The sequence below is a fragment of the Homo sapiens genome, chromosome 6, assembly GCF_000001405.40.
Source record: "Homo sapiens chromosome 6, GRCh38.p14 Primary Assembly".
Lineage (NCBI taxonomy): Eukaryota > Metazoa > Chordata > Mammalia > Primates > Hominidae > Homo > Homo sapiens.
The window spans coordinates 84,685,853-84,830,031 of NC_000006.12; the positions used below are offsets into that span (position 1 = coordinate 84,685,853).

The window sequence follows — 144,179 nt, forward strand, 5'->3', positions numbered from 1 at the left end:
CTAAGAATAATCTGTTTGTAGATAAACTACAGCTAGGGCTTGTTTTGTTAAGTATCTTGAGAGGAAAAGGAGAAAAGCAGAATAAAAGTTAGTGGTTATTACACTAGTTGAGTAAGACTTAACATATTATGTTCAAATATTATTTTTTAAAATCTTAATATAGACCTTTTTGTGCTTATTTCACCTCTTACCTACCAACATATCTAATCTGTAGGAATATATTAATGAGTAGCTGGATTCTTTCAAAAAATAATAACGTGTTACCATTACTTCCCTTCTTAGTTATACTCCTCCAGGGTTAGCCAAACTACAGCAGCTCTTTTGTTCCCCTGGTGGAAATGCCTGGAATTGCAGGAATAGTTTTAAGAGGAGCAAACCTCCAATACGTAACTGAAGAAAACACAGATCTCCATTCATATATTCAACAAACACTTATTAGGCACTAAAAAACATGAGATGATGGAACATAAAGATGAATTTCAGTGACAGCAAAGTTTTAAAATACTTAGGAGTATACTATACACTGATGTGGCAAAGGGCTCAGATGATACTGAAGTATCTAGCACATAACATTTAATTATTGGATTTAAAGTATTACAATCTAATTAATATTTGCTCTGGTTGTACATTTATTAGCACCTTGATGTATTATCAGCACCATATGTACTAATACATGTCAGTACCATATATATTTATAACAGGATTCCGGCTCTTGAGAGAATAATTTACCCATATATATATCTCATGGAGATCATTTGTTTACTCCTGACTGTGCTAAAGTCCTGATTTATTGGGCCAGTTTGAGTACCTGCTACAACTGATAGTTGCCAAAAAAATTTAAAAAGTAAAAGAAAAAATTATGTGTTCTGATGAGCAATTTAATACAGAATGAGTACCATTCACTTTTCTTGGATGCTGCTCGATTACACCACTCCTCAGGAGGAGAAAAACCTAAATCTCATTTTATTTTGCAACAACATAATCTAAAACACTCTAACCTGTGAATTGAAATGCCTCCTTTAAAACCTGTTGAAAACTATTACTTTGCTGACTAGTTAAATCAGTTGCAAATGCATAGTCTGTAATTTAGGGCCTCAGCAAATTAAAACTATGTCCTGGACTGCCCAAGGCCACAGAAGTTGCTGTAATAGGCTCTGGAGGCAGGTTGTAAGGAAACTAGTGGATGCATGAAAGTCTTTTTAAAATACACATTAACTTTTGTTTGTTTCTGTATCACTCAGGGATACCAAATGAACCAAGATCCCATGCACAGAACTTCACCTCTTGATTAGAATATAAACACTTGATTCAGAGGTGCTTTTCTTTCTTTGGACTTACCTTTGGTCTTGAAATAGAAAACACTGATGTCCATCTCTATGTGTAACCCGCTTCCTGACTTAGAAAATGAAATCCACTTTCCAAGCTGTCTATTTAAACAGCTCCAGGAAAAGCCATCTATTAAGAACAGAGCTGGAGATATAAAAAAGATTCAGATCCGTATCAATCCATTCAGGGTTTTTAATCTTTATTCAAACATTTATTGAGCATATTCCAGGTACCAGATACTTGCACAGTTCTTGAAATACAATGAAGATAAAAACTGAACTCAAAGAGCTTACGGTCTAGCGGCCTAAAGCATAAACTTTGTTCTTTCTGAACTTATGAACGCAGCCTTCAGATCTCTCCAGAGCCGCCCTGTGAGGCTCGCTTTCTAAGTGATACTTTGTCTGGCTTCCAGAGGCTATATAAAAATAAAGCCTTTCAAGAAGTGGGAGAAGCTTGCTCTGGGGAAGGATTTTATGCATTCCATCCTATTGTTGCTCTCTCTGTAGAACAAGAAAGAAAGGGGAGGTGTTAGAAGGGAAGCATGTGGACACTCGAACAGGAAACGTCATAGAGAAAACTCAGCAAGGCAGACAGGGGAAGAAGGGCTTTGCTTAATTGTTCTCTCAAAGCAAAGGTATCCCACTTTCAGAGCCAATTTTCTCTTTCAATGTAACACTCAGGAATATGTAATCTTAGATGAATTCATGTTCCTCCTTTCCTCTTTTATTTCCATTAAATAATTAATAAATTTTGGGGTAACAAAAACTTTAACAGCAATTTTTAGGAATCTCCCTCCTATATTTGCACATTTGGCTCTCAACTTCTTCTGGAACTGCCTTCTACGTAACACACTCCATATTTGTTACTTAAATGTTCTTGTTTCTTTAAACAAAACATAAAGGTAAAGAAGTTTGGTGACCAGAGCAAATAAGCTCTTTACAAAAGGGCCAAGCACCACACTATCTTGAAACTGAAAACACCCAAATCTTTTCTTAACTTTTCCTGAAGTTAACCGTCTTTTGAGCCTAACTTTCTGGGGAGTGATTGAGGACTGAAGGAATCGGGATTGGCAAGAAAAATGTCTCTCCCTCCGAAGCATCTGGCTGCATACTCTGAAAAGACAGGGCATTTGAAGAAAGAGCATAATCAACCTGTCAGAAACATTTTGATTTCACTTAAATACTGGGCAATCTGACAACAACTTTTCCCACAACTGAGAAGAATCTCCTAACATGAGAGGCACTTGAAGACGTGTTAAAATTTTTACAGCTATTAACACATTCCTAAGAAAAATACTGCTGGAGACACAAGAAAGCCAAGGATAACAATCTTCTCTTTCCAATGAAAACGTTTAGTCTGTTTGATTAAAGGAAGATAAATGAAAGGGCAAGGGCAAACTCACCTCACATTCTGTGCTACAGTTTGGTTTCCCTTGAGACCAAATTGTCTCGCTCAGGAAAAATGTAGTCTGTCTTCAAGTCCCTGTATTCTGGAGCAAGGAATCAGATGAGGAATCACTTAGCATTCAGCACATCTCAGCTGGCTCTGAAGGGCCTGAATTCTCTGGCAACCTTGACCAGGGATAAGCAGAACGGAGAAGGCAGGGCATAGCCATCAATTTATGTTTCCTTCTTCTCCTTATCTCCCTATTCCAAGAGATTCAAAGAGAGGTGCAGATAGCCCTCCAATAAGAACAAAACCCTCTGGACCAGGGTACCTAGGCTCTGGTCCTAGCTCTGCAATAACTGTGACCTTGAAAAACTATTTGTTGTCGCTAAGCTTCAGTTTTTCTTTCCATTAAATTAGGGGGTTGGTCTAAAACAGTATTTTCACACTGTGATTTGGAGCCATTTGTGGGACATAAAGTCAATTTAGTCAGTTGCAACAGGCAATGCTTGGAAAGGAAAGAGGATAAGATAAGGGATAAAGTAGGGAATGGGATGGGATGGGATGGGATGGGATGGGATGGGATGGAACATAGGATAAGATAGCTTAGGACAGGACAGGATAGAAAATATCACACTGCTTCATTTTTTTTTTATTGGTGTTCACAGAAGCCAGCATTCATTGATGTTTTTACAACTTCCCCAGGTCTACCAGGCTTCTTGATCTCACTTCTTCTAGAAGAAAACCCAGCCAAGGTGGTACAAGCTGTAGACAGTGCCACCCAGACACAGCTCCACAGTCCATTGTATAGGATGCTGTCAGTTGTCCTGCCCTTTAAGTGCATTGTGAGGTCACTGTCCACCTCAATTCATCAGGAGAGACCTAGTGTGGGTGTAGGGGTGCCTGAGGAGAAAGGGGTGCTGGTTCTTCCTTATATCCCCTGCCTGCCTCAGCTGGGCTCTGACCCAGCCAGCAGACTGGAGTCCTCTTCTGCATGGTATATTCTTTCCTGAGACTTTTGTTTCAGTTAGGTGTGTGTGTGTTTCTGTTTTTGTGTGTGCATGTGTGTGTCTTAAAATATAGTTCTATGTATTGTGTCTAGAAGAATGTTTGATAAACACTGGATTGAATGATCTCTCAGATTTCCTCTAGCTCTACTCATGTGGAATTTGGTAAGCTATACAGACACCATTCTGATAAGCCTACACTCTGGGTGGGTCCATTCCAGACCTCATACACTACACTAATGAATATGAATCTATTTTTATGTGACTTGAGGCCATTGAAATTTTGTGTACATTTATGTTCATGTATTAATGTGCAAGTGTATTCGTGTTTTTATCTCACCTGATACAGGACCTAACCACTGCCAGCACTGAAGTACAATGTGACTCACTATAGCAAAACAAAAAAGCAGTAGAGATCAATGGCCTTCAACACTGAAGAAATTAGTTTCTAGAGAAGCCTGGGGCTATGTTTCAGTGCCTAGGGCTATGTTTGCTTGATGTAGAGAAGGAATAAGAGAAGGGACATACATGTATTGCTATACTCTGGTACCCATAAAGAATGATCCTTTGGGAATATGCCACTGTTAAAGTAGTTGTTTATAGAACTGAGCTACATGGTCTTGTGACTTGAAAACACTTGAAACAAGAGTATAACTGCTACACAATCATTTCAAAATTCCTGTTTTACTCACTGTTTTATTCTTTGGGAGTAGCACTGTGCCCAGGACACAGTAGACATCATAAAATGTCTGTTGGAGTCTTATATAACTTTGCTAGCCACGGGGGAATCTTCTATTTCAGTAGGTTGGCCCTTGGTTCCTTCTAATTACTTAAAGTCAGGAAGGACTGTGATATCCACCCCATTAGCCAGAATCTAGTCACACAACACCAACCTAACATAAGGAGGTTCATATCAATGAAATAAACATGGATATTTAGTGAGTACTAATATTCTCCATTAATATGATCACTCCCTCCCTCCTTGAAACACTTTATTAACTTAGCTTTCAGAATACAGCACTCTCTTAGTTTTCCTTTGATCTCGTTGGTATGTCCTTCTAGGTATCCTTTCCGATTCCTTTCCTTTCACTTCTGATCCTTTGCTCAATATGAAGTTCAGTGACTTCATGTAGGTAGCTTGAAATCATTCATGGTGGGACTATTTACACCATGGAAATTGGCAAATGCCACAAATTAGGGCTTTGTCTTCAGAGAGCCAATTGTTCCACATTTACCAGCTCACTACTGGCTCTATTTCTATTTTTTAATGGTTCTGTTTGAAATTGTATTATGCATGTTTAACTTAACAAAGTCTAAAATTTAAAAATGTCTTGAACCCCTTGTGAATGATACAGACCTTAAAATAACTTTTCCTCCACTGAAATTATAAAGTACTTGTCCAATATTTTATTTCTATGTATTTTGTAACACCATAAAATATATGGTGTTATTTTACTTTACACAATGTTTACATTTCTGTTTATCATTTACATTCTCACTGTTTTTGTATCTAGACCATCCTTCTGAGATCAGTCTCCTTTTTCTTGAAATGTAGCCTTCATGACTTCCTGTAGAGTGGATGCTTTGGTAGTAAATTCCCTTCAATTTCTGTAAATTATCTTGTATCTGTAAAAGACTGTATTTTGCCCTCATTCTTCAAAGATGTTTTTGTGTTTTGTTTTTAGTGGGAGGAAGAGAACAGGAGTACAGGTTGACAGTTATCTATCAGCATTTTAAAAACATTATTCCACAGTCTTCTGGCTTCCATTTTTCTCTGTGGAGAACACTGCTGTCATTATAATTGTTGTTCCTGTGTAGGTGATCAACCCTTTCTCTCTGGCTACTTTCTGTATTTTCTCCTTGTCTTAATATTCTGAAAATGTATTGTGATGCTTTTAAGATGGACTTCTTTTTCTTTATCTTGCTGGAGCTATGTTGTTCTCTTTGAAAATGTGTTGTCATAATTTTATTTTATTTTATTTTATTTATTTATTTATTTTTTAATTATACTTTAAGTTTTAGGGTACATGTGCATCAGTTTTGGAAAATTAATACTTGCTACTTTGTTATATTTTGCCTCTCCTCCATTCTCTCAAATCTCTTTTTTCAAACTCTTATTGAACATATGTAAGACCTTCTATTTTTATCTTCTATATCTTTCAACGTTGATATCCCATTTCATTTCATCATCTCTGCAACATTCTAGATAGATTTTTCAGATTATTTTTTCAACTCACGAACTTTCTTTAATTTTGTTTAATCTGTTATTTTTACCCATCAAGTTGTTTTGAATTACAACACTTACAATTGTTTATTTCTAGAAGTTCAGCTTTTTAAAATTACCATATTTGCTTGTCTTTTGTTGTTTGTTCATCTTTTAATTGCATCCTTTATTTTGTTAAATGTTTCAAACTTAGCAGTTCATAGAGGTTCAAATGTATTGTTTATTCTGTCTATTGACTGTCCTTCACATGGCCTACTTTCTAGTGTATTTACTAATTTCTGTATATGAACTCATGGCTTGATATTTTTCTGTGAAAGTCCTACAGCCTTAACTTGGGGAAACATTCCTCCAGAGAAAGTTTTCTTCTGCCCCTGCTGGTGATCGGTGGGCACTTATAACCCAGATCTACTTCAGTCTTCCAGAAGAGTTTAACCAAAGACCCAGGTTCAACTTTCTCTCACTAATATTTCCAGTGCTTACTATCTTCATAACAGTGTTTCTATAGTAACACAGCCTCAAAGTTATCAGAATTCATCCCTCCAGCCTACCTGCAGGATCTGGTACACCCCCTACTGCTCTGACACCCAGCTGCTCCAGCCCTCCTATTGTTCTGGCCCATTCCCTCACATCTGCAGCCTTGATCGCAGCCACCTATGCTCAGCCCAACCCCACTGGAGGCTACTGGCTGCCCTGAACCAAACATAAGGGTGCTCAGCTGTCTTTTAAAATTCAACTTAAACATCATTTCTAAGAGGCCTCTGATGACAATGTCTTACTTATGCCCCTACTTACCCCAATTGGATGTGAGACTGACTCCCTCCTTGCTCCTAGGTAATTTCTTCTTCTTTTTTTTAATTATTTCTAATTCTTGGAAATAGTAAAAAAAAATGCCTAAATACTAATAACAAATTTTTGATATTGCTCTCATGTGCAACAAAACTACCCACATTATATTAAAAAGCAATAATCAGGAATGTTTATTTCTGATCAATTTATTATTTCACTGAATATCCATTCGATTTTTTTATGTTAACAAGACTTTTTTCCAGGTTTATTGAGATATAATTGACAAATAGAAATTGTATATATTTAAGTTGCACAACTTGATGTTTATATGTATATATATGCATTGTGAAATGATAAATGATGCCAAGAATCAAAATAGTTGGATTTATTTTCAACAAAATTGTTTTTAACCTAATTATCACTTATTCCTTTGTGATCCCACTAGATCCTACATGTGTTTTTATATAGCCTCTCCAAACTTTTATTTCTGTACTTGTATCCTAGACTACTAAACTGTCGATTTCTTGGAGGTAGTAACCACTTACCTTTATCCCTAGTAGACAGTAGAATGCCTCATATTTATTATTCACTTAATATGATTAAAGTAATGGATGAAGAGCAACCAGAATAATATTAATACATTTCAGTCTAAGTAAAGTATTCTAGCTTCTGCCTTTGTAAGCAAGTAGGTATATGTTTTGTACATAACTGTTTATGGTTTTTTTAAATTGGGTGCATCTGTTAATATTGGATAATTGCTTATGTATAAAAGCTCTTTGGTCTGTTGCAAAAATGATGATCATGAAATCTAAAACCATGATTGCATAGCTCACAGTTTTTACAAAAGAGAGCGCTCAAGGAAAAAAATGTGGTTTCTACTTCAATTCAGTTTGCCCTCTCTGGAATCACATTCCACCTAATTATATATTACAAAAATATGTTGAATTTTCCACCTACTGGGACTTGGTGAGATGAATCTAAGGATGACTTGTCAAAATCCTAGGTTTCAAATTCAAATGAATTCTGAAACCTAGGATTTATCAGATTTCAGTTGTTTTGCCAGATCTTCCTTAATTCTTTTATCCTCAGTTTTCTTAAACAAATGCTTTTTTTTGAGGGAAGAGAGAGCAGAGGCTGTAATTTTCCCACAATATACTTCAATAAATATTTATTGAATTGAATATCAGTCTTTATTCATGCTGATTCTATTGATCTACTTCATGAAACAATTTACACATTCTATTAAAAGCTATTAAAAGTTGAACATAATAAATAGGGTCCCACAAATATTGTCTATTGCATCCAAAAGTAATAGATTTACATTTCTGATTCTACAAAGTTCCTATATTTGATGTCAACATCTTAACAAGCATGGCTAATGACGATGTCTGGTGTATTTCTTTAAAAGGTTGGTAATCCTTTCTAGATTAAAATGTCCAAATCATTGAGCAAAAGAAACTAAATTTCATTATCATTGATCCTATTACAAAAATAAGTAAGGTGGTACAATCAATTTTGAAAGAAAAACTAGAGCAATCTTAGATTGTGTGCTAATGTTAGCAAAAATGACAGAATATGCAGATTCAAATCCATGTAGGATGCAGTAGCCAAAGTTTTTTTGAATTCATTAGTTTTCCATTTTGATGGTATATAGTAGGGAGCAGACTAGTAAGTAAAGTAGTGAGACAGATCTGCTGAGATCTCATGGGCATGTCATCTTTCCTGGGGATTCCCAAATAGAGTCAGTGGGAAAGGGTGAGGGGTGGTAAAGGAGCTTCCTGTCAGATTGTTCTGTGCATTTTTATTCTATAATATTCCTGCTGGACCCCAAGAAAATATGACCATGGGATGGGACAAGCAAGAAAGATTGCTAACAGTGTGTCTTATCTTCACTTTCCTTGTTTAATAATTACCTTTAGGATATAAACTATCCTAGATAGTATTTTAAGTGCACTCCATATTTTAAAGGCCCAAATAAAAATTGAGTGCAAATGAATAACCCTTTTATAATGAAGAAACAATGATTTTAAATACAATAGTTTCCGTACTATATACTGTATACTTGATATAATGGCAACTTTGCCCCCCAGCTCTACCAAATAGCCTAGAGTACTTCATTGTCATTTTTTATGTCTAATGCCACCCAAACTTTTTAATAGAAATCTCACTGGTCAGTGTGTATACTTAACGTGGTGATGCTGTGCTATATAAGCTATTGTAAGTGCTGATTATGTGCCAGGCACCATTATAAGTGCTTTACATTTATGAGATGATTTGACCTTACAAAATCTCTGTGAAGTAAGTGCTGTTATTATCCTCTTTTTACAGGTAAGGAAACTGAGGCTTAGAGGAGTTATGAAATTGCCCAAGGTTTCACAGCTGAAATGTATAAGGACCTGGACTTGCAAATTTGGCACAAAGTTCTTCTAATAAGAGGCCATAAAATAACCAAATGATTTTTTATGTGCCTATAGAACCAAAAGAACTATTTCAGAATGTCAGCTGAAAAGCACGATATTCCAGATAGGTAAGAAAGTCAAAGCTCAGGAGAATTAAAGTTCTGTGGACTATCAACTTTCCTCAATTTTCCTTCTCTTCTAGGGGCTTCTTTACTCCTAGAATAGAAAAGCTTGGAGAATCCGTAGGAAGTTAAAGACAAAGTCAATATCTCCTGTTGAAAGTCAGGGTGAAATCATATATCTTATGTATTGTTAATTCTTCCCACAGAGGTATTTTAGAATAAGTCCCGTCTAATTGCATGGTAAATAGCACCTTGTTTATCCCAATGGGAAATGAGTTGGAGCATCCAACCCTCACACCCTTAGTTTAAATTATTTCTCTTCGTAAAGTCATAAGACATATGCTATGGTTTGAGTCTGCCCAGCAGCTGTCTATATGTTGGACATGTGCATTTGTTGTTAACCTCCTCTTGTTAACTTTTTTTTTGGCATAAGTAGTAGTTTCGTTGTTCATAGTGCAATAGCAATTAACATAATTGCAGATATGCTTCAAGATTTTCAAGATGAATGGCTCTATTTCCACTCAATTGGACAATAGCTTCCGCATTCTGGATAAAGCTCTGCCTCACAATAGTTTTGTGTGAAAGGAAAGAGAAAGAGTCAGGGTAGAGATAGGAACATTTTCAATGTATTCAAATACCATTGAGGTATGGTGCGTACGTAAATATATATATGTGTGTATATATATATGCATATATACATACATGTACTAAATTTGCATTTGACTAAATACAATCACTGTAACTGCTTTCATTATATTGTCTTGTCCCCTTCTATCCTCAACCAGTATAAAATACTTGATATCCATCAGGTTGATTGGAAAGGGAAGGCTATGGTTGACAATACATATTCATAAGTTGTGGACTTACTTTATTGAATAATCAATTTTGGAAAATAATAGCACAAAAATCAGCACATAGGCAACAAATGTGAAAAATGCCTGGTAACAGCCTGTGTTGCAGAATTTCTGTCTTGGCCAAAATTTATAGTCAAAATGAGGAAGACATAAAAGAAGAAATATTTTTGGATCTCAGACATAGATCATGAGGGAGAGAGGAAGAGCAAGCAGTCTTTAGACAAGACAAAAAGTAATGAAAAAGTATTTCTAGTTCAACAGTATTTGGGGGAGTTAAGCTTGGGAAACATTTCTGATGGACTAGCATTTGGGATGCCAAGCAATCAACAAGGGGTAATCTGGGGAGGCCATTTCATCCTTCATTCCATTGGAGGCAAAATCGTGTTGATGTATAAATGTACCTCCTGGTTTCCAATTGTTCTCACTCAGCAATGAGGCATGAAGCCTGAGAAACCACAGATATTTGGATCTAAGAAGGTATTTTATTTCCCCTCTCCAGAGTGGAAAATACACAAGGGCACTTTATCTTAGTCCTGTGAGTTCTCATAAACCTATAACCCTCTTCCTCTGAGCTTCATGCTCTTTAACTTGATCTGTACATAATTCTATTACCTAAAGTGCCCTTGGTATACACATCCTAGACCAGGTGGAAGATGGGGTCTCTTTCTTCCTCACAGATTTCACATCTTGCCCTTCTAGCCTTTCAGGTGCCAAAAACAGATTATCTTAAAGTGAAGCAGCAGCATAGTTGGACTTTAGCCTCCATATGCTTTAATTTTCTTATCGAAAAGGAGGAAAATTGATTTTTCCTTGCCATACACACACACTTACATACCCCCTTTTTCTCCCCCAAAATCTCCACATCATCTGAATTCTTTAATTCCCAAGACTGAATCAATCCCAATATCGTCTATCAGGGAAAAAGCGAGACAGAGCAATGAATTCAGGGCTTCCCGGAGTGGTTTTTACTTTCCCAAATCCTTAGAGACTTCCCTCTAAAATTTTTTTCCCAGCTGTACTTGGAAGCTATAACAGATCCAGAGGCCATTTTAGAACCTCATTTATATTGTCCTGACACTTAGGAATCCAGTTTCTGTTATAGGGATGTCATCAAAGTTGGTGGGCTCAAAATATGACCTACTTTTTAAAACCCATCTGTTAGGAGCCTATAGATTTTCTTGGTTTGTTTGTTTCTGACTGTCTACAGAAAGGGCAACAGCAACATTCTCACTTTCCAAGCCTACCTCCCAAATAGCAATAAACTAAATACTCACCATGAAGGAGCTGAATGCCTTTCAAATATGCAGCAGGCACAAAGCAAACAAACAAACAAATAAACAACAGTGATACTCCTTAATCTGGAGAAAAAAGGATGAGAGCAGGAAGTACCGTTCAGGTTAATTAATGCACATCTAGACTATTTTAATTTAAAAACTTACTCTGGACCAGATAGAACCAGTTAGCTTGCCACGCCTTTGCCACTGTGTGGTCATGATGTTACGATTCTCTGTAACAATGAGGCTTTTAATACCACACATCTAACAAAGAGGGATTTGGGAACCGCAAGTTGAAGCTGATGAATTCTTTAACATAAATCACTATTACCCATGGATTGGTGAGTTGATCTTCAATGTACCCTTTCATTGATTTTACCCTAGCTAGATGGCTAAAACACACACACACACACACACACACACACACACACACACACACACACAATGAAATCTCTAAATTTCCCCCAAAGTCTATCATTCCTGGATTAGAATAAAGCTACAAATAGGGATGGTGGAAAAAGAGAGAGAAAGAAGTGAGGGAGGAGGAAGGAGGGAGGGGAATGGTGGGGAACAGGGAAAGTGGAAAAGAAGAATAGGACATTCATATATACTGGCTGTTTAGCTAAATTGTTTATCTACCTAAAATACACATTGCACATTTTTTATCATTTAATTTTACATCATGCTGACCTCGACCAAACTTTGGTTACTGAGTTACTGATTCAGAAGTAAATTGTAATATGAGTGAGGATCCTATTTTAGAGTCTTTTAATTAAAGTCCAGCTTCCTCATGTCCATGCCTCCCATCTCCAATTCTGTAAAGAATCTTCTTTCCCTATTACTGACCCTGCACTTCACTCTACTCCTGCCAGTTTTGTGCTCAAAACCTGTCAGTGGCTCTGCCTGGCCCACTGGAAAAGTTCTGAGTTAATAGCCTCATGTACAAGGCCCTCTGCCACCTGACTCAAAGCTTCAATTTTAAACTTATATTTACTATGCTTTGATTTGAATGCTCACAAAATAGCTCTTCCACTTCTGGAATTATATTATAATTTAAGTGAGAAGAATAAAACAGGAGAGGAATAAGAAGTAAAAGGTAGACTCTGTACTAGAAAAGCAAACATTTTTCAACAAATCCCTAAAACACACCAATTGATATCTTATTGGCCTGAAGTGTTCATGTAGTTACAAATAGCTGCAAGGAACTCTGGGAACAAATAATTCCCCAAAGAAAACTGAGGTTCTGATAGTAAGGAAGAAAGGAAGAATGGTTATTGGGTAAACAACCTTCAATGTGTACCCAAAAGCCCAAAGCCAGTAGTGGAAGGAGGTTACAAGATATTTTGGTAACAGAAATTATACAAATACATCTGCTGTGCAGGGCTAAGCTCTACATAGTAGCCTATGAATTTACACAGGCTTTTGTTATAACAAGTCAACTCTAGGCAGATGGGATATAAAATATCCCAAATTATTACATCCATATATAAATACTTTTATAATTATTTTGCTCTAATTTCTGAGTTCTGAGACCAAGTCATGAATTGCTAACAAACAGAATGTGATATAATGAATAAGTTATAATAACACTGACAACTCAACTATTCTTTTGAATTAAAAGATCTTAGTCCCGGGATAATAATAAATACCAAAATTATCCGATATTTTAGCAAACAGCTTGAGCACAGGCACATTAAGGTGGCTGATATTTTTGTGCTGAATCAAGCAAAAATTACATAAATATTTACCCAGTCTCATAGCCTGAAGGGAATGGATCATGATTAAAATAAATCAGTCTCTTGGCCAGACATGGTGGCTCACGCCTGCAATCCCAACACTTTGGGAGGCTGAGGTGGTCAGATCACCTGAACTCAGGAGTTCGAGACCAGCCTGGCCAACATGGGGAAGCCCCATCTCTACCAAAAAAAAAAAAAAATACAAAAATTACCCAGGCATGATGGTGGGCACATGTAATCCCAGCTACTAGGGAGGCTGAGGCAAGAGAATTGCTTGAACCTTGGAGGTGGAGGTTGCAGTGACTTGAGATTGTGTCACCACACTGCAGCCTAGGCAATAATGTGAGACTCTGTCAAAAAAAAAAAAAAAAGGTGGAGCCAAGATGGCCGAATAGGAACAGCTCCAGTCTACAGCTCCAAGCATGAGTGACACAGAAGACAGGTGATTTCTGCATTTCCAACTGAGGTACCAAGTTCATCTCGCTGGGAAGTGTTGGAAAGTGGGTGCAGGACAGTGGGTGCAGTGCATCGAGTGAGAGCTGAAGCAGGATGAGGCATCGCCTCACCTGGGAAGCACAAGGGGTCAGGGAATTCCCTTTCCTAGTCAAAGAAAGGGGTGACAGACAGCACCTGAAAAATCGGGTCACTCCCACCCTAATACTGCGCTTTTCCAACAGTCTTAGCAAACGGCACACCAGAAGATTATATCCCAAGCCTGGCTCAGAAGGTCCTATGCCCATGGAGCCTCAATCATTGCTAGCACAACAGTCTGAGATCAAACTGCAAGGTGGCAGCAAGGCTGGGGGAGGGGCGCCCGCCATTGCCGAGGCTTGAGTAGGTAAACAAAGCAGCCTGGAAGCTTGAACTGGGTGGAGTCCACCACAGCTCAAGGAGGCCTGCCTGCCTTCCTCTGTAGACTCCACCTCTGGTGAGAGGGCATAGCCAAACAAAAGGCAGCAGAATCCTCTGTAGACTTAAATGTCCCCGTCTGACAGCTTTGAAGAGAGTAGTGGTTCTCCCAGCACGCAGCTGGAGATCTGAGAATGGACAGACTGCCTCCTCAAGTGGGTCCCTGACCCCCGAGTAGCCTAACTGGGAGGAACCCCCCAGAAGGGACAGACTGACACCTCACACAGCCGGGTACTCCTCTGAGACAAAACTTCCAGAGGAATGATCAGGCAGCAACATTTGCTGCTCACTCATATCTGCTGTTCTACAGCCACCACTGCTGATACCCAGGCAAACAGGTCTGGAGTGGACCTCCAGCAAACTCCAACAGACCTGCAGCTGAGGGTCCTGACTGTTAGAAGGAAAACTAATAAACAGAAAGGACATCCACACCAAAAACCCATTTGTACGTCACCATCATCAAAGACCAAAGGTAGATAAAACCGCAAAGATGGGGAAAAAACAGAGCAGAAAAACTGGAAACTCTAAAAATCAGAGCACCTCTCCTCCTCCAAAGGAACACAGCTCCTCACCAGCAACGGAACAAAGCTGGATGGAGAATGACTTTGACGAGTTGAGAGAAGAAGGCTTCAGATGATCAAACTACTCTGAGCTAAAGGAGGAAGTTTGAACCCATGGCAAAGAAGATAAAAACCTTGAAAAAAAAATTAGACAAATGGCTAACTAGAATAACCAATGCAGAGAAGTCATTAAAGGACCTGATGGAGTGGAAAACCATGGCAAAAGAACTACATGATGAAAGCACAAGCCTCAGTAGCCAATTCGATCAACTGGAAGAAACAGTATCAGTGATGGAAGATCAAATGAATGAAATGAAGTGAGAAGAGAAGTTTAGAGAAAAAAGAATAAAAAGAAATGAACAAAGCCTCCAAGAAATATGGGACTATGTGAAAAGACCAAATCTACGTCTGATTGGTGTACCTGAAAGTGATGGGGAGAATTGAACCACTCTGCAGGTTCAGTTGGAAAACACTCTGCAGGATATTATCCAGGAGAACTTCCCCAATCTAGCAAGGCAGGCCAACATTCAGATTCAGGAAATACAGAGAATGCCACAGAGATACTCCTTGAGAAGAGCAACTCCAAGACACATAATTGTCAGATTCACCAAAGTTGAAATGAAGGAAAAAATGTTAAGGGCAGCCAGAGAGAAAGGTCAGGTTATCCACAAAGGGAAGCCCATCAGACTAACAGCTGATCTCTCGGCAGAAACTCTACAAGCCAGAATAGAGTGGGGGCCAATATTCAACATTCTTAAAGAAAAGAATTTTCAACCCAGAATTTCATATCCAGCCAAACAAAGCTTCATAAGTGAAGGAGAAATAAAATCCTTTAGAGACAAGCAAATGCTGAGAGATTTTGTCACCACCAGGCCTGCCCTAAAAGAGCTCCTGAAGGAAAGCACTAAACGTGGAAAGGAACAAATGGTACCAGCCACTGCAAAAACATGCCAAATTGTAAAGACTATCAAGGCTAGGAAGAAACTGCATCAACTAACGAGCAAAATAACCAGCTAACATCATCATGACAGGATCAAATTCACACATAACAATATTAACCTTAAATGTAAATAGGCTAAATGCTCCAATTAAAAGACACAGACTGGCAAATTGGATAAAGAGTCAAGACCCATCAGTGTGCTGTGTTCAGAAAACCCATCTCATGTGCAGAGACACACATAGGCTCAAAATAAAGGGATGGAAGAAGATCTACCAAACAAATGGAAAACAAAAAAAGGCAGGGGTTGCAATCCTAGTCTCTGATAAAAGAGACTGTAAACTAACAAAGACCAAAAGAGACAAAGAAGGTCACTATGTAATGGTAAACGGATCAATTCAACAAGAAGAGCTAACTATCCTAAATATATATGCAACCAATACAGGAGCACCCAGATTCATAAAGCAAGTCCTTAGAGACCTAGAAAGAGACTTAGACTCCCACACAATAATAATGGGAGACTTTAACACCCCACTGTCAACATTAGACAGATCAACGCGACAGAAAGTTAAAAAGGATATCCAGGAATTGAACTCAGCACCAAGTGGACCTAATAGACATCTACAGAACTCCCCACCCCAAATCAACAGAATATACATTCTTCTCAGCACCACACCACACCTATTCCAAAATTGACCACATAGTTGGAAGTAAAGCACTTGTCAGCAAATGTAAAAGAACAGAAATTATAACAAACTGTCTCTCAGACCACAGTGCAATCAAAGTAGAACTCAGGATTAAGAAACTCACTCAGAACTGCTCAACTACATGGAAACTGAACAACCTGCTCCTGAATGACTACTGGGTACATAATGAAATGAAGGCAGAAATAAAGATGTTCTTTGAAACCAACGAGAACAAAGACACAACATACTAGAATCTCTGGGACACATTCAAAGCAGTGTGTAGAGGGAAATTTATACCACTAAATGCCCACAAGAGAAAGCAGGAAAGATCCAAAATTGACACCCTAATATCACAATTAAAAGAATAGAGAAACAAGAGCAAACACATTCAAAAGCTAGCAGAAGGCAAGAAATAACTAAGATCACAGCAGAACTGAAGGAGATAGAGACACAAAAAACCCTTCAAAAAATCAATGAATCCAGGAGCTGGTTTTTTGAAAAGATCAACAAAATTGATAGACTGCTAGCAAGACTAATAAAGAAGAAAAGAGAGAAGAATCAAATAGACACAATAAAAAATGATAAAGGGGATATCACCACCAATCCCACAGAAATACAAACTACCATCAGAGAATACTACAAACACCTCTATGCAAATAAACTAGAAAATCTAGAAGAAATGGATAAATTCCTTGGCAAATACACCCTCCCAAAACTAAACCAGAAAGAAGTTGAATCTCTGAATAGACCAATAACAGGCTCTGAAATTGAGGCAATAATTAATAGCTTACCAACCAAAAAAAAGTCCAGGACCAGATGGATTCACAGCCGAATTCTACCAGAAGTACAAGGAGGAGCTGGTACCATTCCTTCTGAAACTATTCCAATCAATAGAAAAAGGGAATCCTCCCTAACTCATTTTATGAGGCCAGCATCATCTTGATACCAAAACCTGGCAGAGACACAATAAAAAAAGAGAATTTTGGACCAATATCCCTGATGAACATCGATGCAAAAATCTTCAATAAAATACCGGCAAACCAAATCCAGCGGCACATCAAAAAGCTTATCTACCATGATCAAGTGGGCTTCATCCCTGGGATGCAAGCCTGGTTCAACATACGAAAATCAATAAATGTAATCCAGCATATAAACAGAACCAAAGACAAAAACCACATGATTATCTCAATCGATGCAGAAAAGGCCTTCGACAAAATTCAACAACCTTTCATGCTAAAAACTCTCAATAAATTAGGTATTGATGGGATGTATCTCAAAATAATAAGAGCTATCTATGACAAACCCACAGCCAATATCATACTGAATGGGAAAAACTGGAAGCATTCCCTTTGAAAACTGGCACAAGACAAGGATGCCCTCTCTCACCACTCCTATTCAACATAGTGTTGGAAGTTCTGGCCAGGGCAATTAGGCAGGAGAAGGAAATAAAGGGTATTCGATTAGGAAAAGAGGAAGTCAAATTGTCCCTGTTTGCAGATGACATGACTGTATATCTAGAAAACCCCATTGTCTCAGCCCAAAATCTCCTTAAGCTGATAGGCAACTTTAGCAAATCTCAGGATACAAAATCAATGTGCAAAAATCACAAGCATTCTTATACACCAACAACAGACAAACACAGAGCCAAATCATGAGTGAACTCCCATTCACAATTGCTTCAAAGAGAATAAAATACCTAGGAATCCAACTTACAAGGGACGTGAAGGACCTCTTCAAGGAGAACTACAAACGACTGCTCAATGAAATAAAAGAGGATACAAACGAATGGAAGAACATTCCATGCTCCTGGGTAGGAAGAATCAATATCGTGAAGATGGCCATACTGCCCAAGGTAATTTATAGATTCAATGCCATCCCCATCAAGCTACCAACGACTTTCTTCACAGAATTGGAAAGAACTACTTTAAAGTTCATATGGAACCAAAAAACAGCCTGCATTGCCAAGTCAATCCTAAGCCAAAAGAACAAAGCTGGAGACATCATGCTAACTGACTTCAAACTATACTACAAGGCTACAGTAACCAAAACAGCATGGCACTGGTACTAAAACAGATATATAGACCAATGGAGCAGAACAGAGCCCTCAGAAATAATGCTGCATATCTACAACTATCTGATCTTTGACAAACCTGACAAAAACAAGCAATGGGGAAAGGATTTCCTATTTAATAAAAGGTTCTGGGAAAACTGGCTAGCCATATGTAGAAAGCTGAAACTGGATCCCTTCCTTACACCTTATACAAAAATTAATTCAAGATGGATTAAAGACTTAAATGTTAGACCTAAAACCATAAAGACCCTAGAAGAAAACCTAGGCAATACCATTCAGGACATAGGCATGGGCAAGTACTTCATGTCTAAAACACCAAAAGCCATGGAAACAAAAGCCAAAATTGGCAAATGGGATCAAATTAAACTAAAGAGCTTCTGCACAGCAAAAGAAACTACCATCAGAGTGAACAGGCAAACTACAGAATGGGAGAAAATTTTTGCAATCTACTCGTCTGACAAAGGACTAATATCCAGAATCTACAATGAACTCAAATTTACAAGGAAAAAATAAACAACCCCATCAAAAAGTGGGCAAAGGATATGAACAGACACTTCTCAAAAGAAGACATTTATGCAGCCAAAAAACACATGAAAAAATGCTCATCATCACTGGCCATCAGAGAAATGCAAATCAAAACCACAATGAGATACCATCTCACACCAGTTAGAATGGCAATCATTAAAAAGTCAGGAAACAACAGGTGCTGGAGAGGATGTGGAGAAATAGGAACACTTTTACGCTCTTGGTGGGACTGTAAACTAGTTCAACCATTGTGGAAGTCAGTGTGGCGATTCCTCAGGGATCTAGAACTGGAAACACCATTTGACCCAGCCATCCCATTACTGGGTATATACCCAAAGGATTATAAATCATGCTGCTATAAAGACACATGCACAGGTATGTTCACTGTGGCACTATTCACAATAACAAAGACTTGGAACCAACCCAAATGTCCAACAATGATAGACTGGATTAAGAAAATGTGGCACATATACACCATGGAATACTATGCAGCCATAAAAAATGATGAGTTCCTGTCCTTTGTAGGGACATGGATGAAGCTGGAAACCATCATTCTCAGCAAACTATCGCAAGGACAAAAAGCCAAATACTGCATGTTCTCACCCATACGTGGGAATTGAACAATGAGAACACATGGACACAGGAAGGGGAACATCACACACCGGGGCCTGTTGTGGGGTGAGGGGAGGTGGGAGGGATAGCATTAGGAGATATACCTAATGTTAAATAATGAGTTAATGGGTGCAGCACACCAGCATGGCACATGTATAGATATGTAACTAACCTGCACGTTGTGCACATGTACCCTAAAACTTAAAGTATGATAAAAAAAGGAAAAAAATATATAATTCGATTTAAAAATGAAAAAAGTCTATATATGAGAAATTGCATTAAATTTGAAAATAAATGCAAGTACGATATGTATACTGGCTATACTTGCACTATCGACTTGCAAGTATGTCAATTTAAGATAGGTCAAGTCTAGAAGTGAGTATGGGCAGGAGTAATTAATTATCTTTGTGATCTAGACTGTAAGCCTGTAGTGAGTCACATTCTTTATGTCTAAGAACTGTGACTGGTACATAATGCTGAACTGTTGGCTGTAAAATAAAATGAAGTTTTATCATAACCATATTGGCCTATGGTGGAAGTATTCCTGAAAGGAACCAAGGAGAAGTCACTTCTGGGTTTTGCACCAACAGAGAAACTTCCTATCCTTCTTCCTCTGTGTTACCAGTGTCTGCTGATTTCAGCCGGTCTTCTCACTTTTTGATACTCTTAGTTTTGGCTTCCACACTATATTTGCTTTTAAAATGTAAACTCCCAGAGGTCTGTGTTCTTGCTTTAATTTTAGCAAGCTCTAAGCCAACAACAAAGTGTTCTATGCCCAAATCTGAAAAAGCCCAGGCACAGTCCAAGCACTCAGCCTTCCAAAGTATACTTTGCAACTGACTTGCTGTGTTGGCATCAGGCAATTCATCTCTCTCCTTCCATTCATTCATTGCTAAATAGTAATAATAGTCATCCTCACTTACAGCAGTGTTTCCTTTGTCATTAAATATTTACTAAGCATCCACTGCATGACACAAACTTGGAGCTATACAGGCTAAACCAGCCAGATGCTGTCCTTGGCTTCAGAGAGCTTTTATGATACAAAAGACAGGTGGAGGCTGGGCACACAAGTACAGGTTAAGAGTATGCAAACTTGTGTATATGTGCACGTGTGTGTGTCCAAGGAACAAAGGATTGAACCACAGCCCATTTGCTATTTTTTTACTACGTGTGTTAGCCTTGATTTTAGGTTATCTTTGGCCATGAATAAATGGAAATATATGAATTTCAAAAGCATTGAACTTCACACTAGAGAGTAACCAGATTCTACTTCTTTTTCTGTTTTCACAAAGGGCATTCACTAGCATATGCCTAAAGGTACTCACATAGCAGGTACACAATATGACCCCACAGAAGAATAATGAGCAACTAAACATTGACAGTAACAATGAGACTGTGGCCAATGAGATCACACCATGCAATGAGATAGGTTGGTGTTACCTAAGTGCATAATACCACTATGACATTATTCTTTATGGTAGAGGTCAACATAAGACTGAATTGCAATGGTTATTTCTGCTAAGAAAATACTTTCTCTGGACAAAAGAGGGCATTTGGAGAAATGGGAACCAAGAGGGTATAGAATGGAAATTATGCTGTGTTAATATGTCTCCAGCTATGAAGCCCCAGCCATTCCTATTAACCTTGTGTCAATTTGTATTATTTAGAGACAGTCAATTATGTGAGGTACATTATAATTTTTTTAAGCCAGCAATAGTTGGAGGTTGTCATCTGGAACCTAGCTGTGTTTCCTTTGTTTGCTTAATCTATGCTTTTGGTCTTTCTGAAAGATGAAAGTCTGTCATTTTAGCCTCAATGCCTCATAATATGTATGTTAAACTCACCACTGCCTCATTATTTATTAATGTCAATTTATCATACTTCAGTAGAGGATGGAGGCCGAAGCCACAACAGTGACAGATGTTCCAGAAGATCAGCTTATATAATGAGAATTTGGGCCAAATCTGTTGAAAGTGGTGTTTTTTAAAAAAACACACTGACTTCAAAGAAATGAGTTGTGGCATCTGTAACATCTACAGGAGCAGTGCCAGTGGAGGCTAGCGGGTCTGCAGAGGAGCAGCTCAAGTCATGCGATTACTGGAGCTTGCAGCAAAATGACTGGAACAACATCTGGGCTGCAGCAAGCTGGCCAGGACATTTTAAAAGAGCTCCTGTGGTGCCTCCAACTTTGATTTTACAGAGCTGCGGGGAAAGAAACAGGCTGTGTTCAAGAGCTCATGTGTTTTGCCTCACATGTTTTGTCCTTGCTCACTGTGAAGGGCCTCACTCAGCTGGGGACCCTGAGGGACACTCTTGGGCAGTCATTCTCTGTCTACTCTGCTAGCTCTGTAGGTTTGTGCTAGGGTCTGGGCAGGCAATCCCCGCAAAGGGTATAAAATAAGAAATACCTTGCACTAATTCTTAAAATTTACACTTATTCTTTCTCAGCAAGAAACTCTCAAAGGATGCATTTGTGCAAGAAGTTGACACTGATCAGTTAGTTGGTTTTGGATAATATGCTAGTTGGAAACAAAATAGGATGTGTATGTGTGTGTACATCTGTGTGTGTGTGTATGTGTGTGTGTGTGTGTGTATGCATGGTGAGGGAGTGAGGAAATTATGTTCTACAACTGAGAATTAAGAATATCCATTCCCAGTACCCCAGTATGATTCTCAGTATCACAACATCACAGTGTTTAAAAGCACTTTTTCCCTGTCCTCTCTAGAATATTCATTTATTGAACAAATATTATTGTGAACCTAACATGTGTGTGACATATAGTAGAGAGGATCCTGGACAGAGACCACCTGGGACTGAATCCCAGCCTTGTAGCCCACCAGTTTCATGAGCTTCTACTACCAAGATGCTTTGGAAAACATTTATAAGATGCTTTGGAAACCCTGAAGTTCCATAACATAACACAGGAGGTGGGACAGCAGAGTGATGAAAAGCATGGTCCCTGGAGCCAGGATCCTTGGGTGCAAATCTTGACTTTGACACTTACAGGCTGAGTGACTTTGGTCACATTATTTAATCTCTCTTTATTACTCAGTGTTCATGTCTATAAGATGGGGTGATAATAATAGCATATATTACAGAGGCTTGTTGTTAGGAGCAAATGTGTTAATATATAAGATATCTTTAGAATTTTACTTGGCACATACAAACCATTATTAAGTATTTGATCCATTAAAACTCTCTCTCTCTCTCCTGCCCCCATCCCTTCCCCCAAAGCCCATAGTGGCACATGTGTCAGAGCCCTTAGTTGAGGCCTTAGTCAACTCACAACCTCAGATCATATGTAGGGAGGGATATGGGAAAAGAAATGACCTAAACCAGTAAGAAGGAGAATGAGAAAGCTCAGTTCTTTCTCTTTCCTCATTTCTAGTCATAGATGCTTAATGGCATTTGCAAATGCCTACCCAAATATGCCAGCAGCAAAAGGAATTTAAAAATAACTTAAATATGATATAATTTTCATGAGATATTGTATTTAATGCAATCTCCAAAAGTGACACTTATCCTGGTAGGACATTTTAGATTCAAGTGCTTCAAGAACTAACAGAATCATCCCAATGCAGAGGCCCCATAAATGATCACTTTGGGAAAAGCATTTTTTTTCTTTTTATAAACTCAGTAACAGCAGAAACAGATCATAGTCTCTAGAAGCCACAGTGATAATCTTTCCTATACAACCATTTTCACTTCACGATGAAAGATGGTGTTGGGGCCCAGCAGATTTTTCTTGAAGTTTATAATGAGTCAACTACACAGACAAGAAGTCCAGCCTCCTCTTTGATATCTCCCTTTTTCCCCTTATCTAAGCCAACTCAGTGTTACTTTTTATTGGATTTCCATTACTTCAATGTTCTTCATGGAGCCTCAGTTCCTGTAATTATTACAGCTGATGGTAGTTTAGTACTTTGAACATAATTAATTAAATCACTGCATCACACAGGCCAGACATATTTCCATCAAAAGTTGCTATCTTGTCTTCCAGCTTAGAAACCTTGGCATAGTGCCTTCCTGGAAATCCTGGATTGCATCTAAAACCATGTGGCAGAGGGAGAAACAACAGACAGGACATCCTGAGAAGACTCAGGCTGGGACGAAAGCTCTGCTCTCCAGGGACAAAGCAGCAGGGGACCAGCCATGCTCAGAAATACTCCACTGGCCAGTGCACATTTTTTTGAGCAATTTCACTTGCTTCCTCACCACCTGTCCCCCTAACACTTCTATTAAAGTGGCAAATAAATCTGATACCCAATTTCAACTGCACTTTCTTTCCAAAATATATATAACACTAATACACCTGGTGTATTTACTGCTTATTATTAACCAATAATCATTTCCATGGAGTATGAAAGAAATTCCTCTTTTCTCCAACAATCCTCTAAAGATTGTCTTTATATGAGAACATATCCTGGGTCACAACCATTAACCATCTATAAAGAAAGACTCGATTTTTTCCTTTGACTGATGAAGTACTATATGGCTACTACAATGAATATAAGGAAAGAAGTAAAGGATAGTAGCACTTACTAAATACCTATTATATATCAGTCCTATTCTGTGACTTCAAAGATCTTACATTCATATTGTTAATCTAAGGCTAACAAGCTCACGGTAGTGGCTACCACTTTTAAAGCGCTTTCCAATGATCCTGCGTTCCATCTCTGTGTGCTTCTCTTTTCAGTCCTTACGTTTTAAACAAAAGATACTGTTTCGCTACCAGGTACAAAGTACACACAGGTACCAGATATCCTGATGCTCCTACTTCTCATTTTTCCAGTAATTCCTAGGTAAGACTACTTTTGCTAAAGTATTCAACAGAATAACATTACCTTCCCCAGTCATAGAGCTATTTCTCTGACTGATGCTTCATAACTCTGTCCAGTATGGTAGTCACCAGACACATGGCTACTGAGCACTTGAAGTGTGGCTAATGTAGCTGCAGAACTAGAGTTTTAAAATTTTGCTCAATCTTAATTAACATAAGTTTAAATTTTAAACCGAAAGCAGTGTAAAAAGTGAAAATTCACTTACTGTTAGTGTAAAATAGAAACTGGAGCTCAAAGACTAAGTACAAAAACAGTAAAATCCTACAGAATTAAGTTTTATATTAGTTACATGTTTAAATAATAATATTTAAGATACATTGGGTTAAATCAATTATTAAAATTAATTTTACTGTTTTTTCTTTTAATGTGGCCAGTAGAAAATTTTAAATGGCATATGTGGCTCATCTTCTATTTCTATTGGGCAATGATGCTCCAGAAAGAGAATTATAAAAAGAATAGAAAGAGTATTCTCTACACCCGGAATGTATAGGGTGAAGAATAGAGGGGGAAAAAGGAAAAAATACTAATTTAACCCAGCTAACTACATGAAAGAAAAATAATTTTATCTGAGACTAAATCATGGACTCATTATTCCCCATAGGATTAATTTTCCATTCCATGTTCCTCATTAAATCTGACCTTGAGAAATCCTTCACTGGCCACTTCTGGGTGGTAAGATTGCCTTGTGTGATTCTGACTACTCAATGTCTGATCACAACTCACCCCTCTATCCTTTAGTAATCCAGTAGAAGGTTATAGAAGATAAAATTTTATTCATTCATTCATTCATTCATTCATTCATTCATTTATGTCTACATGATCTGAGGTCCATGTTTTTGGATAGCACAATTTGGCATGCAAATATAATAAATAAATTGAGTTTCAAACATTTTTAAAAGTACTTAAATGGTATACTAAACACACAGCTTACAGCAATGGCATTAAATGTCCCGTATGTGGATTTTTTGGGGGGGTGCTTAATGAGATGAAAGGATCACACAAAATGTTTTTGTGAAAATGATTCTGTAAAGTGGGACTGTAGATCAAAGTTCACCACTGTCAAATATACAACTTGAGAACAAACTAAAGTGCTGCTATTAATCATGGTTTCTGGGGATTTGATGACACAGATTAAACTGCTGTAAAGAATACTGCTGTGCATCGTGTTCTTGCAACTGTCATCAGCACTTCTGCCAAGTGTCCACAGATCATGAAGAAAAGCTGCCTAACCTCTACTGGAGGTATCTCTCTCACTGAGCTTAGTCAAGAATATGAATAGCAGGTTTAAGTTCATGACAATACCTCAAAGATACTGTATCTGCAAAGCCACTGCTTTCTTAGGGAAGAAAAGGCTTCATGAGTTTGAGAGGCAAAATGGAGGTGGAACATGAAGCAAGTAAACTGAGATCAGATACCACATGACTTTCATTTCTATCTAACTTTCAATCAGATAGACTTTCCATACATATTCTGTAAAATATTTTAAATAATTTATAATGTGCCATATTTCAGAGGTCTGAGGCTATGTAATTTTTTTTTTTTTTTTTTGAGACAGAGTCTTGCTCTGTTGCCCAGGCTGGAGTGCAGTGGTGCTGTTACTGGGTGGGTCTTTGTTCTTAGAGCTCCTAAGATGGTGGCGGGCCACTCCCAAGATGGGGCAGCAAGCCTTTTATTCTCTGACCTGGGGTTCCTGGCCTCACAGATTCCAAGGAATGGAACCTTGGGCCACGTGGTGAATGTTATAGCTGTATTAGAAGCCATGGGTCACAGAAGAGAACCATGGAACCCAGCAACTAGCGTTTAGCTCGATTAGGATGAACGTAGGCACTTAGCCATGCAGGAACAATGGTGAGACTCTAGCCCGAACGGGAGCGTCAGTGGGTGCCTCGCTGGATCAGAAATGCAGCAGACACCCTGCCAGATCCAGAGGGGTGGAAGTCAATGGCGGGTCTGCAACGGCGGTGAACAGCAGTGGCGGACGGTGAGCGAAAGCTCAGCAGGAGCCAGAACAAACGTGGACCAGAAGAGTGTGCAGTTGCAAGATTTAACAGTGAAAACAGAGCTCCACACAATCGGAGGGGACCCAAAGGGGGTTGCCACTCCCTGCTCGAATACCTGGGTTTGTATCCCGATCATTGACCCTCCCCATGTGCTCTCAGGTGATATATGATTTGACTATTTCTTTACCTCCTGCTTTTAGCCTAATTTGTATTTTAGTGAGCCATCTTTACTACCTGATTGGTCATGTGTGAGCTGAGTTACAAGCCCCGTGTTTAAAGGTGGGAGCAGTCACCTTCCCAAGCTAGGCTTAGGAAGTCTTAGTTGGCCTAGGAAATCCAGCTAGTCCTGTCTCTCAGTACCCCCTCTCAACAGGGAAACCCAAGTGTTGTTGGGGAGGTTGGCCAACAACAGCTTTAACTGCTTCCTGCTGAATTGGGGTGTAGTAGGGGTTGTGCAGTTGAGATTTCCTCAGGAGGGATGCCTTCGATGTCATCAACATTGGAGCATGGGCTAGCAGGCCCGTCCAGGGGTCCACAGTAGATCTTAGTCATGGACTGCATCTGGGGCTCCAATTGAAGAACCATTTGTAGTTTTACAGCTTTGATTCTGGAAGACACAAACTTAACAAGGAGGTTAAAGATACAGGGATTGAAATGTATGGCCTGAAGTGCAGGGGCATATGGGTGTGGGCGGTGAAAGTGGAGTTTGCTTTAGAAAAACTCCTATACTATGGGGCATCAATGTTTCTGGGAAGCCGAATTCTCCATAGAAGCTCTTGGTAAGGGGAGCTACTGGTAGTGCAGTGGCATGGAGAAGGTGCAGTGAGTATGAAAGGGGATAAGAGAACAGTAAAAAGAAAAATATGGCAAGGGAGGGCCATGGGGATCTACGATTCTAGTTACTTTCCTCACAGTTGTCACTTGAAGAGCAGGCACAGATCCTCCAGAGGTTCACAGGAATAGTTAGCGTTGTTTTCTGGATTTTTGGGTTCCTTTGGCAGTATCCAGGGTTTGACTCGAGTGTGATGTATGCAAAACTCCACTCCAGCCACTTTAACTGTGGTTGGGGTAGATAAAAATGACTGGGTAGGGTCCTTCCCAGGATGTATCTAGGGATGGGGAATTAGAGAGAACGGACTTGACTAATACCATGTCACTAGGGTGGAATAGTTCCTTTCCCTCCTCTCGGGGACAGGTTCCCTGTGATGTTTTAAGAACTTGTTGATATTTGGCTAAGGAGGTGATGTCTGCAACTAAGTTGGCCATTTCTCAGTCAAGCACAAGGTCATTGGTTAGGAAGGGCCATCCATATAGCATCTCGTATGGGCTAAGTCCTGCTTTTTGGGGGAGAGTTATGGATTCTTAGTAAGGTTATAGGCAACAGAGCAGGTCATGCAATGTGGGTTTCTTGGGTTAGCTTTTTTAGATCTTTGAGTGTTTCATTCATTTTCTTGACTTTTCTGGAGGATTGTGGCCTCCAGGCACAGTGTAAGTGATATTGTATGCCTAACACCTGGGATACTCCCTGGGTTACTGCAGCCTTGAAAGCGGGGCCATTGTCACCCTGTAATCCTGGGGGAAGTCCAAATCTGGGAATTATTTCATTAGTGCCTTTATTACCTCTTGGGCCTTTTCTGTCCTACAAGGAGAAGACTCCACCCAACCAGTGAAAGTATCTGCCCAGACTAGTAGATGCTGAAATCCCTGACATTTGGGCATGTGGGTAAAATCTAGTTGCCAGTCTTCCCCTGGGTAATGGCCTGTTCTTTGTTCTCCTGAAGGAGCATGGCGATAAGGCAGGGGATTATTTCTTTGGCATGCTTCACGGGCCCTATCTGCTTGATAGTTTTGAAAAGGCCTGGTCCAGTAAATAATGATTTGGCCATCTGATGGGCGCTACCAATGCCTAAGTGAAAGGTCTGGTGAAGGGTTTTAAGAAATTTCCACTGGTTAGCTGCAGGCAAAAATATTTTTCCTTCTTTGGTGGCTAGCCATCCTGAGGGGAGGAAACTATGTCCTCGTGAGGGTCCCCATTCTATTTCTTCTGCTGAGTACTGGGGCTTGGTTTCCTGGAGGAGATTACCTCATACTAGGGGTCCTTCTATAAGCATTTTGAATGGAGGGTCCCAACTTGCAGCTCTTTTGGCTTCAATATCTGCTTGGCGGTTCCCTTCTATTTTCCTTTCTGATGACCCCAGTAGTGTAAGACTGCCACCTCTTTAGGTTCCTGTACAGCCAATAATAATCTCCTAATGGCTTCCTGATGTCTGATAGGTGTTTCCTCAGAAGTTAGGAATTCCCTATCTCTCCATATTGCTGTGTGGGCATGGAGGACTAGGTAAGCATACTTAAGAGTCTGTATATATATTTACCCTTTTCCCTTCTCCTAATTCTAGTGCCCGAGTGAGGGCTATTAATTCTGCCAGCTGAGCGCTAGTTCGTGGAGTGTGGGGATTACTTTCAAGTATTCCATTATCACTGACCACTGCATATCCCACCTTTCAAAGTCCTTTTTCTACAAAGGAGCTTCCATCAGTATACAAGCTGAGTTTGGGATCAGTCAAGGGAACCTCTAGAAAGTCCCCTTGAGCAGCATAGGTTTGCACATTTACTTCTTGACAGTTATGTTCTATCTTTTCTTCATTATCTGGAAGAAATGCAGCTGGATTAAGAGTTGCACAAGTGTACAGTCACAGCACTGACCCTTCAAGTAATACAGCCTGATATTTAAGCAAATGGTTGTCTGACAGCCACAAGTCTCCTTTAGCAGTGAGTATGCCGTTCACATCATGAGATGTCCACACGATAAGATCTCTTCCCTGTATTATCTTAACTGCTTCAGATACTAAGACTGCTACTGCTGCCACTACCCATAAACAATGAGGCCAACCCTTTGCCACTACATCAATTTCCTTACTAAGGTATGCCACAGCTTGCAAGCTGGTTCCTTGGACCTGTATAAGGACTCCTAGAGTTATTCCTGTTTTTTTCTGTGACATATAAAGAAAAGTCTTGCCCTGTTGGCAAGCTTAACACTGGGGCTTGGGTTCGGGCCTTCTTTAGGGCCTGAAAGCCACTTCTGTTTCAGGTGTCCATTCTACTAAATGGGTATCGGCTTTCTGAGTTTCCTTAATTAGTGTTTATAATGGCCTGGCTATTTCACCGTACCTGGAAATCCATATTTGGCAGAAGCCTGTTATGCCAAGGAACCCCCTTAATTGCTTCAGGGTTTTGGGATGAGGATAAGCCAGGATAGACTGGATACATTCCTCACTGAGGGTCCTGGTGCCTTTGGATAGTTGTAGCCCTAAGTATTTATGTAAGCAGGGCTGAGCCTTTAGTTTGGAAAATTTGTAGCCACAAGTGGTGAGGAAGTTTAAAAGCGCTTGGGTGGCTTGATGGCACAAGGTTTCTGAATGGGCAGCTAGAAGTAAGTCATCCACATACTGAAGGACATGAGTGTCCAAGTATGAGAACTGGCTCAAGTCTTGGGCTAATGCCTGGCCAAATAGATGGGGGCTATCCCTGAGCCCTTGGGGTAAAACAGTCCAGGTGAGTTGAGACGTTGGGTTCGAAGGATCTTCAAAGGTAAACAAGAATTGAGAGTCAGGATGTACAGGGGTGCAAAAAAAGGCATCCTTAAGGTCCAGGACTGTAAACCAGTCTGCTTCCTCTGGTATTTGGGAAAGCAGAGCATAAGGGTTAGGTACAGCTAGGTATAGAGAGACAACGGCCTCATTGATAATCCTGAGATCTTGCACTAACCTCCACTGTCCGTTGGGTTTCTGTACTCCTAAAATTGGAGTATTGCAGGGGCTATTGCATGGTTTTACTAGGCCTTGGGCTTTTAGGTCCTTAACAATCTTTTGCAGTCCTTGTTGGGCCTCGGGTCTGAGGGGGTACTGCCTTTGGTAGGGAAAGGAGGCAGAATCCTTTAGTTTAACTTGAACAGGACGGGCATTCTTTGCTCATCCTTATTGTCCTTCTGTTGCCCAGACTTCAGGATTAATTCCTTCCTCAAGTAGTGGACAACAAACAGATGTTCCTTCTCCTATGTTCAGGTGTATAATGGACCCTGCTTTTGCTAGAATGTCTCTCCCTAACAAAGGAGTGGGGCTTTCAGGCATAATTAGAAAGGCATGTGAAAAGAGTAAAGGTCCCCAGTCACAACTCAGTGGTTGGGAGAAGTATCTAGTGACTGCCTGTCCTAGGACCCCTTGGATAGTGACAGATCTGGAGGACAGTTGTCTGGGACGGGAGAGTAAGACTGAGAAGGCTGCGCCAGTGTCCAGAAGACAGTTAACCTCCTGGTCCTCAATGGTCAAGCATACCTGGGGCTCTGTGAGGGTGATGGCATGGGCTGGCGCTTGCCCTGGGCACCCTCAGTCTTGCTGCTGGATCATCTGGTTAGTGGCTTCTGACTCAGAGGACCTTCATCCCCTGGGGCAGTGGGCCTTCCAGTGATTCCCTTGACATAAGGGGCATGGACGAGGGGGCAGCTTATTCCTATTTGGATAATCTTTTTTAAAGTGTCCTTGTAGACTGCACCGGAAATAAGCCCTATTAGGCATTTGATTTGCCCAGCCTTTCCATGTTCCAGAGCCTCCAAAGTCTACTTGCCTGAGAGCCATGACTAAAGCAGTGGCCTTTTTCTTATACCGTTTGTCCCATTCTGCCTGCTCCTCCTGATCTCTCTGATAAAAAACTGAGGTTGCCAAGTTCAATAGGGTTTCTAAGTTTTGCTCCGGGCCTAAGGTGGACTTTTGTTTTTTTTCTAATATCTGCAGCTGACTGAGTGATAAACTTATCCTTTAAGATTAGTTGGCCTTCCATAGAGTCAGGTAACAGAGAGGTATGCTTCCTCAATGCTCCCTTAGTCTCTCCAGAAAGGCAGTAGGATTTTCTTCCTTTCCCTCTATAACAGTGGACATCATTGAATAATTTATAGGCTTCTTCCTAGTTTTCCTTAGTCCTTCTAGCATGCAAGTTAGCAAATGTCTGCAGCACCAATCTCCATGTTCTGATTCTGTGTCCCAGTGAGGGTCTACACTGGGAACTACCTGCTGGCCTGTGGGGAATTGTTCTCCTTCCTCTGTTGCAATCCTATCATTGACCTGACTGAGATACCAGAGATCGCCAAACTCTCAGGCTGCAGTTATGGCGGCACTTCTCTTATTTGGGGCTAGTGTCTAATTTAGCAGTAACATATCTCTCCATGTCAGATCAAAGGATTGTCCTAACCCTTGTAAAACATCAGTATAGCCATCAGGGTTATCTGAGAATTTACCTAGGTCTATTTTAATTTGTTTCAAGTCTGAGAGGGAAAAAGTTGCATGCACTCTGACTGGGCCGAATTCTCCTCCCACCACTTGGATGGGACATAATCAGGGAATATTGGCACTCTTGGGTTCATTGTTTACCCCTTTGTCTATCTCTTTTTGGACCATTTGGGTTGAAGGGGGGGTCCTTATTAGTTGGAGAAGGAGCCGGGGGAACACCGGGGCAGGGGGGTAGACTCTGAGGGCTTCCTGTAGGGCATAAATTTATACTTTTTACATAATTGCGAGTTGTCTCTTAATGAAAAAAAGGTTGTACATATGGCACTTCACTCCATTTGCCCTCCTTTCTACAAAAGAAGTCTAGCTGTAAGATGGTGTTATAATGTATACTTCCCTCAGGGGGCCAGCTTTCTCCCCCTTGAAGAGGATATTGTAGCCAGGCAGTAATGCAGAAGAATATAAGTCATTTCTTTCTTAGCGTCTGAGGGTCAAATTGGTCCCAATTCTCCAGAATACATCTTAGGGGCATTTTTGCCTTGGGGGGAATGTTTCCCATCTGAAAAAAGAACATAGGGATGCCAGAACCCCTAGTTATTTTCTGATGAGCATTAGTCCTAGAGCGTCCTGTATGGTCCTAATGCTTACTCCTTTCCAGGGTGTGTAACCAACCATGGACCTCTGCTTATTGGATTAGTTATGCTCACCGATGTAGCAGTTCTGCACCTGTTTTCCCACCTCTATTGACCACAGAGAAAGGGTTCTGGGCTGCTGGATTCTTGTGGTCCTTTACCAGCATGCCCAAAATATTGGCAATAGCCTTTGCTCTCAGGGTGAGTTCTAGAGCTGGGCTGGGTTCCTGAGTATTTCGTAACAACCCAGTTGCCCCATCAAGATGCATTCCCATAAACAACAGTTCTTATGCAAATTCATTTCAGAGAGGGTGTAGGTAATCTTCTGAGTCAGGATTGAGATAGAGTTTTTTTTGAAGATGATAACCATTTTTTCCAAAGCAAACTTCCTTTATGTGTGTGGACTAAACTGTCTAAGGCCACAAGATTAGAAATTAGGATAATACAGGTTACACTGTGAACTTTTAGCAAAATTTACTTTTGTTGAAAACCTTGTTAAGTCTGGAATTTCAATTATCCTTTGCTATTAATAAGACCTTGTTTAGTCTAAATTAACTTAGAATTGGTATAGATGGTTCCTTTCTGGTTCTGTATTTTAAGGCTTGGCTTAGTGCCAACAGCTCCCACGTTTGAGCAGACCAATTATTAGGCAATTTTCCTAACTCTGCTTCTACAAGAGTTTCCCTATCAATATCTGAATACACATTGTGGTTTTTTTCCCCTCAATCACGTGAGAGGAACCACCTATTGTCCTGTCCTGAAGGGGGTTCCTCCTAGGTTTGTTTGGACCTTTGTATGGTAATTAAGATTTAGATCCCCTGTTACGAAATCTGCTGGGTTAAAGGAATTATCAGTGGTTAGTGTTAAATCATCTTTTTCTAACAGAATAGCCCCATACTTTAAGATTTTTGAGTTAGTAAGCTACCTTTTTGCTTTTTTTGACTTAGGATAGTTCTGAACTGGTGAGGTGTGCTCACAATGAGGTTTCCTCTAAAAGTTATTTTTCTACTTTCTTCTGTTAGCAAAGCAGTTACTGCTACAGATTGAATGCATTTGGGCCATCCGTGGGTTACTGGGTTAAGGATTTTTGATATGAAGGCTACTGGTTGTCAGTGGTCTCAGTGATTCAGGCTATGACCTTGTTTGGTATTGGAGTGTTATAGGGTCCCAGAGAAGATCTTCAATTACCAATTATAGGTTTTAAATTTACCCTGGCTTTTAAAGGAATAGGGCACACTGTTTTTTTCTTTACTACTTCTCTCTCTTTCTCTCTCTGCCTTTCTCTTTCCCCTCTCTCTCTCTTTCCTCTCTCTCTTGTTCCTCTCTCTCTTGTTCCTCTCTCTCTCTCTCCTTCCTCTCTCTCTCTCTCCCCTCCCTTTCCTCTCTCTCTCTCTTTTTGTAGATGGATTTTGGGAAAACAGCAGAAGGATGTTTGCTCATTGCCCCCATTTGCCACTATAGGAATATGCGCCTCCCTTAAATTTACTCAATTCGTTTTCATCCTAATCTATTATGTTGTTGTAGACCCAGTTCCAGTTATTAAAGTACTGGGTCATCAGTTCTAAGGCCCTGGCCAAGGAGCCAAGGCTTGGAGATTATATTGCCAGGGTGGGGGAGGAGAGGGGATGTTAAGCTGGGTAGAAATGGGGGAGGAGAGCATCTTACACAATGAGAGAGCAATCCTCCTAGCCATTTACAAACTTGGGGCTCTGAAAAGGATGATGGGGAATGGGTCTCACATAACTGCCCATTCAAGAGCTGCATACCTAAATTGGGAGGGACACCAGGGGCAAGACTCCCTGGGTTCATGGCCTAGTTGCCCAAGGACACAGTGTTGAGCTTCCTTAGATCCCTTTGGAGATACAACTTGCTCTAATACTTGGGAGAGGAATTGAAAGTCTGAAGCATTAGTACCTAGGAGGCAGGGATTGGAGGAAGTAGATTCAAAGGTAAGGAGAATTTTGGGGCTACACTTTCAAGAAAGTCATGGTCGGGACCCAGGAGGTAAGGGTCAGAAGGAGAGGTAGGGGCGCATGCATGGGCGACTGAGTAGAGACTTCTGGCTGCACCATGATGTCGGCCAATGCCGGGAGTTCGGGACTACAGCTTTCTGCCTCTAGTAGGCCCTCAGCTTCCCCAGGAAAATTGTGAAAGCGGAAGCTGCTTCCAGGCAGACCAATGCTCCCAACCCAGAAGGGTTGGGGGTTGTTAGAAAGCATTTTCCCAGGAAGCCTCAGCCTGAGTCTTAAGTCCAGCAGCCATGCCAATTGTTTTTAACTGGCCGAGAGGTGCCTGGTATTTTCTTCAATTCTAAGGAAGGATAGGAAAGAACAGCAAGGGAAAATGGTCCAATATTACTCACCACTTTGGAGAATCCCCATACGAGGCCACCAAATGTTACCCGGTGGGTCTTTGTTCTTAGAGTTCCCAAGATGGGGCGGCAAGCCTTTTGTTCTCTGACCTGGGGTTCTTGGCCTCATGGATTCCAAGGAATGGAATCTTTAGCCATGCGGTGAGTGTTATAGCTCTATTAGAAGCCATGGGTCATGGAAGAGAACCGTGGAACCCAGAGACTAGTGTTCAGCTCAATTAGGATGAACCTGGGCACTTAGCCATGCAGGAACAATGGCAAGCCTCTAGCCAAATGGGAGCATCAGTGGGTGCCTCGCTGAATCAGAAATGCAGCAGACACTCTGCCAGATCCAGAGGGGTGGAAGTCAACGGTGGGTCTGTGATGGCAGCGAACAGCAGTGGTGGATGGTGAGTGAAAGCTCAGCTCGAGCCAGAACAAACATGGACCAGAAGAGTGTGTAGTTGCAAGATTTAGCAGAGTGAAAACAGAGCTCCACACAATCGGAGGGGACCCAAAGGGGGTTGCCGCTCCCTGCTTGAATGCCTGGGTTTATATCCCAATCATTGTCCCTCCCCCTGTGCTCTCAGGCAATATGATTTGACTATTTCTTTACCTCCTGCTTTTAGCCTAATTTGTACTTTAGTGAGCCCTCTTTACCACCTGATTGGTTGGGTGTGAGCTGAGTCACAAGCCCCATGTTTAAAGGTAGGGCTATTGCCTTCCCCAGCTAGGCTTAGGAATTCTTAGTTGGCCTAGGAAATCCAGCTAGTCCTGTCTCTCAGTGTGATCTTGGCTCACTGCACCCTCTGCCTTCCAGATTCAACCAATTTTCCTGCCTCAGCCTCCCAGGTAGCTAGGATTACAGGCACACTTGACCACACCCAGATAATTTTTTGTATTTTAGTAGAGACAGAGTTTCACCATGTTGCCTAGGCTGGTCTCGAACTCCTAAGCTCAGGCAATCCACCTGCCTTGGCCTCCCAAAGTGCTAGGATTAGAGGCATGAGCCACTGCGCCCAGCCTCAGGCTATGTAATTTTTAAATAATTTCAAAAATCTTCCAAATAGGAATGCTTTTCAGAGTTGATGGCATCTTACAATCACTGTAGGGCAGGCAGCATGCTTGTTCAATTTTAATCACTTTCACTGAGTTCTTTGCACTGCTGGTACAGCAAGGATTGAATTTACCAAATAAAATGTCTTCAACAAGGTTACATAGCAGCATTGAAACAAAAGACTACTGTGCACATAAGGCTTAGAAAGAAAAAGGTGGGGCATAAACTTGACATTAATGAAGGTCACAGAAGGAATGGTGTCAATTCCACATTTTCTTACAGCAACAATAAAGCACTTTATGGAACCAAACTAGTAGAAATCAACTTAGAGTTTGTTTGAGACATATGCAAAAGGATAGACTATTGCATGCCAAACAATGCAATGGAAAGCAGAAGACTTCAAAGTAATGAGGGACTGATGTGACTGATGACATGCTGCACAGGACTATGGATAAGGCATTGTATCAAGTTTAATTGGCATCATGTTTTCTTCCTGGTTCAATAACTAATGACACATCTTAGATTTTAAAAAGTTAAATATATAAGTAAACAGGTAAATGGAGACTTGTGAAAGAGTTTGTGCTCTCAGTTTTTTGGGGGGCTACAGTGATCCATTTATAAGGGACTTAATTTTCTTTTGGTAAATAATAAGTTGTCTCCTGCTCTCCTTTCTAACATAGGGAATGTTTGGATAAAGTTTACATATCTTCTTATATACTTTTTCAAATGATTGTTTTAAGATATGTACCGCCTGTATCTAAAATAAAAGCTGAAAATGAAAAAAAATATATATATGAATCATTTGGTCTCTTACAGGTGAGCAACACTTAAGTACAGAAATAATGGAATTTTCCTGTGTCTTGTTACCTACAAATAAAATGAAATGATTTCCCCTTCTTACTTACTTATGATCTAATAGAAATGACTATTGAGATTTACTACAGAATGTTGATAGCCTGTTTTGATTGCCAGGAGAATTAAATGCTAGTTAGGTGAGGATCAAATACACTTGCATTTGTGTATCAGGCTTCTGTTTTTAATGCCATACTTTGGCAGTCACACAAGAAACATTTCCCATGCTTTCTTAGTAAAGCAATATCACAAATACACTTGGCTTGCAAAAATGAGGGACTCAAGAAAATACTGTTACTCATATTATATTAGAGGCAGCAATACAATGTGTCCAGGATGGAAGTGTACATTTTTATGTCTTCTGTTTAGAATCAAGACCTAGAAAGTGTTTCTTCCATCAATCACGTTCTCCCTAGCATTTGTTCTCATAGCACCATCAATGCCCTTTTCACGAACACTTACACTGTGGTAAGTTTACATTTATTTGAGTTATTATTTGATTACTGTTTCTTCCACTAGATTTTATACTGTATGTGTGCAGAGAAGTTCTACATCGTGTTCACTACAATACTCCTGATATCTAGAATGATACCTGATTCACAGTTGATGTTCAATAAATATTTGTTAAGGATTGAAAATATTAATAGGCAGATAATTGTGCAACTGACTTTCAGAAAGCCATGAGGATTATTTTAAGTCTGTCTTACTAAAATTAGCACAGTGCTTTGATTGTACCAGCATCTTAACCATTTTAAGTGTACAGTGCTATTGAATTAAGTGCTTTCATATTGATGTGCAGCTATCACCACCATCCATCTCCAGAACTTTCTCATCTTCCCAAACTCAAACTCTGTACTCATTATACACTTACTCCCAGTTCCCCTCTCCTTCCAACCCCTGACCACCACCATTCTACTTTGTGTCTCTGTGAATTTGACTACTGTAGGTATATGTAAGTGGAATTATACAATACTTGTCATTTTGTGTCTGATTTATTTCATTTAGCATAATGTTTTCAAAGTTCATTTATGTTGTAATGTGTCAGAATTTCATTCCTTTTAAAGCTGAATAATATTCCAAGGTATGTACAGCCATCACTCAGTATCCCTGGGGGATTGGTTCCAGTACTCTCCTTGAATACCAAAATCCACAGGTACTCAAGTCCCTTATAAAAAATGGTGTGGTATTTGCATAGAACCTGTGCACATTCTCCCATATACTTTAAATCATCTGTAGTTTACATATAATGCTTAATCAGTGTATGTAAATGCTACGTAAATAGTTGTTACACTGTATTGTTTAGGGAATAATAAGGGAAAAGGCCTACATGTTCCGTACAGATGCAAGCATCCATTTTTTTTTCAAATATTTTTGATCCATTGTTAGTTGAATCCATGGATGAGGAATTCGTAGACATGAATACCGCATTTTGTTTACTCACACATGCATTGATGGACACTTCAGTCTCTTCAAATTTTGGCTATTGAGAATAATGTTACTATAAATGTGAATATATAAATATTGATTCAAGTCCTTGCTTTGAATGATTTTGGGTGTATACCCAGAAGTAAAATTGCTGGATCATATGGTAATTTTATTTTCCATTTTTTAAAATACCCTCATATCATTTTCCGTAGTGGCTGCATCATTTAACATTCCCAGCAGCAAAGCACAATGGTTCTAATTTCTCCACATCCTCACCAAAAGTTATTTTTTAGTTTTTTTATTTGCTTTTATGTTAATCATCCAAGTGGGTATAAAGTGGTATCTCAATGTGATTTTGATCTGCATTTCCCCAGTGATTAGTGATGGTGAGCATCTTTTTATGTGCTTACCAGCCATTTGTATATCTTCTTCAGAGAAATGTCTATTTAAGTCCTTTCCCTATTTTTTAATAGGGTTGTTCATTTTTTGATGTTGTTGAGTTGTAGTTCTTTATATATTCTAGATATTAATTTCATATCATATAGATAATTTGCAAGTATTTTCTCCCATTCTGTGGGTTACCTTTTCACTTTGTTAATAGTGTCATTTGATGCACTGAAGATATTAAATTTGAAGTCCAATTTATCTGTTTTTTTCTCTTGTTACCTAGCATTATGTTTTACAACACAGTGAAAACAAGTCTGGGATCAGATGGACTTGAGTTCAAATCCTGATTTTGCTCCTTTCCAGTTGGGTAGCCCTGGTAGGTCAGTCCCTTATTTTTGTTTTAATCACATATTTATAAAATCATACTAAATAGTACCTTCCTTATTTAGGTTTTGGGGACTAAAATATGTTAAGTAGCTTTGGGGTCACAATTCATGTTATATGAATATTAGTTAATGTCAACAATCATAAGATTTCCCTCCCAGAAATAAGTTTATAATATATTATTATCTTTATCTTTACTATCGCAACATATTTTAAAAATATGTTCAAACAGCATCTCTACCAAACCTACAAAAATTAGCCAGTCATAGTGGCTTGCACTGGTACTCCCAGCTATTTGGGAGGGTAAGGTAGGAGTACTGCTTGAGTCCAGGAGGTGGAGGCTGCAGTGAGCCATGACTGTGCCACTATACTCCAGCATCGGTGACAGAGTAAGACTCTGTCTCAAAAAAATAAAATAAAAATGTTTACAGAGGTCTGGAAAAAAGAGTTTTCTCTGGAAACCTCACCATTAGAAATAACTTATCATAGCATTTGGAAGTTTTGTACATATATATATCTCTAGAGGAACTAATATCGTAAGAGCAAAAGCTGACAGGTTCATTTCCCCCTTTCTAATCTTTAATAGTAAACTCTTAAAAAATCACCAAGACTTTCCCACTGGCTGTGCCCCAGCTCTGAATTCCTCAGCTCCCCACTCATGGTAGGGTGTTGTTTACTGGATGGAAATAAGTAGCTAGATGAAGGGAAGTTTTGTTGAAGGATATTTGCTTTGGTGATTGCTTCTACCAATCAATGCTTTCACTGACAGGAACTTCACCCCTAAGATGGCACCCACTAGCTGCTGGGTCAACAGCCATCCACATGGTTTTTTTCAGAGCAAAGCAGAGTTTCCCCAAAGTGTCTTGGATCTCCAACAAGACAGGAAAAGTCAGCAAGGAGAAAGAACCTTCATTCTCTTTCCTCTTCCCTTCCCTTCTCTTCTCCCTCCTTCTCTCTCAGTAAGAATTATTTCCCTAATAATTATTATTGCCCAATCTCCTTCCTTCCATGTTTACAGATGCCATTTAGGCATCAGAAGACCTATGCTGAGTCCTAACTTTTCCCTTGATGGCCAAGTGATTGTGGGTAAGTCTTTAACTTCTGTGAGCCTCAGTTTTCTTACATACAAAGTTAGGATAAAAACATCTCACAGGATTGTTGGAAAGACAAAATGAAATAATGCATGGGAATCTGTGGTGTGTAATATAAAATGCTGTGTAAATTCTAGTGGGGTTTTTTTGTACCTCATATGAGGGAAATTCTGCATTAATTTTTTTCTGTCTTCCCCTGGGAGGCATTGTCTTCTTAATGCATTTAATTTAATAGAGGTAAGGCAAGAGAAAGAATCACATTCACCAGCAAACGATTAGCTGGGTTTTGGTCTGGTTTGAGAAGGGAAGAGGCTGAAGCAACAGCAGAGAAGCTTTTCTCCAGTGGCTCAACAGTGGGCATTATATGGAGATAATGAGCATAGGACCAGGAGAAAAAAGCAGGGCATCAGCATCTCCTCATCTAGGAGGTCAGTCAGACACTGTACATGTTCTGTGTCAGTCTCCCCTCTTCAGAATTAACAGCTGCTCTTCCCAAAACCAACCTTGTCAAAGGAGATTACAATGTATAACTCCCCCAAGGAAACTTTTTGGCCACTACCTTATAGAAAGGAAATGACATGTGTCCTGGGTCATTTCTGGACAATTGTGTGATAAGACTAACTATGGAGGACAGAACTGGTTAGGCATTCAATACACTGATTTGTCATGAAGCAGTTGCCTGGCAGAGTCACCTAGCATTATCAGTCAGTTTTCATATAGTCACAGAGTCATGACTACTCATAGTAACCCTCCAGAAGCATCATCCACACAGAGGGTGAGCTGTGCATTCAGGGAACTGTTCTCCCATTGTCATTGTTCACATTTCTTTTAGGGTGCATATTACTTTCTGCTTTGCAGAGTTTCTAAAGCTTCACTGCCCAACATGGTAGCCACTAGCCACATGGGGCTAAACTTACATTTAAATTTGAATTAATTAGTATTTAATAAAATTTGAAATTTAGACCCTCAGGCAGACTAGTCTCATTTCAAGTGCCCAGTAGTTACATGGTCTAGTGGCTACTGTCCTGGCCAGTGTAGAATATTTACATCTTTGCAGTAAGTTCTATTGAATAGTACTGTTCTAGAATACTCACTTACCATTTCCATCACTCTTCCCTAGCTATTAGCAAATGGTCCCCCATCTTCACAGCTCTCCTTGATTCTTGATCCCTCACATCTCCCCCATATAACCTAAGTCACAGTCTCCAATTTTCCTACTGTTCTTTGTAAATACCTCTTACTATGGTTTGAATGTCCCCTCCAAAACTCATGTTGAAATTTAATCATCAGTGTGGCATTATTGAGAGGTGGGGCCTTTAAGAAGCGAGGGAAGACGTCAATGATAGACTGGATAAAAAAATGTGGCACATATACACCATGGAACACTATGCAGACATAAAAAGGAATAAGTTCATGGTCCTTTGCAGGGACATGGACAAAGCTGGAAACCATCATCCTCAGCAAACTAACACAGGAACAAAAAACCAAACACGACATGTTCTCACTCATAAGTGGGAGTTGAACAGTGAGAACACATGGACGCAGGGAGGGGAACATCACACACTGGGGCCTGTTGCGGGGTGGGGGAAAAGGGGAGGCAGAGCATTAGGACAAATACCTAATGTATGTGCGGCTTAAAACCTAGATGATGGGTTGATAGGTGTAGCAAGCCACCATGGCACATATATACATATGTAACAAACCTGCATGTTCAGCACATGTATCCCAGAACTTAAAGTAAAATTTAAAAAAATTATGGCAAAAAACCCAAGACTGTCAAATTTATGAATATAAAATTTCTGCTAAGTTCACGACAAAATTAAAATGTGTTATTATCTCAAAAAAAAAAAAAAGAAGTGAGGGCAAAGCCCTCATGAATGGATTAATCCATGCATGGATAAATAGATTAATGGGTTATCATGAGAAGGAAATGGGTGGCTTTATAAGAAGAGGAAGAGACACTTGGGCTAGCATGTCAACACACTCAACCTCCTCACCAAGTGATGTCCTACAAAGCCTCAGAAATCTTCAGAGAGCTCTCACCAGCAAGGAGGCTCTTATTAAATGTGGTCCCTTGACCTTGAACTTCTCAGCCTCCATAACTGTAAGAAATAAATTTATTTTCTTTATAAATTACCCACTTTCAGGTATTCTGTATACGGAACAGAAAAGGAACTAATACACCTCTCTTTGTACATTTATCACATTGTATTATGATTATGTGTTTGCACATGTGACCTTCTGATGAGTCTGAAATTTTCCAAAAGAACAACTTTCCTTGCTCATCACCACATCTCCAGCAACAGATTATGGCACTTAGCAAGTACTCAACAAATGCTAAATGCAGGGATAAATGAATGATTGAACTTCGAGTAAACAAGTAAACATGTGTTAGGAACTTAAGGTGTCATTCATATCCCTCCCCCTGAAATTCTGACAGATGCATCACACACATGAAGAATAGGGAAAAAATGTAGAAACCAAATACAGTTTTATTAATCTGGGCAGATATCTGGTACCCACAAAACAGAGCTATAGTAAAAGCTGCGGTAGGGAACTCTGGAAGGCCTCCTGCCTACTCTATATCTCCTCTTCTCAGTCTATGCCTATTTTATCCCCAATCTCTTAGGTGCTCTTACCATAAGAACCTGAGCAAATACTAAGCCAAAGTAGTCCCATACGTTCCAGAGAAAAGGGAATGAGGCAGAAAGCAAGAATGAGCATGCATGCCCCAATATGGAGTGCCTCACTCATCTAAAGGATGTATCCTCACACAGCATCAGTTTCTGGGTCCACAACCACCAATGTGGCTTTTTCTCAGAAGAGAGGTTTTCTCCAAAATGTCTTGGATCCCTCCCTAGAGAGAAAAAAATGTTTTGTCTGACAGAGCACCTCTAATCTATGGGGTATTAGAGAGTGGTCTAGATACTCTTATTATTCTATATAAGAAAACAAGTACTTTTTTCTAGATGAAATAATATTTATTGCAATATCAACTCACTTGCAGAGATAACCTAGAAGTAACCATGTTAGTAACCTAACACATCAATCCCTTCAGAGACCCTGGGCCCATACCTACCAGGATATAATATGTCCATCTCTTGTGAAGCTTGGGCTTCTCTGTCACATAAACTGTCTCACTGCTATCAATGATACATCTGTGGCAAGCTGGATGCCCTAGGACATAAAAAGCCTCTCTTTCCTGATGTTATTCCTAAACTAGACTCTAGGGGGTACCTGCAACAGAAATTGTCAATTCCTGAAACTACAGCTGAAGTTCTCCCTAGATGGAATGATGTCCAAGTTGCATACAGAGAACTACCTTCTTCCCTTAGGAGTAGTTCTCTGTTAGATTCATATAACATCCTAATGGCTTTGGAAGATATTGATGATAAAATACTACAATTTTAGGAGGAGTATCTTATTTAGCTGTCAGGCCCAACCCTCTGTTCATAAGAATCTGCTCAAGCAGGGGGAAAAAACAAATTAAAAAAAAAAAAAGTAAAGAAAAGAAAAAGAAGCATTTCCTTTCCTGTCTTTTTGTGAGGAATCTATAGTCCTCTTTGTCTCTTCTGATATGGCAAATGGGCAGCTGACCAAGCAAAACCTCCAGACCTCCCAATTTGAGGTTTTATTCCAAAGCCTACAAAATTCATTGCTTTACTCACTTAATCACATATTTATTTATGTACTCCCTCTTTTATTAATCATTTTATCTTTGCTAGGTCCTGTGGCAAATACGTAAATGAGATATAGCTCCTGCCCCAGAGGACTCCCATTATAGCTGGACTGGTTGATCTAAATGAAAAGGGGATGTTTAGGTATGTTCTTCAAGAGGGCACAGAGCACTGTGACAATATTTTAGATGGAGAGCTGATTTCTCCTGGGGAAAGGTAGATGAGAGAAATAGAAATTGGGAAAGTCTTCACTGAGGACAAAAGTCCTTGAGTAAGTCCTTGAAAATAAGAAGGTGGGTGAGAAAGGACATCCAGGACTAAGAAAAAAAAATATGAAGAAAGACAAGGCAGCTTGAAAATGCTTTATGAAGCCTGCCAAGGGGACTGTCACTGAAGTTGCTGAAGCTTGTAGATGGGTCACAATGGTGACCTCTGAAGGTCACATGGGTCTCCACACAACTATCTCCTATTTGATCTCTAAGGACCTTCCAGTTCTATATTTTTATGTTTTTGTGTCTGTCTTCTTGGTATCCTCAAGGTTAAACCGAGTAGACCGCAAATATTTAAACATACACAATTTCTAGTTCCTTTCTTCCCCATATACCAAGGTTATCAAACTTAGAAAGACAAAATGAACAAAAGCTACAACGGGTCCACCATAATGTTCATTCATTCTTGGCCAAACTTCCCCAAGGCAATGGACTACCCCAAGGCAATGGACTACTAGGGCTTTGTACACTACTTGATAGAAGTGCCATTTTTTTTTTTTTTTTTTTTGAGATGGAGTTTTGCTCTTGTAGCCCAGGCTGGAGTGCAATAGCACGATCTCGGCTCACTGCAACCTCCGCCTCCTGGGTTGAAGCGATTCTCCTGCCTCAGCCTCCTGAGTAGCTGGGATTACAGGCTTGTGCCACAATGCCCGGCTAATTTTTGTATTTTTAGTAGAGATGGGGTTTCACCATGTTGGCCAGGCTAGCCTCTAACTCCTGACCTCAGGTGATCCACCCACCTCGGCCTCCCAAAGTGATGGGATTACAGGCGTGAGCCACCGTGCCTGGAGATAGAAGTGCTTTTTAAGATTCTCTTTATTATTGTTGAGTGAGAGCTTCAATTGTTTGAAAAACATATGGTTCAACAAATTTTCCCTTGAAATTCATTTAGGCAAATTAAGAAAAAGGAATCTGCAAATCTCTGCAATCCATTTCACCAAATACCTTTAAGAAAAATGTACAGGAATTTTCCCAAGCCCTAAACAAGCACGGTTTTCACTTCCTGCTATTAATAGAGAAATATCTTATTACAGTGCTGTAAACAGCCAAATTCAAAAAAATGAATTTTAAACGATGTTAGGGTTTCCAAAGAAAACCACAAAACAAACTCAGAGTTAAGGTGGTAATGCATCCCTGTTGTACCCTGGCACAGAAGCAAACATTTTGCAGTGACCATCTGGGATATGTAACATAGTAATAAGGGCGAGGGCACCAACTCATAGAAAAGCCAAGAGGCAATAATTTTTTTTTCCTGCCAACTGTGATATATTGCAGTATGAATATATATATATATATATATATATATATATATATATGTATATATATACATTTCTTTGCCAGCAAATCAGCTTTTACAAGATGTTTGGTTATACCAACAGTGTTCTTCACTATTGTATCCCAAATGACTAAAATGATGCCAAGGAAATGGTCAATACTTAATATTTATTAATTTAATAAATATTGAAATTGCCTACCATTTCTTATGGTAATAAAATGTTTCTGATGGCTTTGGAATCCTTCTGTCTTCCTTTAAGATACTGAAGGAATCATTTATTTCTCCAAGACTATCCAGGTGTGTTGGGAAGAGGGGTAATTTATCAAGTACTATTAAATTTATACACCTGAAAAGCACCTTCAAAATACATTTATATTACTACTACTACTACTACTACTACTACTACTAGGAATGTCAAAAGGCTGATTGAAAGAGCTCATCAAAATGCTTTGGTCCTCACACCAAAGACATAAACAACAAAATTTAAAAAAAAAAATAGATAAATTGGACCTCTTCAAAATTAAAAGCTTCTGTGCTGCAAAAGACATAATCAATACAACTAAAAGACAGCTCAAAGAATGGGAGAAAATATTTGCAAATCATATATCTGATAAGAAGCTTATATCTAGAATATATAAAGAATTATTACACCTCAATAATAAAAAGACAACCCGATTAAAGAATGGTCAAAGGATCTATATAGATATTTCTCCAAAGAAGATACACAAATGGCCAATAAAGCACAGAAAAATAAGTTCAATGTCATGAGTCATCAGGGAAATGCAAATAAAAACAACGAGACATCACACCCACTAGGCTGGCTGTAATAAAAGACTGATAATAACAACCGTCAGTGCAGATGTGGGGAAACTAGAACCCTCACACATTGCTGGTAAGCATGCAAAATGGTGCAAGTGCTTTGAAAAACAGTCTGGTGGTTCCTCAAAAGGTGACCTCAGAACCTTCCAATTCCACTGCTATATAGCCAAGAGAAATCAAAGTGTATGTATGTCTATACAATAACTTGTACATAAATTTTTATAGCAGCATTATTCATAACAGCTAAAAAGTGGAAACAACCCAAGTGTCCATCAACTAATGAAGATATAAACAAATTGTGGTAAATTGACACAACAAAATATTATTCAGCACTAAAAAGGAATGAAATATTAATACATGCCACAACATGAATGAACCTTGAAAACATTATGCTAAGTGAAAGAAGTCAGTGCCAAAGACCACATATTGTATAGTTCCCTTGACATAGATGTCCAGAACAGGCAAATCTATAAAGACAGAAAGCAGATCAGTGGTTGTCTAGGACTTGGTGATAAGGAAGGAATGGAGGGAAAAGGAAGATGACTAATAATGGGCATGGAGTTTTTTTGCAGTGATAAAAATGTTCTAAAATTGATTGTGGTGATAGTTACACAACTCTGTGAACATATTTAAAACCACTGAATTGTTCAATTTAAATAGATGAATTATATGGCATGTTAATTGTATCTCAATATAGGTGTTATTTAGAAAAATCTCGTCTTTTTATTAAGTAATTCTAGTGATGTAATTAATATGATTTAAAAATATGGATATAGGATGTGTGTGTTGATTCAGCCTTGTATAAACTCAGTGAACTGCAGAGTAATAAACTGCCTCATATTATTGTATCTGAGTCTCAGTAGGAATAAAATTATTCAAAAAGACACAATTGTTTTCTCGAGGATTTAAATGTATTTTGAATGGACTTGGAATGATCTCCATATATTATAATAGACTGCTATACTTATTTCAAAACAAAATAATTTAATGCCATGCAATTAAGAGCATCATGAAAAAGAAATTTTATTAATGTCTTTTACTATTCACTATAAAGTAGCAAATACGTTACTAAGTATAGCTTCCTTCTGATATTAAAATACTAAAATTTATCCTGTAAAACTAAAGCACAGTTCCATTTAAAGGATAAATTTCACATAATTCAACAAGTTGAAAATAATACTGATAGTGTTATATTCTTTGTAAAGCCACAGATACAGTATATATATATATATATCCAAAAATAAACAGAATATATTCCAAAAGATATAATAGTTTTATAAAACTAGTTTCCCAATATTAAGCTAAATATTTATATAATAGGACCATATGAATTGGAAACTAAAAGGAATACTAACAATTATCATCCCAGCCATTCCTTTCACACATAGCAAAACTGAGACATAAAGCAGCTAATTTTTTTACCCAAAATCATGATTGAGAAATCCATAGTCTCAAACTAAGTTCTCTAATTCCCGAGGACATGTTATTCTCATCATACCACAGTTCAATGAAAAGAAAGCACATTATTTGAAAATATATCAGCATGTAGAGGGATACTAAGTTTATATATCTGTTGAATGTTTGTATACTTGAATATATTTGTCGATTTCTAGCACTGATAATTTTTAAGGTTTGAACTCTTAGAATGCTGTAATCATGTATGAGTACTTAACTGCTCATATATTTAACCTTACTCTCAACTTATCTGAGCATTTCTTTTTAGAAAGGATGAACAATGAGATTAAAACACAACATGGTAATAATTTAATACAATTAGTTCTTAAGGGAAAGCTTAGAAAAAACTTCATGTAGATGAGCCAATAAATTTCTCATGAGGAAATAACACTGTGTTACACTTTGCAACAAAGGAATCTTTACAAACCTCTCTAATTAGAGACAGCATCAGGGTAGGTAGCATCCACCACCTCTACCAAGGTTCCTGAAAGAAGTTTATGAAATGATTATTTTTAATGCTCTGCACCAGGACTTCATGGGACACTGCAGAGTTTAGTTAGGGATCTCTCTTCTTGCACCTTCTCCTTCCCATACAAATCTTCCCAGAATTGTCCTGCTACAAAAATTACTTTTTCCTCTAAGTCAAACCTCCAGCTATCTCCAAAGCTGCTGTTTATTAATTTCACACTAAGGTGTGAGTTACTGGTAGGATTAAGTCTGGAGGGGTAATGAAGAGCTATTTACATTTTAAAAGTGAGATTCTTTTTCCTCAAAATTTTGCTAATTGATGTAAAGAGTGAGTATGATCCTTCCTTATATAGGTTACACTGTGCCCCAACCTTCTCTGGGGGCCACCAAGGATTCCTGACCCCTTACATTCCAGAAATCAAGGGTCAGCAACTGGGTGCCTCACTTGTGAAAAGCTGTTGACCTCTGGAAGGCAGCTTGTAAGGAAGCAAGTGTTAATTTTCAAAATGTGACTGGTCTTGATAGCAGCAACCTCACCCCATCGCGATGTCCCTTGGAATGTTTACTAGTCAAGGGGCATAGAAGTAATCTGTCATCACTAGTCAGTGGTGCAAGCCACTCATTCTTGTAACCTTGCCTTTCTCCCCTGGACCCAAAACAAAACATACCACCCCATCCCTTTCCTCTCACATTCAAATTTTCATGTGTTCAACATTTGTCAGGGCCTTCACCTTCAATGACATGGTCAACACACCAAGAAATTACATTTAACACATGAAACATGAACAGCAGGCCCATTTCTTTCTGCCATGTATTTGAGAGGTACAGAATTTGCGTTTGGGGTGTGCATGTGTGTGCTTATTCTTGGATCAATATTTTTAGACATTAAAATGATTACCCTCCAAAATCATAAAAGGGTTTAATAACATATTTTAATATAATTTTAAGTACTTTTTAATAAAATACAGATATATAATTATCAATGTATGCATGTCATTTAATTCAGCAATAAAAGGCTAGTCTCTGAAGTGACGTGGTGATTAATATTTACAGTAAAACCTAAAAAAAGCATTTGTACAATATTGCTAAAATTTTACCAGAAAAAAGATTAATAAAAAATTATACTCATATTGTGGTATCATCTGAAATGATCAACGGCAAGAAGGAAAATGCTCTTATTAATACATATGGGTATAGAGCATTACTTTCCATGTTTTTTCAAGATGGAAAACTCTCTGTTCTTGAATTATACACCAAGCACTATTGGCTGAGATGGACTCATTCTTAACACCTTTCCCCAAATCTTTGTCAAGCTATTAATGCCATACCCAAACATCTTACATAGATCCACCTACTGCAAATATTTCATGTCCCTTCATGCTAGTTTTAAATTTAAAAATTTAATACTAATTTGATGAACTGCTAAGGAATCCAAAAGGAAATTTGTTAATATGTATAAACAGAGTCACATCCTGTGCAAATTCAACAGTATATCTCCCTAAGTATCTAACAAATTGTGTTGTTTCAAAGTGAAACAGCAAATCAGGAGTTGTACCCTTTCCCCACCAAATCCAGGGATGAGTTAAAGCAACTCTTTTTAGCAATGAGAGAAAATCATGCTCTTTTGCTTAAGATACATGAAATGTAATGAATGGGTCAATGCACAGACATGTTATTTCGCTTTCTCCTCAGAAGGGGAATGTGCCTCATCATGTATTCTTAGCCTTTTTTATTTATCTCATACTGTGCTCTCAAAGTTACTTGTTTTTAACTCTTCAACCATGCATATATTATTTTAGGAATTAAAAAATTTAATACTGATTTTAATTTCTCCAGTTCTGACATTACAAATTCTGTTGAGGTTAAAAGTTTTATAGTTCCTTTATCATAATTAGTATCTTCCTTCTTAGTCCTCCAAGAGGGTCTTTATAGTAATGGGCTTTGGCCTTTGCACTATAGCTCCCAAAAGACAGATTGCTGGAGATAACCTACTGAAATTCCTCACCGTGTTATTTAACACCATACAGGCCTAGGAACTATCTGTTTTGGGAAAGACTCAGGCAGACGGACAAGGTTAAGAAGGGGAAAAGGGTTCAATGTGTAGGAATTACAAGATATAAATAAGTAGCATAAATGCATTTTTTTTACTTATATACTATCGGTCAGGAAGCTCAGAGCAAGATGGAAAAAATATTCTAAATTTAAAAACAAACTATACAAAAACATAAGGTATAGTTAACAATAGTATTACTCTTGATTTAAAAGATAGACATTTCTCATTGGAATCAATGAATTTGAGGTGGATTTATTTTCCTTTTGCCATTCCACTCATATCACATATTCCTCCCCTGGTGAAAATTGGAATTTAAAAATGTTTATAGAACATTCTTTAATGGTCTATTTGATATATAAAATAAGCAAAAAATCGAAAATACTGGAAATTTGTTCTCTACAGATGAATAAGAACCTCTTATGTGCCCAATGGAAAGTGTAAAAAAAAAAATCACAAGCCTCTCCTTTACCTTCCTTAAGAAAATAACAATTATTATGGGTTATGATTTTTTTATAGACCCAAGGTCATATAGTATGTGTGGTAAATAATAAGCAGGAATGAAAAAGCTGATCCTTCATGATTACAAATACCTCAGGACTAACACTAAGACTTCAACTGGCTTTTGTATTTTAGATTCTCACACTGTGTCCAAGAATAACAGAAATCACAAGACTCTACATGCTGGTTACTGCTGGTTATCAATACATCAAGTATGAAACCGTTTAGAGCATTTTTCTGATAAATTAAGTTATAAGTGTTCTTCTGGATAGTATAATTGCCAAGTTTTAAGTTTACCATCTTGTTTTTAAAAGAGTCTGAGAACTTTGCTTAAACATACTACACGCATGCCAATACTCCGTGCAACTGGATGAAACAGGGGAACAATAGGGGCCGTGATACTCCATGTGCTATGTATATACAGCATACATATATACCATAGATAATTACAATCTCACCATGATAAAGTCAAAAAACCCAGTGAGCCTTCATTTTCTATTATATGTACATTTTATAAACCACAGAGAGTTTCTTTCCACATAGCTTTTAAAAAAGAAAAAGAAAATATGTTAGACAGATCCAAATGTCATTTAACTTAAAGGCTTCATCAGACCATATGTGCAGATACTTGAGATGATGACAGAGTTAAGCTTCCTAGGGTCCTAGAGTCAAAGAAACTCTGCTGACCCCCACTGCTAAGCAGGTGCACTCCTTCCACAGGGGGCAACATCTGCCGATCCGTCATGGTCCCACTCGGTGAGGACCCCAAGAAACTTCCTTGGGAAGAAACAATTTTCTCAGGACTGGCAGCCAGTTTGGGGGATGTGGAGAAGTTATATCCATATAGTGCACAGGGGCTGTGTAATCTAAAAGTATTATAGGAACCCTGATGGGTCTGGTTAGTGGCGAAGGCATTGCTGGAGGGTGATGGCATGATATACTGGAGCTGGGGGGACATTCCCGAAATCTGCATGGATAAGCTGGTCTGTGGGCAGCTGAAGGTGTCCCCATCAGTGCCACCCATGGACATGTTCACGGAGGTGCTGCTGCTCACGCCCACATAGGAGGGAGTCCTGGGCGGGGCAAAGGTCTCACCAGCCTGGTTGGTGAGCCTGTTGTAGGTCTCTGCCAAAGATGTGCTGTATCGGTTGAGGGTGAGGCCTGAGCGGGCACAGGCAGAATAGTCAGCAGGGGCCAGACTACACAGCTGGCTGGTGTTGGGCCCCAGATGGAAGGCAGGAGAGGAGCAAGAGGAGCCAGACAAAAGGTGAGGGTGAGTGGCAGGAACGCCATTCCCAGTACCTTGGAGCAAGGTGGAGGAACTTGCATTGCCTACAAAAGAAGTTGAAATGTAAAGAATGACTCCACAGTCATCCTTTCCTTTCAATTTTGTAAATATGAGCTAGACACAGCTTGTTACAAGGCAAGGGTTGGAGGAATGCTACAGAGATGAAAAGGAGATGGTCTCAGCTTTCAAGGAATTATCTGGTTGAAAAATCTCATTTCCAATTAGAAAACAAGTTGTTGAATCACATGCTAATACAAGAGCAGAGGTCCAACAAATCAACAGTCCTGTGAAACTTAGAGAGGGTAGTTAACCCTGTGTCCAACCAATGGCAGTGATGGTGCCCCCTCTGGATCTGCTGGCAGACTGATGTTTGCAAACTTGACAGAACTTAAGGGGAGAGGAGAATTCCAAAGGGCTGGACAGGTTGTAAAACCTTCATTGCTGTATTGATGGTGTTTTATATAGTGTCTCAAAATAATCCAAAAGCCCAATCCAACCAATAATAATTATCTGAAACCCAGCATAGCAAATTCTCACTGGAATCTGGGCAGGATGATGGTAAAAAGCCTGAATGTAGAAGTGAGCTGAGAGTGTTACCTATGGAGCAGACCAGAGAGGAAGCAACATCGCTTTCCATGCAGTTCCCTCTGAGAAGAAATCAGCCCTGGGCTGCTGAGAAATATTCAGAGATGAGCCCAGGAGGGTCTGCCTGAATGTGCCTGACCTTCCTCATCGTTAACCCAACAGGAGAACCCTACCCAGAGGCAATTCTGCTGAAGAAAGAAAACAAACAAGATCTGAAGAAAGGGTGGACTGGGGGCACCATCAACAATTTCTTGTGAACAGGACCTGGCATCAGAGCACCTCTAATTTTAATACGAGATTTAAGGATGAGGTAAAGGTCATGAAATATACAAACAGCCTAAGACATCTAAGATTTAATCTGTGACCATGAGAGCCGTTTTTTCCTGATCCATCCCCATACCATGCAGAAGACAGATGGAATCTGTAGGACAATGCTGGTGATGAGGTCATTATTGTAAGTATAAATAATGACTTGTACACTTTTAGTGCCTGAGTTTCTAGGCAGGAACGGGCTGTATATATGACCCAGGAGACTTTGTGAGTTACCTTGCTTGGGAATTCCAGGGATATCTTCAAAGGTCAGAGTCCGTAGTGATGGTCGCCAGAATGCATATGATTCCACCAAGGCTTCCAAACCCATTCTAAATGGAAAGGGTCAGGATAGGGGTGGACAAAAGAAGTCTAGTTAGGAGCATTTGGATCTTTCACCAGCAGCAAGCATCTCAAAACAACACTGATATTGACAGTACCCCCACACTGTCCAGTTAGGATCTTGCCACTGGCAAGAAGAAATGCTTCAGCAATGGGCTAACATCCTGTTACCAGCAGCAGGAGAGAACTGAAATCACCCACCCAAGATGCCTGTTAATGTTCTCAGGAAAACTCAGCTGACCTGAAGGGTGAAAAGCTGTTCCCTTGGGCTAAGGAGCTGAGATGAAGAGAGTCCCTCCTGGCTGCTGTGAGTCCAAGGCTCTGCTGTGATCTGGAACACACCCACTCTCCTTGTCCTGTTACTTCTCCCTCTAAGTGAGGAAGGCATTGCCACAAAAGCACATTCCTAGAAAACCAGCTCTTTTCTAAGGGTCATTACTGCCCATCATTTGGTGCCTCAGCAGCCAGCTCAGGGAAGCACTCCTCCAAAGAAGACTGACTTCTCTCTCAGGAGCACAATCTCTACTACACCCAGTGTAGCCAGGCTGGGCTCCCACCAGCAACAGGAGGGCCATGAAGAAACAGCACTGGCCTCTCCCTGCAGTGTGTGGGAGGAGAGCAGGAAGGTGACCTCACAGGGCTATCTAGTATATAGAGTTACTATTAAATCACAAATTATTTTAAAACCCTGAAATACACTTAATGAATGGATACTTAAAGAGACAGGGTAAGTTTCATATGGACTACTTACATGACATACGTATATTTTAAAACAAGGGCAACTACTCTAAATACATATATCAACCATCTCCTACCATGAATGATTCAGAGACTTCCCCTCTGTATATCAAGTGACTAAGTCCTCTGGGTTCTGGGAATGAGGCCATTCACTCAACTAGATCATTCTCAAGACAGCCACACCTGAGACCTCATCACTCTTCCTTCAACCACCTCAGCCCTAAGTAATTTGTTGATCTAGGTAACATTACACTTTTAATGAAACCTGTAGCTCCACTGTAGAAAATACTTGCTTCCTGGGATATCCAATAATAGACATCTCCTTTAATAGTTTGACTCAAGGTGCTACCACCTCTGGAGTCCCTGCGCCCCAAGTCATAACCTGCAAACTAAGACTAGAGGAATCCACCCCAGAGAGTCATACCACATACACAATATGGTGAAAGCTCTCTAAACACCAGAGGTAAGTGATTTGTGCCAATAAAACTATCTTACACTACTTGTCCATCTGTTCCAAGGCTTCACACACAGAATTTACTTCCTTAGAGTGTTCAGGGTATAGTCTCTGTTAATTGATTTCTGTACTCATTCTGGAGGAATACGCCTACCCCATCTTAGTGACAGAATGATGTAGCTATGCATGTGTGGAGGGGTGGTGTGTATACATGCACAGGCTTGCATGCACAAACACACCTCATGAGGCTGCACATAAGCCTGACTCATCTCTTAAGTCACAGGCTCTGGGGGTGCAGCTCTGAGGGCACTTCAAAGAGATGTCTGCAGCCCCAGAGGGGATAGTGCAGGATTGCCAAAGAAAAGAGCAGAGCACAGAGGGGACCTGCACCTGCTCCACCTGGCCTACCCTGAGAGAGAACAGAATCTGGCTTCAGATGTAATCAATGTGCCACAGAGAGAGAATTATTTAGTGGTAAGGATACTAGATTGGGGTCAGAAAGACTGCACTGGCACTGCAACTCACTAAAACTCATTGTCTGACCTTAAGCAAATTTGCTAATCTCCCTGGACTTCAGTTTCTCACAAAGAAAGGATGAGATTACAAAAGGTCTGAAACCCTTATTAATCCTAACATTGTTTCATTCTAAGAGATTTTTTTTCCAAACCAGTCATCATATCTGTGGCCAAACTACAAGCCAAATCCAAGTTCATGCCACTTGATAGTATTTTCTGTACTAGTGTATTGATTTCTGGGCAGTTTGGCAGACCTGGTCAGTTCCAAACCACATGTTGCCTGTGGGTATGTTTAACACTGGACTAATGAACTCTGGGTCCTGTTTAGCTGATCACCCTCTATTCAATTTATACCAATACTAAATTTTGTGACTTTCCAGAAATACAACGATTTTAAATGCAAAAGAATGTTAAGACACAGCTTAATATAAAACAGCTTCTTATTACCACATAGATGAGTTTAATTGTAGTTTTAAATATTAAAAATACTAAAGTGATTATAGAGCAGTCTTGAGGGAAGTTTACTAAGATAATTAACAAGCAACCACTGGACTTAGAAACTGACTACAGAGATGTATCTTACTGCATTATTTGCTTTAGCAGTGTAAACTTTATTATGATTCAAACACAAATCCATAAACTAAATTCTTAGGGAGAAGTTATTGATCATCACAAATATATAACCCTAAGCTTTAAAGAGATGCTCTGAAGCTGACATATCTACAAGTGATCTGATTTGGAGCAATCGATATTTTTCCTGAGGCTGCTGTTTCACACTACAAGTTCCAGAAAGGATTTTAGATATTTTGCAGGAAACAGTTATAAAATGTTTATTAGCTGAATCTGGACATTTTTTAAAAAGCCTTCATTTTCTCCAGTAATGGAGACCTTTCCTGGCTAGTTAAAGAAAAGATAAAAGGCACCTCCTGCAGGAGTGCAGCCAAGGCGATAATTTATACAAGATGCCTTTGAACAATTTCCACATTTTATCACTGCCCTAATTTATGCTATCAAATGGCCAAGTTTATTTAGTAAAATGGTTATGTTTTTCCTGAAGTATTTAAAGAGAAGAAATTTTTGTACCTTCCTGAGTAAAAAATTTTATAGGGTCAAACCTAAGGCCTAACTGAAGAATGAAACTATTCTCAGCACATAAATTCTCTCTCACATAGCAAATGTCTTGCAGGAGAGCTTTTAAGGGCCGAAGCTACTGATTCCTGTAAAATAGGCTGTGCAGCCATAAATAGCCAGAAAAGGATAATTTTTAATTAAGGCAAATTGTTTCATAAAGTTTAAACAATCACAAGTCTATGTTTATTTCTTGTCCTGGTCAATTTGTATATTTCATGTACAGGGTCGGGGAAATAAAAATAGAATTTGTTTTAAAAACCACTAACAACAGCACAATAGAACCAGGGGTAATAAAGAAATATGTTAAACTTTTTCTCATAGCTTCACTTCTCTACTAATATAATTAAAAAATCATGCCCCTTCATGCCCATGCTCTCCAAACAACCGTGCCCTCCACCAAGTCTTACATATAACTTGGTCTTTTTTAAAGGAAACTAATACACAAGTTAGAAATGCTCACTTATGTAATTCAGGTGACTGAATTATCTCTTCTCCAAATGTGTCTTTTGCATTTGTCAACGGAAAATGTTACAATCAGATTTTTAAATAGAGGAATAATGATTTATAGATATTTAGCATTCCAAAGTGAGAAGTATTAGTAAATAGCTTGTCTATAATAAGCAAGAGAGTTTCAGCAAGGAAAAAAGTTGAAACTGTATTTCACTAGCAAGAAAGCCATATATAGGCTCAATGTGCTTTTCATGTACTATAATATTGTTTAAACACTTGGAACAAAATAAAAATTTTAAATTTTAACAAAATCTTAAAAGCATTAAAACATAATTCACTGTCTTCTGTATGTTCCTCCAAAATTTTTAAAGTTTTAGAGTCAGGGAAGAAATAGTAACAAGCACCATGGATGTCAGGCTTACATACTCCTGAAATAGCCAAAGGGATAGAAAAATCCATATCAAAGCTAGCATTTTGAACTCGCCATATCAAACAATATAGTCCTAGTATTTTATATTCAACAACACCACTGTCATTTTCACTGACCAAATTTAAGTATCCAAATGTATTTTCATTATGCTGAGTATCTAGAATTCTTCCTGAAAACTTGTCATATGTATCTGTCATCTCACTTCTTGTAGAGGTTTCTTCACTATTATCTGTTCAAAATACAAAGTATTTTTCAAATATTTTAAATTTATCCCTTCAAAAATGGACTATATACAAGCATGTGACCCCTGAGTCAGTAGCAGTGAAGACTTTGCTAGAGTAATTGATAGCTTGGATATAGTTGCTAGTTGTATATTCTTCAAGCCTGAGTATTTCTCTCCCGGAATTTCAGTGTTTTAATAAATTCCTTTTCTGGTTAAGAAAAAAAAACTGAAAGTAATACAAGACTCTTAAATGGACAAATACTATTCTGCTATAACAAAAATCACAAAATAATTCCATCAAAGCATTCGCCAAGGTAGAATAGGAGTCATCCCAAAGGTTCTCTTCAGTCACCTCACTAAGTGGCCATCTCCAGTTATTAAATGATGGTTCAATTTGCATTTTAATTTTCAGAAACACCTCTGAAAAACAAGGTTAACCAGGAGCTAATGTAACAAAACAAAAGACAAGCAATTTTTTTCTCTACATTGAAACACACATTTAAAAAACAAAATAATTTCAATACAGCAGACAACTTTCATGTGTTAGGAATATCTGCAAACTTTCCTACAGAGTGAAAAATTTCAGAGGGAAGCCCTGCTATTAGTCTTCCTGATCTACCTGCACTAAGTTGAAGGCTACTCTACTCTCAGTGCATTTTAGCTGCATTTCAGTCCTCATGTTGCGTGGTGTTTCAATGATGCCACTGCATATAACAATGACATCACATCTCTGCAAGAACTTGAGTGTATTCTGAGAAAAGGTCTCTGTCACCCATCTTGTTCAATTAATCAACTGAAAGAACTAAGAATCTGGATTGTTTTCCCTCTAAAATTTCAAATGAAACTGCCTCTAAAATAATTGGGGATTTTCAAGGAGTATTAGAATAATTTCATGAGTAAAGTCATAAAGATTGTTCAAATACTTCTTTTTAAAAACAAGCTGCTTTTAAAAACATTTAAGCAGAAGCCTTACTCTGAAAAGGCATTTGCAGAACTGTAGTCTATTATTACTCTCTATTACTACTTACTAACAGTTACTTTAGAAAATGTTGTACTGAACTATATTGGAGTAGAGTCATATCAATAAATTCAAAAACCCTTTGCCACATAGACTAGGTGATCTGCTTTTTGATAAAAGTAAGAGTGGAATTCATTATTGTGGCTCTACCACTTAGTACAAACACCACAAAACGTGAAACAGAAAAAATAAACAAGTATGTGGCTGTCAGCAGAGCCAAGACAAATTTGGAAACTAAAGAACATCAGCTCTCTTGGCAATGGAGAGTAGTTTCATATTCCAGCTGGAAATATGACTTAACGAAAGACCCTATCGTACTCCACAGACAATATCAATAGATAGTCGCATCATCACTAAAGAAATTCTAAACCAATAGTAGAGGCAGAGAGGATATTTAATTAGGATACTGAAGCCTCTGTGCCTGTAAGGGCAGGTTTCTTCAAGGCCCCTTCAGAAACAGCATGCAGTGTACATCCTGAGAGCTTCGATTTTCAGCTCAGCAGCGCACATGAACATTCACCTTAGGGTAGGTGACACCATTACACTACAAAAATAAGTTATCTCCGAGGCACAACAGTCCTCATCAGAAATGATTTCAATATCGTATTAGTAAATTTAGCCATTTACTTTGTAATAGAAAATTCATAATAAAATATCAAATATATTTATCATAACCGGAATGGTCTTCACTAAGGCCCACCTGTTGCGCCCGGAGTCTCGGAAGCCTTTAGCAAATGGATTCCTATCTATCTTCAGGCGAGTAATCTGCAGAGTAGGAAAAAAAAATATCAAATCTTATATAAATGTCAAGCAAGTTTTTACTTGGTTGCAAAACTACAATGAGTCAAAAGTTAACTGTTAGAGGACTCTATTGTATAAGCCTCTTTTATTCCCCAAGTATTTTAATATCCTAGCAGTAAAGCTAAGGAAAATTTCAGAAATCATCTAGAACATTCATCTGCTCTAAAAAAGATACTTCACTCCTTTTCAATCTGCATTAATAGATATAAGTTAGTTTTGTTTTTTAATATTTCTGGAAAAAAAGATTCTGAATCATCTGTTGGTAACGTGCCCTATAATTGACAATTCCCTCTGAACTGAAGTTCTTCCCTTTAACTCTGAGATGTGGTTTAATCCTGTTTCTATCTCAATAAAGCTAATGAGGAATAACTCGTATCCAACTTCTATTTAACAGCCATTTAAATGTTGTTAAGCTCCTACAGAGCTTTCTCTTCTTTAAAATTAGGTAATAATGTACACATTCCTTTAATTTTCTGTCTCTGTATTTTTCTTTGTCTCTCCTTTAATATTCTTTGTGGCTTTTATCTGAAAGTTTTATTCTTTTATCTGTGGAGTCCTAACCTGGTCAGAGCACTACAGTGAATGTCTAACCAGAGGTAACCACTACTTGAAGGTTCTAATGAATCAAATCTCATACTAAATGGAGTAAAAATAAATGATGCTTTCACTTTAACTTTCTTTCAAAATAAATTGTATTGTGTTATATGGAGGTACACAACATACTATGAAATATGTATAGGTAGTAAAATGGTTCCTATATATGATGTTTTAGTTTTAACAAGAATTCTAATTTGTTGACTCATAACCAACTTTTTGCTCACTAAGACACCAAGATTAAGGGGGAAATTTTTTACAAATGGTTTAATTATCTCCATTAATAGTTTTTTTAGTTATGCCATCCTGAACTTGACACTAATAAATACCATCCCATCTGCTTATTACCAGATCTCCACTTTGCCCAGAGGAATTTACAGCCTATTTTCTAAGAGACACATCATGTTTTGGCTTCTAAATTCCTGGGCTTAATGAACTCTACAAAGTTAATGAACATACTTCTAATTACACCATCTTGGCTAAGGACAAAAACTGTTAAATAAAAGTCATCTGCAGTCCCCCTACATTGCTTGTGCACGCCCTCCAGTCAGCCACGCAACACTTAAGACATATGTGTTCCATATGATGTTATCTTAGTATGTGGATAAAACTATATTATAAATGATATAATGAAAGGGTTTGCTAATTAAGTCATCATGTCTGCCACTCTGTCATTGAAGGAATTCTTCTTTACAGATCAATATAGCTCAATTTTCTGTCTATTTTAATAATGTTTAAAAACATTAAGCAATGTAAATGTTCATTTAAAATGTTGTTTTTTAAAAAGTACAGATTTATATAATGGTGCCTTGTTAAAACAGAGACATAACACAATTGCTACTATCATCATTTTTATTACTAACATATGTATTGAGTGCATAAAATGTACACTGTGCTAAGTTTTCGGCATACTACTCATTTAATTACTAGAGCAACTTATGTATAGCTATTATCTCAGTTTTGTGTTTTATTTTAAACTGAAGCTTAAGTAAGCCAGGACCACAGGCTGCAGAGCTCATGCTATTAACCACTAATCTGCTAACAATGTTCCGTTAAGTTCTTAAAAATAGTAGCCAGGAAACTAAAAAGTAAATGTGACTGCATGTTATCATTATCAATTTCTCCTCTAATCTGTCCATCATCTTAATCAACTTCTCAATGTTCACTAATTTGTGTTAGTCACAACATGTACCAAAAGCTGACTGCATTGCACTTACTGTACCACAGAGGGTGGAAGAAAATATGCAAAGTGCACAGTTAATTTGTGTGTGAGAGAGAGACAAAAAGAGAGGAAGAGAGACAGAAAGAGGTGACGAATTGAGATTGTTAAAAGAATACTAAATGCCTCTGCTATTTTCTCATGTATTACTTTTTCTCCCAAAAAATCGTTTTCTGTCCCTAATATATTTTAATACATTAAATATATAATTATATCTCATAATATACTAAATATAATTATATTAAGTATATTATAATTATATATTATATAATATTTCGTATATTATATATTATTGTACAGTATATTATACTATTTATATATTTATATTGATATTTATAATTTTAATATATTTGATATATTAAAATCATAAATACATTTATTTATAATTATATACATTATAAATATATTTTATATAATGTATATATCTTATATATTTATTATATTAAATATATTAAAATTATAAATACATTATAATTATGTACTATATTACACATATTACATATGTTATATATAATACGTTAAATATGCTATATTAAATATGTTTGCTTCAGCAGCACATATACTAAAATTGAAACAATACAGAGAAGATTAGCATGGTCCTATTATTATTAGCATGGTCCTATATTATATCTATTAGCATAGATAATAAATAAATTATATTATTAGCATGGTCCTATATTATATCTATTAGCATAGATAATAAATATATTATCTATGGATCTTTTAAAAATTACATTTCATGTTCCTTCCTAAAAGCTTATAAAAGAGTGGCAACATGAGTGTGAGAGGACAGGACAGCTTCGGTTGTGATACTGATGTCTCCATACGGATAAGAGCTATTGAGCCTCTCAGCCCAAAGAACACATGGGATAGGATCCAAATCTTCTAAGAAGCTTTATAACAACAGAAACCACAACAGAGAGATTTAAAAGCCTTAAATTTGTAATTGAAATGTATATAAATGTAAAGAGAAATGGAGACCCAGAACAATTCTGCTGACCACTGAAATTGAAAAAAAAAAAAATCTACCACAGGCCACATCGGCTTATATTACATGGATATTTCTTATGAAAACCAGCTGGAATTCCAGCATGGATTACATATTGCCTCTGATTCAATTCTCTACCTAACTGACACATATAAACATAGCCTTAGAGAAATATATACATTTACCCATATAGAAAGGAAATATTTCACTTCTCACACTATTTCTAACTTTATGAAATAAGTATTCTACCATTGCTGATCTCTCAGACTATAAGCAAGTTTATCATCCTCTATCACAATTAAAGCATATCTTGAAAGAAATAGCCCTTTTGTATATGTACCAAAATGACTATACAGGATAAATGTTTCTGAACTATTTTTAGAATGTAGTTTAAAAATAAAGTAAGCTATCAAGTCCCATGCTCTATGATACAATTCATTTTTAATATTCTACATGTCTATTTTTTAGGCAATAAAAATACATTCTAATTTTAATTAAGATATAATTCAAAAGCTCAAAATGGAAAGTAAACCTACACTGTCAGTCACAAGACATGGTTTGTCTAAAGAAATCAACATTAGAGCAGACTTACTTGGAAAATCATGGATAAAGAACTGTTATTCATATATATACACTTTGAATGTCATATATGGCAAATGCTTTATAATTCATAATATTTAGAGTGAGAAGGATAGCTAACTTTCTCTCTTCACCTGAAATGAAAAATCTACAAAGATTCCAATTCTGAGAACAATACCTGCTGATTCTGATAGGCAGTGACGGTTGTGAAGACAGTTTCTGGAAAGGAGAATGCCTTTACTCCCTCCCCGGATGGAACAGGCTTGATGGGAGAAAGATCGTCTCCACAGTCTTTACGGATGACGTGCACTCGCGGTTGGTATTTGTGCATAGAATGAAGAATAATCTATATCAAAGAAGGAAAAGCTGAATTTATCAGAAGCCTCTGCCCAACCTCAACAACCTGACTAAATATTTAATGTGTACAATCAATTCTGATTGGAAATCATTTCCAAGGATGCAGAGGTGTCAATTTAATAAGAAATATCAGAACTGGAGAAGGAAGGCTAAGAAGTTGTTTGTAAAATGTACATAAAAATACAAAATAAAAAGCACTATTTTAGTGAAACCCTGTGTACAACCATGTGAACTTAATATCAAATTTTCTGTTGCTAAAAACACAGGAATAAATTAATAAGCATTTTATTTATAATGAGCCCAATGGAACACAGAGTCCAAACCAATAAAATTACAAATGAGACTGAAATCATCATTTAAATTGCACCACACCCATCCCCTAAAAAATAAGTATTCACAGACAAGGTTTTTTTCAGAGGAAATGTTTCCCCAGTTCGTGACTACATATGTCTATTCAAGGGCAAAGGGAATTTTAAGGACACTCCAGCATCTGTTTTTTGTGTGGCTCACAAAGTCTCTGGTTTGCTGGGAGCGCCCAGTGTCTGTGCCTCTATCACAATGAGGCTTCCATTACTCAGACTGCAGAGAACAGAAAAGCTGGCCCTCTCAGATGCTGCTGGGGAAATCTGATAATATGGTTCAACTACCTTCTACCCAATGATTCCACATCTGAGAATTTATCCTAAGGAAATATTACAAATTCAGAAAAGCTTTTCATGTACAAAGACGGGCATCAGATTATTTGTAACAGTAGAAAAACTATAAACCACTTACATATCCAACATGAGTAAATTAGTTAGGTGAATGAAATCCACACAATGAAATACAGCATTATTTTTTACCATATAATGAAATAATACTTTTAAAATCTTAAATTTAAAAAATGACCTAAATTGTTTATAAGCTTGTTAAAACTACATAAAAATAGAGTAAAAATGACCCATAGAAAGATATAAACAGTGATTGCCTCTAGATGATGGAATTGTGAGTGAATTTTGTCTTCTTCTTTGTATGTTCTATGCTTTCAAGGCTGATGGGGTAGGGTGAAGAAACAGCTTCATCCAATGGGATTTTCTGTTTGCTGCTGGGATTCCATATTCAGGTACTCATTAAGGAGTTTCCTTAAGAAACCTGTATCTTTCCTGAGCTATAAGATTTGAATTCAATTTCTGAGCCATTATGAATTTATAGAACAAATGTTTACAGAAAAGTCTTAGGGAAATGTAGTGGTTGGCCTGCCTTGTGTTTATGATGTGGGCAGTTTAATAAGACACATTCAGAATATTTGGTCAGCCCAAACACAGATTGTCCTACATCTGGAAAGTGTGTTTGCTGCCACAAGAAGATTCTTTACTTTCTGGCAGTGCTGTGGCTAAGATTTTTTTTTTCTTTTTTTTTTTTTAACCCTGCAGTTTTCCTTGTATCAGTGAAAGAAATGCCTAGGTAGCACATGATCATGCCAACCAGACACTCTAGGAGAGGAAGCATGAGTGTGAGGAAAGGACAACAGGGGAAAACAGCCCTCATCATCACCTGAGGACACAAGCAAATCTGCAATCTCAGGAAAATTCTCTTTCCAGAATTCTAGAAATTCTGGAAATTTCTCTTTGTTCTATGTAAAGGGAAGAATTTTAATGACCCATTAGTGACTTATGAAATCAACATGAAGGGTTGCAACCAGAAATTTTTTAAATAAATAAAAGTACAAAATAAAGTAGAAAATAAAATATATAACTTGCTGTTAGGTAGAAAGTTTGAAAAACACAGAAGCAACATTTAATTCTAATGGTTCTAATGATCAGCACACTCTAAACAGATTTTTGGTGAATATAGATATTTTTCTCATTTCTTTTGTATATTACCTGAGTAATATGTTCACTAATCCTCATTTAAAAAGGTATAATCAGCCGAGCATGGTGGCTCACGCCTGTAATCCCAGCACTTTGGGAGGCCGAGGTGGGTGGATCACAAGGTCAAGAGATCTAGACCATCCTGGCCAACATGGTGAAACTCTGTCTCTACTAAAAATACAAAAAATTAGCTGGGCGTGGTGGCACATGCCTGTAGTCCCAGCTACTTGGGAAGCTGAGGCAGGAGGATAGCTTGAATCCGGGAGGCGGAGGTTGCAGTGAGCCGAGATCGTGCCACTGCACTCCAGCCTGGTGACAGAGCGAGATTCTATCTCAAAAAAAAAAAAAAAAAAGGCATAATCTAAATCTAAGTTTATGTTCTTGGAAGCACAATATCTCAGCAGGGTTGAAAGATATCTTGCAGACATGTGGACCCAGTAGATATTCTTTTTCAGAACTATATTAGGAAAAAGGAGTAGGCAAGATGGATTCTGAGGTCTATTTACCGCCCTCCAATTAGAGGTGCTTCCCTTCCCTGTTTGATATGCAGGGTTCTGTGTGACATTACATTACATATATTTAAGTCTGAAAAAACTGACATTAATACTCCAATTTATAGATAGAAAACTAAGGTCTACACAAGCAAGAGACTTCTGAATCCTTAAGGCTGAACCTGGAAGCTGGGTCCCTTGGCCCATGCTCGTCCTCCCACCACCACGTTCATGTGCATTCATTATAAATTCGTATTTTTTGGGCAGGCATCATCACAGGGCCAGGTCCAACAAAGGAAACACAAAAAAGGGTCTCAGCCTACAGAAGCAGTTAATTGAGCCCCACCTGGTGTCTCATTAGTTAACATACTCTTTAACACACTCTTTTAATATAAATATAAAGCAGCAAATGACCAATCATATCATAGCAACCATTAATGTTAACTCTGTTTTTCCCCCTCCCTCTTTATTTCTTAATTAATTTATCTCATTAGAAAGTGATATTCACTTGATATTTTGGGGAGCAGGGGAGTTTAAGGGAGAACCCTTCCTCTTCTCCAAGGTAAGAAACAAAATGCCACTGGTAAGCAAACAACAAGGGACAAAACAATGACACTTATAAACTCCCAGGGAGAATTAGCATATCTTTTAGAAACAAATTTCTAAGCAGAAGAAAAATTGGAGAAAAGTTACTTTACATTAAACAAACAAAAATAAATGCATAGCTAATTTCAGAAGATTGGACTGAGTTGTAATTAAAGAAACAAAGATTCATTTGGGTTTCTTTTTACTAGTCAATGAAAAGCAGGTTCTTGTTTTATGAAGACTGTTCTCTCAAGGAGATTTCTCCATATAGTTGTATATATTTTAAGGTTACTTTTCAAAATATCCTTACCATATTTCAAAAAAGACTTCAAGTGGGGTATATTGGAGTAGGATACAGAAATGGCTGATGTATGTCTTTGTTTGCATGTTAAGAAGCAACTATCAATAGTAATCTGAAGATTGCTCAAGAAAAATAATATGTATTCAGTATTATCTATAAGAACTTTATGTATCCCTGGAATGTTTTAGGGATGGAGAAACAAGCCTCAGTTCCTCTTTTTATGATAGCATTATGTGCTTTTTAATGTCTCATGTGGTCATGGGTCCAGTCAAAGCACTGCAAGGATTTCATTCCTGCAATCATTTTGTGTGAAATGAATAAAAGTCTCAGATCTATATGGAGTTCTCAAGTCACCATGCTGCACACTTGCACAGATTTGGCAGAGTAAAAGTAGGAATTGAGGAGAGAAACAAAAGCAATTTAGACAGCAAGCTAGAAAATCATCTCTCATTTGAGTCTACAGCTTTACTAATTAGAGATCAGTGTTAACTTCTTTTGGAATTGGGGGCTCTGAGGTGGGCAGGGGCACAGGGGATGAACCATTTGATTATTAACTACCAAACTTACAATCATGAATGCTCAATAAAAGTTTGCTTATTTAATAGAGCAAATAGAACCAGGAGAACCACTGGTCGTATAAACAAGAAGACCACAATGATATGATGCCCATCTCCAAAACACAAATAATTCCAAATAATTCTATGTGATGTGTAATGTTCAGTGCTCTCTGATCTGTTTAGAATGATTATTTTCTTTTGGGTTTAGCTAGTATTACAGTCACAGAAGTCCATAAATACAGACTGCATTTGCAGTACAGGCTAATACACATTTTTCTACTTTAAGGACACCTAGATTTGAGTCAAAAAAAAAAAGCATAATATTGTTTATTTCTCATCTGATGAGTCGAAAGAGCCTGAGATCTGACAGAAAGGCAACTGTGTCTAGTCTTACAGGATAGCTCAATAAGAAAACACTCCCTGCTGACTGGAAATTTTCCAGATGACCTAAATTCCCATGATGTAATAAGTCAATCAAAGGACCAACAAGAAACAGATAACAAAAACCTTGCTCCCTACATTTTTTGGTAACACCACGTACTGACTCCCTTTAAATGGTAGGAATCAAGGCTGTAACAATGAATCACAAACTCCATAGCAAGGTAGCCTTCTTTTTGTTTTACGCATGATGCTGTATATAATGGACTCTTTACAAATACGTCCTTTCGAGTTCATCAGCTCATTTAGTTCACCCTAAGTTCTCTGATTCCAATATAACCCATGAGAAAAATCAACCCTCAGAGAATGAAAGTGACTTGCCAACAAACACAAATGTGTCATACCTCTAAGTAATTGCAAGGTCCTTCCACCAGGGAGACCTCAGCAACCTCCCCTATAACTTGCTGCTTCCACACCTGATTCTCAAGGAGAAACAGAAAGAGTGAAGGCATCAGTATCACTGAGTCCTCAGCAGCTGGGAGTACAGGTCTTCCCACAGGTCCCACTGTGGCTGTCTGGCCATGCTTCCTTCCAAAGCGCCACAGCACCGTGGGTACAAATCCTTCTGAGGCTTAAGGTACACCACTACCTGCTAAATGTCCTCTAATTTTTAATAAAAATGGTCAACTACATGTTTTCCCTCAGATGGAAAATTCCAGAGGAATTGGGAAACATGTACATGATGGGAAGGAATTACCCTACTCAAGCATACTAACTCTTCTGCATATGGGTAGCTCAAGGACCAGTCTTCATTTGTATAAAAGCCAGCATAAAGCTCGCTATGGATTCACCAAGGATCAGGAAGAGATTAAGGTCTTCAAAACATCCAAAAATTAGCTGTGGAGTGCTGGAACATTTCCACTCTGGAATTTCACCACTATTCCTCTCCAAATAATTCATGATATTTGAACAACTGAAAAGTCACTTTTGGCAAAACCTCAATGTCACATCATCTCATGTCTCATGTGCTCCTACGTCCAGTCAAAGCACTGCAAAGATTTGATTCCTGCAATCATTTTGTGTTAAATTAATAAAGTCCCAGGTCTCTAAGGAGTTCTCAAGTCACTATGCTGCACACTTGCACAGACTTGGCAGAGTAAAACTAGGAACTGAGAAGAGAAAAAAAAAAAGCAATTTAGAAAGCAAGCTAGAAAATCACCTCTCATTTGAGTCAATAGCTTTACTAATTAGAGATCAGTGTTACTTCTTTTGGAATTGAGGGCTGAGGGTGGGCAGGGGCAGATGGGATGAACCTCAACTATGTAAGGGTAGAGGGGTAAGTTCCCAAGAGGTCTCTGCATCAGCAAAGGGACTTGAATTAGAAAGTCCTACTATAACAATACTACTGTCTTCTTATACCCTGAACACAATCAACAATAAAATCAGAAACAAATTCCTAATATTTAATCTAGCCTCATTTAGGGTCATCAAGCTGAGTAAATAAACAGATTCTTTCTTCATAAAGCCTTTCCCATCTTTCCTGGCTGGAATACGGTGACACTGGCATCTGTACTTCTCTGAGCTGGCAGGATGATAATCTGTGTTCATGGTTTCTTCTCTCCCCACATAGGCTAGAAACTCACAGAAAGCAGAGATCATGGCTTTTATCTTATTTTTTATTTTTTGAAGCAGAGTCTCACTCTGTCACCTGGGTTGGAGTGCAGTGGCATGATCTCAGCTCACTACAACCTCTGCCTCCTGGGTTCAAGTGATTCTCCTGCCTTAGCCTCCCAAGTAGCTGGAAGTACAGGCAAACACCACCACGCCTGGCTAATTTTTGTATTTTCAGTTGAGATGGGGTTTCATCATGTTGGCCAGGCTGGTCTCAAACTCCTGACCTCAGGTGATCCACCTGCCTCGGCCTCCCAAAGTGCTGGGATTACAGGCATGAGCCACCATGCCCAGGCCAAGCCACCGTGCCCAGCTTTGCATCTTTTACCATACTGGATAACATCTTCCGAAGTATCTTTTCTAAATGAATAATGGAAAAGAGCACTTTCCCTCCTACATCCTCCTCTAGTATCAAGTAATACGTACGTACATTTTTACCATTACCAAAGGCAATTCACTTGCTTCCAAATTGTACAAGTACATCTCTCTCCCTGCTCCCCACATGTTAATGTACCTGTATTTATTCAACTAGTACATCCTGCTACAACCTTAAAAGAAAAATTTCAGCAGTTAGACAATATACATCTCTATATTTTGCCTATTTTCTGCTATGTTATTTATTTCCCTAATAGTAAAATATTATAATTATTTAGGTTTAAGTAACTGAATTTCATTTGTAATCTATTATTTTGTGTTTTAAACAAATGCTATGTGACAGTTAATCTTATGTGTCAAATTGGCTATGCCACAGTACCCAGATACTTGGTCAAACACCAGTCTGGATGTTGCTGCCAGGTATTTATTAGATGAGATCAACATTTATATCAGCAGACTTTGAGAAAAGTGGACTACCCTTCATAATGTGGGTAGGCTTCATCCAATCAGTTGAAGACTGTAGGAGAAAACAGACTGAGATCCCTGGAGAAGGGGGAATTCTATTACAAAACTACCTTCACACTCAAGCTGCAACATCACTTCTTCCCTAGGTCTCCAGGTGGCTGTGCAGATTTCGGACTTGTCAGGACCCAAATTTTCCTGGGTAAGCTCCTTAAAATAAATTGTTCTCTCTGTGTCTGTTTTTCTCTCTTTCTTTCTCTCTCCCTCTCTACACACGCACACACACAAACACGCACACACCCTATTTTCTGAAGAATGCTGCTTTAAATAAAGTCTATTGAAATCATAAAGTTAATATATAGATTGATAAATTACTAGATCTATATCTAATATTTAGTACATTAGATATTAGATAGAAAACCAGTAATTTGAACGGAAAGAACTAGAACTGTAAAATGATTATATTGATTTAAATTATTAAGAAGTTTATAACTTATACATGAAGGTATATAGTTTTTATCCCCACTTATCTCTTTAGAGCATACATTCTTTAAACTGTAGAACTCACAAAAAATGGTAGTGTACTTAAGGTTTTGATAACAAGTAACACTAAAAACATTGTCTAAAATGTTCTATTCCAAAAAAAAGTCCTTCAATGAATGTGCTGAGTATATTTCACAGACAGCTGCCTCAGCGACACAGAAGAAATCGGTGTTATTTCACTGAATTCCTGTGAAAAATAATTGTTACAACTTGACTGTGTTAAATTGTAAAAATAAGGAATAAAAATAAGGAAAGCCAAGGAGTAATGCACTAAAATACAGGACATGAAGTTGGGTACAGAAAAGAAATCTACTATGTTACTTTTTTATTTCCATTTTAAGTCATAAAAGGCAACAATCAAGAAACAAAAACACTGGCGGTGTGAGATCTTACTAGTTGCATCTTAAAAATCCACCTACTGCATTTGTATCACAGTGAAATTAGTACTGGAATGTTCTCATTAAGGTCAATTTCTTAAGACATTGTTTAGCAACTTCCAAACCATATCCTGTCATCACTATATTATTAGTTTATGACAACTTACATTTTGTTTTAAAAGATATTCTCATAAATATGCTATCTTTATATCACTCCTTTGAGAAATAAACAAGTTGGTATTTCTTTTATGTATGATATATTCTTCGAAAGGCATTTTAATCCTGCCTCAATCAAAACTATCTTAAATAACAGAAACCTAATTTTAAAAATGCTGGCTTTGAACAGAAATCAGCATGTATCCAGTTACTTATTTATTAAAATAATAGTGTAGAAATCTTGCCTGGGAACAATACTGCATAAAAATTACTAAGGTGTTAAAAATGACTGCATTATTGGAACGGCTGAACTTTGACTTATGTATCATGTTTCAGCAGTTTTAAGAATAAAAGGAATGATTGTTGTAACATTTTGACACATTAGATGTCATTACAAAACAACTGGGAACTTGCAGATGGAACACACAAACAGCATAAGCCTAGACAATTACTGAGAAGCAATGAACCTCAGCTGACAAAGCTGGATGCAGGCAGGACACAATAAATCATTATCCTTATTAACCCAACTCCAAAGTATTCATATTCACAGTATAATAATTAGCACCTCAAGAGATTTCACACAAATGTTTTGCCTAACAACATCTCTGCTTCCAGTACTTTCAGTCCAATAAAAATGCAGTATCTAGTTTTAACCTATTAAATGCCTCATCGGATAATTCTGGCAACAGGCACAGTCTATGCAAATATAAACTTGATTCTGCAAAGACAGTGTACATACTAATCAATCAGGCAATGAACATTATGATCTTAGAAGCATTCATTTCCTTTAGTCAGGCACAGTGTAGATGTGGCTGTGCCATCTACAGATGCATTAGAGAGGCCATCTACTCACATGGCCTTGGTCATCCAGTTCATTGTTGGTGAGCTTCAGCTTGTCGAAGCTGATAACTTGTCTCATCCAAGTCTCCCCCGAGGCAGGCGAGTCTGGATGAATGTACACACGGGGTGGCACAGGCGAGTCAGCATTACCTGCCACCATCCATTTCGAACTGTGGTAAACATACCTAGAAGGCAATGACCAGGCGTTCAGTATACTGTTTTTATCTTGGCATGTCCAACTCAGTAGAATCAGACAAAATGTGTGCCTATTTTGTTTCAGTTTTAAAATAAATCAATTTCCTCTTTACACTAAAAATAAAATTTCAAGCGCTTTTCCAAACCACTCTGAGGCAGCAGTGGCCTACTGACAATTCAGACTAAGGGGCGTGTTAACGGCTTAGTGAAAAATATGCATACTATCACCACCATAAATGCAAGCATATTCATTCTTATGAATGACACTTATTCACCCTAGACATTCCATCTCTGATATTTTCCACTTTTCTTCTGAATATTCCATCGACACGAAAAAACAAATAGCTTGTCAAGTTCACCTTTAAGTAAATCTCAAAAATACTTGAGAGTTACATTTTAAAATGCCCCGCTTCCTTCAAGATCATTTCTGATGTTAGACTATGTAAAGGCTTATGGAACAGACAGTAGAAAGGCAAGAGGAAATAGTCAGAAGTTCTAGAAACTTTTATTTTAATAGGAAAAAATGTTTTATCTGTTATCATTTGGTATTTTTTCTAATACTATGATACTATATATTGAGGACAAAGTATTCAGTTTAATTGGAAAATTTTGTATTATCATAAAATGTAGCCCCTTATTCATCTCCTATATTTCTTTCTTGATCCTTATAAAAAATTCTTTCAAATCATTTTTCAAATATTGCTAACCAAAAAATAAACTTTGAAAATAATGGTATATCTAATTAATATTACTTTTCTAATTAGGAAACAAAACATCCTTTCTATTTCTTTACATGACAAATATATTGACTCAGTAAGAATAATACATTTGAATAACAATGCCTCAAGTAAGAAATATTAATATTTAACTATATTAAGATTACCATTTATTAATAATTTAAAATAAGCTAATTAAAAAACTAGAAACTAGTATAACAATGAAGAAAAAATTATAAAATAAAATTATATACTTAGATATTTTCCTTCCATTTGTGTGTTAAGATTAGCATACAATTTAAAGCTATAATTTGCAAATAGTCTCAGAAAAGTCTACCTGTGTTATATACACATTTCTTTTTATAAGAGCATAAAATATTTTCAGAACGTCTCTGATGAGGCCCTTTGTTTCAATTCTTTGTCACATATTTCATTTTGGGCTCAATATGCCTTCTAGTCTTTCATTTCTTTTCTTGGGAAAACATATACAATCATAAAATTAGGGATAGTCTTTCAGAAATCTTCCTTTAGGCCAGAGGCGGTGGCTCATGTCTATAATCCCAACACTTTGGGAGGCTGAGGTAGGCGGATCACGAGGTCAGGAGTTCGAGATCAGGCTGGTCAACATAGTGAAACCCCAGTCTCTACTAAAAATACAAAAAGTTAGCTGGGTGTGGTGGGGAGTGCCTGTAATCCCAGCTATTCGGGAGGCTGAGGCAGGAGAATGGTTTGAACCTGGGAGGCGGAGGTTCCAGTGAGCCGAGATCACGCCATTGTACTCCAGCCTGGGCAACAGAGCAAGACTCCATCTCAAAAAAAAAAAAAAAGAAAGAAAGAAAAAGAAACCTTTTTCTTTTAAGTGGTATGATGTAATTTCAATAAGTTCCTAATTGTGGGCTTTTGTGAATATTAATTTTACATTCTAATAAGTGACAATAATTTTTAACTTGATTAAATACCACTCAAACATTAGAAAATAAGCCAAATTTTTTCCTAATATTGCTGAAAACATTGACAAATGAAATGAAAATCTTAGAGATTCAAGAAAAATTACACTGTGGAAATGAATTGAGTTACTGCCAAAACAAATAGAGTAATAGGCTCTAACAAAACCTTGAAAAAGTATGCATTTTGAATAGTCAAAACTCCACACCCACTGACAGAATAAAAGCTACAAGTTACACATTCTTTGTAAAACATTCTAAATACAAATAGTACAAACAAATTTCTTCTTGGGAAGCAATATAAGTGAAAACAAATTATGTTTTACAATTTGATCTTTTAAAACCTGACATCTTAATACTAATTTCTGAAATGTCTTTATTTCTATGAGAGTAAATTTGAATCAATTAAGTAAAATAAACCAACCAAAATGTAGGGAAGACATTGGGAAAATAAATAGGAGACAAACTTAGAAGAAAAAGGAATAATTATTAAGCTTATTAAGAATTATATTATCTTCCTCAGCACAAAACCCCATTTGGAATATGGGTTTTAAATCAAGTATATTTAAAAAATGAACTTTAATGTTTTCTAGCTTCTGTCATGTGGTAGATCATTTTAGCAAAACTCCCTAATGACTTATTTAATTAAAATAACTTATACACAAAACAAATAATAAGACTGTCTTTTTTATTACCCCTTTCTGTAGTATTCTATATGTCCATGTACTAACTAAAATCTGTGTACTTTTGATACCAGTAGGCTATTTCAAAAAAGCGACTCCTTAAATTGTTGAAGTGATAAAAAACAAATCTGATTTTGTTTAAACTTACTAAAAGCTCTGTCCCATGCAACAACAAAAAGCGAGAAAGAAACGAAGACAAGCAAAATTTAAAACAGTATCTTCGAATCTTCCAAACACATAAAACTTCCTTATTTAAATGTTAATGTTTTTAGCTCTTCAGAAAAATATAAAGCATTGTCACTGAAAATTGCTGATTTGTTTTCTTGCAAAAAAAAAAAGAGTAAAGATTGGTTTGAAACTGAAGAACGTGTATATTTTCAAAATTTACTTGATCTTTACATAAATATGTCCTCTTTCAAAATCCAAATATTAGAAGTTTTTAAAAGTTATAACACATACCAAAAAAACAACAGAAAGGTAAAAATTTATTACCAGTTTAGTGATGTCTTAATATCACATAAATTAGAAGATTTTTATTTTTCTTACTTGTAGAAAACCTTAAATAATATTCTGAAATTAAAAAAAAAGCCTACAAACATTGATGGTTTTGTATGTAACAAGATAAAGGAAATTTACATGACCAAAAGATCACAAAGAAATTATGACTTTCCATTTAATATAATTTATATCTATAAACATTACATAACATTTCCTCTCAAAATTCGAATTGAAGTGTAAGTCAATATAAAAGACACATTTAGTTTGGCAACACCAAATTATCCCCTTTAAAAAGTTCTCAGTATTTGAAAACATTTCTCTATCTATTAAAAACAAAACAAAAATTAAGTTTCCACATTTGCCGCAAGAAAAGGCACCATCTGGGCCGCTGGCACCCATGGGCGTTAAAGTATGGATCTGGAAATTCTACAGACTTCTGGAAGCAAAGATCACAGTCCTCACAGATCAAACAGGCACTAGCCTGCAAAATCCTAGTGTTTTTTTTTTTAATTGTTCAGTATCTAATCACTGTACCTGTATCTTTTGTTGTCCACTGGTACAATATCCATGGCAATGTAATATTGCTGGTGAGGATCTAATCCAGAGATCTTCACTCTCATTGCTGGAAACATGCGCCTATTTAAAAAGGCGAAGAGAAAGAGGGTTTGGGGTTTTTGTTTGTGACTAAGGATGGAGCGTGAATAAGCAAAGAAACCTCTTGGATCTCTATTTTTAATATGGATAAATTTATAGTATTCACTTTGCCAATGTAATTCAAGGAGTCAGGACATAGAACATATCAGAACTGAGATTTTTAAATGTAATTTGTTGCACCCTGTGTACATGTGTTCTGTGTTTACTGAAATGTCAGTATAGCTAAAAGTAAAATAATTTTACACTGAGGGAGTAATGGCACAAAAGAAAGCATCTTATTTTTTAAACAAAATCGATAAGCATATTTACTTTAGTAATACAACTAATAAAATGTAACAAATGGTAGAAATACAAAATTTGGATCTCTGAAAGTGATAAAATACATTATAATGTGAAATTTTTAAAGGGTTATAAAAAACCACAAGGAGCCAATGTGCCATGCTATAACCAAACAATATGTTCTTTATTGAGACAGGACTTCCTGTCTGCAGCATGGTAAAGGTGAAGTGCAAAAGTTGCTCTAAATTTGAAAGGTATAGTAAAACTTCTTTATTGAAAGCAGAAACTAAACACAACGTATATTTACCAAATCATTTCTTCCCCCGCCATACCATGAAAATGTTTTCTTACTTAACCACACTTAAAACTTTGCTAATTAAAACAGATGAAAATTTGCATTTATCCTGGCTTCCCAAAGATGCATATCAAAGGAGATGCTAGAGTAAATGCACCCATCCTTTTAAAAAGGCACAGCAGCAAAGAATACAACAGTAAATTATTGTATATAAAAAACAAATACAGCAGTTTGATTTTTAAATATCATTTAATGACTTACGTTTAAGTCCCTTCCAAGGAAATCTAATTTTTGTTAATTTAACCTTATAACAGAAATTTTAGTAGTTATTTACCAAATTTTTTTCTATAACAAAAATACCATGAAAGACTACTCCTAGAAAAAAATAAAGTCTATTACTCCTAACTAGGTATGGGAACAGTTTAATACGCTGGCTGTTTTAGTATTATTTCAGTGCACCTGTAAGATAAAGAGTAAAGGTCTTTAACTACATCCTTTATAAGACAACTATTGCTTTGTGTTGGTGAAGACTGAATTTGGATCATTAATAAAAGCTCTGTGAAAATGTAGAAGGTAGCATATGGATTCAATAAAATATGTTTTTTTGTAATTTCTAATAAGTTTGGATACTTTTTATGCTATCCAGGTTTTTACCATGTGTACTCCCTGAAAGAGTTGTGTGTGCTTTCTAAAGTTCCGTTTAAGGAAGCTTATTATTCATAGATTTCACTGCACTAAATAAACTGAAAACTTTAAAATGCAAATATTCATGTGCCTACCTCAAATTAATATGATCTGCCCAACAAATCCATTTATTTTACTAACCAATGGATGGGAAAATTTCACACTTTTTAAAAAACCGATGTACCTTTTTATAAAAAATTTTTAAGTATTCCTCAGCAAATTCAGGCTGTGTTGGATTCCATTTAGGACAAAAATAAATAAATAAATAACCAGGTACTCTAAATCTATAAACAGGATGCTTTTTAAAAATCAGGGTAATTATTCTTGCACCTATACATGATTAAACATGTATTGTGGGTGAGTCCAGTGACTTTTCCTCCTAGTCTAATATGAAATAGCAGGACAGATCATCTTATCAAATTGCCAGGATATCTTCTGATAAAGAACCAATCTGCCTGGGAGTTTCAAATCTGAAAAAGCAAATCATAGTTTACTGGAGTAAACTGCTGTTTAAAAATAAAAGAGAAAGGAAAAAAAAAAGAATGTTTCCTAGTTCCAGAACTGACAACTAGAGCCTAAATAAATACCTGGACAAGGGTAAATATGACCTCAAATTTATAACCGCCCTGAACGCAGAACATCAACCGCGACAGCTGTGGCATCAGCGGCGACAGTAATTTTCTCCCTGGCATTCAACCAGAGGGCAGTTGGACTGTGCACCGACTGCACTAGTGGTGGGTAGCCAAAGCTAGCCTCCAAAGTGAACCACGGTCTGGGGCCTGGTCCCGTTTGACCGAAAATGCTATCCAGAACCCCCACCGAGCTGCAGGCCCTTCTTCCTGATTGAGCTAGAGGTGAGTGAAGACAGGGTCTGGGGTAGGGAGGGGCGTCCACGCCAGCTTGCCCATTACCTGCCGGCCTTGGTGATGATCATCTCAGTGCCTATCTCATGAAAGCGCTTCCAGAGCTCGGCTCCCTGCAGATCCACCCGCGGGGCCTGCGGCGAGGGCAGAGGGGTCCCGGGCCGGGCCAGGGAGCGCGCCGGAGACCCCTTGGGGGAGCCTCCCGGTGACGCCAGAGGGGAAGCTCCCTGCTGGAAGCCGTCCTCACAGCCGCCTGGACAGCAAAGGACAGAGAAAGGGAACTGGTGAGGGAAACAGAGGGGAAGCCAGCCGCGGAGACGGGCCCACCTGGTGGCTGAGAAGAGGAAAATGACCGGGAGAAAAGGGGAAGCTTTGGTGCCATCAGGTCCTCCTAAAGAACAAGCCAGTCGATAGACACCCACATTCTGCCTGTCGAAGGGGCGCATTCAGAGCTCCAGTGTGGCCTGCTTGGTCCCCAAGTCCCAAGCCCGGGAGAGGCGCGCGGGCAGCGTCCACCCCACCCGCTGGGCCTCCGCAGGGCCAAGGCCCCAGCAGAAAAGGCTTCACGCCGCCGCCGGGGTCTGGGACGCTTGCCCGACGGAGTCAGAGGAGCTCCCGGGTCCAGAGTCCCCAGTGCAAACTCCGACGCAACCTGCGCCTCGAAGCGCAAGCAGCAAAAGCGCCCGGACTCTGGTCCCAAGAGCCTGGGCCTCCTTAAGCCATAAGCGTCTGCGGCGCCTCGCTTTGGGCCTTCTTTTGGGCCGGGCCGGAGGCATCTTCTAGAAGGCTCTTCAGACCCCGCTTTCGCCAAACTCCCGGCGCCCTGCGCTTCCAGCCCAGCAGAGAAAAGTGTGAAAAGCAAGCCCGCGGTCGCCGTCGGCCTTGGCAGAGAAATCAAGAGGAGAAGGGAAGGGAACCGCTCAACTACCCTTCGGGAAACCAAGTTTCCAAATATGCCGCCCTCTTCCTGGTTTGCACAAACGGTTTAGGGCATTCGTTCCGGTTTCAGGGTGGGGTATGCCGTCGCTCCCCTCCTCCCCGCCCTGTGCTTTTAAAAGTTAGGAAACAAAAAAGAGCACCCATTGGCTGGAACCCCAAGGGAGGCAGATGCAGGAAGCACAGAGCTGCACCGCTAGGCGCAGCAAACAGCCGCGGCCGAAGGCGCGGGTCGCCGAGTGGGCGGCGGCCGCCCGCGAGGCGAGCCTGGAAGCAGTATCTGAACCGTCTGGAGGGTGACCAGGTTGCGCGGCGAGCTTTGCGACTGACACGGCCAATGCGCTAGTGGCTGAGTGGCCTTGGCCATGTAGGGACGCGGCGCGCACGCACACCCACAGACTCGCAGAAGTTCAGGTTCGCGCCGGAGAGAAGTTATAGGCAGGAAGGGGCCCACTCACCCGCGGCTCCGCGCTCCAGGTCTGCGCCACTCCGAGCCGGCCCAGACGTCGCCCCAGCCGGCGGCGGGAGCGCAGCGCCTTCGTCTCCCTCAGAAGAACCCTTTTCGCCCGCGCCGCCGCCGCGGCTGCAGCCTCCGTCGTCCACGGCCCCCGCCGCCTCTTCGGCGCCCAGTTTTCGCCGCTTCTTCTGAAGCTGTTGCTGCTTCTCGGCGCCGATCAGCGCCTCCACCGAGAAAGCGTGCGCCTTGAGGCTTAGCATGCTGCACGGCGAGCCCCTTCGCTTCTCGGCCATCCCCCCCGCCCCGCGCCCGCCCGCCCCTCTCTCATATACACTCACGCGGGCACACGCGCGCTCTCGCTCTTCCCCCACCAAAAACTAAAAGGCTCTCGGGGCCTCCCGAGATCTGCCCCCTTCCCCACCGCGGGCAAAAAACAGATTTGGCGTTTCCGCTTTCTCGCTTGTGTTGGGATCCAGGAACCGGCGACGCGCCGGCCAAGTCTCCTTTCCTGGGTCTCTCTCGCGCGCTCTCTCACTGATGCACTCCTTTGCTCCCACCCCTTCCACCTCCTCCTGCTGCTCCGAGGTCTGCCTCAACTGATGCGCCAGAGAGGACTAACATGGGTAAAAAACACTCTGTGGACACAAATTAGGGATTGTAATTGAAATTTGTTGCCTTGATCTGTCAGCACTTCCAGGCAGGAGAGCGGTGGGAAGAACTTGCTCATTAGTGTCAATAAAGCGGCGGGGGCGGAGCCCGGGTCCCTGTCCATCACCCAGACGGCCGGCCAATCAGGAGGCGCCGACTCCGCGCAGCCCGCGCCCACTTCCTTACAAGGTAGCGAAAAACCAGGAGTGAAAAGCGCCGCTGTCTGGCTTGGATGTGCCAGCCACACGGACGCTGAACTCTGTCTCTCTGACGTCCGTAGCTGAGTCCAGCCCCGTAGTCTCCAGCTTTCCTCACCAGGACCTGGAAAGGCGGAAGTTCCCGGCTTTAAACTAGACGTTCAACAAGTTAGAAAATCAGGAATCTTTCAAGGTTCCGTAAATTGCCGTCCCACTTCCGTATCGCTTAATGTTGCTACAACTCAGAATATTGGGAAGCTGGGAAGAATTCGCAGGCCCCTCCTTTCTCATTTAAATGTTCCTGCACTCAGTCTGCGCCAGATATGGCTTAGGCTTATTTAAACTTTACTCCGTGATTTTTTTCTTAGGGGATACCAGGTTAAGAAATATGTAAATCCTTTAGGAGTGCAAAATGTTACGTTAACGCTCAGTCCGTCATATAAATGTCAGAAAAAGCACGCCCTTTCCGCAGCCCACCTTTTCTTTCAAAGAGTGGTAGTTATTTTAAAACGTAGGTCATGGGATTTTCATTCTGTACGTCTTTAACGATATGGACAACTTTAAAACCCCTTAAAACTTCGCAAAATGAAATAAGTATGAAGACGCAATAAAATTCCCCATTTGAAAAACTTCTCTGTGATTTAAGTAAGTTTATATTTGTCCTACTGTTGACAATTTACAATCGTTACTTCAGGCTTTTAAGGAGTCCATTGATGTATTTAAAACAAATTTAATAAAATCAGTGCTTTTTAATTAAATGACACCAAACATATATATTTGTACAATTTGTTTTGTAGTTTCAACTCGACTTTTTGTTAGGATTAACAAATATATATATATATGTTTGGTATAAATAGAGCAAATCTCTTGTGGAATAAAATTAATCGTGCATATTACTCCATCTTTTGTATAAAATACACGGCAGGCCGGGCGCGGTGGCTCACGCCTGTATTCCCAGCACTTTGAGAGGCCTACGCGGGCGGATCACGAGGTCAAGAGATCGAGACCATCCTGGCCAACATGGTGAAACCCCCGTCTCTACTAAATAAATAAATAAATACAAATAGTAGCTGGGCGTGGTGGTGCACGCCTGTAGTCCCAGCTACTCGGGAGGCTGAGGCAGGAGAATCGCTTGAACTCGGGAGGCGGAGGTTGCAGTGAGCCCAGATCGCGCTACTGTACTCCAGCCTGGCGACGCAGCAAGACTCCGTCTCTGTCTCTCTCTCTGTCTCCATATGTGTGTGTGTGTATATATATATATATATATATGACAAAGGAATTTTTTCCTCTCCCTCGTCCCTCGTTTAATTCAATCTCCGCAACCGTTGGCTGCCCTTTTATCTCTGACTTCTCTGTAAACTTTCAGTAGAGTAGCATTTGGGGGTAGATCCGCCACTGAGACTGATCCTTTTATTGTAGAAGAGAACGCGCGGTTCCTGGAGGCCGGACACCACAGCGGGAGTAGGAACCTGGCAGGCGATGAGCAGAGGCACGAGCAAGCCGCCCAGCCAAACCTGGCAGCCTTGAGGTCAAAAATGATTTTGTAATATCCTTGCGGAGGAAGCCTCTTTTAGACGCCTGAGAAACAAACTCAGTTGGGAGGAGGTGTTTTGCATTTTACAAAATGAAGGCTTTGCGACCGGTTTAGAGCTGTGTGGTCCCTAGTGGGTCTCCAAGCTCCGGGGTACCCTAGGCCGGTATTACATCATTAAAAAGAAGCGCAAATCCCATTTCTGAAGCTTAGCCGAAGGCAGGCGCCGGCAGGGAGAGCTAAGAGGCCGCCTAGAGAGTTTGGGCCGGGAGTGGGAGTGGGACAAGGCGGGAGCTAACTTAGCTGGAGTAGACGCCAGAAGAAGTTCCGTTCAGCTGAGGTGCCCCGCCCCAATCCCAGGCTCTCGGGGACCCCAAGAAGGGAGCTACCCGGTGCTTCTCCGAGCGGTCCTTACAGCTTTGGAGACTCTGCTGCTGCCCAGGGGTGTAGTCGTCGGAGCCCTCGGGCCTGCTGGGGCTCAGCAGGGGTAGTGGGAGCCCCTACCCTGGGAGAAACTGCCAGGGACAAACACTGTTTGCTGACGCAAAGCCTGTTCCGCAAAGGAGTTCTCCCTGTATATGTCCTGCAGCTCAAACTGATTTAGAAAGGGATACACAGGCCTGCAAGGCGCTCTCGGGATCATACAGCCTCACGCCCTCTTCTTTTCCTCTGCCATTTCTTTATGTCTTTCGCCTTCACCCTGGGCAGCAGACCCCAGCAGGCGGGGAAACCCGGGGACTGGTGTCCGCATTGCCGAAAGGCTGGAAAGCAGAGCCTCGTCTACATCCACGATGTTTCTAGAACGTGGCCCTTAGAAATAATTCAAGTGTGAGTAGGGCGCCGAGGACAGGACAAGGCGTTTGCCCCCTAGTCCTGCTACTGGCTAAGGAGAATCATAGCAGTAGAGCCGCACCACTGCTGCCGCCGCCTCCAACTTGCGTTAAGTTCGGCTCAGGCTACTGGATTGGGCAGGACCAGCTAACCCAGGTCCCGAGGGGCAGTGTGTCACAGACTGCAGCCCACTCCAACCTCGGCTCCTGGAGAAGGGGCGTCGAATCTCTCTTGGGCATGGGAGGGAAAGACATTCCGAGTTGGCTGGGCGGAGTGGCAGCCTTGAGAGTGACGAGTGACAGCAAAGCCTCGTCCTAGCAAGGCCTTTTACCAACAGCGCGGCATGCCCTTTCGAGGAGAGCGCCAGGCCCTCGCACTTTGCAAGTCAAGAGAGCAAAGAAAGCGGGGACAGGGCGCGTAATCGCAATGTCCGGTCGCGCGTGTGCACGTGTCTGTGTTTGCATGTGTGCGTGAGCATGTGCACCTGCTCAAGTGTAAATGTGTCTGTTGGCAGTTGGGGTCTAAGTACCTGAGAATGTGTGTCTTCTGTTGCTTTAGGAGATTAAAATGTCTTTTCCCAGTATTGAGCTACATTGAGGAAACAAAACTGAAATAAACTGTCAGGCCTCTCTCAAGACCAGCCGGATTCTATGTTAAATAAAAGTCAGCCAGAGGAGAATATTGTCAGAATGAATTAGTCTCAAGGACTTGGGGAGAGAGAGAAGGGCAAAAGATCCTTGAGCTCCCAGATCTGGGACAACGATATACAGTGGAATCCATGTCCTGCCGGACAGCAACACTAACTGGTGGGAGGGGGCGTGCAGGGGCGGGAGATGGACTTTTAAAAAGCATATCCGGTCTCTTCTTTATTTTTCTTGGTGCAGTTTAAAATTGGACAGTTCCGAAATAGTGCTTTTTTGTTGTTGTTGTTTTAAACTCATTCTCTGTCGGCTTCCACTCTGCTTTTTAGCCTGGAGCCTGTTTACATAGCATTGATACATGGCCAGTTGTGTATAGTTTGCTATTTCATCTTACCTGATTTATAAGATACTTACATTTTATTTATAAACAATTGTTTCTTTTTTAAGTTATAATTGTTAAAGCTCTATGCGTCCGGTCTTCATTCCTTCGAAAGATTGATTTTTTTTCTTTTACACTTGACACTCGCTGTATTTAACCCCTATATTTAATTTCTCAGACTCGATAAGGTAAGCCCTGAGTCTGTTCAGACAAGAATCTGTTCTTTGCCCCTGATCTCAGGGCACATCAAATGGTCCCCGAGTCTCCAAATAATCCGGACCCAGACTTCTTTGCCACACATAGAGAAGTTTATTATTAGTAAAAGATGAAGTGAGCTAGAAGCAGAAATGGGACGGAGAGTATGGGTGGGCAACGGCCAAATCCAAACACCAAGAGGGGTACTTATTTGGCTGCGTTCCTCTATAGTTTAATCTGGGAAGGAGCCATAGCCTAATTGGAGACCGTGAACATCAGCCTACGCTGAGTCACCAGGCAGCGCCGCACAAATGGGCTAGGGCTTCCCCTTTCCGCGATTCCTGTCCCTACTCTTTCCCACTCTCTTTCTTCTCTTTGCACATACTTTTCTTCTCGCCTCTCCTTCGGATCTGCGTTAATGAAAATATTTTATCTTGTACAAGTTTATAAAGCCTACGGTAGTAAATTCAGGCGTCCCAGGGCTCAAGGACTGCACTCTTGCGGATTTCTCTGCCGGGTCTGGTGCTGCAGATGCAAACCCAGGCCCCGTGAACAAAGCGATCCGGAGCTGCAATTCCTCCCTGCTCACTCCTGTGGCTGACTTGCACGCACAGACATCGCCTCCCCACTTGTTGGCGACTGTTTTCCATTCTTCCCCCAACAATTCGTCCTTCTCAATTCCGATTAGCTGAGACTGAAGCCCTCTACAAAGGACCTGTGCAGCCCACGGAACAACTCCGCAGTTCTCAGGTAGAAGAATCAGAATCAGGTCTGAGCCCGCGGAGTATCTCTTTAAGCGCTGATTTTTTAAAATCAATGATCGTTTCTCATTGGGGCTCCAGGGAGGTGCTCGGTTTCTGGAGTGTCAAATGAGAGTATACTCCCAGGGTAAGCTTGTCTTCATTCCTCTCTCTCTCCACCCCCCCGCCCCCCCGTTTTCCAGCTTGGAGAAAGGAAGGGGAGAAGGGGTCTTCTGGCCCACCAAGTCGAGGGACATTGAGGAAGTAATGAATCTGTGATGCGTCCAGAAGAAAATTCACCCTCTGGGAAAATGAGCTTCCGTATTCATGCTTGGTGTATCTCCAGCAGTATCTGCTCTACCTCCAAACAACACTGCAATTATTTTTTTTCACCCCGTGGGTGAAAAACCGCTGCCCTATCTCCCTCATTTATTGACTCACACTCCTCCCACAAAACTACAGTGTTGAGGGATCAGTAACAGAAATGTTCAAGAAGGCCACACTTGTCTTTATCACTAATATGTGACATGTAAGATGGCTTGAAGGAAGTACTGAAATTAACACCCAGATGTAAAAGAATACCCGAAGATGCCTAGCTGGACATTGCTAATACCAACATTGCAACAGATCAATTTGGACATAAAGCAAACTATTCAATAGGGAAGCTAACTAATATTCTCTAATTAGTTATAATGAGCATTTTAATAGTCTATGCTGTATAAAAACATGTTTAAATTGATATTTAAAATACACAGCTTCCTATTCTTTGAATTAAATATTTAATGTTATTTTTCCTTATAGACAAAAAGTTACCTTGAGTCTGCTGGTTTTACAAAATGAATTGAAAATGGAAATAAATGTTCCCGTTTAGGCCCCATTTAAGAGTCACTAGATTTAGTGTTTAGCTTTTAATAAAAATTATTGCACCCTCTAATTGGCTGTAAATTAGGTCCTGTTCTCATATTTTACATCTGTAGATACCGACAGTTCTTAAACAGTGGAAATTTTGTGCACATTCATATAATCTGCTGAAAGTATAAACAATGAAAAACGTGGCTGGAATTTATTCATATTTTTGTACTGACAGATGAGGCATTTCAGTTTCAGCTGAATGAAAGGATTTTTAATGGATTAATTTAAAGCCAGCACTGGAATTATGCAAAAAGAAATATGCTATTGAAAAATTAAAAAAAGTATTAGCATTAGGAATGAACCCTGCATTTAAACACATGAGCAAAAGTTTGACAAGAAGTTATGACTTTTCAGCATGACTTTTGGTTTGGTTTTGTCTTCACTTTAAATTGCGTAAACTATTGTGTCCTTTAAAAAGTGTATCATAAACAATTAAGAAAAAATAAAAAAAATGAAACAGCTTAGGGTTTTTCCCACTTCAATATAGAATTCTTAAAATTTATTTCAAATACAATAATCATACTGGAATATATTTCCAAGCTGAATTTTCAGAAATAGTCAAACGAGAATCCTCAAGTAAAAGGCTAAAGAGTAGTCATCATGAGAGGAACTCTACCAAAACACTTAACATGTTTTGGAATTTCCAAATTCAGTCACATGAAGAAAAGGGAATGGAAAAAAAAAAAACCTATCGCAGGCCATGCATAACAGGTGATGTAAATTTAGAATAACTAGCATTTCTAGAAAGTCTTGTGCTTTTTAATGTTCACCTCTAGTCTTCAGTGCGGGTTCCTTCTCAAATTACATAAAATGTACTTTAAGAAGCACTCACTACCTGCTACAGATGTCCAGGAAAACTGAATTATGGAAGTCGGAAACATATGGCAGTTGCCTATTGCACAAGGAAGGTACATATGAAAGTTATAAATTTCTTTCTTTAAGTCAGAATTGTAAACGCATTTTATAGGGTTCACAGTATGTATTACATCTGTAGATTTAATTTTTGAAATATATGTTTTTTGAGATATTTGTGGTTTGAGATTCTAAGATAAATAACTTATCTTGTTGTATTTTTAAAAATCAAGAAAAAAACCCTAACAAATAAAAATAAATATGTGGAGTGGCAAACATTTTTCTTTTATTTCTCAGCTTGTTATACTGAAAAGGACATCAGGCCATCTATTGGCAAATAATTACTCACAACACGGGAGGTACCTGTCAGCAGGGCGTGCTGTATATTGAATTCCCTATACGAAGAAGCAGAGATATCAATTGAGGAAAGCCAGCTTGGGGATGATATAAAAACCATCAGATTAAGATCTGGACCATGCAAATGTCAAAAACACACCAATTAAACTTGCTTTTGAGAAAAAATTCCAAGTGCTTGCTGATTTATTTTCCATCAAAATATTCAATTTATTTCATTTAACACGTTTGAAACCACATTTTGATTGCAATAATAATGTAATACTACATACTCAGTATTATCAATGGATATCAAGTACTATCAACTACCAAAACATCTTCCCTTCACCTTCAAAGTGATTAAAAAAAAATCACTCTAATTTTCTACCTGTAGCACCCTGTTATCTTTAAATTTACATTTAATTTTGTAGATTTTAAGAGTCAGAGCTCTCTTGTTTCAGTTTATTTGGAGAAATTTGTGAAGCAAGTTATCTAAATGGTCTTGGTCAAAAATGGGTTCAAACAAATAAATACCCTGAAAGTAGGCAGGTGCCTACAGGTAAGTTCGCTGTGAGTTCGCTTCAAGAAAACCATCTTTAGATTTCCATCGTGGAGGCATAGGGAAACACTCAAGATTGGTCTCCACTTTGTTGTAGAAGAATGAAACGGATTTGAGGGGAGAATAATGTAAAATTACAGCAAATGTTCCCTACCCAGGCAGAAGTTTTATTTGGTTGTGTTTTGAATTTCCCCTTTGCGATCAATCGAGTGGTCGCCAGTATTGGTTTTCTCTTCTTTCCCAGTTCCTGCTTTGCCCAGGGCTCCCCCTGGCCAGGCTTTGGATCACTTGGTCTCTGTGAGACAGTGAGGAATCGAGCGTTTCATATTATGGGTTTCCAGAAAGACGTGGGAGACGAATGAGGCGCAGAAAAACTTATCAGCTTCTTTTCCATCTGCCTCGGAAAGGTGGAAACAAGGAGAGCGCTGCAGAAATTTCTAATTTTTTTATTTTCCAAGTTTTTGTTGCTTCTTGAGCTCCTGTCCTGCCCTGTCCAGGCCATTCCACGTCCCCGTCCCCTTGTTTCCACTTATAATTAGAACTTTGTAAGGGGGCCCCAACCTGACTCCATCCGAGAGTAAGCTTAGTTCGGGATTATTAATTTTTTATGTAGCATTTATTACTTGATATTATTTAATAACAAAACTCTCAATAAAGTAAAAAGAAAGAAGTCAGTCCAGTTTCCGGGGACACCCTAAAATCCCTGGGGGCGGTTCCCACTGGTAAAATACTAAGGAATTCGTATTTCCGATGAAGTTCCAAAGCTGAAATTAAAATCCAGTCTGGGTTTCTGAAGCTCATATTGTTTTGGACAATATCTGCGTTTTCTTTCATTTAGTTTTCGTTCTTTCTGGTTTTGGTGCTTTTTCTTTTCTTTTCTTCTTTTTTTTTTTTTTTTACATTGCCGAAGACAATCTGATTTACAGTTTGACTGAGAGTTGCATTTCTGTTTAGAAGGTGAAACGTCTAAATCGCTTAGCCAAATTATTCCCCGACGGCTCCAATATTGTGCCAGAGTCCCAGAGTCAGTTATTTTTATGTCTGACTGTATTTCACATGTGCAGGGTGATAAATAAAATCCGTCTCAAGCTACAAACTATCTGAGTGTGATGAGGAACAATCGACAAAAATTAACCCAGCCAAAGCGTTGGGGTTCAAGCGAGCGACTGGACCATAAATCAGCGTCGCGGTGGCGTCGGGAAGCTGAGCGCTCGGAGGTGCACTCAGCTGCCTCTGGGTTCGCCCAGTCCGAGAGCGGGGCTCCGCCGCGGGAGCCCGGGCAGGAATCGGACTCCGCCAGGGGTTCGGAGTCTTCTGGGGAAAGGGCGTGTTGGGAGAGAAAGGCAAGCCCACGCAGGAGCGACCTCCTAATTAATTCATCATCGAGAATTCTCCAGTGGGGTGTGTGTGTGTGTGTGTGTGTGTGTGTGTGTGTGTAAAATCAAAAAAGACTTGGGAGGCAAACTTGGGTGGGAAGCACTGAGGAAGGCGAAACAATTCCCAACTTATCTGGATCCCAGACGAGTCCCTCTGATTGCTTAAGTCACTAGAAAAGGAGATTCGTCTCAGCGATTAACAATGATACCCTTTTTAAGAGAGATCAAAGAAGGCGCCTAGGGAAGCTCTACAACGCGGCTTCTTGGAGTTCTGAGGCCGCCTGCGCATTCACTTTCCAGTGTAAGCCCCCGCTCCGGAATCCCGGCTCCAGCCCAGCCCGCGCCCCCTTCCCTGGAAAGACCTGGCCGGCCGCGCCCCCGAACCCCCGAGGCGTGGGTGTCAGGCTAAGCGGGGCTGGTCCGACCGGTCGCTTCCAGCTCTCTCCACCTGTTGGAAAGCCCAGGCCCAAGAACCGCGCCAGCGGCGGCAGCACGTCACTCGGCGGCCACGGGGAGTCAGGGAGCGCGGAACGCGGGTTTCTGTTGATAAGTGCAAAGTACGGCCCTCTCGGTGCTAAGTGCACAGTAAGTGCGAAGAATAAATACATCATCTCCCGGGGCGGCTGTCTCGAAAACGCCTCTCAGCTGCCTGCGTTTCAGAGCCCGTCAAGGGTTATAGCTTAGTGTGGGCGTCCGCGCCGCGCCTGCGCCTCCGAGCGCCGGCCGAGAAGGGCGCGCAGCCACAGCCACCACATGCCACTAGCCCCGCAAGGCGCCTGACTCCTCTAAGGGGAACTCGTAATGCTCACCAAAAGCCTCAGAAACCCTGGAACCTATAAGACCGCACCACCGCGCAAACGGTGTCCCGGGCTGCGCTCCCGCACTGCACCGGCAGCCTATGAGGCGAGGCCAACCCGGAGACTGCGCGCGACGGGCGTGCGTGCGTGCGCCCGCAGATTCGCTTCAGGCGGTAGGTGTGGAGTACCTGGGCAGCTCCGGCGGGAATGGTGTTGGGGAGAAGGAGCTGTCATTCATAGTCTTCTACATATCTGAATAAAGAATTGCTTTTTAAAAATAGGTTCAGAGCCTAGTGAGTGAAAACTTAAAAGTCCCCGCGAGGAGCTCTAGTTCCCGGGCGGCGCGGCCCCGACTTTCTCGTCGGTAGCGCTCTGGCCTTGGGCGCCCGCCGCTTTGGCTATGGAGGTACAGTGGCCGCGTCCCGGGGAGCCTGGGCCTCCTTGCGGCTCCGAGCCTCCGCGGCGCCCGCGCCCCGACTCTCCGGTCCCGGCTCTCTCCAGGCCCGGCTGTCTCCGGTCCCTCACTGACTTCGCCAGCCGCACCACCCACCTCTTTCTCCCGCAGACGTAAACCCGAATACGCCCCGGCCTTGGGCCTAGGGCCTCGGCCTCGCCTGGCTCTACAGGATTCGGGGGCGGGGTAGGCCGGCAGAGCTCAGCTCGCGCCGTGGGTCCACATGTTTTTATTTCGTGACCCTGACCGCGTCCCGGCCATAACTTCCTCTGCGTTACAACGGGGATAATAATCCCCGGCCGGCCTGCCGGATGGTGGCGGGATAATATATCCCGGTGAGGGAAGGACCGAGCTTGGCAGAGACACTTAACTGTCCCACTGTGTGGCTGTTCACAGTCCGCCCAGATTTAGGGGTGGGATGGGGGGTTTTCGGGCCCCGGCCTGCTCCCCCTCTCCAGACCCCGCAGAAAGGGGTTCATGGGCAATTAGGTTCCGCTGGACTCGCCGGGCTGCGGGCGGGTGAGCGCCGCCGGGCACCGGGCGGGGGCACGTGGCGCCCTCTGGGGACCGTCCGCCGCACTGCCTGGCGTCCTGCCTGGGGAGGCGCAGCCTAGCCCAGCACCTCCCGCCGTCTCAGGCTCGGAGGAGCTCTGTACCTGGCTCCGCGCTGACCCCTCCACCTGGCTGAAGGCAGCAGCCCTGGGAGACTCTGGCACTCTGGGCCGGAGCAGGAGCTGTGCCCCATGGCAACCCAGACTGAAAGGGAAGCCCTGTCTGTTGCTCTTTGCTGCGGATTCGAGGGAGGCCGTCTCGAGTCGCTCAGAAGCGACCTAAAGAAGGCACTGGCCTCTGTGCGCCGAACCTCCACGAGATAGACTAAGTCTCCCAACCGTTTACAAAAATATGAAGCCATCTGGAAAAGCGAGCAACCACATGGATGGAGGGAAACAATTAAAAATAAAAGGTAATTAGGAGGAGGGACCTGAAAGGAATATTAACGTAAATGTTCTTTGCGCTTGAGTGTGAGATAACCCCAGATTTTATTTTATGAATTTCTGTCTAAACCTCAGAATTTTAATGGAACAAACGAACCAACCGACAAACAAAAATGCCAAGTATCCTCAAGCCCTGGCCAGCTAAGGGATATTTCCCAGTCAAGTTCCCAAGACCCATTACCGTTATCATCGCTCCATGTAGTGGTGGATGAATGAGCAACTCCTCCATTGCATTTCCATTTAAAATCCCAGGACACTCCACCTGTAACTTTCTTTGACTTCTCTCATTAGTGAAGTTATTTTTGCCCCCCCCACTTTTTTTTTTGTTTAGAAGGGCACATTTCACAAGTTTATCAGTAAATCAACTGTTTCAAACTGCCCCCATCTTGAATGATAGCTGACCAAAAAAAAAACAAAAGCAAAGTAAAGGCATATAGGGTGGTGATCTAAAGTGCTTACGGACTCTCAGTTGCATAGTTATTTCTAAGGCTTCATTTTTTACAAAATGAAACATTTTGGGGCAGTTACAGTTACATTAGTACATGTTGTGGAAATAAGCTTGCATTTAGGGAAAAATTATTAGAAACAGCTGTGATGTTAATGATTCAAAACCCAAAGTACTCAGTATGCTTAGTATCTACTTTTCATCATATTTTTTGTGTGCATCCACATAATGCATACTCTCTGTGTGTAATACAAGACACTTGTTTAATAAAGCAAACGATTGTCTGTGTCAGGGAGATTTGGTCCTCTCTGCCTCTCCCAGTCCATGTGCAGAACAGATCAAAGACCCGAAGTACCTCTGTCTTTCCAAAGGCAGCCAGATGGTGTCTTGATTTTTCTTCAGAATTTTTTTTAGCAATAGAATTCAAAGGATTAAAGAATCTGTGTGATGCTACAGATGAAAGCCCTACCCAGGTAAATTACCTTTCTTTTTAATGTCATGCATACCTTACCTTATTCCACTAAGGTTTTGAGAAGTCTCTGGAGAATACATATAATAAATATGTAAATGGTGAGTAAATGATTAAAACCGGGTAAAACTGAAATCACAATCCAGAGTCAAGATTAGAAGAAAATAAGAACTCTGATATGCATGGAAAATACTAGATAGTTGTTAAAGAGGAACTTTAAATTTGTCTCAGAGCTTCCTAGCAGCAAAAGTAAAAAGCAAAACATTACCCAATCAAAAGACAAGAAGAAATCATATCAGTTACTTACAGAAAGCAATATATTCCCTAAGGTGGTGATGATGATGATGATGATGATGATGATGACGACGATATGATATTTGCTGCAGTAGCAATAGTATGTTTAACATGCTGCTCTGTTCGGGAAACCAACTGTCCCTGCCTCACCTCAACACACACAGCTGTTCTTCCTGGGCTATTTTTACTTTGTTACATATAGATTAAAGCTGCTTCTCTATAATAGAGAGGCAGTTTGCTGTCTGAATTTTGGAATCAGACCTGGATTGAGTGCCGACTTCCTGCTCTGCTGTAACCCTTGGCAAGGCACTTCATCTCTCTCTCTCTCTCACTCTCTCTCTGAGACCCCATATTTTTATTAAAATGGAGAAAATCTATCCTATTAGCTGAAAGAGAGACTATTCTATAGCCTGACATGTCAGAAACTTTTTATAAGTGTTAGGCTATTATTGTTGTTTTAATTGTCATCAATGTACCACAAATGTTAGTTTCCTTTCTCCTTTTTCACAATTTCATAGCATTCAAGGGTACTTCTTCTTTTGGACCTCAGAGCAAAGGAGAATGCTAAAATTTGAGCTCCAAGATCTGTCAGTACAGATGAGCAAGATCTCTGAGCTCCCTCACGCTCCCTGCTTGTCTATAGTGGTTAAAGAGTGGAGCCAGTTTCTGGGAGAGAGCAGTGAGTGCTGGTAAGATGTGTCTTAGATCAGCAAGTACAGGAGTGGGCCAGTCCCTGACTGCTCTCTGTAGCAGCCCCACTCCTAGTCACCAGTGGGGATGGCAGCTAGCTGAATCACCTTAATATTGGGATAAGTCATGGCATGAATTAGTTCCAAAAGGAGGTAAGTATATCCAAAAGAAGGTAAAGAATATTATTTTGGAGTGGGAGGTTTTGCATGTCACTACAGAAAGTCAATATTCTTTTAAAGTATTCAGTACTGGGGATTTGGGGGAGCCTAAAAAAGGTCACACTCTCTTCCCACCATCCTTCCTCATCCTGCCACTTCCTGTGTAGTGCTTTTAAACTGAGTACTTGCTAAGACCCAGCAGTGGTGCCAGGTTTTATGGAGATGAGCTCTCTGTTCTGGATCTATCACCTAAGACTATCCAGGCAATTGGCCTCCAGAGAGGTCTTCTGTTTTTGTTCCTCTTCTGTCTTCCCTTCTTTCACCTGCTAAGCATCCACTAAACTCTTACCCTTCTCTTCCTGCAAAAACTTGTGGGTTGATAATAGATTAACTATCAATCCAGTGTATCTAAGACCCTATATTATATTTCCCAAGGTTAGCTGTATCTTAGAAAAGTATGGAGAAGTATATGTGCATGTTTGATGTATTCTAGTAGATTGTAAGCTTCCTAAGGTCAGAAACCTCATGATGTTTATGTACTGATTGGCCAAATCTAGAACAGCAGATAATTTGTTTCAGCTTGATGCAGCCCCATGACTAAACTTCCAAGAAGCCACATGACATAGCAGGGAGGACAAGGACTTGGAGTCAGAAGAGGGTGCCCGAGGCTTGTTGGCTCTGTCACTGGCTCTATGAATTTGAGTAACTACTCAACATGCTGAGCTTCTGCCTGAAGTATTTAGACAGGATGATCCCAGTGGTGACACATAGCACCAACATTTTATGGTCCTGAATCCACTTTATAGCTGAGAGTGACTTCATCTTTCTCTGAATTAACTGCCATGGCATTTTCTGTCTTCCTCTTTTAAGGGATATAGCACTCCTACCTTGTATTATAGTGATTGCAAACTATTTCTTATCTTCTCTGTTAGGCATAAGCCCCATGAGTTCAGGACAGGTGTCTACATCAGTGTTTCCAAAAGAGCCAGCTCCATGTTTTGCACAACTGTGCTCAATAAGTAGTTTTGAGTGAATAAAATCTGACCCTTTATAACATACACTAATTTGATTTAAAAAGAGGGCAATGGCTGGGCACAGTGGCTCTCACCTGTAATCCCAGCACTTTGAGAGCCTGAGGCAGAAAGATTGCTTGAGCCCAGGAGTTGGAGATCAGCCTGGGCTACATAGTGAGACCCTGTCTCTGTTTTTTCAAAAAATAGCTGGTTGTGGTGGCATGCATTTGTAGTTTCAACTACTCGGAAGGCTGAGGTGGGAGGATCGCTTGAGCCGAGGAAGTTGAGGCTGCAGTGAACCATGATTGCACCAATGCACTTCATCCTGTGTGACAGAGCAAGACCCTGCTTCAAAAAAATAAAAATAATTAGAGAGCAAGCTAACACTCTCCCATTGTTTGGCAGAGACAGCTAGACTTTGGGGGCACTGGTACACATAGGCTCCTTCTCTGTCAGGTATTACTGTCTTGTCTCCATGTCAGCCAGGATATATACAGTCATGCTTGTGGTTGTTATTTTTGTTTGAAGGGTACAGGCTGAATGGTCTAGAACAATTATTCACCTCTTTCCCTTAGCTAATGTATAGAATGTGGCAGAAAAGAAGGAGGCTTTATGATGGCAGAAAGGAGAAAGACACATGGGGGGAAATTTTTTCTCATCTGATGAAGATAGGTAGTGGGTATTGAGTTGTGTCTTCCTAGTCCCCAGTATGGGCAGACGGAGAGGCCTGCCTGTTCCTGTGGCATGGTTTCTTTGTCCATATTTGTCAGCTCTGTAAAACTCTCCCAGGGAAATGGAGATTTTTTTTAAAAAAAGGAGTGAGAAGACAGCTCTACTCTTGTTTGAAATGTATGTCTCTAGATTCCTCTTCTGTAATGGATTCCAGAATAACCAGTAGACTGCTCTTTAGATCTTTAGAGTAATACTGCTAAGAGAAGATACAATAAATCCCTATGAAGAGTCTTTTTTTTATTTTAACTCCTTCTACCAGTGAGGTCTTTGGGACTGCAGCCCTGCCTCCATCAGGCCGTTATACTCACCTTAAACTGAAGTTCCCCCAAGCAGCCTTTTATGCTGTAGCCAACCCAGAGCCTCAGCCTAAGCCAGCTGGCCCAGAACTCACACACTTTTTCCCTAGAAGATTGGTGCTTCTGGAGCTTCTGCTGCTACTGCTGAATGCCACCAAGTGGCTGAACTTTGCTGTTGCCTCTGTTACTGATGCCATCTCCATGGTCAAACCAATTTCCCATTGCTGAGCCTGGGTACAAGCTTGGATCTTGCATGTTGGAGGCATTGCTAAAGTGGTCCAGTTTTGTTGCCTTTCCCTCCTGCTCTGGGTTCTCCTGCTTCTCTTTTCCTAGCCCCATCCCCACACAGCAGTGAAAGTCCTTTTCAGTGAGCTAACGCACTCTGGCTATTCTTGCTGAAGATCTTTTCCTTGACTGCCAGGTCCAAGGGTGTGGTGGGGTATGATGTGAAATAGTACTTCCTTTGTACCTCCCCTTGTAGCTGTAGGAATCTCCATGTATTGACACATGGAAGCTGATCTCTGTTCCCCTTCAGGCCAGTTAGGTTTCCTTGAGCTCAATTGGATGTATGTTTATTCCCATCCATGTATCATCTAAATCTTTATATGGTAGATTTTCAGTACATTTATCTTGTAAATCTTAGGATTATTTATTTTAGAAACTATCAACATTCTAGCAGTTATTCATTAGTCATCAAAATTAATGCTAACCGCAATATAACACAATCCCTGAATAACTGTGGAATAACTCAATAGTTTTCTTCTCACTTAAGAGCCGAGTGAATCAGGTGGCTCTTCTGTGCATCCTTCTTTCAATTGGTGATTCAGGGACCCAGAAGTTAACTCCTTTTTGTGGAGCTGACTTCCATGGAACTCCTTTTTGTGGAGTTGACTTCCATGGAACTTGACTTCCATGTTTGCAGTGGAAAGGGAGGAAAGAGTATAGAGAAAGTGCACCTGTTCTTAATTACCTCAGCCTGGAAGTGACATTGTAATTTCTGTTCACATTCTACTGGCAAGAAATCATCCCCAAAGCCCCATGTACCTGCAGAAGAATCTGGAGAAATGTAGCATTTCTTTGTTCCCAGGAAAAAGGAAATAAAACAATTTGATGACTACCTAGCTTTCTGTCTGTCATAAGTTTTAAAGGGAAATTTTTATCTTTTCTGTGCTGGAGAAACACCAAGGCCAGTATGCCCCTGGACTCAAATGACAGAGAAAGTAGAATCTACTGTTGAATCAGGTGTAAAAACTAGGTGGAGTGCTATAGGCCATTATTTGGCTTTGCACTTATGGAACTGGTTCAAGGACAAAGTTCTCTTTGAGGTCGGGGAGAAATACATGTCATGGAATTGAAACAAGGTGCCCGCAGGAAGATGAGGATGTGAAGAACTAAGGGATACCCACTTATTGTGGTAACAGCCATATCAGTGTTAAAAGCCCCCAAAGCCATTCTATTACAGATTTCCATAGTCTTTTTATTACCAAAGTAGTTGCCAGTGACTTGAAACTTGGGAAAGTTTTGCCAACAAGCTGTAGTGATATTCCAAAATCCATGATTTGATCACCTCTTTTCTGGTCTTTTACTTTTAGTACTAATACATGCTATCAGCACTCGCCCTTCAGACTGTCTTGGTTAACACTTTATTTGTATCTTTAATGATTTAACAGATGTCAAATCTTGTTATTGGTTTGACAAGGGTTGACATTGCTCTATGTCTTTGCTCAGGTCTGGTTAATTTATGAGAGGATAACAGAGCACTGATGTTATTTTCTTGTGCTTTGATGGAAGTTTTAGTGTCCCAACTACCCTGTGGAAGGAGCTTTATACTTCTAAAGTGGTTGCAGTGTTCTTGTTAAGTTTTTTTTTTCCATTACAGTCTGCATTTTACCTTCTCACCGAACAGTATATTGTAATACCATTTAGGATAGTTGGTTCAACACCAGTACCATCAAATTTTCCAGATGATAACTACAGCAGAGAAGAAAACTAGAAATCTTTCTATTCTAGGAGAGAAAATGGACATTGCAAGCTAATCTGTATTGGGTCAAAGAGACTAGGAAAACATATGTGTTGTCTATTTTTAGAACAATTGCATTTATTGTTTAAAATAGCTTAACATTATTCTTATTTCTGAACTTGTATGGTAGTCTTACAAGTCCTCCAGAATCTTATAAATTGCTTTATTGGCTAATGTTCACTGGCCATATCAAAAGCACCTAAGGAAGCCTCTAGCCAAATAAAATAATTTAATGGAGATCCACCGAGTGACAGGAGATACATGTTACAAACTGTACTGACCACAGAGAAGATGTGGCCTTGGCCTTCAGGAGTTTATAGCCAAGTAAACTGTATGGTAAATAAAAAATCAATTAACTCTACTAATAAAGCAAGGAAAGCATAGTCAGAGGCAAACCCATGATAGTACCTAAAGGAAATGTAGGTAAAAGTATTTGGGTAATATTCTTTTAGGGAAAAATGTCAAAAAGTGTCCAAGTAGGAGTCAGGACAAAGCAAACCATAAGAATTGAGAGGTTGTTTCTGGTACAGATTCTTTCACTTACTACCTGTATGACTTTGGGTAAGTTCTTTAACTTTTATGAGCCTCCATTTCCTCAAATGAAAAATGAAGAGCGTAATGTGGGCCCTGGCAAATGCATTAACTGACTCTGCAGGTTGGATGAGACTATATATTTGAAAGTGCTTTAGGATGGTAAAGTGCCACATAAAGTAAAGGCAAGGAGAGGCCTTACTCTTGTACTTCCTCATGTCATTCTCTCCTCTCTGCTTTCTCCTTTCCCCCCTCCACACCCCCACATCCACACACAAACAGCTGTGACCCTTCATTTCAGCACATGGAAGAAGCCAACAGGAAGCAACATATTTTAGGGAGGTGGGATGGGGGGGAGAATTTTTTGATATCCTATTTGGCATCCTGAATATATGTAAAAACAGTAATTTTGGTGAATAATTTTTCCACCAAACATTTGCTTCCAGGCTGCTGAAAACATTTGCTTTGTGAATAAAGACATAATTTAACTATGAGAGGAGGTAGCCCTTGGTGGTGGCTCTAGATCAGTTGTCTGAAAATCAATTTGCCAGATTACCAATTGCAGGGTAACCATCCAGGAAGTACATTTTACCAGAAAGAAGAGCGCTTTAAAAGGCTTCTCACTAGCAGAAGTAGAGGCAAGGATGGGGCATATGCCACTGGGAAAAGAGAAGGCTGTAAACTGTACTTAAAGGAAAGCTTGTCTGCTCATGTTTTAAATGTTAAATCCTGGAAAAATGCTTCAGCATCTGAAATGTGAATCACATGGGAAACTGACATTGAAATGAACAGACCTATGAAATCATCTGTGAAAACTGCTGATGTAGTTTCGCTAAATCTACTACTGATTAGTTTCACTAAAACTAACATTTTGAAAAAAATCAATAACAATTCAGTGAATTAGTTATTTAACAACTTGGTCAGACCAGTAAAGGGTGACTATTGATTCAAATGAGAGTGGATTGTGTCCAAACTGCTTTTTTCACATGTGTGTTTGTGTTTGTGTGTGTGTGTGTGTGTGTGTGTGTGTGTGTGTTACGGAAGGGGGAATACTGCAGGGGTGTCATTTAGGCAGTGGGAATTTTTAAAGCTGGGTAGGAGAGTCATAATTTTTCTACAGTTTGTGCAATTTGGGGAAGGATCTAGAATGGTGTTGAAGGTAAGAGATAGGAGTGGAGGCAAATGCTGGGGAATGTATCCCATAGAACTCAGGTGTGCAAGACCCATCCCAGGAGCACTGAAGTCTGGATAGAAAGAAGCCAATCAGATTTCAGCAGTAGCCACAGTAGGTTTAGAGCTCTGATGAGGAATGGCTATGGAACCCCCAGGTGGTCAGAGATGTGGATTGGTGGCATCAATGCCAGCATCTGAAGAGTTAAGAACCTGACAGCTAATGCTGGTCCAGAAGTCAGAAACCCCATGTTCTGGCCCCAGATCTTCCCTTAAATTGGCTTAGATCCATGCTTCTCAAACTCTGTCAAGGACTAATTTAAAAAATTTCCAATTCTTTTTGGACTGATACATGGTCCTAGTATACATGACTTACACACAGCTTGTGCCATGTATGATTTACCGAGAGAATTAGATTACACTCAAACTGGTATGTACTCTATTCAACGAGGTAAGTATACTGATCATGAGCTTAGATGTTACAGAAATGTAAAATTTCTGTGAATTCTTAAGTGTTTATTCTCAACTTTTGATCTTACCTCTTTATGCATTAGTAACAAACCGTTTGTAGACTATCACTGGAGATGATCTCTAAGGTATTTTCTACTCTGACAGTAAAATGCTGATGTGGGAGGGGCACTTATCTTTCAAATACAGAAATGCTTCCTTTATGTATTGTTGGAGAGTGAGACTGAGACTGTGTATTAGGGAATTTCTCCGAGAATGGAAGCTTGAAACACTGGGTAAGAGGATGCTGATGGTCTTGCACCTTTTATTCCTCCTTCTTCCTTAGTATCGGAACCCGTAATCTTTAGCTGAACTCATAACTCCTGGAATAGAAATTACATTTCCCAGATTCCTTGCAGTTGCTGCAGTCATGCGCTAAATTCTGGACGATAGGATGTAAGCAGAAGTGCTTTTTTCAGTGGGCTGGTTCAGGTTCTTGACTTCAACACACAAAATTTGAGAGCAAGTCCAAAGTGAAGGTAGGTAAAGAAGTTTATTGCAAAGTGAACATACACTCTGATAGTTTGGTCAGAGCAGACTGTTCTAGAATGAGACAATACCATATGGCACTGAGGAAACTTCCTTTATGGGAATCTTGCATGATTATTTATAAAGGGATGGGAATGGGCATTGTTGTTAAGCATATTGTGAGTGGTCTCCTGGATGTGCATGTGATATTGCTGTACATACTAGTACATATATGACATGTCTCATTAACATTTTAATTCTCCACCCAGGGGTGTGTTTTTTATTATTATAGTGAGCATAGGTCAGCCCAAGGAGACTACTCATGGGTTTCTGTACTTGTGTGAATATGAGGATTTCCCTTCTGCTCTTTTACTCCCTTGTTGCAGGATGTTCTAGCCACAAGATCAGGGTGCAATTTGTGCACTGTTGAGCAGTTTGCTCTCTCCATCATTATGGCAAGTTTGTGCCCCTTTAAGGGAGGCTATGATCACCCTCTCTAAGCTACCTCAGTGTGACAACTTATGGGAAGCCTCCTGAAAGGAAAATAACTGGAAAGTGGACATAATTCCTTTATATGTTTAGCTGTCTTGGGAATGGAGGCCATGTAAGGCACAGCCACAAGCTAGATGGAGCCTTGATGCCTTCCACCACAGCCCAGCGTATAAGTGGGAAAGGTGAATTTAAAGCTACATTTAGAATTTTAAGTGTTTCATTTATGAATTTTGTCTTTGTGGGCACTTTGGAGTATTAAAGTGTTTCATTTGTTTATTTGGGTGTTTTTAAGCAGAGTAATGTTGTGACTTTAAATACTAAAACTTAAATATTAGGGAAATAAGTCAGACAACACTGTGAAAGATACATTAGATGGAGAAAAGAATGGAAAAGCAGGTAGTAATATACTGCAGTCTATTATATACTACAATCTACTACAGCATAGATGAGAACATGACACAAGGCATCGGCCGTGAGGAAGGGAGATGCATGTGAGACATGTTTTTACAGAAACAAAGAGATTTGGGTATTGGCCAGGTATGGGCGATAAAGGAAAGTGAGGGGTCAGATAGTTTCAGTGTAGATGATGGTACTTTTAACTGATATTGGACTCAAAAAGCAAATAAAGTTTAGGGAGAAAGGTGATTTTAGTAACTTGGGGAATGCTGAGATAATGCCCACAAAACATGAAGGTTTAATGGTCATACAAATGTTTTGTAAATTTCTATAATCTGCTCCTGAGGGCATGTTTTTCTTTTTTCCTGTAGTGTCCCAACAAATGGTGTTAATGACAAAATAATTTACGAATTGAAAGTTCTCAGGAGGAGATGGGACTTGAAAGTCAGTGATATATGTATAATGCTGTGAGAGCTGGTGAAATGAACAATCCTGAGCAGAGGTAAAAAGAGAATTTAGGAACCTTAGGAAATCTCCTCCTTTAGGAATAAAGAGGAAAACCAGTGAGAGGATGTTTCAGAAGGGGTGAAAAGACAAAAATGTGTTCAAGAAAACAGTTTCTTGAAAGAGATGAGATGTTGAAGAATGAGATGTTGGTGAGTTATATTAAATGCCACCAAAGAGGCAAATTTCATAGAAACTAAGGTCAATGACTTTGGAATTAAGAGTTTGACAGTGATCATTGAGAGAGCAATTTCTATAGAGTGGTGATTCTTACACTTTAGAATCATCTGGAGGGCTTGTTTAACACAGAATACTGGACCACACCCACCCTCTATCCTCCTATTCTGATTCAGTAAGCCTGGGAAATTTGCATTCTTAACAAGTTACCAGGCAATCCTGCTGTCGCTGATCCAGGACTATACTTGAAGAATCACTGCTATAGAGCACCAAGGATAGAAGAGTTGTTGGACAAAAAAGAAGAAGAAGAAGGAAAGAAAAGCCCACTCTACTCACTAATTAAGACTTCATCACCTACTCCTGATGCAAGCAACAGAATAGATTTTTCTTAAATATTCGGAGCTGAAGAACTTTTGCCAAGACATACAACTTCTTTTAACTTCTGTTTTCTGTTCTGTATAAATAGGGGTAATAATAAAACTTGCCTCTACTCATTGCTCTTAGGAGTAAAAGAAATAATATTCCAGGGATATGACAGCATTCACTTCAGTGTTTGGTTCTCAAATAATTGTGGAATCTGAGCATATACATTATTTATCCAAAGACGAAATAGCCTTTACACAGATTAATGTATTTAGTTTTAATAACTGCCTATAGAAACTTTCTGCAGCCCTCCAAAAGGTGTCTTTGTAATTAGTACTCTAATGCCATCTGTAAATTAAAAATTCAGCAAATACAAAAGGCATGATGACTGTTTTCAGAGACAATGGAATTTTATAGTACATGCCACAAAACGTTTTCCTTCTTTCTTTTTTAACATGTGCTGTTTAAAAAATTCTGTCTACTGAAATATTATCCTCTGGTATTTTAAATAAACATTTTAATTAATTGCTTATCATTTAGTTTATTAATGTGATGAGTGAATATAAATCACTAAAACATGTTCGAGGAAAGACTATGAAAATCTATTTAATAAAAAAGTGAATGTTTGCTAAAGAATTTAACTGGATGCCAAAATAAACACTGTCAATATTTTTCATTAAATAAAACAGTATATATTTAAAAACAAAACAGTATATATTTAAGTCATACTAGGTTTAAATAATTAAACTCCACAAGGATAGGTAAATAAACCAGGATTTTGAAAAATTAAATTTAAATAATTTTAACGAATATCCTAATCCAGTAATTATCTTTAGCCAGGCAGTGGTTATTGAATGCGTCTTTTTTTGTTTGTTTGTTTGTTTGTTTTTGAGACGGAGTCTCACTCTGTCGCCCAGGCTGGAGTGCAGTGGCACGATCTCGGCTCACTGCAAGCTCCGCCTCCCAGGTTCACGCCATTCTCCTGCCTCAGCCTCCTGAGTAGCTGGGACTACAGGAACCCGCCACCACGCCTGGCTAATTTTTTTTGTTGTTTTTTCAGTAGAGAGGCGGTTTCACTGTGTTAGCCAGGATGGTCTCGATCTCCTTACCTCGTGATCCACCTGCCTCTGCCTCCCAAAGTGCTGGGATTACAGACGTGAGCCACCGCGCCCGGCCTGAATGCTTTTTTTATGGTTATAGAACAATAATATTTTAAAGTGTTCCTGAATTTTGAGAGAAGGAAAATATTATCTATGATAATATTGGTTTTATATAATTTTCTGAGGGTTTAAATTAGATAATATAAACATACTTGGAACAGAGTACACATCGTAATAATAACAACAATAATAAACATAGTAGCTATTGCTATTTTTGTCTGAAATTGCAGCCAAATCATTACTCTATTAGCCCAGTTTAATCACTAGTACATCACCATATAGTAGATATTATCTCTAGACTCATTTTACAGGTGAGGTAATTAAGCCTTAGAAAAGTGAAGTAGCATCCTAAGCAACACAGCTAATATGTATCCAACACATCTAATTTTAATTCTAAGGGTTTAATTACAAAACATGCTGAAGTTAACTTGAATACAGAAAATATGTCTAAATGGAGATTGTGATCATTTAGAGAGTTACCAAAACATGCCAAATAAAATTCTACACATATTTTTCCACATTTTTGCAATTGTGAATTGTGCTGCTATAAATATGCATGTTCAAGTATCTTTTTCATATAAAGACTTCTTTTCCTCTGGGTAGATACCCAATAGTGGGATTGCTGGATCAAATGACAGTTCTGCTTTTAGACCTTTAAGGAATCTCCACACCATTTTCCATAGTGGGCATACTAGTTTACATTCCCCCCAGCAGTGTAGAGGTGTTCCCTGTTCACATCCATGCCCACATCTATTATTTTTTGATTATGGCCATTCTTGCAGGAGTAAGGTGGTATCACATTGTGGTTTTGATTCGCATTTCCCTTATCATTAGTAATGATGAGTATCTTTCATATGTTTGTTGGCCATTTGTGTATCTTCTTTTGAAGATATCTATTTATGTCCTTAGCCCACTTTGTGATATGATTGTTTGGTTTTTTTCTTGCTAATTTGTTTGAGTTCATTGTAGACTCTGGGTATTAGTCCCTTGTCACAACTGCAAAAATGTGGAATCAACCCAAATGTCCATCAATCAACAAGTGGATAAAGAAACTGTGTACATGTATATATGATGGAATACTACTCAGCCATAAAAAGGAATGAATTAATGGTATTCACAGCAACCTGGATGGGATTGGATACTATTATTCTAAATGAAGTAACTCAGGAATGGAAAACCAAGCATCATATGTTCTCACTCATAAGTGGGACCTAAACTATGTGCATACAAAGACTTAAGAATGATACAATAGACTTGGGGACTCATGGGGAAAGGGTGGGAAGGGGGTGAGGGATAAAAGACTACAAATAGGGTTCAGTGTACACTGCTTGGGTGATGGGTGCACCAAAATCTCACAAATCACCACTAAAGAACTTACTCATGTAGCCAAATACCACCTGTTCCCCAAAAAAACCTACGGAAGTAAAAACAAAATTCTACACATATTTTTCAAATAATATTTCCGATAAAGGTCTTGCATCTAAAATGCATAAAAATCTCTTACAACTGAATAATAAAAAGACAACCCAATTTAAAACTGGGCAAAAGATCTGAATAGACATTTCTCCAAAGAGGATATACAAATAGCCCATAATCACATGAAAAGATGTTTGACGTCATTAGCCACTAGGGAAATGTAAATCAGAACTGCAATGACATTGCACTTCACACCACTAGGATGGCTATGATAAAAAAAAAAGTCAGATAATAACAAGTACTAGTGAGGATGTGGTGAAATTGGAACTCTCATGCAATGCTAGTGGGAGTATAAAAGAGGGTGCAACCGTGTTAGAAAACAGTCTGGCAGTTCCTTAAATGATTAAACATAGAGTTGTCATATGAGTCCACAAGTCCACTGCTAAATATATACCCAAAAGAGATGAAAATATGTGTTCACCCAGAAACAAATGTAAAATTTACAGCAGCATTATTCATAATAGGCAAAGGGTAGAAACAACCCAAATACCAACTGATGAATGGATGGATAAATGTGGTATATCCACACAATGGAATATTGTTTGGCCATAAAAATGAATAAGGTACTGATACATGCTACAACATTGATGAGACTTGAAAAACATTATGCTAAGAGAAAGGAGCCAGTCACAAAATACCACATATTACATGCTTCTATTCTTATGCAATGTCCAGAACAGGCATATCTATAGAAACAGAAAGCAGATTAGTATTTACCTAGGGTTGGAGGAGGTTGAGGGAGGGTGGGGAGAGATGGTAGCTAAGACATACAGGGTTTCTTTTTGGGGTGGTTAAAATGTTCTAAAATTGACTGTAATGATACTCACATGTATCTGTGAATATGTTAAAAACATTAAATTCACTTTAGATGAGTAAATTGTACGATATGTGAACTATATCTCAGTAAAACTGTTTTAAAAATAAAATGTGTGTGCATGCACGTATGTGTGTGCACGCAACACGTTGGGGCAGAGGGGTGTTTGTGTGCATACTTAAAAATATGATTAATGAAGAGGAATGGGTCCAGATGGTACCAAACACTTCATAGCAACATAATTAAAACATGAAATTGTGTTAGCAAAATAGTTTTTTCACATATAAACCATGTTTTTAAGATTCTTAATTTTTCATTTTAAGGCATTATCTACTAACTTTCAACACTGGGTGGGGGGGAAATTAGTTCTCTCTCACACCTCTTCTTTCTCTCCCTCATCACTCACTTGCAGACTTCTCATCTCCTCTCCTCAGAATATAGTTATATCACAATTTTACTTAGATCTATATTAGTATTTACATTATTATGACTATGTAAATGGTATTGCAGGTGAGCTTGTTTGATACCTAAATGTCAAACCCTCTCTTCAATATATTCAGACACATTACACTTTCTACTAGGTTTGCATCCCAGAGTTTTTTGACCTGTTCTAATCTGTCCCAGTTACTCTCTGAGCACAGTTCTGGTTCTGGGATCTAAGGGAGTCCTGGGGAATTTCTTTTTCTCTCTCTGTTCTTGGATTTCTGTTATCTGGACTCAGTGTTTTCTATTTCTTGGTGTACTATTTGATTTGGTGGAATACCTCTTTCCATAGCTTCTTGATAAAGCACACACACTGAGTAAAAATGTTCAGAGCTTGAATGTTTTAAAATGTATTCGTTTTACTCCTGCATTTGACTAAGTTTTGCTGATATTGAATTTCAGGTGAAAATCAATTTTCCTCCAAATGTATTATATCAATTTTTAAAGTCATTAAATCCATTATTTGTATCAATTTTCCTCTAGCTTCCATGTTGCTGTAGATAAATCTGATTTTCTGATTCTTGATTCTTTGGATGTAACTTGTTGTTTCCTACTGGAAGTCCTATAATTTCTTTCTTCCCACTGTTTTAAAATTTCATGGTGACGTATCTTGATGTAGATCTTTTTAAATTTTATTATGCTGAACATTAGGCCACTTTCAACCTAGAGTCTCAAGTCCTTCAGCTACAAAAAATTTTCTGAAATTACCTTGTAGATTTTCCCATTAGCGTTGTATCTTTTTTTTTTTCTAAAACTTCTTTTGTTGGACCTCCTGAACTGAACTTCTATGTATTTTGTTTTTTTTACATATACTTTTTCTTTCATATTTTACCTAGTCCTTATGCTCTACATTCTTGGAAATTTCTTCAAATTTACTTCCATTCCTTCCATATAGTTTTCATTTCTGCTATCATATTTTACTTGTGAAGGGTTCTTCCGTTTTTCCCTGAATGTTTCTTTAAAAAATCCTTCTGTTTTGCCTTACAAATGCACCATCTTTTATCTCTTATTTTACTGTAGACCAATAGCTTTCATATTTCAAGATTAGAACATGTAACATTGCAGAAAAGAGACTGATATAAATTACTCTAGAAGATATATGACAAAATTGAAGTTTCAACTGAAACTTTCTATAAATAATAAGCAATACATTTTCACTTACCTTGTCTTCTCTGCAGCTATTAATAGATTTTGTAAAGTCTTCACCTCACTATACTGTTTATTCTAAGATGCTCTTCCTCTAGATTTACTTTGGTTAACATATTTTATAACAGAGACTTTCCCTGGATGTCTGGGTACGATCCAGCAACTAGGTATGGTCTCACAGGACCTGAAGAAACTCTGGCTTCTGGGGTGGCTGTGTAAAGGGGCTAGGTAGTACACCCAGAAGTGCTGGGAAACTAAAGCCTCTTGTGGAAGTCTTTGACCAATAGATAGGAAACCAAAGATGAGTCAGCACATAAATTGCTCACTTCCCCCATTTCCTCCCAACAACAGAGTCTTCCAAATTACTATGATTATATGTGGTCTCCCTGAAGAAATACCATGTGACCAATTATTGAGCCTGTGATTTCCTGAGGAGTTACGGTGAATTGACAATGCATTTGCTTTCCTTTTTTTTTCCACCTCAGTTTTCCCTTTCTGTTGTTTCACTGGGGTTGTATTATCCAAAAAAGTGGCAGCATATAAGCTTTGCTTCAGGATCTGTTTTCTAGAGTAAACCTCCTCATATGTTAATGTTCATAAAAATTACCTGAGTAATTCAATGAAGTACAGATTCTGATTCAATACTCGGGCTGGGGACTGAGAGTCTGTGTTTCCAACAGGCTCCCAAGTGATGCCAATGCAGCTGGTCTGTGGATCACATTTTGAGTTACAAAGCTGTAGGAAACACAGTGTAAGGCAATTGGTATAGAAGTGTCATGGTACTAACCCCTGGTGTGCTTTACTATATTAATATGCTTTAATATGTTGTTAAAGCTGTTACATATGGTTAATTTGGCTGAGGTACAGGTGAGTGACATAGCATTAGAATATATCTCCTGTACTTGAACATTATCTGAGAAAACAATAATTATAAGGATTGCAGTGTTGATGGCTACTTCTGACATCAACAGAAGCCTTGCAAAAAAAAAATATGGGCTTAAGACAGCTGACTGATAACCTATGTCATGCTGTGACAGTCAGAGGACCTTATGGCAATTTTAACAAAACTTTCATCTCCTGCAACTGCATGACTGACTGGACTGAAATTCAGTCCCTCGATCTGTTTATAAGATGGCAAGTCTGTAAAAAAAACTAAATGTGCAGGCTCAATAGTTCCTCTGTGTCTAAATGAGAGTTCTGATAAGAAAAAGAGTTCTGAGAACTGGGGTACAAACACTTGGGTGAATATGCCTGAGAGCCATTAACCCCAAGGAGGTCAAGGAGAGTATGTGTAACCCTTTGCCAGGCCTTGGAGAGTATGTGATTACTTCGAGTAAGTCAATGCCCCAGACGATGATGTTCATTGTCATTAAGATCTGTCCCCACCATATTTCATTGCTTCCAGACAATAACCAGGGTTAGCTCCCAGCACAGCCTAAGCAGGGAAGTACAAGACTGATGCAGAAGAAACAATTACATACCAACAGAATTGTAGAAACAGGATGTATGTATATATACATATATATGAATATGAATATATATATATTAATGAATACACACACACACCAGCAGGAACATGGGATTACATGCAGGATGGGATCTTGAGGGGGTTAACTGGGGTGAGGTGAAGCATATGGGTTGGGTAAGAGAGAATTCATAGGGATTTCACCCAGTTCAGTGTTCTAACGAGTATGTCTATAGCTAGTCTTAATAATTTGTTGAGATAACTCCTTGAAACTTGGATATGCAGTGGCCTACAGTAAGTAAGGTAGTAATGCCAGAACTTTTTTTGGCAGAGTATTGAAGAAGGTCAGAAGGCTTAGTGTGGTGGAAATCTTAGAACTGAATTAGCACCTGAGACCCCTGACTATGTCCCTGAGAGGCAAGAGGGAAAAATCCATTCTCTAAAGCAGTAAGCACTGGTGAAGGGAACCTCCAATATCTTTGAGACCTTTGGCTGTGGTTGTCCTCTGAAGGTCATAGAACTTGGATCCCAATATCAATGGGGATGGCGTTATTATATAACAACTGAGGCTGGTAGCAGCATTAGTTATCAGAGGTAAAAGGAACATGATTACTATAATGGGCAGTAAGACAAGAGTGGCAATCAGTGAGCCTTGACCACAGACCTATGGTGATGGCTAATAGATTATAAATTTCTTAGGACCAAGATGGAGGGGAAGTTGACTTGAGTGTTGCTTGATTTGCATAACAAAAATAATTGATATCTAAAAAGCAGACAGCTGACATCAGTTGTAGCCATGGAAAAATCATTACCTTACCTGGTTTCCAGACCGGGTATAGTTCACAGCAGCAGAGTCTAGTGAAAAAGAGGCTATTCCTCTTGGAAAAACAACCTGAAGTGCCAACTCAGATACATATGATAAATGTATTCAGGTCTTTTCCTCAAAGACCCTGTGACCAGGGTAATTTTACTCTGGGAAAAATGGAACATCTAGACTTTTTGAAGACTGCAAGATATGGCGGCTGAGCTGACACTTATAATAGGAGATCTGAACCATGCTGGTTCTCTGGGTAGAGTGGAGATTTATGACGTTCAGATACTATATGGACTTTTAGTCCAAGGTTTTCTTATTGTGGGTCCACGCAGTTCGCAGATCTACCCCATGGTTATACTTCAAATATATACTTAGAAGATGATAGACTCCTCACAATGAAGGGCCAATTACAAGCTCCTAGGGCTAACCTCCACTCTCTTGACCAGGATAAGTGTACCAAAAGCATACAGCATCCTGAGGGGTATTGAAATGAGCACTGCTATCAAACACTTAGAAGATGTAAAGTGGTTTCCATCATGTCTCCATTAAATTTACCAACCAGACCTCTGCAAAAACCAGATGGATCATGGTTGATGAAAGAGGACTACTGGAAATGTAGTGTGTGTGTGTGTGTGTGTGTGTGTGTGTGTGTGTGTGTGTGTGTTAGTGGTGGTGGGTATTGGTAGCTTCATTTTTGGCTACTACAGCATCGAGACACTTGGTATGCAACTATTAATTTGGGGAACGCTTTCCTTTGATCTCCAGCAGTAGGAAGAAATAAAAGCAATTTCATTTACATAGCAAAGATAGCATTTCACCTTCCCTACTTCCTTTCTTTTTTTTTTTTTTTTTTTTTTTTGAGACGGAGTCTCGCTCTGTCGCCCAGGCTGGAGTGCAGTGGCGGGATCTCGGCTCACTGCAAGCTCCGCCTCCCGGGTTCACGCCATTCTCCTGCCTCAGCCTCCCAAGTAGCTGGGACCACAGGCGCCCGCCACTACGCCCGGCTAATTTTTTGTATTTTTAGTAGAGACGGGGTTTCACCGTTTTAGCCGGGATGGTCTCGATCTCCTGACCTCGTGATCCGCCCGCCTCGGCCTCCCAAAGTGCTGGGATTACAGGCGTGAGCCACCGCGCCCGGCCTCCCTACTTCCTTTCACAGATATCAGACCTGAATTGCACTCTCTGACTGTTTATTCCTTTTCCTCTTCCTTTTATCTACCACAAGCATTTTCCTTAATAAATAAATTGAACAAATAATACCATCTTGGAGTGGTAGAAAGTATTTCTTGAATGATGATACAAATTAATATAAGGTAGAAGTAGGATTTATCCATTCCCAGTAGTCCATTTATGGAATTTCTGTTTCCCTGACCTGCCTCTTTAGGGTCTGCTGAGTTAGAGTTCCTTGGTCACAGATGGTAGTGACTTCTTCTAGGAGACAAAGTCAGATCCACTGACCTGAAAGCTGTAATTATTACCTGGCCATTCTGTATTAAGCATAACTAGACCAACAAAGCCAGGCATAGTGAATTTGATTATCATTAGGACCTTGGGTTGTGACTACAAATTTGGGGGCATGGAATAATTATGTCTGATAGCCAAAGGACTCACTGGTTTGTCTACTGGTGTGCTTCTGTGGCCAGTGATAAGGGGTAGTGGGCAATTCCATCCACCATAGCAGTATAATTGAAGGCTTTGACTTCTCAGGAATGATTGTCTAATTCCACTAAGTCAGCACAATGCCAGCCAAGGATGAGGGAAGTCTAGAATGAGGTAGAGTAGGGACCTAACTACTAATTATGCCTACAGGAGTAACTGCAGCATTAAGGATCAAAGTTTAGCTCAGCATTAAGGATTAAGCATCCACTGTAATGGCCAGTGAAATCTTCTAAAGAGACCAATTCTACTGCTCTCTTTACCACTGGCCATTATACCTGATGTGCTACTTAGAACATTTTAGGTATTCAATAAATGCTTGTTGAAGAACAAAAAACATAACATCAGCAAATTGCTTCTACTCATGATGGGAGCCCCTAAATAGGCTTTCCTAACAGCTTTCCTGTTCTTAGTGTAAATGATATGCTGTACTTCTAATAGTAAATCATTAATTTGGGGTTTTGCTATAAATCACTCTCATGACCTTCACTTGTGTAAGTTTTCCAAAATTCTGATCACTAGAGAAATTGTTTGATCACTAATGTTCCAACTTGAAGCTTTGACAAATCAAATATATTAGAATATAAAGGCTGTCTGAACATCTTTTGTCTCCTCCAGGTCTTCTGTAAGTTTGAGAGAGCCTGGGCTGTTTTTGATGCTTGCAGGGTATTAGATAATAAACATTACATGGAGTTAAAATAACTGTAGTATATTTTAAATGTTTACAAGCAATAAAATAATGTTTTTACCTCTCAAAGTAAAACTTATTATAATTATTATAATTCCCTTATTACCATAGGCTGTCAACAGTCTGAATATGAGGCCCATCATGAATGTGGGACTGGGACAAATAGATCTCAATGTTCCACTCCACTGAGCTTGACCCTGCTCAACTCAACAGACTTTTAACTTGTTGGCACTTTAAAGCATTTTTCAATGACTCTTTTATGCTTCTGAGAAATAGTTCTGCACTTCCATAAAGTGCACCTGGAAATATTGGTACATTTTGAATAATAGCTTTCATATTTCAAAATTAGATCTGATAACTTGCTCTATGGAAGAATGAGAAAAACAGAAGCTCAGCTAGAAGAAATTATATAACATGCAGTTTAGGTTGATATACATAAAACTATGCATAGGTAATAAGTGATATCATACCACTTGAGGGGATATTTTTGGAAATAAATACTATTCCTTTTATTAAGTTTAAATAAATGTTACATACATAGCAGCAAAAGTATTTATCAGTGGGAGCTTTTTAAGTGTGGGTTGGTGATATGGTTTGGCTGTGTCCCCGCCCAAATCTCATCTTGAATTCCCATATGTTGTGGTAGGGACCCAGTGGGAGGTAATTGAATTATGGGGGGAAGTCTTTCCTGTGCTGTTCTCATGATAGTGAATAAATCTCAAGAGATCTGATGGTTTTAAAAATGAGAGCTTCCCTGCACAAGCTCTTTCTCACTCTCTTTGCCTGCTGCCATCCATGTAAGATGTGACTTGCTCCTCCTTGCCTTCTGCCATGATTGTGAGGCCCTCTCAGTCACGTGGAACTGTATGTCCATTAAACCTCTTTCTTTTGTAAATTGCCCAGCCTTGGGCAGTTGGTATAAATCATCCTTGAAATCTTCTGGAACTAAATTGTTTTGCAATAATCTTTGAGTGTGCCCATGATCACAAAATTGAGTAATATAGATATGGGGACCACAGGCACAGAACCTTGTTGTAGACATGTGATCAGGATATGGCAAGGGTATGTATCTTTCTTGTGACTATAAACAGTTGAATGTCCTTCTGGCTGTCAGATTTTGAATCCTACAAACTACTATTTGTAGAGCAGAATATTGTGGCAGGCACTGTGCTATGAATGTTGATTTAAGACTCCTCATGAGTGGTTATTCTTTCTCATTTATCACTCTATCCATAATGCTGAAGACACAATTAGGAGCTTGACAATTATTGATGGCATGTTTTAAAATGAATATGCTACCACATTTGATCCTCACACTGACCCCATGAGATATGTATTATAAACAATTCTACAGATGAGAAGCTGAGGTCAAGTAGCTAGTAAGTAGTAGATTTACTAGCTACTGAATCTTAACTTGTAGGCAGATTCAATTTGGGATCAATTATGCTGAGACGTCCGGAGGGCAGAGTATTATGGCACAGACATTTGGAATTTGCTTGATGGGCTTTATTTGCACATTAAAAAGCACATTACATAGCCAAGTGATATAAACACTCATTTGGGGTCAGAATGATGACTAAGTGGGTAGCTCTGATCCTAAGTGTTCATGATATTGTTATTCCATAGTATATATTCTATATGAGCCTCTGGGAGAGGCATGTATATATTGTTTTTAACTTGAATGCCTGTTCTGTTTTCCTAGAAACCTGAGCCAATACTTTCCTGAGTAACTGGAAAGTGTTTAAATTGTATTTTACTTGTTTTTCTGTCTTTTTTCCCATTTAGAACCATATATTCAAGACCAAAGATCATATCTCATAATGAGGAGCAGCATAAGATGGAAGCAGCTGAATGAATAAAACTGAGATGAAATAATTTGTCCAAAGTTGTATATTTGGTAAGTGGTGGAGCCTAGATAAGAATCTAGGTTAGTGTATTTCAAAAGCTGATAATCCCACTTCCTTCCCTGATGTCCCTGAACGATGATAAAAGATCTAACTATGTGAAGTTGTTTGATCCTAACATATAGTTGGATCCTTTCTGCTCTGGTAGAGACATATATCTGAATTCATTGATGTTTCATATTTTTATACTTTGAACCTGGGAAAAACAAATCAGGCAGGGGAAACAGGTATAAAAGAGTAACCAACATATTATTAGCTGCTGTGCACAGATGTTTAAACAGTTAAATATTTATGTTAATTGTGCTGTAATTCTTTCCTGTATGTGGTGCATGCAGATCTTGGTTGTAGCTTTGATTGCAGCAGGTTCTTCTATGTGGTGAAATCAGGCTTGTATGGCTTGAGAATTAATATAAGATCTAACCTAAGATATGCAACTGACCTAACTGCCATGACAGAACTTTCTCACTGGGCACATGACAGACATAGTTTTGTGGAGCCTGGTAAAATGATGCTTTAAGCTGGAAGTAAAAAGTGGCATCACCTAAAGGGACCCTTAACAGATGAAGCAGGTGTGAGGCTCTAGCAGTATCCCAGGCCCTCAGGAAACACACTATGTCCCACAATTTAATCAATAATTCTGCTGTTGATAACTCTTCTGACCTTCTGTGGACACATCTGTGGAGATGGTGTGTGCCAAGAAGTCCACCTGGAATCAACTGAAGGCCAATGTTTCAGTCTGGGTGTGGAGTGGTAAGCAAAGAGACTGGTCCTCGCTGGGTGGTCTGGAGTAGGATGTTGTTCCAGTTCAAAAGAATGAGCTGGAAAATTGCCTACATACACATTCATGAAACAGTCTAATGTGTTCTGGAGGAAATTGCTCATAAAGTGCTGCATTCTAAGGATCTGGTATACAATCCAAGCATCACACTAGAACATTTAAATTTATTTTATTATTTATTCCTTTACTTAGCAAGTATTTATGGACTACCAGGCATGTGTCAGGCACTATCCTAAACCACTGAGGCTCGAAGATGAATGCAACACAGTTTTTGCCCTCAAGGAGCTCTCAGTTGAAGAAGGAGACAGATATATTAAAATGTGGTTATAAAATAAGTGCAATATTATTGGCAGTTTTTAAATTGCAGAGGATATTGCTGGAGCACCAAGAAAGGACAACTAAACTCGTGTGGTGTGTAGATGAAGTTTCAGGGAAGTGTCCTGGTCAAGGTAGCCCTTGTGTTGGGTCTGAAAATAGAAGCTGCAGTGTATCTGGCAAAATATAGGGAAAAAAACAATCCACGTAGAGGAACTTGGAGAAGCAAAGCACCAAACAGCAATGTGCCACTTTTGAGAATGTCATGAATTTTCTTGTTGATGGAGTGCAGTCAAGATGAATATAATGTGTCCAGAATGTAATCTTCCCTGTCCAAAAGCATACCCAGGTTGTTCTCTTTCTCGAGCTCTTTAAAAAAAAGAAAAGAAAAGAAAAACAAAACAAAACCAAAAAACTCTACAAAAAATGAAAGAGTCCTAATTTGGTGTGATTTGCAAGTATTCATAATTTGAGTAATAAATCAGAGTTCAAGTGATGAAATTTCCATGTGTAATAATCATGACAACAGAATCACTCTCTGGTCTGTTTCTGGATAAAGAAGCTTAAGGCTGGAAAGAGGCACCTGCTTTCTGCAGGGAGAAGACTGCCAAATTAAGCAGAAATGTAATCAGGAGCACTACCCTGGCATCTTTTTAATGGAGACACTAATCTCTGCCTTCCCTTCCGGTTTGCGCAATTGTTTTTGATTGACTGTCTTGGTCTGTGGGACAAGAACAGTTTCAGAGGTTTCCATTCAGTTTTCTCCACTATGATAGCTCTTACTCCATAGGCTGAGGACTCAATGTAGGGTAACGCCATCTGCCTAGTATGTCAATTCCAGTTATAAAATGGGGAACTGAGGAAATGACCACTTGGTCCATGTGCCTTATAAGCTAGATTTTAAGCAGAACTCCATTTATTATCAGGCATCTGAAAGTTCCCTCTTTAAAAGGGTCTATGATGATGCTTTGGGTCTCTGGGAACCAGTGTCAACTCAGACCTTGTGTCTTGATATGTCTGGGTATTCCTCTTTTCCCAGTGTATCCAGTCACCCAAGTATATGGACATATATCTCTTTGGGGAAGGACTGCGGAAATCATTACGGTATATGTTTATTGCAGTGTTGCAGTGTTCTTCTTCTAGGGACCCCTTGAAGTCAAGGCATTTTGGATCTACAAATTGGCCCAACTCCAGAAACTGAGCAAGAGATTGTAACTTTTAATTAGGGTGACTGTCCTCAGCTTCTTGTTCTTCCATTCTTCCCTTTTTACTTGTTGTAGAGGTTATACAGCACACTTTCTGGCTACTCGTCTGTTGTATAACTTGAAGATGCCATGTCCTAATAACCATCTTCACAATTCCCTGTGGGACAAGACTCTTAGCTACCTCAACAACCTTGCAAGGGATTATGGCAATTGCACCTTCCTGGTTTCTGTTGGTTAAATACACCCACCTAGCCTCTATTACTTTCAGGTCCCATCATCATCATGAATATTAATGATGACTGCCTTCCCTAAAGTCAGCCCTAGCCTTCTGAGGAGAGGTAGCACGTACTTCTCAGTGATGCTCATACTACTCCCACCCATGCATTTTTAATGGCCTTAGTGAATGGTATGCTCTCCAGGCTTTATGTAGAACATAATCATCTAGTCTTAACAATATATCCATTCCAGCACACACTCTTCCCTCAGCCTCTACTATAAGCCAAGGCAACTCAGGAATTTCCACTTTTCTCAGCATTTGCCGTAACTTTCTTCGAGCATCAAAGAGCTACTCTAGCAGTGAGTTTGTTGTATTACCTGGAGTCTTTGCCAGAGTACTAAATATAATTCACCAAGAAAGTGTCCTTAAGCCAGTAAATTTTTGATTATTTAATCTTACATTCTGGATCCCTTGATATAGTACCTTTTACCAATCTGGGTCTAATTACAAACCAGAAACTACAATGTAATACGAACAAAGGGTTTTAAAAGTAAAGAATTATTAAACTATGGTACAGGAATAACTATAAAGATATAAAAATGACCCTAAAGTGATTCCTAGGACTGAGGAAACATATCCAAGGAAGGAACATCTTGGAAAGAAGGTGTCCTCCCAAGGCCAGGGTTCAGACCTCAGTGGAGTAGGTATGGTTGCAACTGGATGGCTGAGATGTTTGCTGTTTTTTTTGGGCCAAAGTTGTTCTGCTTTTGTCAGGTGGCAGAAAACAACCTTTTGGGGTATAGGTGAACTGGGGCTGGTAGGTGAGCATGGAGAAGGGTTTAGGGCGCCATTGCCAGTGCAAGTTCTGGGGTGCGCCAGTGTTGACAACAGGAAGACTGCAGTGAGGTGGTCACTGGAAGGGCTGCAAAGTCATCAAGGGAAACTGTTCAGCTTCCATGTGCACTCTTGTATACTTCTTTCTAACAAGAGAGACCTATCCTTTTTGTAGGTGAAGAAGTTCTCTCGTACTGTTACCCAAAATGAGATGACACACAATTCCAATAGTCTCAGGAAACACTGCAGAACCGTTTTCAGAGTAATCCATCCAGGTGTCCCATCCAGTAGTTTAGGGTGTCCCAACCAGGGTTCTTAGCATAACAGACTTGCCTTGGGTGAAAGTTGAAGTGTCTCTGGAGCTCTGAGACTCAACTGTCGAAGCTCTAGGGTGTTGCTCAGCTGTGTCTACTCTTCCACTTCAGAGATAAGGGCATCTTTTTAAGCTACCAAAGTGTTGTCCTGATTCTCACGGTTAGGTTTTAACTGTCTGTTAATGACTCACAGTTACTCATCATCCACCTATAGGGCATCAAAACAACTTAGCCACCTCTATTTTTTTTTTGTATATTTTCTTTGTATTTATATTTTCCAAAATATTTTTCATGTAGTTTTATCATTTTATGGCTGAATTTGGAGGTAATTAGAACCTTTCTATGTTGAGTTTTCAATATATAATCATGGCATATCTCTCTATTTATGAAGGAATTTAAAAAATATATTTCAATATAACTTTATAGAACAATGAGAGACATATTATAGAACAATATATTTCGTAATATTGAAGTTCTAGTCCATGAACATAACTCTCCATTAACTTATTTATGTATTTATTTTATTTTATTTTTTGAGACAAGGTCTTGCTCTGTCACCCAGGCTGGAGTGCAGTGGCACAATCGTGGCTCACGGCAGTCTCCACCTCCTGGGCTCAAAGGATCCTCCCACCTCAGTCCTCTGAATGGCTGGGACTACAGGTATGCGCCACCACACCTGGCTAATTTTTGCATTTTTTGCAGAGGTGAGGTTTCTCCATGTTGTCCAGGCTGGTTGAGAACTCCTGGGTCCAAGCAATCCACCTGCCTTGGCCTCCCAAAGTGCTGGGATTGCAGGTATGAACCTTCATGACCGGCTCAGTTGTTGCTTTTTAACAGTGATATTAAGAATCAGAATCAGATGGCAGTATGAGGTAAGTAGTTTATTTAACATTTGGAGTCAGATATACCTGGGTCTGAATCTTAGTGTACTTAACAATAAGATTGAGTTAATAATAGTGTTTACCTCAGAAAGATCTGTGGTAAGGACCAAGTAAGATAATGTACATAAAGCTCTTAGCACAAAACATAACACATCACACTCAATAGATTTTCCCTGTAAAAATATTCAACAGTTAATTAAAGACTAGAACCATTTCACAACTATAAGGATCAAAGAAATGAGGGACTGGAAACAAGAAAGATAAGCAGGGAGTCAGAATATTTCATTTGTTAAATTCTGTTTCTTGGTGGTTTCATTTTGAAGATGGATAGCTCATTATCTTTTGGTCTAAAAGACAGTTCTTTTATCTCAGCAACTGAATTCTAAGGGAGGTAGCAGTGAACAAGCTTATTAAAATCTCCATAATAAGGGAGCTTACATTCTAGTGGGGTATGGCTGTGTGTTCCCTCATTTCTGCAGAAACCCTCTTTGTCTGCATCAGAGGAGCTCTCTGCAAAGATTAGTTCAGCTGGAGCAGGAAGGCTGTGGTGGATTTCTACAAGGGTAGGAGAGAGAAACATCATTCTTTGCAATACCTCTTGGGTTCTTTATCAGAATTTTCTTCCTTCTCATAAACAGTGTAGTGGTTAAAAATGTAAGCCCTGCCCAGATTTGCATTTGCTTTCACCCACCAAAATGCTTTTGTATGTCCTGGGTAAATTACTGTACTAGGCTTCATCTGTTTCTCCAAATCTATTCTCCAGTCTTCTCCACCCTGCTCTGCAGCCTGGAGGCTGGCCTCTAGGGACTGCATTGCCAAGTTCTCTTTACCTCTGGTTTACAGTTGGGTTCAACTAATGGGAGATGATTCAGAAGATCCAAGAGAGGAAAAAGAGCGGGAGGGGAGGGTAGTTATTCTCCCAGATGCCTGCCTTCCAGGCCACAGTTTGTCAATCACTGTGCACTTGTCTCAAAGGCTTCAGCTGCTGTTGACTGGTCTTGCAATGTTCCAGATTGGGACAATAAGGACTTTCTAATGGTGCTATCCCTTCACCATTGCTTGCTGGTTTCCCTTAACCATTCCCACAATTTTGTAAATAGCCCTTCATTTAATTATCTTTGTTTACCTCTTTTGAAGTTTCCTTCTGTTCCCTGCTGGGATGGATCCCATCAGGTACAATTATCTTTCATCTCTAAATCTATTTCCTAGTATAGCACTTACATCATAGAAGTTTTGTGATGGTTAAGTGAGTTAATATAGGTAAAATTCTTAGCACAGTTCCTAAGACATAGCAAGTGTTCAATGAATGTTAGCTGTCATTCTCATTACTGTTATCATGATGATCATTTGTATTTAGGACCCAGACATAGGGACTGAGATAAAAATGCTGAGAGCTGGGCTTTTGACCAAAACCTCAGCTCAAGTCAGGATACTTGGCAACATCTAAGTGCAACCAAAAGTTGGGTACCCGTTGGCCCATTGTATGATAAATCTACCCTTGCCAATATTCCTGTGATTGATAAAACTCACAGCAGGATAGTTCTGATCATCATTATTTCTGAATACATTTATAAGATAATGGTTAGTGCCATTCATTTTTATGTATCCCTTGATGCAAATTAAGCTAATTTAGAGAAGAAATTCTTAATCAGTACCATGAGGTAGAGGAAAAAATTCTTTAAGCACATAAAAAGGCATTACTGCAACTTAGAGAAGCAAGGCTATTTTATCCAAGTTCTTGAATACAAAATATATTATAGTGAAAGAAAAGTAATACTGAAGATAAATAATGCAATTTGTCTATGTAATCTTTGTAATCATTTTCATGACCTCACTGTGGCTTGGATCAGTTAATTCGGTCATTCAGGAGATAATAGTCCTAATGAGACTGGATTGTAGATCTTATCTTCATGTAAGCCTGATAGCATAGAGAAACATTCTGCTCCATAATTAAAAATTGTACTCATATCCTTATAGTCTGTGTTGCAAATGCATGATGATGATTACAAGAGAAATGAAGAGAAAGTGGAGGGATAATATGGTACCAATAAATTCCCACTAATGGGAAAAAAACTCCAAGGGCATGCTTTTCTGGGAGTGGATAAATAGTATTACTTTCCGATGGAAAGGGCTAATTGTGTTTGTGTGTGTGTGTGTGTGTGTGTGTGTGTACATGCGTGAATGGAATAAATTGTCATGTAAAGAAAAAGCAATGTAATAAACATACAAGTTCTAGTAATGCACCATTAGTGTCTATGTTAGTGTCCTAGGGCCATAATGAATTACCACAAGCTGGGTAGTTTAAAACAACAGAAATTTATTCTCTCACAGTTTTTAAGGCTAGCAGTCCAAAATCAAGGTATCAGCAAGGCCATGCTCTCCCTGAAAACCCCAGGGGGAGATCGATTTCTGCATCCCTCTAGGTAGTGGTAGTTGCCAGAAGTCTTTGGCTTTCCTTGGCTTATGTCAGCATAATTCAATTTCTGCCTCCATCTTCACATTTCCATCTTACCTCTATGTCTGTGTTCAAATTTCCTTATTCTTGTAAGGATACCAGTCATACTGAATATAGGGCTCACTCTAATCCTGTATGACTGCGTCATAACTTGATTACCTCTGCAAAGACAGTATTTCCAAATATTATCACATGCACAGGTTCTGGGTGGACATGAATTCTTCAGGGGAAACTATTCGATTTATCACAGTACCAATCACCCTAACTACTGAGGTCTGACTCATTTCTTTGTGGTTTCTTTTAGGCTCTTGCTTTCCCTTTCTTCTTTGGTATTTGATTCCCATCTTTTTAGCCTTTCTTATTTTCTTTCTTTAGAAAAAAGTTATTTCGCTCATTCAGAGGAGGAAGATGTAAGTTACATCATTTTAATGATTACACAGTAGACAGGTTCTGTTTGTGGAACAGATGGTCCACCTGCTCCTTCATGTGGGGTGGACTCATATTCTCATTATCCCTATGCTACATGGTATATATGGGTTGGTGGGGGAAAGGGATTTCAGTGAATTATGAGCCATCAGCAAGCTTATCCCTGTAGCATTTTATAGTCCATAGACTGCCATGAAATGCCACTCCAGGTAATTCCCAGATCTCTATTGCCTCCCCCACAACTTCCACCTTCCTAATGTTTTCTTTCCTAAAGTTACTCATTGTGAGATCACCGTTAGCAAGCAGACTTTCTTTTGACCCCAACTAATATGTCATTAAAAAAAATCTGACAATTATTTTCCATTTCCCAGCCTATCTCATTAAACATATAGAACTGATAGATTGTTGGTCAAAGAGAAAACTGAAGCAGAGAGAGAATCCTCCTACCTTTTCAATCCCTCTCTGCTCAGCCTCTTCCACGCTCGTCCCCAATCAAGGAAGGGCTGCTAAGCTGATTGTTCATAGTCTGGGATGACTGATTGGTGGTCAGGGTCACTTTGTTCATGACCATGCATTTATGAACTCTTTACCGTGACCCTGCATCTTGCTGCTAGTGCAGCAAGAACGCCAAATGCTGTCTTGTTCTCTCCCAAAGCATACCTGCATTTGTTAATCATTGCTTTGATTTCTGTACCATATGTCTGGCCAGAAGATGATAACAGCCTAATGTCAGTAAGGGCTTGGGGATAAAGAAAAGGCTCCATTTATTTATTTAGATTATGTTGAATAAAGAGTCAAACTTGTTTTACCTTCACTTGGTACTGGAGGTGATTGGCCATGGCTAAGCCAGTAAAAAACAAACACCCCCCGATTCCCAGCCCTCCAACACTTTGTGCTTTGCTTCCCTTGTGCCTATTGTGTGTGTGTGTGCGTGCAAGTGTGTGTGTGTGTGTGTGTGTGTGTGTGTCTGTGTTTGTGGTGGCCCACCAAGTACCTCTTCAGAGGGATGATTGTTGGAGTAGAATATATCTATTTTGGGTCTTATAACCAAATATCATCAACACCCCAGCAACGCTTCTAACAAGTATGTTGTAAACAATGTCTAAAATAAGAGATCTGGGTTTATTTGTTGACTTAACTTATCCAGGATATTCATTAGTTCAAATAATTAGGAACTGGTCACATTGTGGCAGCCCATGTATGTTCCTAGGCAGATCATTTCAAAGGTGAAACTATGTTACACTGTTACTAGAAGTATTAGACGTGCCTCCTTTGAAAGCAGCTTTGTACATACTTATTGCATTGGTATACAACAAAAGAATATACATAACTTCTTAGTGGCTCTGACTGATGCATTATTAGCTGGTTGTTAGACCCTAGTGCTTCTATCTCTGTATAATACTTCATTTTTCATGAGCTATAACACTCTCTTAATGGTAGTGTTAGTGGAATATTCTTATTCAACTTATTCAGTGACTAATTTAGAGATTATGACAATATTTTACATCCTAAGTCATTAGTTGAATATGTATTAGAATCTAATTGTTTGTCTTAATTATTACAGTTTTTGTCTTTGTCTATCATTACATGTGTAGAAGGTTATAATAATAAGGAATCTCATTTATTAAATACCCATTACAGGATCATTATTTAAAACTAAATTTGGAAATGTGGCTTATTTCAAATTAGACTAACATGTGCCTTATACTTCAGATGCCATTCAAAGCAACAGGACTCTTTTTATTAATTGTTTTATTTTACTTTAGGTACTGGGATAGGTGTATATGACATGAAGTTTTGTTACATGGGTATACATGTGCCATGGTAGTTTGCTGCACCTATCAACCTGTCATCTAGGTTTTAGGCCCCACATTCATTAGGGGCTTTGACCCCTAATTCATTTGACTAACAGGACTCATAACAATCTTTCATGGGTTGTCTAAACAAAGCTAAATTTTGAAATACTGAGATATAAAATTTTGGCATAATCAAACAATTGTTCTATTTCGTAAGAGTATAGATGTAAAAGCACAACATTTTTAAGGAATTAAAATTGTACTTAGCTCCAATTTTAGTCATTTGGTTACTCATTTAACATCTTTATTGTTCCAATGGAACCCAAGCTAATGTAAATAAAGATGATTATAAATACATAAATACACAAAACTATGAGAAATATTTTATCACAGGTAGTGTACAGTTATTACCTATAAATGAGTATAACCATAGCTGATGAATATAATGTAGGTAAAAATGTTCAATATATTGAGAAGGGAGCTACATATTCTTGTGGGGCCTTTGCTCCAGAATTTGAGGGGACTCTTTGATGGGACAAATTCCTACTTGTTTTCTCCCACAAGAACATGCAGAATTTCTTGCTCTGATGCTATTAGTAAGGGTACATTAGTAATTGCTTATTTATAAGGCTATAAACTGAAGGTAAAGTTCTTATCTGACTTTCACCTACAAATATACACATATTATCCCATGATTTGTCAAGGGCAGCATTTCCCAGTTATATTTTCCCTCTTTATGGCATTGTCAGTGAACTTTTAGGAAATGACACAGAGTAGCTTCATTTTGGGTCTGAGGAAGCAATGCCAGTAACCAGAATCCAGGGGAGCCAGCCTGAGGGAAACTAAAGCCCACAAAAATTAAGTATTTATCCATGGTGACCCAGAAAATCATTAGACCCAAATCCTCTGACTCCTGAGACCAGCCTTTTTTTGCTTTCATTTATGATGTTATGTGCCTCCCCATGGCACCTTCTTAACATACCTTCTCAGTATGTGCTTTGGCATGGCTAAATTTATTGAGGCTGTTAACTGGACCTTGAAATGTACGTTCCACTTTGTGGTGTTAGGCAGATTCAGATGTAAAATCTGAACTGCGTCCTTATGACCACATACTGACTTCAATCCTTTTGGACAACTTTAACTTAATATCACTAGAAATTCCTTGCATGGATCATGAGCAACATGTGACCCTCAAATTCTTCTCAGTTCATTATAACCTTTCATCTCTTCTATGGCATCTGAATTCCAGATATATATATTCTATTTATTATGTTTAATCTGTTAATAATTTAAAGAAATATTTAACTCTATGAACATGAAGATTGCAACTGAAGCAGAAAGAATATTCAAGGAGTGTTTGCACTCCTTTTTCTTGGTTTAATTGCTCAAGGTGAGTTAACTGCAAAATTATCAGCTCAATGCTAAAGAGATTGGCCTGCCAGCCCACCCCATTCTTGTTTCAGTGTCCTGTGCTAGCCCACCCCATTCTTGTTTCAGTGTCCTGTGCTACTGAAGTTCTTCTCATGGCATAGGGCATTAACATTATTCGTCCCTGTATTTGTGCCTGTGTCTGTTAAGACCTTTTATACAATAGCCTCAGAACTCTGGTTGCAATTAGAGTTTTGATTAGCTGTCAGTGATGTCATAGCCATGCTTATTTTAAATCCACTGTGCTAAGTGTTTTCCTTTTCTTAATGTACTGTAGAAATTCCATTTCTTGACAGCAATAAGACACTTCAGGCAATGTGTTTCAGGGCCAATATTGTACTTCTCATGAAGTTAAGACACTTGGCCTTCAGCCTCATGACTTATAACACAATCTGAGTTATGCTATAATCACCCAGATATATACATGGCCTGTTGTGTTTTATTGCTTAAATGGAAACTGCCCCAAGAGCCTCATCAACTGACAAGGTGGGAATATAGCCCCGAATGATTGTTCAGAATCCCAATGGGACTTGCATTTGGTCAGCTCTCCTTCAGCCTTTCACGGGTTGCACTGAAACTCTGGCGGCCTTTCATACATTTACCGCGCAAGAGAAACCAAACTCTCCAGCATCTCGGGTCTCACTGCCAGACTGCCTAACTTAGTTTGCCAAATATCTCCCCCTCAACACATTTATTGAACTTTAAAACAGCAGAGCAGCATTGAATGAAGTCCAGTAATTTTTATAGGATATATTTTAGTCACTAGACTTTGAAGGCTATTCCAACATTAATTATGAAGTTTCTGTGTCTGGATAACATATTGTTAACAGTTATTTTGCAAGTGCTAATGGCAAGATGGAAGATTTCCAATAATTTTATTGAGGAAGTGGCAATTAAAATGTTGAGCACTACAGCATACATACAAAATAAAAATAACCTTGCAAACAGTGTACTACTTCATGGCAAAAATGGGGAAATAAGTTTTTTAAAACAGATATGATGATTTGATTTTGCATTTCCACCTCTTTTTTGCTCAAGGAGGATGAAGAGGTCTCTTTTTTGTTTGTTTGCTAATGTTTAAAAGCAGTGTAAAATGCCAGAGCCCTGGGCTGATTTGATATTGTTTACTACGACATCATGAAATGATTTTAAGACAAGTTGTTACCCATATTTCTTTCAATAACAAATATCACTAAAATGAGATCATTGGCTTAGTGTGACAATTTATGACTCTAGAAATGCATGAGCTGTCTTTTCTAAAGACTTTTAAAGACCTCATCTAGCATGCTTTTTCCTCTAGAGCTCTCTGTGTGACCACCCATCTTCCAAACTCACCCTACCGCAGTCAGCCAGCAGCTCTGGGTCGTTAGCCTGTCAGAACCCTGAGAGCAGAATGATGGACAGCAAGAGGCAGCAGGCAGGATGGAGAACACTCCAGCATACACGACGTTGGGGTACAGCACACAGGGATAAGAGACACAGCAGGGAAGTGGTGGATGATGCCTGTGGACTCCAGGTCCAGAAGTCTGTCATCTTCAACACACTGCTTCTGATCATTTTAAATTTAGAGTGCAAATTATTAATTGCAGAATCAAGACCACTGGAATCAAGACAAACTGACTTTGTGTCAATAATTTAATGCCATTGTATTTTGAAAGAGTTCAGAAAAAGAGTACATCTGCTTCACAACTACTTGATCTCCATTTTCTTTTTTATGCATATCCTGACTGCTGTATAACTTAAGCCTAGGTTTTTTCTCTCATCCATTTGGTGGAATATTTTTTCCTAAATGAAGAGTAATCTATATTTTCTATTTTGATTTAAATCTATAATTGGAGTGCTTATCAACATTGGCTAATGAAATCAACCTATCAACACTATAATATTACAGCATGAAGTTTCTGGCTAAAATATTTTCCTTATGGTTCTGCTTTTCTAGGATCCATATTATATTCTTCCCTTGGTCTTTCTTTGGGAGTCATTTCTTAAAAACACCCCCCCTTTTTTTTCTGAAGACTCACATGAGAGCAGTGGAATCAAGAGTTAGGTCTTTCTTTTCTCACTTAAGAACAATAAGCATACAGAAACTGAAATTATACAACAAAATTTTACCCATTTCTGCTAAATTAAAGAGATTTTTAAAAACAATTTTAAATGTCAATACACAGAAAAAGAATAATTCCCATTAATGGGGTTTCCTCTTTCTTAACGTGTATTTATGGAATTAATTCTTATATTTCCTGTTTATTTACTGATTCTTATGAATCCTAAATATTAAAGCAGGTTATTGTTCTTTATTTTGTTTAATAGCACATTAAGGGAATTTGAATTTCAGTTAAATTATTTATTTCCAGAGATTCATAATCTAACCCAAGAGCAATACTTTAAGGTGGCATCCTATGAAAGAGTTTATCATTTGTTGACTTATTGCTTCTTATAAGAGGATTTATCATTTGTTATTTACTCCTTAGTAAATATTTCTAGATCATATTGTGTGTATGTATAACTTCTCCACCTTTGCCTCTGTGAGGAAGCAAAACATGTCCTTTTTTTCTTTTTATGCTCAATGTGTTAAGATGTCTTCATTTAATTCATGCTCAACAAAATGCTCACAAACTAATGGAAAGCTGAAGATCTGTATTTAATTCATCACATAATTATTTTTCTTCAAGAAAATTAATCCTAATTCTTGAGTCACAAAAACCATGTATGTTGAAAAAAATATTGATTATTGCTTCATGTAAGTGACATTTTCTGATTTTCCAACTGATTTTTAAGATGGACAAACCAATGCAACAGAGCATGGAAGAGTGAGAGAAGCTTCTGGATGAGAACCAATATAAGGGAGATAGATGGTAAACTTTGAGTGGATTTCAGCCTAAAGACGTCAGTCTTATTTTGCTAACATACTTCAAAGAATATGTACAAGATTGATTTTAAAATACAAAGTTTTAAAGCTAGATATAAAACTTGTATAATTTAGTTTAGAAAATAAAATAGTTTCCTGTTGGTGGATGGGCCCCCTGAGAGCCAATTAGTGAATTCTTCATCTAAATTACACCTTAGGTCTGGAAAGTATTAACCTCCAAAGGGTGTACAATTTATCCCCAGGATGGGTGTAAGTAGTCTGCTATTGGATGAGTGTCCTTAAAAAACCTGGAATAACTGTTACCTTTCTAGGAGTCACTGGAAAGAACAGTAGTTACCTGTTACCAATATAGAAAGCTTTTATGACTAATACTCCAGAAATTTCAGTTCCTTCCTCTTGGTTCCCTTCTGTGTCTCTGTGACTCTGTAGCTGTTCTACCAGGTACTAAGTACCAAGGTTTGAACTAGACTCAGTGTAGCCAATTGAGAGGTAGATCTCCTAGAGTATGATGGTTTGGACTTTGAAGGCTGACAGATTTAGGTTTGATTGCTGTCTCTGCTTTCTTATGCCAATGAGAGGCAGATCTCCTAGAGTGTGATGGTTTCAGCTTTGAAGGCTGATGGATTTGGGTTTGATTGTGTCTCTGCTTTCTTATCTATGTGAAACTGGAATATTACTTAGATTCCCTGAAGTTCAATTTCCTTAAACATAAAATGGGGGTTATATATCAGCCTCAGAGTTATTGTAAGGTTTAAATGAAAAGGTATTTGACAAGCCCTTGGCATAAGTTTACATGCATGATAGGATCACAGGATATTTGCTTTGATTTATTTGCTTGGTAACATTGTTAGGTTTGTACTAATCCATATGTCCTGAGTTCTGTCCCCTTACAGAAATGAAAGAGAATGTCCAAGGCCAGGGTGTAGGGGGAGAGGGGAAAGCAGACTTGAATCCATGCACAGTCTCAGTTTTATTAGGACCACCTCACCCTAAAAATAGAGCTCCCCAGTGATTGGTAGAAAAGCTATAAGATTCAAAATCTTGTGGTAGAGTTGGAAATTGGAAGCCTAATGAAGGAATATATTATACTTCAGATGCCAGCAATGAGAGAAATTCTAATGAGCAATGTCCTAAAGTTTAAGGATGATAGTTAATAATTATTGAGTCTTTACAATAGACAAAATACTATGTTGGATATGGGGTCTTTTACCAGTGTTAAAAGAAAAACTTCAAACAAATTGAATTTAACAGGGTTTAATTGAGCAAAGAACAATTAGCAAATTGTTACTTGCCTGTTTGTTGCAAGTGTAGGTTACAGTCTGTTTACACATCCAGTTAGGTTACAGTTTATACATCCCGTTAGGTTAAGGTAGGGAGAAACCTTTAGGCTGAACTTAAAATATGTGAGGAGGCAGCTTTAGGCTGTATTTAATTTAGCATCAGAAACCATTGCATTTGAACATAATAACAGTGGAGGATCCAGACACCACTCTTATGTCATTGTATAGATGAGGAAAGTAAAGATCAGTTGTTTGAGGAATTTATCCAAGGTCTTTCCAGGTGTATATGGCTCCCTTCTACTGTATTGCTTCCAAACAGAATGGTAAGAAAATTACAAGAACTGAAAGGACAGACTATATCCTCAGGACCTATTAAAAATCAGAGCTGTCTTTTGGTTTGGTTTTGCTCTGTTTTGTTTTTATGGGAAGGACTCTTTATACCAATAACTCACCTATTTTATAATCTTGTCAAATTATCTCTGAATAAAATTTCTGAAAATGCTCTTGTGGAAAGTATGCTAGCTGGGGCAAAGCCTTTTCGATGATCAGCAAGAGCTTTTCTTCTTGCTGTAAAAAGCCAGACGTTCCCCAGACTGTCTTGCACTTGGGTGTAGCCAGGTGACTGAGTTCTATCCAATGGAATGTGAGTAGAAGTGATATGTAGCATTTCTGGGCCAGGTGCATAAAAACTTCACCTTATTGTTTCTCTGTGCTCCTTTTCTTCACATGATTTAATGCAGAGGGGCATGGTAACCTTGAAAGCTATTAAAGTTCATGGAGCCTCAAGATAGAAGGAACCCACACCTCTGAATCAGTGTTCACAGGAGAGCCCCAGTTAATCAGGAATACTCATTTCATCTGCACATGCGTGAGAAAGGAGTGTTTGAGCCATTATAAGCTTTGAATTTGTTTTTTTTTTACAGCAGCAAGAATACATTAACTAATTTTCTGTCTAATTAGAATTTTTTATAGAATTTATTTTCTCTCACAACTTGTTACTTATGAATACTTGAAGTCCTATATGTCAGCTTTTGGTGATGTCTTTGAAAGTGAGCAAAAAGTTCACATTGAGCGAATGTTTATCCATCTGACCATATTGTCATGATGCTTATTTTTACTGTTCTCTGCCAGCCCTGAATTTATTAAAATACACAGACAGGCTAGTCCTATTTCAATTTGTCTTTTACTGATGTCCACATATCCTGCACCTCCCTCCCCACCACCCGCCAATCCCTACTCTGCCACTGGAATTCTGCCTAAAATGAAACAGCAACAGAACAGAGGTCAAGAACTTGGAAGGATTCATATGGGAGAAACCAGGTACAGCTTGATTTAATATCAATATTTCATATGTTCAGAGAGTGAAGTTTCAGGCTACAAGATAACAGCCCATCATTTTTATGCCCTTCCATCTGTGAAAAGCTGTTCCTCAAAGAACAGTGTATGAACAGCCTCGCAGCTTTTCATCTTAGGCATTATACTCTGAAAAAAAAAAGAGATCTTTTGATGCATAACCAGACTTTGAGGATAATTCAAATCTATGGAGTTATAGGGCCAGACTGATAAAGAATGCAGATTTTCTATCTGAAATATATTACTGGGGAAAGGTACAGAACACAAATCTTTAACATAATGAAACCTTTGCCTCCTGCATATATAAAACAAAGGTTACACTATCTACTATCTGCCAGTGAAGAAACAAGTATGCACATTTAATAGATGGTGAAATAAGAGTCACAGGGATAGAATAAAGGGTTAAAAAGAAGTAAAATTATAGTTCATTTAAATTTACAGAGTCAGGTTTTATTTTTAAAAATACACTTCTTCCTGCCACCATGTGAAGACGGATGTGTTTGCCTCCCCTTCTGCCATGCCTGTAAGTTTTCTGAGGCCTCCCCAGCCTTGCAGAACTGTGAGTCAATTAAACCTCTTTTCTTTATTACCCAGTCTTGGGTATGTCTTTATTAGCAGCATGAGAACAGACTAATACAAATATAAATCATGAATTAGGGTTATCAGGCACCATCCTGGGCCAGAGACATATTACACCAGGTATTCAGCTCCCCATTAAAGCAACCAATAATGCACACAACCTTTAAAACACTGAGGGACACTGTGACAGTAAAAAGCCCAATTAATCTAAGGATGTCTCTTGTAGCTCTAACCACTACAGATGGGATCATTGCCCCCCTCCTTTTTTTTACACTTTTGCAGTCACATTTTCCCACGGGAAGACCTTTTTATGTGAAGTCAATGTGAATAATTCATTCACTTCACAATTCCCAGAGGAGTAACTTTTCAGAAAAGTAGCATTTTTTGAGTTATAGCTACTCAAAACATACATATTCCAATGAGAATACATTTAAAATGGATCATCTTTCTTCCAAACTTCATCATATCTCTCCTTACATGAACTATATGAACTATAAGCTGCTATAATGTATTATTTGAGTGAATCACAAATATATATATATATTTTAAAAACTTCTTAAGCATAAATAAATAGATCTCTGAAATGTTTCTTGAATTGCCAATTTACTCAATATTAACCAAACCTACTATGTTCTAGGCCCTAGGTACTGTAAAGCATCAAGGAATAAACAGACAAATAAAACAAAGTAGCTAGCAGTTATTGGAATGCGTCACAAAATGTTGTGAAGTGCTGAGTGCCCATTGTTTTGTTTAATATTCACAGTAATCCTATGAAGCAGGTACTATTATGATTGTTGTTTTCTAGATGAGGTTTAGAGCGGTTGGTTAAGTCATCCATCTGAGCTAGTAAAAGGCAGAGCTCCAGAATATATGCTTTTATTCTCCATACAATATTAGCCATGGTATCTACTCTAAGACACTACTGTTTACTCTAGTGGAGGGGACAAGTATGCAAGCAAGTATTTTTAATGCCTCAGCATGTTCCTGGAGCACAGTGGAGGGAGAGAATAATGGTGAACTGCAGAGTGGGAAAAAGAGGTACTATTACAGAGCACTTGCTGGAGGGAGAATCAGGGACAGACATTGCAAGTAATGAGGAATTGAGTTCAAAACCAACAAGGCATGAGATAGCACACTAACAATGAGATTCTCAGTATGGAAGTTAGGCTAGGAAGTTAGGCCAAGGCCAGATGGTTAAGAATTCCAAATGTATAACATGTTGAAGAAGTCTTTAAGCAGAGAAATTAGGCAGACAAACCCCAGCCCCCAACCTCTGCAAAGCTAGTTGTAGTGTAGAGAATGGACAGAATGGGGCGAGGTTGAGGGATGGGCAGAATAACATTTTTACTTTCATTTTTTGCTTCTGAGTATATTTCAGAGAGTGAAGATTCATGTTTTGTGGAAGGAGCCATATGTACATAAAACATAATTACATCTTCCATGTATGAAGGTCCTACTATAAGCTAGTTTCTATGTTTGAAACTTTCCATATGCTGTTTTACTTAATCCTCAAAAATATTTTTGCAATTATGCTGCATGTATATTCCAAGATAGATTTCTATGGGAAAAAATCTCCATTTCATTGATGAGAAAATGGAGGCACTGAGAGTTTAAACAACTTACACAAGATATCAAAATTCTACAGACTCAAGGAATGAGTTCCAATTATATTCCAAACAAGGAAAGCAGAGTCAGATATTTGGAGCATTACAGATGACATCATTGAGCTGCACAAGTTCTTGTATGTCTGTTTTTTAGAAAGTCTTAGTACTTTTGTAGTCGCACAATATTTGGTAAATATTGGTCAGTATGGATTTTCAGTCTTTCCTTTTTCAAACATAATTTTGCAATTGGCATCTGTTCATATTGCCCTAAGGAAACTCTAAGGAAAATATCAGTGACAAGCAGAAAAACTCTTAGATTAGCAGTAACCTCCCCAACAAATCTAAAGATACTGTCTAGTACTATCACACAAATGCATCTTTGGTATTGATTGCTGGAACTGCACACTGACCACTGTCCTTCTCTGCTGCAGGAGTTCAGCCAGCAGCCAGCCAAACTAGCATAGATTTTGGAAAATCAAACTGATTTTCTTTTTATATTTGCCCTCCATGTAGCACCATTTCTCATATATTCGAGGCTGACCTAAGTTTGGGAAATTTGCCAATGAATTGTTCAGACTTCTTTTTTTATTTTATAACCCTGAAGATACTACTGACCAACACAGGAACACAACTGTTATAAAGAAAGCCAAAAGCTACTAAGAACTTAATAATACATGGTCACGCTTTTCCTTCTATAGGCACTCCAGAATTGAGTATTAACCAGAATTGAGTATTAAATTCAATCAACACAATTAGCTTTAATGAACTACACTCTTATAGGGGTTGATGCTTCACTTTGTCCAGTTTTTTTTTTTACAAGGTAAATAGGATAATTCACCTAACATTTCTAAAATTTGGAGTGGAACTAGGGAAGGTGAAGGGGTTGGCAGTTAGCAAGTACAGCACCATTGTTTTCACTCCTTAACGGAGGTTTGAAGTTCAGCCAGAGGTCTTGGATAATAGGAGTTTTTAGAGGATATTTAGTGAGGTCCCTATTGGAACGTTATCTGTATTGCAAACAACTGTACATCATTTAGTAATCACGGGCAAGTTTTGGCTTGGGAAAGACCTCATGCTAATTAGCTTTATGTAAAGTGGAAATGTCACAATTTTGAGGATGCCAACATAATTCTATCCCATTAAATCCCACATGTCAGGCAGGATTATCTAGTAGAGGAGTGGAGGTAGGGGAAAGGGAGAGAAGCTCTGAAGCCATCTTTGGACACTAGGAGGTTTTCACACCCTCTTGTTGGCTAGGATATAAAATGTGGGGGTGGGTTGTGTGGTCTCCAAGGTCTCTTAAATCTTTCACATGCTTTGTTCCTATCCTCTGTCCTTTGCTCTCTCATTGTGAATGTAGGGTTTGGGCGATTCAACCTGTAGTGGTGAGAAGGAGTTTCCCAACAGAGCCACATGCTGCTGTTGTCATGAAGACTGGGCCAAATTCTCCATGCTCCTTGCATGTGGGGGCAGCTGGTACCGCTCCTGTGTAGCTGATGGGAACTCACTTTGCAGCTTGCATGTTTTGACAGCCACAGCATTTTCAGAAATGGCGTGGTCACTCAATCTGAGCTACAGTTCTCCATTTTTAGTATTTTAGTTAAAAAAATTTATTATACTTTAAGTTCTGGGTTACATGTGCAGAACGTGCAGTTTTGTTACATAGGTATACACGTGCCATGGTGGTTTGCTGCACCCATCAAACCGTCATCTACGTTAGGTATTTCTCCTAATGTTATCCCTCCCCTAGGCCCCCACCCCCCAACAGGCCCCAGTGTGTGATGTTCCCCTCCCTATCTCCATGTGTTCTCATTGTTCAACTCCTACTTATGAGTGAGAACATGCGGTATTTGGTTTTCTGTTCTTGTGACAGTTTACTAAGAATGATGGTTTCCAGCTTCATCCATGTCCCTACAAAGGACATGAACTCATCCCTTTTTATGGCTGCATAGTATTCCATGGTGTATATGTGCCACATTTTCTTTATCCAGTCTAATACTGATGGACATTTGGGTTGGTTCCAAGTCTTTGCTACTGTGAATAGTGCCACAGTAAACATACATGTGCATGTGTCTTTATAGTGGAATGATTTATAATCCTTTGGGTATATACCCAGTAATGGTATTTCTGGTTTAGGTCCTTGAGGAATTGCCACACTGTCTTCTACAATGGTTGAACTAATATACACTCCCACCAACAGTGTAAAAGCGTTCCTATTTCTTCACATCCTCTCCAGTATCTGCTGTTTCCTTACTTTTTAGTGATCGCCATTCTAACTGGCATGAGATGGTATCTCACTGCAGTTTTGGTTTGCATTTCTCTAATGACCAGTGATGATGAGCTTCTTTTCATATGTTTGTTGGCTGCATAAATGTCTTCTTTTGAAAAGTGTCTGTTCATGTCCTTTGCCCACTTTTTGATAGGATTGTTTGTTTTTTCTTGTAAATTTATTTAAGTTCTTTGTAGATTCTGGATATTAGGCCTTCGTCAGATGGATAGATTGCAAAAATTTTCTTCCATTCTGTAGGTTGGCTGTTCACTCTGCTGATAGTTTCCTTTGCTGTGCAGAAGCTCTTTAGTTTAATTAGATCCCATTTGTCAATTTTGAATTTTATTGCCATTGCTTTTGGTGTTTTAGACATGAAGTCTTTGCCCATGCCTACATCCTGAATGGTATTGCCTAGGTTTTCTTCTAGGATTTTTATGGTCCTAGGCTTATGTTTAAGTCTTTGATCCATCTTGAGTTGATTTTTGTATAAGGTGTAAGAAAGGGGTCCAGTTTCAGTTTTCTGCACATGGCTAGCCAGGTTTTGCAACATTTATTAAATAGGGAATCTTTTCCCCATTGCTTGTTTGTGTCAGATTTGTCAAAGATCATATGGTTGTAGATGTGTGGTGTTATTTCTGAGGCCTCTGTAATGTTCCCTTGGTCTATATATCTGTTTTGGTACCAGTACCATGCTGTTTTTGGGTATTGTAGCCTTGTAGTATAGTTTGAAATGAGGTAGTGTGACGCCTCCAGCTTTGTTCTTCTTGCCCAGGATTGTCTTGGCTTGTGTGTTCTTTTTTGGTTCCATACAAACTTTAAAGCAGTTTGTTCCAATTCTGTGAAGAAAGTCAGTGGTATCTTGATGGGGATAACATTGAATCTATAAATTAGTTTGGGCAGTGTGGCCATTTCCACAATATTGATTCTTCCTATCCATGAGCATGGAATGTTTTTCTGTTTGTTTGTGTCCTCTCTTATTTCCTTGAGCAGTGGTTTGTAGTTCTCCTTGAAGAGGTACTTCGCATCCCTTGTAAGTTGTATTCCTAGGTATTTTATTCTCTTAGTAGCAATGGTGAATGGGAATTCACTCATGATTTGGCTCTCTGTTTGTCTATTATTGTTGTATAGGAATGCTTCTGATTTTTGCACATTGATTTTTTATCCTGAGACTCTGCTGAAGTTGCTTATCAGCTTAAGGAGATTTTGGGCTGAGATGATGGTGTTATCTAAATATACAATCATGTCATCTGCAAACAGAGATAATTTGACTTCCTCTCTTCCTATCTGAATACCCTTTATTTCTTTCTCTTGCCTGATTGCTCTGGCCAGAACTTCCAGTACTATGTTGAATAGGAGTGGTGAGAGAGAGCATCCTTGTCTTGTGCCAGTTTTCAAAGGGAATTCTTCCAGTTTTTGCTTGTTCAGTATGATATTGGCTGTGGGTTTGTCATAAATAGCTCTTATTATTTTGAGATACATTCCACTGATACACAGTTTATTGGGAGTTTTTAGCATGAAGGGGTGTTGAATTTTGTCAAAAGCCTTTTCTGCATCTATTGAGATAATCATGTGATTTTTGTGATTGGTTCTGTTTATGCAATGGATTACATTTACTGATTTGCATATGTTGAACCAGCCTTGCATCTCAGGGATGAAGCTGACTTGATCATGGTGGATAAGCTTTTTGATGTGCTGCTGGATTTGGTTTGCCAGTATTTTTTTGAGGATTTTCATATTGATGTTCATCAGGGATATTGGCCTGAAATTTTCCTTTTTTGTTGTGTCTCTGCCAGGTTTTGGTATCAGGATGATGCTGGTCTCATAAAATGAGTTAGGGAGGAGTCCCTCTTTTTCTATTGTTTGGAATAGTTTGAGAAGGAATGATACCAGCTCCTCTTTGTACCTCTGGTAGAATTCGGCTGTGAATCCATCTGGTCCTGGACTTTTTTTGGTTGGTAAGCTATTAATTACTGCCTCAATTTCAGAACTTGTTATTGGTTTATTCAGGGATTCAACATCTTCCTAGTTTAGACTTGGAAGGGTGTATGTGTCCAAGAATTTATCCATTTCTTCTAGATTTTCTAGTTTATTTGTGTAGAGGTGTTTATAGTATTTTCTGTTGTCAGTTTTATTTCTCTGGGATCAGTGGTGATATCCCCTATATCATTTTTTATTGCATCTATTTGATTCATTTATCTTTTCTTCTTTATTTTATTTATTAGTATGGCTAGTGGTCTATTTTGTTGATCTTCTCAAAAAACCAGCTCCTGGATTCATTGATTTTTTGAAGGGTTTTTCATGTCTCTGTCTCCTTCAGTTCTGCTCTGATCTTAGTTATTTGTTGTCTTCTGCTATATTTTGAATTTGTTTGCTGTTGCTTCTCTAGTTCTTTTAACTTTGATGTTAGGGTGTCAATTTTAGATCTTTCCTGCTGTCTCTTGTGGGCATTTAGTGCTATAAATTTCCCTCTACACAGTGCTTTAAATGTGTCCCAGAGATTCTGGTACATTGTGTCTTCATTCTTATTGGTTTCAAAGAACATCTTTGTTTCTGCCTTCATTTCGTTACGTACCCAGTAGTCATTCAGGAGCAGGTTCAGTTCCCATGTAGTTGTGTGGTTTTGAGTGAGTTTCTTAATCCTGAGTTCTAGTTTGATTGCACTGTGGTCTGAGAGACTGTTATGATTTCCATTCTTTTGCATTTGCTGAGGAGTGTTTTACTTCCAATAATATGGTTAATTTTAGAATAAATGCAATGAGGTGCTGAGAAGAATGTATATTCTTTTGATTTGGGGTGGAGAGTTCTGTAGATGTCTATTAAGTCTGCTTGATCCAAAACTGAGTTCAAGTCCTGAATAACCTTGTTAATTTTCTGTCTCGTTGATCTGTCTCATATTGACAGTGGAAGGCTAAAGTCTCCCACTATTATTGTGTGGGAGTCTAAGTCTCTTTGTAGGTCTCTAAGAACTTGCTTTATGAATCTGGGTGCTACTGTATTGGGTGCATATATATTTAGGATAGTTAGCTCTTCTTACTGCATTGATCCCTTTACCATTATGCAATGGCCTTCTTTGTCTCTTTTGATCTTTGTTGGTTTAAAGTCTTTTTATCAGAGACTAGGATTGCAACTCCTGCTTAATTTTGCTTTCCATTTGCTTGGTAGATCTTCCTTTATCCCTTTATTTTGAGCTTGTGTGTGTCTTTGCATGTAAGATGGGTCTCCTGAATACAGCACACTGATGGGTCTTGACTCTTTATCCAATTTTCCAGTCTGTGTCTTTTAATTGGGGCATTTAGCCCATTTACATTTAAGGTTAATATTGTTATGCGTGAATTTGATCCTGTCATTATGATGGTAGCTGGTTTTTTGCCCATTAGTTGATTCAGTTTCTTCATAGTGTCAATGTTATTTACAATTTGGTATGTTTTTGCAGTGGCTGGTACTGGTTTTTCCTTTTCATATTTAATGCTTCCTTCAGGAGCTCTTGTAAGGCAGGTCTGATGATGACACAATCTCTCAGCATTTGCTGATCTGTAAAGGTTTTTATTTGTTTCACTTATGAAGCTTAGTTTGGCTGGATATGAAATTCTGGGTTGAAAATTCTTTTCTTTAAGAATGTTGAATATTGGCCCCCACTCTCTTATGGTTTGTAGGGTTTCTGCAGAGAGACCCACTGTTAGTCTGATGTGCTTCCCTTTGTGGGTAACCTGAACTTTCCCTCTGGCTGCCCTTAACATTTTTTCCTTCCTTTCAACCTTGGTGCATCTGATGATTATGTGTCTTGTGGTTGCTCTTCTCGAGGAATATCTCTGTGGCGTTCTCTGTATTTCCTGAATTTGAATGTTGGCCTGCCTTGCTAGACTGGGGAAGTTCTCCTGGATAATATCCTGAAGAGTGTTTTCCAACTTGATTCCATTCTCCTCGTCACTTTCAGGTACACCAATCAAACACAGATTTGGTCTTTTCACATAGCCCCATATTTCTTGGAGGCTTTGTTCATTCCTTTTTATTCTTTTTTCTCTAATCTTGTTTTCTCCATTTATTTTATTAAGTTGATCTTCAATCACTGATATCTTTTCTTCTGCTTGATTGATTCAGCTATTGAAACTTGTGTATGCTTCACGAACTTCTCATGCTGTGTTTTTCAGCTCCATCAGGTCATTTATGTTGTTCTCTACACTGGTTATTCTAGTTAGCAATTCATCTAACCTTTTTTCAAGGTTGCTAGCTTCTTTGCATTGGGTTAGAACATGTTCCTTTAGCTTGGAGGAGTTCATTATTACCCACCTTCTGAAGCCTACTTCTGTCAACTCGTCAAACTCATTCTCCATCCAGTTTTGTTCCCTTGCTGGCGAGGAGTTATGATCCTTTGGAGAGGAAGAGGTGTTCTGGTTTTTGGAATTTTCAGCACTTTCGTGCTGATTTCTTCCCATCTTTGTGGATTTATCTACCTTTGGTCTTTGATGTTGGTGACCTTTGGATGAGGTCTTAGAGTCTATGTGCTATTCCTTTCCGTTTGTTAGTTTTCCTTCTGACAGTCAGGCCCCTCTGCTGCTGGTCTGCTGGCGTTTGCTGGAGGTACGCTCCCGACCCTGTTTGGCTGGGTATCACCAGCGGAGGCTGCGGAACAGCCAAGATTGCTGCCTGATCTTTCCGCTGGAAGCTTCGTCCCAGAGGGGCACCTGCCAGATGTTAGCCAGAGCTCTTCTGTATGAGGTGTCTGTAAGCCCCTACTGGGAGGTGACTCTATTTTAGTTCTTAAAACAAATCTGCCCTGGACTCCTAATTCAGGGACCTTCAAAGTTTTTTGGACACAACCCACATTCAAAAAACAAAACATACAGTTGATACAGATCTATATAAAAACACACAATTTATACAACATTGTCACAAAATAACACTTAGTGTTATTCCATGTAATGCATTTTTTTCATTATTCTATTTTATTTCACTTTAAAAGAAGTGCTTGTTGTGTCCCATTCAGTTGATGTTATAATCCACTATATTATGATCTACTGTTTTACAAGCATTGTTCACATGATTTTAATTAGATTAGCATGATGGTTAATACTGAGTATCAACTCGATTGGATTGAGGGATAGAAAGTATTAATCTTGGGTGTGTCTGTGTGGGTGTTGCCAAAAGAGATTAACATTGGAGTCAGTGGGCTGGGGAAGGCCGACCCACCCTTAATCTGGTGGGCACCATCTAATCAGCTTCCAGTAAATACAAAGCAGGCAGAAAAACGTGAAAACGTGAGACTGGCCTAGCCTCCCAGCCTACATCTTTGTCCCATGCTGGATGCTTCTTGCCCTCAAACATTGGACTCCAAGTTCTTCAGTTTTGGGACTCAGACTGACTCTCCTTGCTCCTCAAGCTTGCAGATAGCCTATTGTGGGATCTTGTGATCATGTAAGTTAATACTTAATACACTCCCCTTTATATGTGTTTATCTATCATATTAGTTATGTCCCTCTAGGGAACCCTGACCAAAACAATTAGGGACTTGTTCTTTACGTCATTTTCTCTTCTAGAAGAGAATATAAATACTAAGGGCAAGAGCATTGCATGAGAGGCTGCAATATTATCATAGAACTACTAAATAACTAGCCCATACCATCCAGAGGATCTTTGCACATCATCTAGTTCCTGGTCCTGGAATTATACCTGAGACTCATAGAGTGCTTTCACCCAGAACCCAAATTTTATTTCTAGGAAATAGACACTGTTTGTCATCATTCCTGGTGTCCCATCCCATTCATGCTAGATTAGTTATGTTTATCAAACTTTAGGTTACAGCAAAGAACTTTACTATGGCTAGGCATATATTATCATATAAATATTTTATTTTTAAACAAAACTTGTTTTCTATACATACTTCATTAACTGATTAGCATCATATCTTTTTCTTCATGTTCTTCATACCTAAATATATGTTTTATAAAGAAATCTAAAGATATTTGCTGATTTTTAATGATGGTTATGGTTGCTGGTGAACATTTTCAAGATTTTCTTATACAAATTTAGCAGTTACAAAGCAATCTCAGAAAAAGTTCTCAATTTTTTTTTTTTTGTAGATCTTAACTATGAGTTAAGAGTTTTATAGAAGGATGATGTGGGTACCGCATATTTAAATTCCTTGCACAATGTCATACTAAACATAGGAGAAAAATACCCAGGATTTCAGGCTTCTAATAAAATTCTTATTATAAGTAAGCTTATCCTACTTTAAGGTACTTGATAACAATTTGTGTGAAATTCTATCTGGATATTTAAGCTTTTCAGCGTTCTGAGGGTGTGACTGGTTATAACATGGTGCTAAGGGGAGAAAATGCCTGGGGTCCCTCCATAGAGAATTCCAGAGTCCCAGACTGTATTTTTATTTCTTTAATTAACCATTCATTCATCATTTTTTTTCATTCTTTCATTAGGTCCCATCCACACACATATATTGAGTGTCCATCATATGGCAGTCACTGCACTTGCCATTAAAGATGAATTGAAGGCATCCGAAGGTTCACAAGAAATGCTCTTGGTCCTTAAGGAACTTTGTCTCCAGAGTCATAAATTATAATAATAATTGCTAGTTGGTGATGCAGCCGTACCTGTACTGTGTGTGTTCAGAATCTGAATAACCAGTTTAATAAAGTCAAATTGTTGTGGAAAACACTGGGGAGATTCTGGAACCACTTTGAAAAAAACCAAAGAAACTTGGAAGGAAAAAAATATAAGCTTCCAAATAGAAATATTAATACATAAGAATTTAATTCCTCTACTAAAAATAATGGCTACCCAAGACATTTACTAAATATTAATAGGAACAAAATGAGAGGCTTGCCAGGAGAATAGGGAGCAAAGGTGAATATCGTACTAGGAGTCTTCTATAAAAGAATGGAAATCCTTGGTCTTGAAGGAGTTATTAAACATCCATGAATTTTTATTTTAATAAAAATCAGGTAGAAAATACAGAAAATAGGCTTGACACAAATAATTTTACTATAAATCGGTGTGTTGTTAGTACACACAAGTGAATGAACATTAAATCTACATTGACAGCTTTGCCCAATAAGAATGTATAGATATTGAAAAGAAAGGGATTCAAATAATGAAACACTGGGGAACACAACAGAAAACCAGATTCCAGTTCCATTCCCACACTAGAATTACCACTGCAGAAAAGCAAATGCTGAGAAACATTACGTTTGCAGGAGCAGGCTCACAGGGTTCAACCATTCAAACAAACTCCATTTTGCATAGAAAACAGAGAACAGACAATGACCTTCTGGAATCTTCTCATGCAAAGTTACCATCTGACCTCTCTGGTGCTATCTCTGTGTAAAAATAAGAAGTGAGAAACAGGAAACATTCACACAGATATTGTGGGAAGGATGCTGACTCAGCTAGAAGATTGTGACTCACTGGGAACTCAATTGGCTGACCCAGGATGGTATGCCAAAAGAAGTCTCACATGAGGGAGTGGAACCTGGCCTGGCTACCTGATGCATCTATGATGTACAATTCACTTTTTTTGTTGTTGTTGGAAGAAACTCATAAAACTCATTACAAGGCTTAGGAATGGAGACCTAATTTTTAAAAAAATTGTTTTAAACTTTTATTTTAAGTTCAGGGGTATGTGTACAGGTTTGTTATGTAGGTAAAATTATGTCTTGGGGGCTTATTGTACAGATTATTTCATCACCCAGGTATTAAGCCTAGTGTTCATTCATTATTTTTTTTAAATTCTCTCCCTCCTCCCACCCTCCACCTTCCGATAGGCCCCAGTGTGTATTGTTCTCCTCTATGTTTCCATATATTCTTATCATTTAGCTATCACTTATAAGTGAGAACAGGCAGTATTTGGTTTTCTGTTCCTGTGTTAGTTTGCAAGGGATAATGGCCTCCAGCTCCATCCATGTCCCTGCAAAAGACATGATCTTGTTATTTTTATGGCTGCATAGTATTCCATGGTGCATATGTACCACATTTTTTTAATGAGTCTATTATTGTGTAGCTTAAATATTAAACATCATAGAATCAAGAGTTACTAAAAAACAACCACCTTTCAAAAAAGAGATGGATAAATCAAAATTAAATGCAGGTGCCTAAACAATATGAAAATATTCTAATCTTGTAGTAATAAAATGGTAATTTTTTTAGTGCTTTTCTCTTTTTTATTATTATTATACTTTAAGTTTTAGGGTACATGTGCACAATGTGCAGGTTTATTACATATGTATACATGTGCCATGTTGGTGTGCTGCACCCAATAACTCATCATTTAACATTAGGTATATCTCCTAATGCTATCTCTCCCCCCTCCCCCCACCCCACAACAGTCCCCGGTGTGTGATGTTCCCCTTTCTGTGTCCATGTGTTCTCATTGTTCAATTCCCACGTATGAGTGAGAACATGCGGTGTTTGGTTTTTTGTCCTTGCGATAGTTTGCTGAGAATGATGGTTTCCAGCTTCATCCATGTCCCTACAAAGGACATGAACTCATCATTTTTTATGGCTGCATAGTATTCCATGGTGTATATGTGCCACATTTTCTTAATCCAGTCTATCATTGATGGACATTGGGGTTGGTTCCAAGTCTTTGCTATTGTGAATAGTGCCGCAATAAACATACATGTGCATGTGTCTTTATAGCAGCATGATTTATAATCCTTTGGATATATACTCAGTAATGGTATGGCTGGATCAAATGATATTTCTGGTTCTAGATCCCTGAGGAATCGCCACACCGACTTCCACAGTGGTTGAACTAGTTTACAGTCCCACCAACAGTGTACAAGTGTTCCTATTTCTCCACATCCTCTCCAGCACCTGTTGTTTCCTGACTTTTTAATGATTGGCATTCTAACTGGTGTGAGATGGTATCTCATTGTGGTTTTGATTTGCATTTCTTTGATGGCCAGTGATGATGAGTATTTTCTCATGTGTTTTTTGGCTGCATAAATGTCTTCTTTTGAGAAGTGTCTGTTCATATCTTTCGCCCACTTTATGATGGGGTTGTTTTTTTCCTGTAAATTTGTTTGAGTTCATTGTAGATTCTGGATATTAGCCCTTTGTCAGATGAGTAGGTTGCAAAAATTTTCTCCCATTCTGTAGGTTGCCTGTTCACTCTGATGGTAGTTTCTTTTGCTGTGCAGAAGTTCTTTAGTTTAATTAGATCTCATTTGTCAATTTTGGCTTTTGTTGCCATTGCTTTTGGTGTTTTACACATGAAGTCCTTGCCCATGCCTATGTCCTGAATGGTATTGCCTAGCTTTTCTTCTAGGGTTTTTATGGTTTTAGGTCTCACATGTAAGTCTTTAATCCATCTTGAATTAATTTTTGTATAAGGTGTAAGGAAGGGATCCAGTTTCAGCTTTCTACATATGGCTAGCCAGTTTTCCCAACACCATTTATTAAATAGGGAATCCTTTCCCCATTTCTTGTTTTTGTCAGGTTTGTCAAAGATCAGATAGTTGTAGATATGTGGCATTATTTCTGAGGGCTCTGTTCTGTTCCCTTGGTCTATATCTCTGTTTTGGTACCAGTACCATGCTGTTTTGATTACTGTAGCCTTGTAGTATAGTTCGAAGTCAGGTAGCGTGATGCCTCCAGCTTTGTTCTTTTGGCTTAGGATTGACTTGGAGATGCGGGCTCTTTTTTGGCTCCATATGAACTTTAAAGTAGTTTTTTCCAATTCTGTGAAGAAAGTCATTGGTAGCTTGATGGGGATGGCAGTGAATCTATAAATTACCTTGGGCAGTATGGCCATTTTCACAATATTGATTCTTCCTACCCATGAGCATGGAATGTTCTTCCATTTCTTTGTATCCTCTTTTATTTCATTGAGCAGTGGTTTGTAGTTCTCCTTGAAGAGGTCCTTACATCCCTTGCAAGTTGGATTCCTAGGTATTGTATTCTCTTTGAAGCAATTGTGAATGGGAGTTCACTCATGATTTGGCTCTCTGTTTGTCTGTTATTGGTGTATAAGAATGCTTGTGATTTTTGCACATTGATTTTGTATCCTGAGACTTTGCTGAAATTGCCTATCAGCTTAAGGAGATTTTGGGCTGAGACAATGGGGTTTTCTAGATATACAATCATGTCATCTGCAAACAGGGACAATTTGACTTCCTCCTTTCCTAATTGAATACCCTTTATTTCCTTCTCCTGCCTGATTGCCCTGGCCAGAACTTCCAAACACTATGTTGAATAGGAGTGGTGAGAGAGGGCATCCCTGTCTTGTGCCAGTTTTCAAAGGGAATGCTTCCAGTTTTTGTCCATTCAGTAGGATATTGGCTGTGGGTTTGTCATAGATAGCTCTTATTATTTTGAGATATGTCCCATCAATACCTAATTTTTTGAGAGTTTTTAGCATGAAGGGTTGTTGAATTTTGTCAAAGGCTTTTTCTGCATCTATTGAGATAATCATGTGGTTTTTGTCTTTGGTTCTGTTTATATGCTGGATTATGTTTCCTGATTTTCGTATGTTGAACCAGGCTTGCATCCCAGGGATGAAGCCCACTTGATCATGGTGGATAAGCTTTTTGATGTATTGCTGGATTCGGTTTGCCAGTATTTTATTGAGGATTTTTGCATCAATGTTCATCAAGGATATTGGTCTAAAATTCTCTTTTTTTTGTTGTGTCTCTGCCAGGCTTTGGTATCAGGATGATGCTGGCCTCATAAAATGAGTTAGGGAGGATTCCCTCTTTTTCTATTGATTGGAATAGTTTCAGAAGGAATGGTACCAGCTCCTCCTTATACCTCTGGTAGAATTCGGCTGTGAATCCATCTGGTCCTCGACTTTTTTTGGTTGGTAAGCTATTAATTATTGCCTCAATTTCAGAGCCTGTTATTGGTCTATTTAGAGATTCAACTTCTTCCTGGTTGAGCCTTGGGAGAGTGTATGTATTGAGGAATTTATCCATTGCTTCTAGATTTTCTAGTTTATTTGCACAGAGGTGTTTACAGTATTCTCTGATGGTAGTTTGTATTTCTGTCGGATCGGTGGTGATATATCCTTTGTCATTTTTTATTGCGTCTATTTGATTCTTCTCTCTTTTCTTCTTTATTAGTGTTGCTAGCGGTCTATCGATTTTGTTGATCTTTTCAAAAAACCAGCTCATGGATTCACTGATTTTTTGAAGGGTTTTTTGTGTCTCTATTTCCTTCAGTTCTGCTCTGATTTTAGTTATTTCTTGCCTTCTGCTAGCTTTTGAATGTGTTTGCTCTTGCTTCTCTAGTTCTTTTAATTGTGATGTTAGGGTGTCAATTTTGGATCTTTCCTGCCTTCTTTTGTGGGCATTTAGTGCTATAAATTTCCCTCTACACACTGCTTTGAATGTGTTCCAAAGATTCTGGTATGTTTTGTCTTTGTTCTCACTGGTTTCAAAGAACATCTTTATTTCTGCCTTCATTTCATTATGTAGCCAGTAGTCGTTCAGGAGCAAGTTGTTGAGTTTCCATGTAGTTGAGCGGTTTTGAGTGAGTTTCTTAATCCTGAGTTCTAGTTTGATTGCACTGTGGTCTGAGAGACAGTTTGTTATAATTTCTGTTCTTTTACATTTGCTGAAGAGTGCTTTACTTCCAAGTATGTGGTCAATTTTGGAATAGGTGTGGTGTGGTGCTGAAAAGAATGTATATTCTGTTGATTTGGGTTGGAGAGTTCTGTAGATGTCTATTAGGTCCACTTGGTGCGGAGCTGAGTTCAATTCCTGGATATCCTTGTTAAATTTGTCTCATTGATCTGTCTAATGTTGACAGTGGGGTGTT

At 39.1% G+C, this 144,179-nt stretch overlaps 1 protein-coding gene, 3 long non-coding RNA genes and 1 pseudogene across 6 annotated transcripts, besides 5 other annotated features; 4 read left to right on the forward strand and 1 right to left on the reverse strand.

The window, feature by feature from the left end:
- Positions 3,606-23,682, forward strand: TBX18-AS1 (TBX18 antisense RNA 1). 3 transcript variants are annotated; one of them, NR_125875.1, is made up of 3 exons: positions 3,606-3,743; positions 9,058-9,256; positions 23,416-23,682. It is a non-coding gene; the product is annotated as a TBX18 antisense RNA 1 (long non-coding RNA). The 3 variants fall into 3 exon arrangements; NR_125876.1 differs by having other exon boundaries at positions 3,606-3,709; NR_125877.1 differs by having other exon boundaries at positions 3,606-3,709; positions 9,204-9,256.
- Positions 46,644-78,746, reverse strand: TBX18 (T-box transcription factor 18). The gene is made up of 8 exons (NM_001080508.3): positions 78,038-78,746; positions 76,692-76,896; positions 74,403-74,504; positions 70,846-71,017; positions 62,068-62,235; positions 58,409-58,473; positions 52,645-52,739; positions 46,644-51,557 (listed from the first exon to the last, which is right to left on the reverse strand). The coding sequence occupies exons 1-8, from the start codon at positions 78,327-78,329 to the stop codon at positions 50,833-50,835; spliced, it is 1,824 nt and encodes a 607-aa protein (NP_001073977.1). The 5' UTR covers positions 78,330-78,746; the 3' UTR covers positions 46,644-50,832.
- On the forward strand, positions 60,865-60,922 carry LOC124901519 (uncharacterized; annotated as a pseudogene).
- Positions 76,489-85,238, forward strand: LOC124901353 (uncharacterized). The gene is made up of 2 exons (XR_007059666.1): positions 76,489-76,634; positions 83,402-85,238. It is a non-coding gene; the product is annotated as an uncharacterized LOC124901353 (long non-coding RNA).
- Positions 77,479-78,063: an enhancer, noted in NCBI's record as "H3K27ac-H3K4me1 hESC enhancer chr6:85473049-85473633 (GRCh37/hg19 assembly coordinates)". NCBI's record gives its function as "activates a minimal SCP1, AML or CMV promoter by ChIP-STARR-seq in naive H9 embryonic stem cells {active_cell/tissue: H9 hESC(naive)}" and the evidence as "EXISTENCE:reporter gene assay evidence [ECO:0000049][PMID:30033119]".
- Positions 78,064-78,647: an enhancer, noted in NCBI's record as "H3K27ac-H3K4me1 hESC enhancer chr6:85473634-85474217 (GRCh37/hg19 assembly coordinates)". NCBI's record gives its function as "activates a minimal SCP1, AML or CMV promoter by ChIP-STARR-seq in naive H9 embryonic stem cells {active_cell/tissue: H9 hESC(naive)}" and the evidence as "EXISTENCE:reporter gene assay evidence [ECO:0000049][PMID:30033119]".
- Positions 78,659-78,953: an enhancer, noted in NCBI's record as "tiled region #2176; K562 Activating non-DNase unmatched - State 1:Tss". NCBI's record gives its function as "activates a minimal TATA promoter and a strong SV40 promoter by Sharpr-MPRA in K562 cells {active_cell/tissue: K562}" and the evidence as "EXISTENCE:reporter gene assay evidence [ECO:0000049][PMID:27701403]".
- Positions 87,200-87,814: an enhancer, noted in NCBI's record as "NANOG-H3K27ac-H3K4me1 hESC enhancer chr6:85482770-85483384 (GRCh37/hg19 assembly coordinates)". NCBI's record gives its function as "activates a minimal SCP1, AML or CMV promoter by ChIP-STARR-seq in primed H9 embryonic stem cells {active_cell/tissue: H9 hESC(primed)}" and the evidence as "EXISTENCE:reporter gene assay evidence [ECO:0000049][PMID:30033119]".
- LOC124901494 (uncharacterized) lies at positions 87,954-111,778 on the forward strand. Its single transcript, XR_007059927.1, has 2 exons — positions 87,954-88,200; positions 111,689-111,778. It is a non-coding gene; the product is annotated as an uncharacterized LOC124901494 (long non-coding RNA).
- Positions 88,965-89,114: a silencer, noted in NCBI's record as "silent region_17363". NCBI's record gives its function as "represses an Ori minimal core promoter by ATAC-STARR-seq in GM12878 lymphoblastoid cells {active_cell/tissue: GM12878}" and the evidence as "EXISTENCE:reporter gene assay evidence [ECO:0000049][PMID:35858748]".
- Positions 111,779-144,179: the final 32,401 nt, after the last annotated feature.

Coding starts and splice junctions, on each gene's coding strand:
- TBX18 (NM_001080508.3), bottom strand. CDS start 78,329: ATGGCCGAGAAGCGAAGGGGCTCGCCGTGCAGCATGCTAAGCCTCAAG. Junction 71,018..74,402: donor GTGGACAACAAAAGATACAG/GTACAGTGATTA, acceptor ATTGCCTTCTAG/GTATGTTTACCACAGTTCGA. Junction 62,236..70,845: donor AACTGGATGACCAAGGCCAT/GTGAGTAGATGG, acceptor TCTTTGATATAG/ATTATTCTTCATTCTATGCA.